Source organism: Atractosteus spatula, chromosome 14 (genome assembly GCF_055471065.1).
Source record: "Atractosteus spatula isolate fAtrSpa1 chromosome 14, fAtrSpa1.hap1, whole genome shotgun sequence".
Lineage (NCBI taxonomy): Eukaryota > Metazoa > Chordata > Actinopteri > Semionotiformes > Lepisosteidae > Atractosteus > Atractosteus spatula.
The window spans coordinates 15,786,308-15,927,849 of record NC_142719.1 but is presented as its reverse complement, the minus strand read 5'-3'; the positions used below and the strand labels follow the sequence as shown (position 1 = coordinate 15,927,849).

General features: G+C 46.2%; 6 protein-coding genes across 9 annotated transcripts; 3 read left to right on the top strand and 3 right to left on the bottom strand.

Annotated features, from left to right (window-relative positions):
* Positions 1-616: 616 nt before the first annotated feature.
* s1pr2 (sphingosine-1-phosphate receptor 2) lies at positions 617-44,695 on the top strand. 2 transcript variants are annotated; one of them, XM_088933260.1, is made up of 2 exons: positions 617-2,090; positions 38,723-44,695. In XM_088933260.1, exon 2 carries the CDS (start codon positions 38,814-38,816, stop codon positions 39,918-39,920), a length of 1,107 nt encoding a protein of 368 aa, XP_088789386.1. In that variant the 5' UTR covers positions 617-2,090; positions 38,723-38,813; the 3' UTR covers positions 39,921-44,695. The 2 variants fall into 2 exon arrangements, with proteins under 2 accessions (XP_088789386.1, XP_088789387.1); XM_088933261.1 differs by lacking the exon at positions 617-2,090 and adding an exon at positions 23,413-23,642.
* Positions 44,696-71,648: 26,953 nt separating this feature from the next.
* dnmt1 (DNA methyltransferase 1) lies at positions 71,649-97,924 on the top strand. Its single transcript, XM_088933035.1, has 34 exons — positions 71,649-71,919; positions 73,310-73,352; positions 73,721-73,828; positions 75,389-75,644; positions 76,158-76,230; positions 76,401-76,485; positions 76,731-76,771; positions 76,858-76,906; positions 77,375-77,458; positions 78,372-78,481; positions 78,575-78,693; positions 79,438-79,530; positions 80,131-80,282; positions 81,875-82,062; positions 84,628-84,808; positions 85,255-85,352; positions 85,951-86,104; positions 86,685-86,800; positions 87,899-88,100; positions 88,908-89,041; positions 89,564-89,740; positions 89,979-90,203; positions 90,707-90,899; positions 91,163-91,253; positions 91,881-92,021; positions 92,121-92,403; positions 92,777-92,918; positions 93,540-93,706; positions 93,922-94,099; positions 94,546-94,741; positions 95,268-95,431; positions 95,982-96,098; positions 96,802-96,892; positions 97,598-97,924. Exons 1-34 carry the CDS (start codon positions 71,777-71,779, stop codon positions 97,633-97,635), a joined length of 4,632 nt encoding a protein of 1,543 aa, XP_088789161.1. The 5' UTR covers positions 71,649-71,776; the 3' UTR covers positions 97,636-97,924.
* Positions 97,925-100,344: 2,420 nt separating this feature from the next.
* On the bottom strand, positions 100,345-106,306 carry eif3g (eukaryotic translation initiation factor 3, subunit G). 2 transcript variants are annotated; one of them, XM_088933259.1, is made up of 10 exons: positions 106,223-106,306; positions 106,064-106,134; positions 105,367-105,455; positions 104,930-104,989; positions 103,780-103,884; positions 103,115-103,304; positions 101,927-102,034; positions 101,249-101,385; positions 100,619-100,725; positions 100,345-100,462 (listed from the first exon to the last, which is right to left on the bottom strand). In XM_088933259.1, exons 1-10 carry the CDS (start codon positions 106,240-106,242, stop codon positions 100,447-100,449), a joined length of 903 nt encoding a protein of 300 aa, XP_088789385.1. In that variant the 5' UTR covers positions 106,243-106,306; the 3' UTR covers positions 100,345-100,446. The 2 variants fall into 2 exon arrangements, with proteins under 2 accessions (XP_088789385.1, XP_088789383.1); XM_088933257.1 differs by having other exon boundaries at positions 106,088-106,134; positions 106,223-106,286.
* Positions 106,307-112,442: 6,136 nt separating this feature from the next.
* On the bottom strand, positions 112,443-117,561 carry p2ry11 (purinergic receptor P2Y11). Of its 2 annotated transcripts, none has more exons than XR_016094108.1 (2): positions 117,172-117,561; positions 112,443-114,770 (listed from the first exon to the last, which is right to left on the bottom strand). XR_016094108.1 is itself a non-coding variant. In XM_088932266.1 (2 exons), exon 2 carries the CDS (start codon positions 116,576-116,578, stop codon positions 115,685-115,687), a length of 894 nt encoding a protein of 297 aa, XP_088788392.1. In that variant the 5' UTR covers positions 116,579-116,634; positions 117,172-117,561; the 3' UTR covers positions 115,393-115,684. The 2 variants fall into 2 exon arrangements, 1 of the variants encoding a protein (XP_088788392.1); XM_088932266.1 differs by lacking the exon at positions 112,443-114,770 and adding an exon at positions 115,393-116,634.
* Positions 117,562-120,351: 2,790 nt separating this feature from the next.
* On the bottom strand, positions 120,352-128,872 carry ppan (peter pan homolog). The gene is made up of 12 exons (XM_088933355.1): positions 128,726-128,872; positions 127,992-128,162; positions 127,281-127,382; positions 127,131-127,181; positions 126,235-126,405; positions 125,833-125,909; positions 125,250-125,357; positions 124,244-124,367; positions 123,269-123,347; positions 122,603-122,732; positions 122,266-122,435; positions 120,352-121,732 (listed from the first exon to the last, which is right to left on the bottom strand). Exons 1-12 carry the CDS (start codon positions 128,738-128,740, stop codon positions 121,350-121,352), a joined length of 1,581 nt encoding a protein of 526 aa, XP_088789481.1. The 5' UTR covers positions 128,741-128,872; the 3' UTR covers positions 120,352-121,349.
* Positions 128,873-132,313: 3,441 nt separating this feature from the next.
* angptl6 (angiopoietin like 6) lies at positions 132,314-141,334 on the top strand. The gene is made up of 7 exons (XM_088932586.1): positions 132,314-132,348; positions 133,866-134,418; positions 135,953-136,090; positions 136,709-136,931; positions 138,006-138,199; positions 138,795-139,065; positions 139,787-141,334. Exons 2-7 carry the CDS (start codon positions 133,915-133,917, stop codon positions 139,969-139,971), a joined length of 1,515 nt encoding a protein of 504 aa, XP_088788712.1. The 5' UTR covers positions 132,314-132,348; positions 133,866-133,914; the 3' UTR covers positions 139,972-141,334.
* The last annotated feature ends 208 nt before the right edge of the window (positions 141,335-141,542 follow it).

The window sequence follows — 141,542 nt, the reverse complement described above, 5'->3', positions numbered from 1 at the left end:
ATAAATCACTGGCTCCTCTCGATACCCTGTAGTAAACCTCACTGGCAGCACACCAGGGTGAAATCAGAGTGAGGTGTAACCATGGTAAAACCCTGGTAAAACACAGCAAGCATCTGACACATTCGCACCTTCTGGGAAAGCATGGCAATGCACAGCACGTGTAAAACGCATGGTATGGGCAACACCAGCTACTACTGCGAACATGGCTGGCAGATTTGCTGTGGTTAGCAGTCCTCAGCACTGTTTGCTCTGGGCGGAGAGGAGGGGTTGAGGGGTATTTGTGGAAGGGGTGCCGCGTGGTTCAATTTCGCTTGTACTGCTTAATTGAGAAACACGTCGCTTTGCCCAAATGGTATGTGTGGTTTGACCTAAACTAAACAGAATAAAAAAACGCTTGGATCTGCTTGGGAAAGAGCAAATACCATTGCTGTAACTGCCGGTGTGTGCACCTCTCGCGTTTTCTGTGAATTATTCCCGGGACAACGAGGTCATGGCGACATTCGTCTCGTGGCTATTCGCAGGCAGAGGTGACAGTGGGGGGTGACGTCACCTGCATGCAACTCGAGACGCGGGCTCCGCTGTAAGACAATCGGCGGGGTCTCGTCACTTCACAACAAAGCGGGGTCACGTTCCGCAATGTGGGAATGCGGGGTGTGTGTGTGTGTGTGTGTGTGGGGGGGGGGGGGTTAAGTAAAAATAAACAAAAATAAATCGAGAACTGGACAATTTATCTGGAGACCTTTTAAATGTGAAGCAGGCAACGTCTCAATCCTCAGATAAAAAGAAAAGCACGGACGCGCGCGAACAGCTGTAAGCAGTCTTTTGGTTGACGTAAACAGGGCAACTTTGTTTTCAAAGAAGAGTAAGGGCAGCGGTTAACCAGCAGGCAGAACTAAAGGCTGCGAATTCCCCCGAATGTGCCTGAAACGCGGGCAGCCTGTGACAAACCCTTCTACAGAGGGAATAACCAACTTTCTAGACCTCCCGGCTAGTAGCCCTGCTGGTAACTGCTCCTGCAGGGTCCCGTTCAATCATTAACTCGCTATCTCTGCCCCAGAGAACAACGGGTCATTCATTGCTGTGCGTTGACGTGTTGTACTTTCAGCAGTTGTTTCAGTAAATTCAAAGAGTCTCCTCCCGCTTAATGAAAAAAAAAAACCCAATCCCAAGAGATTTCTCTTGTTGATGCTCGCCGCTGCCTCGCCGGAGTGGAAGGAAAAGGTTTTCCGAGAGGTGCGAGACTGGCCACGCCGTCCACGTCTCGGTCTCCGACAGAGACAGCGACGAAAAGGTGAAAAAAAGAGAGAGAAGGAGAGAGGGGGGAGAAACATCTGGATTTCATTTCGGAGTCAGAAGACAGAGGAGAGAGGGGAAAACAAATCTGCGATTACAGAAAGGAGTATTTTTCTGCGCTGAAACACTTTTTCATTGGGTCTCTAAACAAAGAAGGAGTGGAGAGCTCTCCCCCCACCCTCGCTGTTTTCTTTTAATAAACCAAGCTGATTGGGAAAAAAAAAATAATATTCCGTACTGGGACTTCGCGTGCAGTGCGGAGGGCTGCTCTGTGTGTGTGTGTGTCACCGTGTGAAGCGCGCCTCCCAGCTTCCAAAGCTTAAGAGACAACTAGTGCTCCCTTCGCGAAGGAGCGCAAGTCGGGCGGACACGGGATTCGTACGGCAGGCCGAGAGCGGCACGGAGACCTCCCGTCGCCTCGCACTTTTATCCGCCGGTGGCTGCTGTCCACGGCGCTGTCTTGCCGCGTGCTTTTGCCCACGGAGGCGGCGGGCTTCGGAAAGGGCCCCCCTCAATGCTAGCGGGGCGCCGCTCCGCTCCCTCGCAGCCGGTTTGCGATCCTGCGTGGATTCCGGGGAAAGCGGGGAAGAAGAAACAGCGGCGTCCACAGCTGGCCAGGTTTTGAGAAAAAAAAAGAAGAAAGAAGAAATCCTGACACTCCGGAGGCATCGGGTGGGGGACTTTCCAAACCAAAGGGAATTAAGGAGCATGGTTTCAGAGTAACCCAAGATACAGCAAGACTCCGCTGGGCTCGTATACAACCTCAGAGCGTTACTGCGTCGGACACGGTATATGGGGTAGGTCTGCAACATCGGTGATTTTAATACTATAATGAGAATAATCGGAGGGGTCTGTAATAGAGTTTTTATTTGTAGTAACCGTACTGTACAGTACTGTACAGTACGTTTTGGAACTGCTATATTTTACGGCGTGAAAATTATCTTTTTTCCTCACACGTCTGGAGGTGCAAACGACACATTCGCTTGAAATACAGCACCGCAGTTTCTGAACGTATCCGTGTTGATCTGCGTAAAGCTGACTTCAAAGCCCTTGCTGAAGCCGTGAAGTCAGCTAGCAACTTCGAAGTTCCTGTTTATCGGAGCAGAGCCCCGCGCTCAGGTGAGGGGCGTGCGGCGTGCAGACCCGTGCCAGGGCAGACGGGCTCGCTCTCTGTGCTGTGAGCGGGCAGCAGGGCGGCACGCATAACCCATGTGGGCGCACGTGTGGTGAATGCAATTAGAACTTGCAAATAAAAAAAAAAATCGCTTCTTTCGTCTTTCCAAGTACATCCGTCGGTCGTCACGGCGCTGCTCCTCGCCGAAAATTGTTTCCTATCAGCGAAATATTAACTTATGGGTGTTGGAAAGTTGAAGCGAGCGAACACCAGTCTTTCTGCGGGGGTGGGGCGACATGTCTTCGCATGCTTGCCGCTCCGATCATTAGTCGCTGAATGATTTATTAACCTCCCCGAGACCCCGGCGTGTTTTGCGCCGGACCTAATCACGTCCCCCCCGTGCCCTTTCGGGTGAAGGGAGCGGAAGCGATCGGGGGATAAAACTGGCCCCTTTTTTCCGGACAGAAGGCGTTGTTGTTGTTTTTTAACAACCTGACAAAGGCGTCCGCTGCCGGTGCTGCGGGGGCTCTGTGGGCACCGTGAGCGCGGCACGGAATCGGGAACTTTGTGCCGGTTGTTAGCGGAAGCCTGGGTCTCGGAGTTGGCTTCAGACGGGAATACTTTCTCGCCCGCTTTCCACTGCCAGCCACTAAGTTGTTGCATCGCAGTCTGCGCATTGAAAAAGAGCCCACGCGTTTAAAAACAAAACAAAACAACCCATTCAACAATAATAACGCCAGACGTGTCTTTAAAACCGAGGGTTTCACGGTTAGTGTGCTGAAACGCCTTAGGTCCTACCTAATCCTGATACATCAAGGGCGGATGGTCGACATACCGGAAAGTGGTAGTTCATTCAGCACGAGCACAGGGAGGGCGGCGGTCATTTAGGGGGTGATATCAGCAGTGCTGGGACTGAAGGAGAGGTCAGTGCTTGTCAGCTGACCCTGGTCTGGCAAATGTCATGCACTCGAGAGGGGGAAGCCGTGTGGCTGGGAGAGAAGACAGAAAGACAGAAAGCGAAATGAAAAGCCACCCCTTTTGTCCAACGCGAGATGGGAATGGTGCACAAAAGCAAGCGTTTCAGATAGACAGCGGGGGCGGGAGAGCTGCTGCTCTTCAGGTGTGATGACCGAATTCGGCGGTTCACGCCACATGCTCTTCCGCGAGTCGTTTACGGGTCCGGACCCGCTTGGTCCGGCAGCAGGGCTCTGTGGAGCGCAGGCGGAATGGAGGGGGGGCGACAATCTGTGTGTTTTGGGGTCCTGCCGTCACCGATTCCATTCCTGAAAAATAAAAACACGGACCCTCTCTCGCCAAGTCCCGGACCCACGACTTAGCGCATTTCAAAGCACGTTTCTTAACTGTGTTGCTCTACTCAGTTGCCCTGCTCCAGTTCTACACATGGCACCTGCGCCTTGCCGCTTCCTATCTAACCGGGTGTGGGGATTACGTTGGATGTGACACTGTGACCCCCCCGCGAGTTCAGCACCCGCGGACCACAATCCTTTTACCTTTCCCCCTTGTGTTTATTGTGGTCGTGTCTCCGAGCCCGTAGTCTGGCCTTTCACTGTGGGATAAGGTTACGCGTGAGAGAGTCCTGTTGTGCTTACGGCCCCCTTTGTCCTGCGCGAGAGTCTCTGCGCTCTTCAGAACTTGGGAGGAGAGCGGAGGCCCGCTGGTGTCCGGGCGCCGCCTGGCTCCTCCGCTGCGATTCTTTTCGGCGGAGGATGAGCTTTGCCGGTGGCGAGCTCGCCGCACTTGGCACCTGGCCGAAAAAAAGCGGAGGGGGGGGGGAGGGCGATGACCTTTCGCCAGGAAACGGAGGAAGCGATCTCAGCACCGCCCGGGGGCGGTTGCAGGGGTCATTCGAAAAAGACCCGCGAAGGTTTGGTCACGGAGGGTGGCCAGGTTATGATCGTCCCACACTAAACCGCTGGATACTAAGTGCTCATTGCAAAGAAAAGACCACGTTCTCACGCTGTAGCGCCGCCTTCCTCCAATCACTCACACCCAATCCAAGCTCCGTGTAATAATATTTCAGCGCATCCTTTATGAGGATGCGATTGTATATTATTGCTAATCGGGCTAATAAACACATCCTGCGGTCATTCCTGTAAGTTGAATAGGTATTCCTGAAGTATTGTTGTGGACTGTATGTATCCAGGTGTACTCTTGAAACATTGGCAGCATTGTAAATAATAATCCCTTGCATGTCCCTTGCTTAATCCCCCCATTTTAGCCCAAAGGACCTCAAAACCCTTTGCATATAGGAGGGGACCCCCTTCAGCCCCCAGTGTGCTCTCCCCCCTTCCAGTCTGTCTCTTTGAGATGGAGGTACTGGGTTTCATGTCTTAATTTATGTTATTGGGATGTGTAGGTTCATGCTCTTGGGTCCTGGGTTTAATGTCGGCCTAAGACACCCTCTGTGCGGAGTCTGCGTGTTCCCCCTCATATCCACGTGGGTGTTCTGTAGCTCCACACTCCTCCAACCACTCACACCCAATCCAAACTCTGTTTAATGCCATTTAAGAGCCTTCTTTCTGAGGATACGCTTGTATGTGTGGAGTCTGCGTGTTCTTCCTCGTGTCGACACGTGTTTTTTTCTGCCGGAGTCCAAAGGCGTGCTGTCTTCCCTGTGCGTGTGGAGGGGGTGGAGGGGATTGCTGATGTCTGGCCAAGGGCGTCGTCCCCCTCCTCCCTATCCATGCTGCCGGGATGAGTCAGGGTAGCTGCGGCCTTTCCAGGAGCGGACAGACGGACTTACATTCCGTGAAAGCAGAACAGGGCCTCCAGCTCGGGCAGCTCGGGAGGGCATGCTCTAGCACAAAGCTGAACAGGAAGTAATCGGTGACACCCCCCCCCCACCCCGCGTCGCCTTCAGTCATCGCCTCCCCCGGCGCGGCGCATGGACGAGCTGTCGATCCTGGGCTTCCTCCCACTCCGGGAATCGCGAGAGACAGCGTGCTGCCGGCAGGCCAGGGCGTTGGAAACTCGGAGACGAACCAGCTCAGGATGTGCAATTTTGCCCTTTCTTCCTTCCTGATCTCGGCGACGCTGGGAGATGGCGAAGCCCTCCCGCCACTTGACGGCGTGCAGCCATGCTGTTGAATTAAGGAGCGTTGCCTTTTGCTTTTTTTTGTTCTTTCCCTAGACTGGGAGCCGACAGGCACAAGCACTACAGCTGGGTTCCCTGCCGCAGGTCAGGTCCCTCTGGCTGTTGATGTTCCGATAAGATATACCCTCAGTCTGGGATTCCGACATGTGACTGCACGGCTGATTAGCCCAGCACAAATCCAGTGGCTGCTCCCAAGCCCAGACCCATAGTACGAGGAATCCAGCCCCTGCCAGTTCGAAGCAATAATCCGATCCAGAGGAATTTGCCTGCAACGCTGTGTGTATTAACTCCACGGCCAGCCACCGAGTCCGGGGTTTTTCAGTTCATTGCGTCTGGGTGACACGGCGCAGGAAATGTTTCGGGAGACAATTTCTCCCACGCTGGCTCGTGTGTGAGGCAATGATTGTTGTCTGTCTGGAGAAAGGGGTGAGAAAATGAGACTCCCATGCCCTGCGGAACATTTTATAAGTCGTTAGTGAATAATGCAGTAGTCGGTCTACAAAACAGAAGGGATTATGCAGGTTTCTAGGGGTGCCTTTGCAGAATTTTAAAATCTCCGGATGCGTCCCTGATCCCATTCCGTTCCCCCTGATGAGGAAGTGGTTTCTTGTTAGGCTGACATCCCAAGGCAATCTTCTATAAAACCTTTGTGATCTGTTTTAGTTTCAGCATTATATTCATGAGCTCTTCTTTAACAGACGGCAAAGCTCCTGCACGTTACGATTGAAGGAAAAAGTGACTTCGTAGCTCTGTGGAGCTTTTTACAAATTTTAAACCGGGGTGTAGGAAGATGAATGCCTTTCCCTAGTACAGAGTTCACATTAGCCTGTTTCCTGCGAGGTCAATTACATGCTTATTGGCGCAGTCCTAGGATCATGTGACAACAGTATAAAAAAACAAATATATATCCAGCCCTGGCTAATGTGCTTGAATGTTCATGTGATGCAGTGCAATTACAGTTATGGGATTGTGGTTTTGCCAGAAAGCTGTGTTACAACTTGTACAACAACAGCACACAGCCTGATTACTGCACATGTCACGCCCAAAATTCTGTTTTTCAAAGCAGAACTGAAGTGTTCATGCTAAATTCCATGCTTGTAGTGCTAAAAGGCCAAAATGTGGTGTGTTCTGAATATCCTTAGGGTGACAGAGAAAAGAGGAAGGTTTTTAACAGTTTTGCAGCATTTCCAGTGAGTCTGTGTTCTGCACAGCACTTTCTAGTTCGCGGTGGAAGTTAACAGGATCAGCCCACGACAGAGAGGGAGGTAAAACATTTCCGCAAAAAATATAATTTGATCAGCCAATTTTACACCCCCGCCAAAAAAGGGTGCCAAGTTTAAGTAGGTGCACTCACTTCTGAATATTTTTTCTTCTCCAAATTCTGGATCTTCGGAGACTGATCTCATTTGTGCAGTGCAGGATATAAAGGCTAGAGATCAGTGTCTGGCAGCAGGGGAGTCCGATTAGCATTCAAATAGGATGTAATGTAAAGAACAGACAAAAGCCATTTTAAACCTGTAAGATTCCACCTCACGGTAGACTCAAGGGGCTAAACCTCACATTCTCTGCTGCACTCACTGCTAGATTAGCACACACCCGAGAGAGTGCTCGCTCGTTTCGCCTGATGCTGCCTGACAAGAGAATGACCTCACTCCTTTGGATAACAACAGAGAAGTCTGACCTGCTCTGACACAACCAGGGCCTGTGAGATTCATTCTCCACAGTAAGTTATTAATCGCACTGACAGGCTACACGAGAGGCCTTCACAGAGCTCTGAACTGGTCCTTTGAAAAAAGTCTGGGCGTTTGCAAAACACTGCTTTTCCGGAATCAGACCTGCGGGACCGTGGTTCTGAGGGGGGTGGGAACGGACTTGTGGTAGTTTTCCATGTGTGTCTGCGTGTCCGTGTCTGAAACAGGGAGGTTCCCTCTTGCACGTGCATGTGCATGTTACGCCTGTCTGAGCAACAGCAGTAGGCGGGTGGTAGGGTGCCAGTGGTGCCACTGGTGCCCATGTTAGTAACCAGTGGGTTCATTGTTAAGGCAGGCGCTACCATCTTCTTTTTCCTCTGCTGTAACCCGCAAGTCTGCTCCCAGACACCCCCCTCTCCCCTCCCCTCTCTCTTCCCTTTGTCTGGTAAAGCCTGTGGGAAAACTTAGCACATGCAGTGGTTCCCCAACACTGTGACGCCCAAGTCACTAGCACCTGATTTTTCTCTGCGTCTCCAGAACCGCTCTGAAATAATCAGAGACAAAACAAAAACAAACCTCTCCCCTCTTCTCTTGTATTCTCAGTGGAATGCATCTGTGAGCTGGCTGAGAAAAACATGGCCTTGGACACCTACGTAAAAGACCTTTGGAGTCCCTTAGTGTAGAAACCTCTTTATGAAAAAAATGCAATTTATAACAAATGTTTCAATTTGTTGATCAGCTCACTGATGACTTTATTTGCCTCTGCAGCTTACATAGGGGGAAAGAGTTTGCAGCACTCTGTTCTCTTGGCCAGGCTTTCTAGGCAAAATAATGTTTAAGGAAGTAGTGTGGTTATTTTTCAATTGAGTTAAAAAAACCCAACATGTACAAAGTCATCATGAAACACGATGCATGCCAAGATGAGTGAGACAGAGGAAAAGCCAGGACATTTGAAATAGTCATACCAGCTACACTGTGTAGTTCGCAACTAGAGTGTAGCTAACCACACTGAAATCCCCATTTAATTACCTTTATAAAAGGTTAAAACTGCGTATAACTGTAATTCCCCCCATTCCCCCATTCCATGATTTCCTGCATCGCTCCTCATGTGGCTGTAGCATGAGCCCTGACTTCTGACTTTTTGGTCCTGCGTGAATTGCTTGCACATTTCCATCACTGATTCCAGCAAAACGCTCCCCTGTAGATGACTGAAGGTTTGTCACTGAGTACACCGAAATTGTGCTTGCGCATGGTTCCTCTTCTTTCACAAAAGGCCTTGGTCAGATCATTTATTCCATGTTAAAAAAAATTACTTGTACAAATAAAATCCCACTACTCACACCACGTATCTCTGGCATTGCTTGTGTAGAGAGAAATCAAGTTGCAAAAAGCAACAAATAGTAAATTCTGAAAACCCAGCTCAGCAGCAAGAGTGAGAGACATCTGGTGCCAGCAGATATAGTATAAAGTCTGTATCCGGTTTTAACTTGACCTCAATGTCGACACTAGATGAGAATTTGAAATCTCCCAAGCCCATAAAATAAGCCTTTTAAACCCTCCTCTCTCCTACCTGGAAGAACAACACAAGCATGGCTCCTGGCGCACACAACCCACACAAACATCCACACCAATGTTCCTGAACTGTGTAAGTACACTATACCAAACCACCACATGTAAAAACAGAGTCTCTAAATCTTCTACCCTGAGCCTTTGTGGTGAGTCAGTCTTTTCATAGAAAGGAAGAGGAAGATAAAGCTACTGTTCTGAAGTAGGGTTTTCAGTCTATCATTTCCGACAGTTAATCCTGAGGTTATCTTTCTACTGCCGATGTTAAATCCCATTATTTGTTGTTGTTTTCTAAGACAGTGACACTCTCTGAGACACACTGCATTATCTGTTTGCATGGCAAATTTGAGAACCCTGGTAATACTCTGGATCTCTTTCAAAAGGCTGCTGTCCCTGGGTCTCTTGAGATTCACAATGGGTCACAATGGGATTTCCAAAGTAAGACAGAAGACAGTTTCCTAGTCTTTCCTATTTTTCCACAGGCTAATTCAGGCGTGTGTTATGTAGACTAGATGTTTCCTATAATGTATTTGTAAAACCCTTCAACAAGATCATCTGACTGGTTTTTAGTCATGGTCCTGTTTTAAAAAGAACTGTAGCACTGTGATAAATGAAAAGGATTGTTGACATATCTGTTTGGTCCAAATTGTTGCAATGAGGTTTTTATAGAATAGTAGTACTGTAGGCTGTGGTCATAATGTAGGGATATGAGAGGATCAGTGCTTTTTTTCCAAGGAGTATGCTTCTCATTTTCTAATTGGAACTCTTTCCAAAGCATTAAAGAACCTGTTTGTGAAGTGGTCACTAGCCAGCTCTGACCATAATTCTCCAGCAGGGGGTACACAACTAGCTCATTGGCACTGGGGTGTGGGTTGGGATTAGTCAGCCTTCGCATACACCAGACGGCTTCCTCTGATGCTCTCAGGCCTGCAGTGACATCAGTGAGGGACGTGCCTCTCCACCAATCAGCTCTGACCCTCCTGTACATCCATGTAGAGTCTGTGGCATGCCAAAGAATCAGCAGCTGGAGGGGTGGGCTGGGGGGGGTCAAAGGAATCTGTCAATAGCTCCTCATTCCTGCCGTGGGGAACTGGGGTCACGGCTGTCTGCAGACGTGTTATGGTCCAGCTGGCGATTCCAGATTGGGCAGGTTTTCGATATTAAAGACTAATGTCAAGATAGGGCTTCCCATACTATTCAGAATGTTGGTGGGGTCCTCTCCCCCATAATCAATGAGCTCTGGACTAGTGTTTGCCCAATAGGCTTGTAGAGTTTTTAAACAAGCTACGTTTTTGACCTTTTGCTGAAATACTCTTAAGTCATTGGCTAAGGACAAGGGATGAATAAAAGGAGAGGATACAGCCTAGTGTAATTACTGATGTTTGTCACAAAATGTTCCTCACTATGATACTGTACCTTCCTGAAAGATGCTTTTCTTCTTTATGATTTCCAGGAGAGAACCATTACCTGTAATGTTGTTGAACACAGAGCATGTTGATTTTTCGTCTCGTCTTCTTGTCCTTATCTTCAAATCTAAGACAGTCTTACGCCTTTGCTCAAATTTCCGCACCTGGTGCAGTGCGGCAGGCAGTTACCACGCTCACATAGTGCAGTCCCAGCTGCCTCATACTACACAGCACTGCAGGTTCTGTACATCAAAAGTCTGACTTTTGCACTGCGGGTTGCAATAGGAAAGAAAGGCTTTTGCAAAATGCCATATATCTACCTTGGGAGTTTTGATCCTATAGTGCATAGTATTAAGCCAAGACATGTTGAGTGTTCAGTGGTACGTTTGAGTTCCAGCTGAAAACACATCAAAATCGTAGTGGATCCTGCATTCCTGATGTCTTTAAAGCCAGGCCTTTTGTGCATCGAACTTGGCTCATTCACAAAATAACTGCAGTTCTTGAAGAGGTCTGGTTTTCTTTAATGTCCTCGAGCAAAGATTATTCATCAAACAGGTGTGCAATAACACCTACAACCAAAGGGGCTAAGAAGCGAACTTCTGCACAGTTGAAAGAAATGGGCTGTTCACACGAAGTGCTGTCTGAGACGTCTGAGAAATGATAGCTTTTCATAACCATAAACCACATGGGAATTATTGCTGTCAGCTGTCAGGAAGCCATGCAGAGCTTCAGATTAGCAGCTGTCTTGCTTAGACTACAAGGGCCTGGGATGGGTTTGTGTGTAGGACACAGGATGACTGCATTAGTTTATTAGTAAAGCAACTTTGAGCAGCAGACACTGGATGTTAGAGGGCTATTTTTTTCTGTGTGTTCTTAAAAAGCATCCTCTGACACTACAGTTGCCCTGAGCCCCCTACCCCCTTGGGCTTTTGTCCTGTGCAGAGAACAGTAGTGGTTTTAGTAAGGCAGGAGTCAATGAGATGAACCCCTGGGCTAGAAGAGTGTGTGAACTCGCTGATGAAAGCGTATGGGAACTGCAGTTATCGAGAGCACCAAAGCACGAAAGTTCGCGGTTAGTGAGGTTTTCTTAAAAGAGGTGAGCGACACAAGGCCTCATTCATCTGTGCTAGAAGCAAAGAAAGGAAAGCTAGACGATGCCAGGTGTGTCTTTCCCAGCCCCGAAGCTGCTGAGACAGAAGGGTCTCTCCTGCTCTCCCCAGCGCTTTCCCCATACGATCGATAACGTTCCGACGTCTCCAGGAGGTTCGGCATCTTCTCCCTACCACCTCGCCTTAGTTCGGGCTTGTACAGCGGGATTAATAGTGCTCAGGTGTGCTGGCTTAGCTATGGGCACCACATATCCCAGCAAAAAAATAGTTTCTGCAACGTGATCTTTCTGCAAGCTGTTTTCCAGGGAAGCGTGTTTGGGAATTGTGTGTGTGGGAGGGAAAGGGGAGTTAAGGTAGAGGGAGGGGAAATAACCTGGCTCTTTGCAATCCCAGTGTGCAAGTGTTCACCAAATGTGAACCCTTCATTGGACTTCTAACTTGCTTGACGTTCGAATTTGTCCCCGTTCTCTGTGGGCTCCCTGCCAGCTTCGCCAGGTCAGGGTACTGTCTGCTAATGGAGGAATGGTGCCCCTCTGGCCTGTTGCTTTCAGATGTAAACACGTTTTAAGTGTGCTGATGAGCGTTGAAGGTTAATTCGAAAGGTGACCACAGCATAAGGTCAGGGTGGTAAAAGTTATTTTTTGGTGAGCTCATTACTGCTGCCGTGAAAGGTAACAGGAAACGAAATCAAATGAAATGAAAATCCGACGTTGCTTGTTTCAGGAGAGCGAGGCTTACCAGGTCTCTGTAGGGAAGAAAAGAGAGTCGTCTCTGTTCACACTCTTTGACACAGGTGGCCCCATCGCACGTTCAAGAGTATGTTTATTTATGCTTCTGCCTTGCCTGTCTTTGACCGCCACACTATAATTACCGTACATACACATCTGCTGCACTTAAATACCACGACCTGTTTCTGTTGCTTTTGAAAGCTCTGTGTGCTGTAGTTCTCTAGAAATCCACTCGTTTTTCTGGTTGCCTTAGAAATAAGCCGGCATTGCACTGGATTTGTGGTAGCTGGGGCATCCTGTAATAAAAAATAAAAATCTATTTAACATCAAAACCTCACCGTGCTGCTGCTTCAATAATCTTTTTTGTGGTCGCTGGCTCACATTGCCTTCACTGTGGTTTGGAGCTCACTTTTAGAAAACACTAAATGCGCGTCCAAATGTAAATACTGCATGTGCTCTAAAACGTATGTCTACATATGCCAGCAGCCGGCAGCCATATCACTCTGCAGCTCACAACTGGAAACCTACTGAAGCTCAGCAGGTGTGTGCCTGGTCAGCACCTGAATGGGAGACCTCCTGGGAAAAACTAAGGTTGCTGCTGGAAGAGGTGTTAGTGGGGCCAGTAGGGGGCGCTCACCCTGCAGTCTGTGTGGGTCCTAAGGCCCCAGTATAGTGACAGGGACACTATACTGTAAACAGGTGCCGTCCTTTGGATGAGATGTAAAACCGAGGTCCTGACTCTTTGTGGTCGTTAAAAATCCCAGGGTGTTTCTCGAAAAGAGTAGGGGTATAACCCTGGTGTCCTGGCCAAATTTCCCCTTGGCCTTTACCAATCATGGCCTCCTAATAATCCCCATCTATGAATTGACTTCATTACTCTGCTCTCCTCCCCACTGATAGCTTATGTGTGGTGAGGGCACTGGCGCACTATGGCTGCTGTCACATCATCCAGGTGGGGCTGCACACTGGTGGTGGTGGAGGGGAGTCCCCATTACCTGTAAATCGCTTTGAGTGGAGTGTCCAGAAAAGCAATTATTATTACATTTCTGTATAGCTTCATTACAATAAAAGAATAGCTAATCGGCTCAAAAAGCAGATGAAGAAAAACTATGAACTATCTCTTGCAATCTATGGATCTCCACAGGACAACAGGCCGAGAGGCCTCAATTATAATCCTAATTCTTTGGTGTGACACCGTACTGGGGCTGTGCGAGATCACCTGGGTTGAGCCCCAGTCCCCTGGGACTGTTTCAACTCCGTAGTATCTGTGGGTGAAATTCACTCAGGCCTAAAGAAGATCTGATCATTTAGTTTCACACTGTCTGTGGGCATTCCGAGAGGAAGTGTCTGAGCATCGGATAGAAGAACATAGTATTCCAAATTAAAATACACAGCCTGTCACAGCATTAGCTACAAGACAACTAGAAAATGTCTTTTAAGTCAATCTGTCATTTTTTCCCCTACCTTAATGGAACAGACTCAACTGTTTCAGCAGCAAACCAAGGGCCTTAAGTACCCCTGTCTTGTGTTGCCTGGGTGGAATCGGGGATCTTATCTTACGCCACACGCACATTGAAATCAGTGAATAATTTCCAAAACGTGGGCGGACTACGGCACAACTTCGTGACAGGGAGATCAAGCAATGAATGACCTAATACTGCAGATGTTTTTTTTTAAATATAATCTCCTAAATGTCAGAAGGCAAAAACCAGAGGAAGGAGAGAAAGGCTCTAGTTTATAAACTGTACAATGCTCTATTGTGAGGGAGTAGCAATATGCAGACCCTGTTAATGGGCCTGTGAAAGGCCGGGAGTCTATAAATTAGAATACAGAGCCCCCGGAGTGCGACAGACCTCCCTTTTCCCTGTATTTTACAGCCGCACAAATCTTTTAATAAAAGAGCTTTTCTTGGGCCACAATGAGGTACAATTAGCCTCCTCTAGTGCCGAGATTGGGGGGGGGGGGAGGGGATCGAGTGCCTTTAGCCTCCAGATAAAGTGATGGATGGGGCTCTCTGGGAGACAGGCTGCCCTCTGTTTTTTCGGGGAAGGGGAAAACCCCCGTCAAAGCCCGGTATTGAGAGTCTCTGTCTTTAATACAGGACTGGAAAACAATGCCGGGCTCAGCCGCTCGCTTAACCCTTTCCCTCCTCGGTGTCTAGCGGAGAGGAAAACTCCAGCGTTCGCCTCAGCTCGCGTCTCGACGTGCCGTGCCTGGTGGGGTCAAAGGGCATTTCTCTTCCGCGCTGAAAGCGGCGCTGAGCAGCAGCGCTTTGAACGGCTCCTGCGGTGCACAGCGGTGCACAGCGGGGCACGCAGCGAGGCTGAGGGGGCTGTGCTGGGGAAACTTGTGAACGGATGCGCAGTGCCTGCGCAGATCCCCCCCCTAGCTGGGAGACAAAATCATGCGATTTATTCGCAAGCTCAGTGCCGGCGCCGTGAGATTTTATCGGGATGCACCGGTCATGAATGCGTACCGGGAGCTCGGTCACTATGGTTTGTGAAGCAGGGGCTGCAGCTTTGAGTCCATGCAGACGTCAGACATGCGCAGCTCTGCGTCGCCAGCTGCAGGGAGCGAAGGCACGGAGCTGCTGGACCAGGTGGCATTACATCCAGGAGCATGGCAAAAAAACAAAACAATATGTATTTAAAAGTATACATATTGATTGTTGATTAATGAAGACACTCATGGTGAACATTAACTGAAAAAAATGTTTTCAGTAAGAGACTGAGGAGCAACCCGCAGTGGCTGCCTGTCTTCCTTAACCTGCTTAATTTTCACTCACATTCATAGGGTGAAGCATCTCGTTCAAGGGAGCTTAGAGCCAAGTCTTGACATAATCTGCTTCCTCAGCGGAAGGAAGGATAACAAGCCAGTTAAGGTCTCTTTTCTTATTATCAGTGTTTTATTGCCGTGTCATTTGTTAAACACAAAGAAGAAAATGAATACGGCGTCATTTAGTCTTTGATGTTCAGTTGCACTATTTAATGTAAATTAATGACATGCCAAGTCACGTGTTCGTGAACATCAAAGTCAGACGGGTATAAATGAGAAAAAAAAGATTAAAGTGTTGTATGGAAACAACTAAAGGTGCTGGGGCCACGTGTTTCCATAGATAAGGCCAGAAATAAAAATAACAAAAAAAAAGTTGACATTGCGTTGTCTGTATTTCAGATCCAAACAAGCCATTTCAGACCACATTAATTTCCTCAGTCCCTAGGAACGGCATAGGGGGGAAAAAAACATCATTAAAGTTTAACGTGGAAGAAATAAAACATCAAAGCACAGGCGGTCCCTCGGGTTTAATGTAATAGTTACCCCCCCACACCAAAAAAAAAAAAGACCCTTCAAAGCGAAAGCAGGCCACGCATTCAAACCGCTGAACCCAGCCGCTGGGTCTGGGTCACTCGAGGACAGCAGGAGGCGCGAACACGGACCTTAATGGATGGAGGCTGGGAGGGAGAACCGATGCCGGTCGATCTGCGCAGCATTAAGCTGAACGACCCGCAGAGCCCGCCGCCCCGCCGCACAACGTAACCCGAACTGCGCGAACGGGCTCGTCAGCTGACCTCTGGGGCCGGGGGGCACAGGCGGAGATGTTGATGACAACAGTAAAAGCCAGACGAGCTTGCGCGTATCAGCAGAGCTCGGGACTTAATTACTTCCTCCTGGGCTGCAGCTGGGGGAATCCGGCCTTCCTTTCTGACACTCGCTCCCCAGCGCCCGACCTCTTCTAATGGGGTTTTTAATGGAGCTAAATCGACCGTCTCCCGCCGACCGTGACCCCAGCAGGGAGGGGGGGGGGGTCGTCCTGGTCCTTAAGCGCTGTTCTGTTCTGCCTTTTATCTCCTTGTTGTGTGTGTGAGCAAGCCAGTCGGCTCAGCTCAGGTGCTGTGGTATTTTTCTGAATGTGTTTATTGCTGTGGTTTGTGCTGCAGTGAGATAAGGAGCAGAACTGCGATCTTGCCATTGAGCCAAGCGAAGGACCACAGATCCTGTTTTTTGTGTGTTGTTTTTTGTGGGTGCGCGGGTTTGAAACGTGGGCACCTCTTGATCGGACAGGTTGATCAAGGGCTCTTGCTTTAGCCTAGATGTGAATCTCCCTCTGCAGCGATAAATCTGATTTAGAGATGTTTGCTCACTCTCTCGGCTCCAGAGAAAGTAAGGCAACACATTAGCAAACAGGAATTAAAAAAAAACTTTCATGCCTTTTTTTGTGTGCTGAAAACCACTCCTGTATAGCAGAATAAATTCCCTTTGAAGACAGACCCAGGCTTTCATACCTAAAACTGCTGAGTTCTGGAAGAAGTCGAGTTTCTCACATCTGTAAGATCTCATGAGCCCCCGGCCCCCTCCTCTCTCTTGCCTTGATGTTCTGGGCAGAGATCTCACGGCCTTTTTCTGGAATTGGATTTCCAGGAAAGCATCCTCCATGCTCGATTATTACAGAGTGTGAATCTTGTTGTTTAAGAAAGTTTTTTAAAAAAGATTGATTTTTTCCCCTTTCACTGTTATTTCAAAGCTACTGGTGGATTAGCATCTGTTTAGCAAAGTGTGTGTGTGTGTGGGGGGGGTTCATCAGGGCTCCCCTTTCAAGACGTCCCGTTTTGACTGTTGGGAGAAATTTCGCAGATTCGGCTGGGTGTCTGCAGCGACGCCCTGAGGGATCTGTGTCTGGCTGCGACAGAGAGCTGTTCGATCAGTATAGATCAATGAGGCATGACCCCCCCCCAGGCGCCAGTCCTGGAATGGTACAGTCCCAAAGGCTGTACCTCATGGTGGGAGCAAACATGGTGGGTCCCAGGCCAGCAACTGAGAAGCTCGGGGGGTAGAATTTAGCCAGTTGAGATCTCTTTCTTTTTACTTGAGCCTGCCTTTGTATCCTTTTTAACTTAAAAAAATGAAAATAAAAAAAAAATCAGTAACAGAGCCACACCGGTATTATATGTGTATAGAACTGTTTAGTTCGCAAAAAAAGAGAAAATTGTCATGTTGTGGAAGTTTGTGTGTTTTCTTTTATTTGTATGAGAGAGAGGTTAAAGAGAAAAAAGTTTTGGTTTACCAACAACCGCAGGCAAGTACTGTCGGCGTGTAGCATGCTGTTATTGTGGGTAGTGTCCTGAAGGTCAAGGAGCATGATCTCCCCAATAGGCCAGCTGTCCTTTTGGTGAATTCCTGGAGTTTATAAGAGATACGTAATAGGTTTATTCCATGCTGAAAAGAGAAGGAAAGAAACACAACGTATCAGCTGCGGAGCCAAATCGCTGAACAATGAAGAAGGCTTCACAGGCTCCTTTGCAGCCTCAGCATGCTGACCCACCTGAACTACGTTTATAAGAGATGTTAGGACGGTTATTCTGGTCACGCACACATCCGCTCACCTATGTACTGTACATACAGTAAGTCTCGCACCCAGGACTTCCTCTCGTAACCCCCGCCTCCCGGCCTACACCCCTGCAGCAGCTCCCTGGCTCTGTCCTCGCTGTCGTGAGGGGCTGGGCTGCCATCCCCTCAGCTAGGCCAGTCACGCCAGACGCCCTGTACACATGTTCAATCATTAGGATCTAACCAAGCTGTTGAAATGACAGATCTGGCACGGTGCCCACAGATGATGGGGGGGGGGGGGGGGGGACAAATTGCAAATCCTCTCTCTACAAAAACGCCAACCCAGTGAAAGGAAGCACACGTACCTGCGCTCAGGTGTGTAGTGGGAGAGAGCTGCAGCCACTCCCCAGTCAGTTGTGCAGGTGTCTGGCTGATGTGCACCACTCTGTGATGAATTCACTACAGCAGGCTCATTAATGCGCACAGCAGCCTAGTGCAGTGAAATCTCACGGGATCTCAAGATTGTGCATGTTCTGCTGCAGTTACTGAGAACCAGACCATCTTCTTTTCCTTTTTTTTAATGTGCTTTTCAACTGATAAAAACGTTTGACTTTTGGGACAGATTTACATATTTACATCTGATACCACAGTGCAAAATAACGACTGTGGTTTTCTAAAGAGATACTTGATAAAGCTTGCTGCAGCTGTAGCTCAGTATGTGTGCCTCACACAGACTCTTTGGGGAAAACAGAATACAGATGCAAAATAGACTGTTCAAAGCTTTTTTTTCCCCATGCTAGTGTTCCTCCTGCAAGAGATAAGGTAGAAATCCTCACCTTGTTTCACAATACAGCAATTTCCTGTTGGGCTGCAGCTTAATGACAGCAATTAACATAACTATGACAGCAATTACACTGTTTATCTAGCTGATAGTAAAGACAGACAGTCCACATGCAGGGCCTGAATGATGGTGCAGACAGTGCTGTTGTTTTGTGGCTTCTGATATGGAGGAGACCTGTGTACCTTTATAACTCCGAAAGGCTAGGTAGGACTTTCCCAGCTCAACGACAAAAAACATTGCGACACTCCTTTCTGATACATCAGTTCTGTGGCACAGGGCCATAGGTCTGTTTATGCAGTGACTCAGTGAAAAGTTTTTGGGATTTACCCACCTCCCCCCCCCCATGAAAAAACGCAAAGCAAACAGAAACAGTCCACACGGTGCTGTGATCTCAGAGGAAGCTGTATGGGCTTTCCAGGCCTTGGTGGAGGTATAGTGGCCTGGTCTTATCAGTGCTGTCTGTCACCGAAGAGCCTTGCTCAGGCATGGAGGGAGATAACAGAGCCAGAGTCGTAAAACAGACCTGTGTTTTGTGTGCCCAGAGTGGGAGCTGCTTCTTCTGTTTTTCATCTCCTGAAAAGAGCCTCTGCCGACCAGTTAAAACTCACCCCTGGAGATAACCGAGGCAACAAAATGGCATTTAGTTCAGCTTGGCCTCCTGTCCCCGAATCACCCCAGAGCTTTGTAAACTGAACTGATTAGGTGCCACTGACCCTGCTTCTTGCCTGCCTGTTTATGGCCAGTTCCATTGACAAGGAATGCTTAAGCAATGATTAAAATGTTGTATCCTTTTTTTAAAAAAACACACAGATAGCCCCAGTGATTCAAGATAGTATTGGTTCAGTGGGAGTTACAGAGAGATAAGAAGGCTGTTTTATTTTCCCTGTTACCACACTTGGTGGATCAGACAGATTTGTGTCCGGAAGGACAATGAGGAAGTGCTTGTTAGAAGTTGTATGGCCTTGGTTATTTATGATAGCTCCAGCCCTGGCGGGGAGCCGGATCCAGGCTCCGGCTTCCGTCTCTGGCTGGAGCCGATGCCAGGCTGGGGTGCGGGGCCGGTGTGCCACGTGTGTGGGGGGAGCGGTGGGTATCGGCAGCCCACCTGCTCCCCGGAGGAGAAGAGGGTGGCGTGACGACAGGGATCCCTCGCCCTGCCCCCCGTGGCTGGAAACCGTGAGTCACGTTTCCAGAAATACCTGGGGCGCGAAAAGGCACCAGAAACAAAAAGGAAGTTAGTGCAGTGATTCCGAAACTGGTGGTCTGGGCAGGGGGGCGTGCGGGGAGGCAGCGGCGGGGGGCAGAGGATGTGGGGGGCGAGAGTGTGGGCAACTGCCTTTTCGTAGGAAGTTCGCCGAAGTCACGGGCGCTGGGCTCAGAGCGCGTCTGTCCCCGCGGCGCTGGCAGGATCTCACGGGCCTTGTGGAGACGGGGGCACACTCCCGATGTTTGCCCCGCTGACTGCTAAAATGCAGCCGCTGTCTGTTTCCACCATGTGCCACGCTGCTCAGAGCGCCCAGCTGGAGCTACGGGTGGGACGGCGCCCCCACCTGAAATCTAAACTGTAGAGACCCCTGCTTGGGTATGGAACCCCCTCTTTTTGCTTTCCAGGGAGAGCCCACGATTGACCAGGTTCAGGGGCCAGGGAGAGCTGTGCTTTTGAGGAGCACGTAACATAACATCACTGTAATAGCCTATACAATTTTTTGCATTAGGAATTCATCTTTTCACATACCCCAGCTTGCTCTCCATGAGACACACAGACAAGGAGAGAAGCTTGGGGTCAGAGCACAGGGTCAGCCATTGTACAGCGCCCCTGAAACAGTTGGGGTTAAGGGCCTTGCTCAGGGGCCCAACGGAGTAGGATTCCTCTGCTTGCTGTGGGATTTGAACCAGCAACCTTCCAGCCACAGGCACAGATCCTTAGCCACAGAGCCACTGCTGCACTCTGCACGCCCACTGTGTGTAGGGGAAGGGGGGGTTGTACAGACCCCTGGAGATGCTCTGTCTCGATGTGCTTTTGGGGGACAAGGCAGCAGGGCGGCTGTGTGCTTGGGCTTAGCCAGCGGACCGGCAGCGCACCTCCAAGGCTGTGCTTGCTGGGAGGCACCCTGAGGCGGATGCGAGCCTCACACCTCCTGTACAAGTCTCTTCATGCTCCCCCCTGAATGTGTGCCACTCGCGGTTACAGCCAAGAAGAAAAAAAAGCTATTAGTAACCTGCGCGGCCCTGGAAAACATGTGGAAGCTTGCCTGGGGGGATTATAATGGTTTTTTAAAAACATTCTCCCAAAAGAAAAGCCCTACACAGATGTCTTGTCAGCCAGTCACCTCATCCAGGAGTGTTGTTCTCAACCCCCAGCAGGGACAGCGGCTGTGTCCTTCTCCTGACGCCCCCTCGGGTCTGGCTCCTGCTCGGTGTGTTCGGCCGGTTCGCTTTTATGCATGACTTGAGTCGTTTTTAATTTCTTTTTTTTTCCTGACGCAACCTGCCGGCTCTTGTCGAACAAAGCCCGAGCGTTAATGTCAGCCAGCTGTTGGGAATGATTCACCGGGCTGGGTCTTGGCACGTTTTTTGGGGCACGAAGCCCTCCCCCCCCCTCTGCCATGCGAGATGGTCACAGTCCAGCAGACCCTCTCGGACCCTCTCAATCATCGGCTCGTCAAGGACTTGGGACAGAGCGAAGCTGAGCAAGTTGAGCTCAGGTTAAAACGAGGGCTTGGTCCAGTACAGGCCCTGGAAGGCAGCAGGCTGGGTGCTGCTGGTATTATTCCTGCTGCAGATGATGTCCTCCGGGACGCCTTTGTGCGTCTTTGGAAATAGGCGATTGAAAGGGTGGCGTACAATTCCTGCAGGACTGGATCGGAACTCAGATCCGACCTCCCCTGCTCTCGCGTGTGGTCTGCATCTACTTGGGGTCTTTTAGAGTTAATGCTTCGGAGGCGTTTTTTCCCCCCTTTGACTTTCTAAAAACATGGACTCTTTCCTTTGTGTGGCTTGAAAGGCCCATGCACAACCCCGCCACAGGACCGCCTGACACGATACGACCGCCTGCGGATGAACCGAGCAGGCACCAACGAAGAAGTGAGCACCGCAGCTCCGTCAGAGGAGCTAGAGCAGCAGCCCGAGGTCTGGAAACCCCCCCCACCACACACATACACTGTGGTCAGCAGCTCACGTGGTGGCCAGGCAGACAAACGCCAGGCTTTGCTCAGCCTGTGCTCTCACAGCCATCCAGGCTACCCGGCTTTTCCCTGCCGTAAAAAAAAAAAATGTTCCCAGATTTCCACTCTAATCCAACCGCCACGTTATCGTTCTCACTTGCATGCAAGTTCACGTCCCCCTTGCTGGACAGGCCCGTGAGTCACGGGTCACAGACGGATGTGGGGGGTTATTGCGCTGGGCGTTTTCAAAGAGTCACCTGCCTTTTGCTTTCTGTGAATTTCTCATCGTGCTGCGCGGCATGCGGGCCGTTCGTTGTGCCCGCCGTGCTGGTGCACTCGGCTGCCCTGAGCCAAATCCTAACTCTGGTCTCGTCGGGAAACGTCGTCATGTGGTCACACACCGACCCGGGGAGCTGACACCAGGGGACCACCTGGGGCAGTACTGAATGGACAAAATCGGAGAAGGCGAAAGAGCTGAAAGTTACCGGTGGAGAAAGCTAATCTCTCCTGCACAGAACACCACACAGACCTCCAAAAAATACCCCCAGACAAAGCGCAAGTCAGGCAGCAGCAGATTATTTTTACTACACAAGCAAACACATTAGCTCCTTCAGTTCGAGCTAATTAAGAGCTCAAAGGGCAAGCAGCGCAGCACTGAAAGAGCTGTTTCATTGTCTAGGAAAAAAAAACAACAATATCGGATTACAGAGCCTAATGCATTCTTGTAGGGCACTAGTAAATCAATAGAAAGGTTATGTGTGAAAATTGCTGGCTAGAATACTACACTTAGCTCTCCTTTAAAAGTTAGGACCCTGTACATGCCGAGTGCCTCAGTGTTCTCCAGTACCTCTGTCTCTTGTCGTGTGACGAGAACAGAAATAAGGATGTAGCTGTTATAACGCTAGTACAGTGTGCCCGCCCGGCAACTAGATGCTGCTACAGTAAGATCAGCCTCTAGAGCTAGAGAGCGGCACTTTGAAAAGCTCAGTTCAGAAATGTCTTGCAGGGGCATCGTACTAGAGAGGGAGTTTAGAACTGCACTGGGCTCTCTACTGGAAAAATGCCTGCATTTGTGAATGAACTGGATTGATAAACCTGCCACCCGCCAGGATTTTCGGTTGGATTGCATTTTTAATTAGATTGTCGCTTTTTTTTTTCATTCAGTGGCAAGATGCTGGGTGGAAACTTTTGACACCAGGACGCTGTGGTGCAACCACACCGCGAAGCAGAGAACAAAGGGGGGTGGTAGAATTTGGCCCTGTGAATCATGCCACCTGGCAAAAGGCTGATATTTGTACCCCAGGTGTGGAAAAATGGGATCATTCCAGCTTTCTTGAGGGGGGAGGGGTGCTTCACATTGTCAAGAATGCAGAAGGCTCTCGTGGAGAGGGACCTCTGACAGGGTCTTGTTTTTTAAATACTAAAATGGAGTGATGTCATTTTCCATGGGAGAAGAGTGTAGGTTGACCTACTGCACGCCTCCAGAGAACATGCAAAGCTTTCTGCGCCCAAGAGGCATAGTGGAATCGGCTGTGGTCGTGACTAGCAAGCAAAATGGTACTTTCTGTTTCAAAATTTACAGAGGTGTAGGTAAAGTCACAACAACGCAAAATGAGGATTGAGAGAGGAACAATTTGTAGTTGCGTCAAGAGGCATAGAAAAGAAGAGACTTCTGTATGGAATTTCCTCAGACAAAGAGAAAACCGACAACAAAAGTTTGTTTTGTTTTGTGTTTTTTTTTTGATGGAGAGACAGTTCATCCATCACGGAGGAGTGGAAGATTTTTGGGCAGGACCAGATCTTTGTGCACATGTTTGGAGAAGTCATTTGTGTGGCTGAAAGTGCGTGAGCAGGTTTGTTGTGTGTCTGAAGGGGGTGGCTTCGTCAGGGCTACTACCTGCTGCATAGAAAGCTGTCTGTTCCAATGCGGTCCAACGAGTCACACCTGTTTTGGTAGCAGCTGAGAGAAATGCCTATACGAAGAAAAAAAAGAGGCCTTCAACAAATCGCAGCTCGACTTCCTTTTCCTTTAAAGAAGAGATACAGCTACACGCAGCTGCAAGACCAGTGATTTTTTCAAACAAGCGTGCAGCTCTAGGCTGGGGTCAACTTCTGAGGGAAAGGAGGTCTTTGTTTTTGCTCACGGCTCAAAGGATCATAGGAGATGGAGGCGGTTTGCCAGCGGATCACAGGGCATTCGTGTCGGCTGCGTTCAGACTGGATCTAGACGACCAAGTCCTTGCAGGAATCATGACCTGGCATCCCGGCAATCCCTGGTCCGGAGGACAATGTAAGTGCAGAAAAAAAAGAAAAACATTGTACTTGGGTGCTGGCTGTGCTGGTGTGACAGCACAGAAACATACCGCCGCTTTAAGGCCACATGTGATAAAAATACGACATCGGAGACGAGGCAGGACTGACAGCAGGTGTCGATTCATTTATTTTAGCGGTGGAGGTTTAGCAGCAGGTGTTTGCTCTTCAGCAAGAGGGAGGGAGAGGAAGGATTTGAGAAAGATCTGGTTACCTCTTGCTGAAAAGCTCTGGGAGACACGAGCCTCCCTTTGTTCTTGTTGTCTGAACTGCTTACGAGAGGGGGGGTCAGCCGAGCCTCTGTTGTCTGACTAAAGAGTCCCCCCCCCTAATTGGGACTTATCGGGTTCTGCTCAAAAGAGCCGGGGATTGATTTTCACAGCGTGTCAGCGCTTTCTCATTGTCTGAGCATCAGTGCATCATGATTTCCACCGGCGTGGTGTCATCGCCCTGCGCTCGGTGCCGTCAGGCTGTCAGGGCTCTATTATCTCCATCTGCAGCCTGTGGGTTTCAGTGGTCAAGCCTTTCAAGCAAGAACTGGCAGGCCCAGGAGAGTACAAATTCACGTTCCTGAATCTGTACAGCCGTGTTCAGCTGTCAGCTCCTTCTCGCATGCGGAGATGGGACCTTATGAGGATTCAGGTTATGGCATGGTGCATTTAGTGTCATATATGAAGTGCTGCACGTGGGAGGGAATTTTTTGGAAAGTGGTTTATATGGTATTCAGTGGTGCAATTTTAGGCAGGATTAATGAATTAATGGCGTGGGGGCGGGGAGGGGGAGATGAATTTATTCATGCAGGTCAATGTCAAGTCAAGTTGATTTTTTGTTGCTGCTTCTTTACTGGGATGTGAGAGGACTGTGAAACTCTTACTTAAAGAAAGAATGGTGTGTGGCTAGCCCAAAGGCGCAAGGCTCAGTTTTACAGAAGTGCGGCCTCTTAAACTTTTACTCTGATGACAAGCTAAGAGTAGCAGCTTGAAGATGCGATCAGAACAGGAAGTGCTCTATAAAAAGCCCGATTAGTAATCAAGTAAATAAAGAAGTGTGTGAGTTGCAGGAGTTGCACTTTACTGGGGGAAAAAAGGACTGTCGTTCTTATGGATCTTACTACACATGCCCCTGAGGAACTCCCAGTGTTAAAAGGCATGTTTAGAATTACATCCTCTGCTCAGCATAATGGTAGTCTTCTTGTATTAATTTGGAATACACAATTGTTTTATTTAAGACTCTTGAACACAAATGGATAACCCTCCCACACACAAACAGATTGCAATGACTCTCCTGTTTTGGTGGAAGGATTCCTTCTTCCTTTCTGATGCAGCCGGAGCCGTCTGAAGCAGAGAACAGTCTTCTCCCCTTCACTGTCGTGCTTGAAATGGAGTTTTGCGGGATTTTTGCCTTCCCCAATATGTTTCCAAACGTGTTAACCAAGGGAAAATGGCAGAGCGAGGCGCCAAACTTGCAACACACAGGGAAAAGACGGCCAGTTACCAAGGAGCTGCTGACCCACTTCAGCCTTCTTTTTTTTATTATCCTGCAGCCCAGTACAAATAAGTGTAATAAAAAAAATAATAAGGCCGCCGTCGGCGAGGAAGAAAACCGACAGCATTCGTTGTGCGAATGAGCTAAGAGCTGGCGCCGCTTTGGTTTCTGACTCGTGTCTTGACAGCCCTGTGGCGGACTGAGCTCTCTGACAGGACAGCTAGCAGCTCCCGCCTGCTCATCTCTGTCTCTCTGTTCCCTCTTTCCGCTGCAAAAACGTTTTCCACCGAGTCTTTCTGCAGGGAGTCTTCAGCCATGCTCTCCAAGGATGAGCTCTTTCTTGCGCAGGCGTGTGTGTGTGGGGGGGCAGTGTCAGTGTGTGGACAGCCCTGTTCAACAGGAGGCTGAAGGTCAGCTAGCCAGGCCAGGTGTGGTATTCTGGCCAGCTGACCTTCAGCCAGACTTCTGGGCTGGAAACAAAAAAACACAGAGCTTTAAGGAATAAGACACAGGGGAGCTTGTCTCACACGATGTTCTGCCTCTGCCCTCCTCTGGCTCCTTCACTGGGGACAGACTGAGGTCGCGACACATGCTAGCGAATAGCATTGAAAACAAAGTGCCTGGTAAGGTTTTGTGGGGAGGCCAAGCGGGATAATGCGACCCCTGCTGGCCGGATCAGGTAATTGCACCAAATTGCACGTAGTAGCTGTGGACAGGAGGAGATGGTGTCCAGTGTTCACAGGTTTTACGGGCGTGGTTGTAAGTGGCGATTAACTCAAACGAGAGGGGGAAATGGTCATTTTTACCACCTAGGCAACTTCCTGCATCAATTAGGAACGCGTGAAAGCTGGAACGGAATGGAAGCAGGACATGGGTGGAGATCTGAATGGACCATCCCTGACTGAACAGCACTCCAGGGCCCCCCCCCAAAAAGAGTCGGACAATGTCAACAAAACGGATTCAGCTACGCGAGAAGGTGGCCAGTTTTGACAGGACTCTCGCTGTTAACGGATTTATCTGACGTTATCATGCACGGCCTGTTGATAAGTATTAACACAATACAGCGGGTTGGAAAAACAATTTAACGCGACAACACTACTGCTGATGTAGACGCCTTTAAAAGATGCGAGTCTGACGGTTCTACATCCAAAATGCGATCTAACCGAAAAAAAAAATATTGGCAGTGTTGAAGAATGCTTTCCCTTATTTATTCAGTTTTCCCGAGTTCTAGCACACCGTTTTGTTTTGTTTTTGGACTTTTAATCTGCCGTTTGACGCAGTTTCTCCAAATCGCGCGAAGTGCGGCTTAGGTGCGCGTCACGAGCCTCGGACGTCCAGTAATCTTGCTTCACTGTTAACCATTGAATAATTAATTACATTTGCAATTAAAATCTTGCCCTTAACTGTTTTTGTAACTACGTCTATGGGTCGTCAGCGGCGTGTTTGCGCACCATTCGAGCTGAACGCTGGTGAGGATAAGCCTTTTCAGCAACTGAATAGGGTGCCAAACGAGTGTCGGCTGCTGTCCCCAGACAGTGATTCAGAAGTCTGGGAGGAGGAATGCGCGTTGTACTGCAAGTGCTACTGATATATTCGTATTTACACGCGCCCTATTGGGATTGATTATTCAATTGTCTATGATTGTAGTTATTTCTAATCTTTCCAGATTTAAGACGCCTTTAGAGAGCCCCCCCCCGCCTCCACTGCCCAGAAATTAAAATCAGTGGGAAATAGAACCGAAAAATGAAGTGGAAGAAAAGTGACAATCCTAAAATAAAGCTGCTTTGTTTTTGGAATGTGAATATCGAGGACGCCGAGGGGTTTCATAAAGTTAAATAAGCGAAATACAAGAAGGTTCGCTGACGGGGTCGTTATTCGTCGTAACCCCCTGAAAAAGTAAATTCTGGTCACTGTTGTGTGAGATTGTAGTTTGGTTGTAGTTGGGGTTTGACGAACATGAAGCGAGAATACGAGAAATATGACACGTAAATTCTGGTCACTGTTGTGTGAGATTGTAGTTGGGGTTTGACGAACATGAAGCGAGAATACGAGAAATATGACACGTTACGCTGACCCAAGTTATCACCTGAACACCGTCAGTCTCGAATGTGCTCCAGTACTATTTTCCGATTGCGCACAGCGTGTGCGCACAGTCCTCCTGTCTGTGGAAATACGATCAAAATTTCCTATTTCGAATATCAAAATTAAGCACAATTCTGTTGAATATACGTTTTATTTTTCATTTCCATTCTCTGTATTTTATTCATATTTGTTTTCTGCAACGTAGTGATATAAAGATATTTTTTGACCGTTTTGGCCACATCTCCTGTAGTCTAAAGAATTGTGTTGCCACAATGTTGTTTTAGGGTAGCTGTAATAATTCCAACAATAAACATTTATGATGCTGAATAAAACCAGTGATGACATGATTTTCTACCACTTTTTTTCTGAGTAAAAGACTCGTCGTTAGAATCAATCTGATTCACGAACACTGGGGAAAAACCCAACAGTCTGTTTGTCTATCACTTCGTTTTCATCCAATGTCTCACCTCACTTATCTGCACTAATTCTGAAACAGCTCGCCTACAATTTTCTCAAAACAACCTCTTTTCCTTGCCTTTTCATTGCACGGGTCTATTATTTTCTTTTCTTCATTAAAAAGGTTAAATCAGTCCCCGTGATCGAAGAGGTTCCATCTGAGTAGGCTCACTGGAAAAACAAGGTTTTGTATCAAATGGATTGAAGTCAGGATTTTTGTTTTACTATTTTACTTGTTTGAGAAGTGATTTTGACATGGTAAAAGAAACATGTGCACCATCTTCAACAAGAACTTGCACACCAGCTGCAAAAAACACATGCAGAGCTCACAGTGGCTTAATTTATCTGTACTATATAGGTAAGCTATTTCCCTTACACTCACATTGACTCACTGGGCACGAGCTCTTTCTCGGATCTCACTTTTACAGCTGGGCAGACTGAAGCAATGTACCCCACTCAAGGTACAACAGGAGTGTCTACAGCATGGACTCAAACCCGCAACCTGTGAGTCATGAGTCCAGAGACTCACTCTGCTACACTGCCCCTGTATATAATAAATCTAGGGACTTATAGGTCCATCATAAACCTAAAAATAAATCATAAACTGGGTGGACTAGAAAAAAAACCATCCTTCTGAAGCATTTTACAGCAGAGCTGAAACTTGAAGTCCTGATTTTCTGAGCATTTTGACTGTTGCAGTCCTTGAAAGTAGCTATATATTAATGTGTTGAAAAAATCAAATAAATTTCAGTCTGTTTCTAAAATAGCAGAAACATGGGGGCAAGATGGCACAGGGGTTAGCATTCCTGCCCTCACAGCGCTGGGGCCCTGGGTTCAATTCCAGACCTGGGGTGCTGTCTGTGTGGAGTCTGCATGTTCTTGCTGTGTTTGTGTGGGTAACGTCTGGCTGCTAGGTTTGCTCACACAGTCCAAAACATACTGGTGGGTTAACTGCCCCCAGGTGTGAATGTGTGCATGTGTATATCTGTGTCCGCGTGTGCCCTGTGATGGACTGGCATCCAGGGTGTATCCTTCCTTGTGCCCGTTGCTTGTTGAGATAATCTCCAGCTCCCTTGCCACCCTGAATGGGAAGAAGCAGTTAGAAGATGGATGGATGGATAATAGAAACATAAAAGGCACTTGATTCATTGTTTCAAACTCTGCTTTGGTACTGTATGTCCTTTATGAGATGACTCTAGCGCTGCTGCTATCAGTGCTGAGTGCAGCCTGTTTCAATGTCCAATCCAAGGACATGCGATGGTTCTGTATTCTTTAGGATTGTGAATTTCTATCGGGCAGTGGTTTGTCAGATGTGTATGAAACACAATCTTATAATAATCATCATCATCAACAAGCCAGGTTGAGACGCATTTGCAGACGTGCCTTAAATAGCTTGAAGGTGCCGTTCATTCCAGTACCTCAGGGTGAACTTGGGACAGGCACTGCATGCCATGCAGCTCCGTGCACAGTGTTTGCCATCGCCTTCGCCCTCGATGGCGACAGTTCTGAAGTGGTTGAGAAGGCCCAGGTGACGTCGTGGTAGAGGCGTCAGTGGCAGGACCTGCCCCTCTGGACAGGGGGAAATCCCTAAGGCACAGAATCCTAAAGCTACTGCCACAGAGCTGCCAGGGGCGTCGGAACTCGTGTTTCCGGGCCCTCCGGGGCCGATCTGCAGAACTGTACGGTTTCCTCTTCCTCTCTGCGAGACCGCTGTGTGGCCTGAGCTCCGCACAACAGCACACACCTCCGAGACTCCCCCTCGCTCCCCCCTCAGCCCCACCGTCCCGACTCCCTTCCTCTGCGCTAATTATAGAAGGGGCTCTTGCACCGCAGCAGTGCCACAGGCTGCAGACCCGTGATTCGGAGGTTCTGGATCAGGACGGGTCTGCTTCCATTATCCCTGGCGCAGGTAGAACTGGTAGAGCTGGGGCTTGGACCCGAGGTCAGCGCTGTCTGTAGAACTAGTCCTCCAGGTTTTAGCAACATTAGGAATTCCTTGACGACAAGAACGACGTCCTTGAGACGTCTCCTTCGACTTACCTGGGCTGCAGGGGCCCAGTCCGACTCAGCCCGTTCTATAACCGGCCTACGAATGGGAGTAGAATGCAGCGCACGTTGGGATGTATAGTATCTTAAGATCTAAAAAATCCTTATGATCTGGGGAAAGAATGAAACTTCTTCCGAGTTTTGATCTCGGGGGAACAATGTAAAGCACTGACTTTTGTGACCTTGAAATGCAATTCTGTGTTCATATTAATCGGGGGTGGTGTGCAGCTCGATCAGAGTCCTTAACTCTATTGAAACTGAGAGACATCCAGTCATTGTGCCCATAAACGATTGCGCGGGAAAGAATCACCCGATAGCCGCAGCAAGCACTCAAAAAAAGAAAAGAATTCCAAAGAAGTGGCCTGATTCAGGGTTGCACTGCATAAGCAAGGTTTTGTCACTTGCCAAAGATTGAGAACTGATTGTGATGTTGAAGGCCCTGGGGCTGATCCCATGTAGTGTATTTTGTAATTCACCCACAAATATGAACCTCACCTGCAGCGAGAGGGAATGTGCTCACAACAGCCTCTTTGACTCTCACTGACACAGTGGAACAGAGGCTGGCCTCTGCGCTATGCAGTGCGGTCTGGCTTGAACCCGAGGTCAGCGCTGTCTGTAGAACTAGTCCTCCAGGTTTAGCGACAGTAGGAATTCCGTGATGACAAGACTCCTGAATTCCAGGAGACGTCACCTCTGGCTAACCTGGGCTGCAGGTTGTCAGCTTCCAAGAAAACTACACCAGAACCCAGAAGAGCTACAAAGTAAAAAAGTAAAACTTCCCTGTGGTTGTCTAGGAAGACAGTTAACTGTGGTTAGCTGTTCGTTGGCAGCTGTTCTTTGTTCTATTGTTTTGTATTCCCAAGAGCCTAAGATTACCATTTCAAGTGTTTTTTTTATTATCCCAGCTGAACACAACGTTACCTGTTTGAAACTGATTTGCATGGTCTAACAGCTAAGCTGACTCGTGCCAGCAAGTCTGCACTAAGGCAATGAGTTGCCGTTGCAAACACGGGAGCATAGGTGTATATCGGGAACTCTGGAGAAATGATGCTCAGGGACAAGGCGATGTGGGAAGAATGCAGGGGGCTTCATCTGCGTTAAAAAGAGCAGGACCCTATTGCGAAGTAATACACTTGGGAAACAAGCGCAGGCACGAAAGGGAGCTGACACAAACACTACAGGTTTCGTGCTACAGGCTGCAGGAGTGTCGCGGGGCAGCAAAAAGAACATTTTACAGATGAGATATTCAGAGGCAGTCATCTCTGAGGAATGAGAGAAGATCAATTGTGTGATGTTAGTGAGAGAGCTACTCAGCAGCAATAAATAGCCACAAAGCCATTGTTCTGACTGGTGTGAAGCTAGCGCCGCAGTTTCCGTATGTCTCAGATTCCATCTGTGCAGCAAGAGAACATAATTCTGCTGATATTTGTTTTGATTCCCTTTCTTACATCAAGCTGTAAATCCAGGGTCAGTACTGGGATGGGAGACATCCCAGGAGGACCTACACCATTACTGTTGGAATTTCACAACATTTTCTGGAATACAAATACTATAGTTAAAGCTTATGTACTTTCACAAAACGTTCTCAATTTGCTTTAAGCCCTCTGACCAGCAATACAGCTTGTGCATTGAGGCATTGCAACTTGCCAATCACACGAAAGCTTGTTAAGTAAAAGTGCACCTGCATAGGTCCAGGTGGAACAATGCCTGATCAGGTCACATTTAAAAAGGCCTTAATTCAAAGCTTAGGTCACTGCAAGAATAGGCCACACTTAGTTTTCTGTGTTCCATAATGCCTCGAATGTCACCAGAAGCAAGGGAGAGGGCCATTGGCATGCTGCAGGCAGGCATGTCATGTGCCAGCGTTGCCAGACACTATGGAGTAAGCTGCTCCACTGTGTCCTGACTGCAGAGAAGGTTTCAGCAGACCGGCAGGACAGATGCTGGTCCAAGATCCGGTTGCCCTCGAGTGACCACACCAGAGCAGGAACGAGACATCAGACTGGTCCATCTGAGAGATCTTTTCAGATCTGTCACCCGTACTGCTGCTGAAACTGTTGGCAGACGCAATGCCCACATCAGTGACAGGACAGTGAGGCTCCATGCTGCTGGCTTTAGAGCAAGGTGAACTGTCAGAGGCCCTCTGCTCACACCTCCTAGACGCCACAACAGACTGGCTGGGGCCAGACAGAGGCTGCGATGGACTCGTCAGCAGTGGCATCAGGTCCTCTTCATGGATGAGTCGCTCTTCAGCCTGTTCCACTCAGACAGGAGGGCCCGAGTGTGGAGGAGGAGGTGTTGAGCTTCTTTTTTTCCATCAGTATATATATATATTTGGAGTGTTTTCATTTGAATAGCTGTAAATTCAATCTTCAATTGTTAGGTTGCGGAATGTCTCTTTGTTTTTGGGTGTCTTTGTGTTTCTTGTTTCTATTAAATGACAAAGCATGCCTTTTAAAAGGAGTTAGACTGCATTTCAAAGACTTCCAACTTAGTTTCAACATGCGTCTACAGATTAAGGGAGTACTCTCCTTTTAGCGGAGAGCAGTGAGCTGCCTTTGAGTTGCTCTTTGACAGGTTGGTTTGTTTTTTTTTCTGCTTTTATTTTATGATGTTTATTTGGAGAAATACAAATAGCCCCCTCTGCTGCTCTGCGTGCAAGGAGAGACACCTGGATTTGCTCCATTGAGGATCAGCTCAGGCTTTGTGTACAGCTGTATAACAGCCCTTGGGCACGACAGATTGTATGAACTTTTAATGTGGGAGAGCTCTTGGTACGGCTGACAAAGGGAAGTACAATGTGGGTCAGTTAGCTGGCTGCTTAATCTGACATAAAGTTTGCGGTTTCTGAAGGGGAAGAGAAAAAATACGTTGTAGAATATATTACTGATCTAGACGTAAAGACCGGAAAAGCAATCGTGGCTCTGTCTGTGCACGCTAGGGAACATTGGTGTCAAATATGGATCTCTTCCCCTTAATTAGGACCTTGACTTAAACAGTTATGAAAATAAGTATTATAAATGTTGCCTCAATTAGGGTATTGAGCTAAATGCAAAAAATGAAACACGGATATCTCCAACTAGGTTGTTGAATAAAGCATTTATTCATTAACTTTGAATAATCTGTCCTTTGTCTAGGGCATTGAATTAGCTATTAAGCAGAAATAATTACCAATGCCCCTTAACTAAGCTCTTGATTTAAACATATGACATTTAATTTAAAAAGATGTACTTCATGTAGCGTCATTACGTAATAGGAAAACAGCTGCTTTGTGCAAGACAGTTGGCTTCAGGACTATATGCATTGTTTGAAACCGCTAATAAACTATTTTCTAACAGCCATAAAAAATAATTTTTATATCAGACCATTACTTATTTTTCGAAACATTACCATGTTTTTCCAACGTCTTCTCTTATATCAGGTTCCATTAGTATTTATCCTTATCTTAGTATTAGTAAAGATAAATCAGCATTTATTTATATATATATATGAAATAGTATTTATCCATACCTCCAGATCAACACGATATTTCTGTGTTATTGTTAGTGTCACAAGGAATTTCCAATTAGATCAGGGAAGTCCTGGTCCACTGTAGTAACTAGGACAATTTAATGAAATAATCCAGTGAAAATATCTAGATATTTCACTAAAATATTAAGATATTGTATATATTTAGAATGTTTAGATATATTAATAAAATAGCTAAATATTGAAAATATAGATGTATTATATGTGAATGTCGAAGCAGATAAAAAAAACTAATGATCAGAAAGCCTCTTATTCTTATTACTCTAAATGCAAAGCAGTTTAAATATGTATTGCTGCTACACATTTTAAATTTTAAACATCCTATTTTTATGTAATGGGCCATTCTTCAGACAAATGCTGTTCACCCTTTACAGCTTACTTAAAAATAAAAAAAATAAATAAATTTAACTTAAAAATGTGAAAAGCTGCAGCATGTTTGCATACACAATGTCTAAACTCAACCGCTTCATATCTGAATTCTTCTCTCAGACTTTGAGGCAAGAGGTTACGTTTCCTTTGAGGAAAATGGGGAGAGAATCTTCCCCCTTCTGGTTTTATTGATAACGAAGCACTTCCACGGGCGTTTATTCAGTAACCCTGACAACACAGAATTGTCTACAGTATATGCTCGGTATGTCCTTGGAAATTTGGGACTTGAAGATAATCTTTGAGAAGTCACAAGCAGCTCTCTAAGCGACAGCCCGCCTCTCTGAATGGGGAAAAGGCTGGAATACGGCCGGACCTAATCCGAGTTCAATGTGGATATGGCACCAGCCCTCCGCTGCTGTGCTCCTGGGACCACTGGACTCTTGGCTGGAATGTTAACAATGACTCAGGATGCAAGAACGAAAAACAGACACGGACACATGGAAGTGAACTGATTAAAATCCCAGCACATTCCATTCCCTTTATCCCAGCACACCCCTTTCCCTTATCCAAAAAGAAATAACCCAAGTGTTCTTTTGCGGCAGGGGGGAGGGATTCGCTCTTAACAGAAGCATGATGTTTAGTGTTTGTTCTGTTTTTGCAGCAGCTCCCACGCTGTGTTCGCCAAACCTGAAACCTCGTGAAAAGCAAAGCGTCTGTGTGATTTTCTGCTGTTGTTTAAAAATAGGACCCATGTTATCAGGGTTGCTGTGGTATGCAGTGGCCACCTCAGTAAACTGCTCAGTATGGTTGACACTGTCCAATTCTGTTTCGGGGAGGCAGGGGGGATCATGATAGTGAAAATGGCTCACGTTTGAAACAATGGAGACGCCTGTGTCAGAAATTCTGAAAAGGGATAATGGAATGACCTTGCGCAATAAGGCGACTGTTGCTGAGTTCTTCTGACAGACGAATACTGATAGGCAATCACTACCGCCAGCTTCGTCAGATGCTTTGCATTTTTGCAACGGCTGAGTTTTCTGTGACTGTCGGGGCTGTCGGCAGCACCGCTTAGGAAAGAGCTCTGCTGTCGCTCTCTTTGTGTCAACAAGCTCTGTGCTTGTTTTACAGATCCAGCCTGTTGTATGCCACTGAAGGAGCCAGGCCTATGTTTTTATGCTTATGTGCTGTGAAGGCTGGTAAAAGACAGAGGCCAAACATTATGAGACTGGCAGTGGAAAAGTCGCAGACAATTAAGTGAAGGCAACTGCAGTCTGAAGTGCTAAATATGGTGTCCTGTGAGGATGGTACCGTACTGATTTGTGCTACACTTTCCAAGGAAAACCGTACTGATTTTCTTTTCCTTCTTTGTGGTCAGAGATCAGGTGCTTGCAACCTGCGTTGCAGTAAACTGCTATTGCAAAGCCTGAGAGCAAGGTGTTCTGGGATTGCTCACGCCAAGCAGGTATTAATGACTGGTTTCAGAAACACCATCAGATTGAGCAGACATATCTGCTGAAGAGGAAGGCCTTTTCATCAAAGTCAATCGACGATATGCCTTTAGCAGCAAAGATGCAGCACCCTCACTGACTAGGCAGCTAATTATCGTCAATCCACCACGCATATTTTTATCAATATTGTCATTTTCATAACTGATATCTCAGCCTGCTCAGTGTTTTTATATCTAGCCGATGAAAGAGGAGATGTTTTTCTGACAAAAAAAGTAGGATCATTTTGATGATAATTACGATCATTTTCTTTAACCGTGTGTAATGCAGCATTGACTGGGGCTTTAGTGCAGATTCTTCTATAGAAATATTAGATAATTCACTGGCTAGCTCAAGATGCGTGGGAACTGCAATGCAGTAGGCGTGACAATATTTTATCTTGATGTGCATTTCACCACCACCTCCTGGCAAACTAAACTCATCCTCAGGAAGCCCAGCAACCACATGTCTGCCCACATGCTGCCTACCTCCCAAATCTCACACGCCAAGCACACACCTGGGAATCTCGTTGCTAAAAACCCTGCATCGCCTGTCTGAAAACTCCCGAGCTGTTCGGATTTGCGTGCAACTGCGTCTTGCAAAGTCTTGCAGGCGGTCTGGGCTGCAGGGCTCAGGTCACTCCGGGTGGGTGGTTGTACCGGTGGTTAGGCTTCCACTCCAGGCCCAGAGCTTTGAGGTGTCCATCACCTCACGACTTCACGACCTAGAGGCCCTCTGTGTCCAACGGTACTTGGGAAAGATTTTTTCCACAGAAAATACTCTGGATTTGGGTGCCAGACCCCTTTCCCGTCCAGGATTCTAGTAGCCAAGCACTGCAGCTACAGTGGCAGGTGTGGCCCACCTTGTGCGGTGGTGTTATACTCCATCCCTGTGGGGGTGGGGGGTGGGGGGCTACGGTCCGGCAGTTACAACAGGTCTCTTTAAAGTACCATGAGCTCTAAAATCGGGGCTAAAGGGTTGAACTGGTTTAATCTGGCAAACAGTGAGCTCAGCTGGAATGAAACCCCCAAAACAATGTGTTTGCAATTTATGTATTTTTTGTGGTGATGTGTTATATGTTATTTTCAAGAGAAGAAGAAGAAAAAACTCAAGAGGAAGCCTTCACAAGAAGCATTTCACAATTAGGCTGAGTGCCATGTGAATCTAATTCTTCGCTCCACATTGCGTGCCAGTGTGGGTAACCACTTTCAATTCACCACAAGCTTGGTATACACATATTTACACCTATGAATGCACGGACCGCATAGCACCTTCAGCGGTGCAGCGATCTGCGAAACAGCCATCCTTTTAGGGAGGGAAAAAAAAAGCCTGCCACGTTTTCACTTTGTTCATTTCATCCCAGAAAGCGCTTGCTCAATCTCATCAGTAAATGTCTGCTCCGAGCCAGAAAAAAGGGATTTTATATCCCCGGCGTGTGCTTTTGAACAAAATAGAGAAGACTGCATCAACTGAGGCTGTGGCGTTGGGAGGCAAAATAAGCATTCCCCCACAAATGAGTCTTAAAATAACATTTCGTGCTGTGTCCTCCACTGTACACTCCCACCTCCCAGTATTAATCAAGTCAAGGTCACCCTCTGGCCATACTGTTAAAAGATCACGCATAAAGCAGTATTGTTGGTCGAATCAATAAATTACGTACGTGGCCTTTGCATGACTATGATTCACTATTGTATGATATTTTTAATCTGAAGCCTCACCTCTACTTTGCATTTTTAGCATAGCGTTCTTAACAAATTGCTCTCGACGGGCACAGTTCTGCTTTGATAATTATCAAGCTTTATTATAGTAGCATGAACTTGAGCTCATGCATTATGGGTAACTCTGTATGAAGAATTAGTTTGAAATGACCAATTTTTTTCTGTGACCCGGGAATAGATCCCGATTTGACTGTTTGACAGGGCACACCACAGTAAATCCTGTGGAAGGGTAGTGTTACAGAGCTCTGTTGCTCTACACGAGACAAAGCTATCGCGAAGTGCTGTACATGGGCTACTCAGATCATCACACGACATTCGAAAATGCTCTTAAAGGCTTTTTTCAGGGGGCAGCTTCACACAATCACAACGTGCAACAATGTGTTGCAGAACCAAGAGCTGTATATACACGTTTCTAAGGGAAGTCTCTGTGCCCTTCTGGGACTGAGCTATTTTTGGAGGCAGTAACGTGTCTATTCAGCACAATAAGCTCTTGGAAAAGAGGGTCTGGGACTGCGAAGTTTCTGTTCTGCTTGATGAGGGCATTGTGAAAGCAAAACTTTACACCCACATGTCTGCTTTCGTTCATGACAAGAGTCTAACTGTACATTTGTGGCTGTGCTTCTCTGTTCAGATCAAACCATCACATAAATCACAACCCCTGGAAACAAAGGTAAAATCATCTTTGACAGATTCTTTTATTCATTTAGAGAGGTTTTGTAGGAGGTGGTGGGGATGTACACATCTCAACATCCAGCATCCTACACGGTGAAAAGTTTTAAGTTAGCAAAATGGTTGTATCCAAATTTCCATTTAAACTTCCCTTTTTAAATGCTGAGATAATAACATCTGGTGTTTTACTCACAAGTCTTAATGTCCTCGGATACATACATTAAGGACACAAGCTTTTTTTGTCTTGACTTCTGAGAACATGCCTGAACATTCATTTACTGGAGCACCAAGAGAAAACCCCAGCTGAACACGGAGTGAGCAAGCAAACTCCACACAGACAGGTGGTCCCAGCTGGGACTGATGTCAGAAACTGTTAGGCAGCAGTGCTAACCCTCACCCTTGTGCAGCCAAGAATAAAGTGAATCTGTCTGCTCCAAGCTGTCCCCAGCAGAAAAAGCTGTAATTCTGATAGACAGAGCTGTTTGAAATTTGTACTATTTAGCATGTGAGGTTGTACATGCCTTATTTTTTACAGAAATGCAGAACTGCCCCATGTGTCTTTAATAATGGAATGTTCCCAGAATCTTATCAGTAGGATTCCATAATGCACGTGACAGAGAACACATATGGTATACTGCGTTCTCATTGCATTTACACACTGCAGGGCCCAGAGTTTGAAACCCCCGTTGTCTGCAGTAAGGGTATTGCCATCACAGCATTGTTTATCAGCATTCAAATACGACAAGTGACTGCATATGCACTTATGCACATATAAGACTATTTGAGAATGCTTCAGCAATCTGCAACCACTTGCCCGATATTTTTCACACATTTTGTTCATGCGATCATGAAGCGTATTAGCTTGGCAGGATGCTCTTGCTGGTAATTGAACAGACTTCTTTTCCCAACAGCTCAGACAAGACAGATAGATTTCTTTGGTTTTGATGCTGGTTTAACAGTTCCCCTTGGTTTTGATCTAAAGGGGCTGTAATTCGGTTCAACACTTTCTAGGTCTGGTGTGAAAAGCAGACACCTGAAGATGTAAGAAGGCAACCTGTGGTTCATGGTTCACATGGGAACACAAACAGTGGTTTTTGGGTTGCCAAAAGAATAAAGCATCGGTTCTGGCTTCACTCCATGTTGTTTTGGGGCATGGGACTTGCGCTTAAACATTTCCAACTCATTCTCACTCTCTACTTTTCTTCTCTTTGCTGTGTCTGCAGGTGAGCCCATGTGGTTTCCTGGGTCCCTGGGGTGTGACACGCTGATGGCTGCGGTGTCCTCCACGTTCCAGTCCCCTCCTGGACAGCAATAATGACTTTCTGCCAGAACGCCGTCTACGGCTACACCTTCACCATGAGGAGCAAGTACGAGCAATACTACAACAATGCCATCATCTCTGAGCATTACATGTACGCCAAGAACCTCTCCAAAGAGAGGGTCCTCGACCGCGCAAAGGACAGCTTCAACTCCCTCTCAATCATCTTCATTGTGGTCTGCTGTGTCATCATCCTGGAGAACCTGCTGGTACTCATTGCCGTCTTCCGCAACAAGAAGTTCCATTCTGCCATGTTCTTCTTTATCGGCAACCTGGCATTCTCGGATCTGCTGGCCGGATCTGCGTACATCGCCAATATCTTCCTGTCCGGCCCATGGACTTTCGAACTGCTGCCAGTCCAGTGGTTCATCCGGGAGGGGACGGCCTTCATCGCCCTGTCAGCTTCTGTCTTCAGCCTCCTGGCTATTGCCATCGAGCGTTACATCGCCATCACCAAGGTGAAGGTATATGGCAACAACAAGACATGCCGCATGTTCATGCTGATCAGCACCTGCTGGGTGACCTCCATCCTGCTGGGGGGGCTGCCCATCATTGGCTGGAACTGTATCAACAGCCTGCCCGAGTGCTCGGCTCTCCTGCCCCTCTACTCCAAGAAATACATCCTGTTTGTGGTCACCATCTTCAGCATCATCCTGCTCTCCATCGTCATCCTCTACGTGCGCATCTACCTGATTGTCAAGTCCAGCCACCAGGAGGCCACCGCTACTCCGGCCTACACCCTGCTCAAGACGGTCACCATCGTCCTGGGGGTCTTCATCGTGTGCTGGCTGCCGGCATTCTCCATCCTGCTTGTGGACGTCTCCTGCACCATGTCCTCCTGCCCCATCCTCTCCAAGTCCAAAATCTTCTTTGGGGTCGCCACACTCAACTCGGCCCTCAACCCCTTGATCTACACTCTACGCAGCAAGGACATGCGCAAAGAGTTCCTCCGGGTGCTATGCTGCTGGGGCATCTTACAGAGCGGGCGCCCCCCCGATCGCTGCATGATCCAGCTGAAAAGCTCCAGCTCTTTGGATCACTGCACGTTCAAACACGAGAACCAGACCATACCCATCATGCAGGAGTGCACCACGTGTGTTTAGGGCTAAAACACAATAAGGGTGAAATACGAGCCCAAAACAAGATGGGGTAAGAGACTATAATCTATTTCCAGGTCTGTGAGTTACGAGAGGTTTTTGGTTTTGCCACTGTGGGGCTTGGGGGGGGGCGGGGGGGGACGTTTGGACTGCTCCAAAGACAGGCAGAAGACAAAGGAGACCTCGTTTGACAAAAAGACTCTTAACCCCAGGGCTTCAAGGAGTCGCACGGAGCGAGCTTAGCAGACGCAGTGGTTTGCCAGGAGCAGCAGGGCAAGGAGGAGATGTCTGCAGGCGCTCACCCTCCCCTTCAGAAGGGTTTCTGGGTGGCGATACTCAGTTGCGCTCTGTGATATCCCGCACCAGTAGAAGACTGCGAATAAAATGTGGACCCTGCAATCGGGTTTCCACCAGAATTGACACGTGTGGTCCGATTCCCACTGGGAGCTGTGACTAAGGGATCCATGATGTGTCCTGGGATTCATTTACCACTATCTTTATCCACTAACTAGGTTCCCGGGCACCTAACTGGGAACAAAGCTAACGATGACAGTGTTATAAAATTGCTTGCTTCTGTACGGTAATAATATGCTACGAGGTATTGCACAGTTCCGTTTCAAACAACTGTTAACGATCGCATGGCCTAGGCAGGTCGAAAAGGGGCTGCATTCGATGAAGTAGCATAGCCGACTCCCAGTATTTACTGAGCTGTTCCATCAAAATGGTACCCTCTGTGCCAGGGAGAATGACTTGGACCTGTATTCCGTTAACCCAACACCTTAGGAAATGTTGATGCTTCAAAGGGACGAAGCGCTCACTGTGGCCCCCTGGGAAATGTGTAAAATGCTGGAGAGGGCCAGGTTTGGGATTTGATCAATTTACCCTCCCCAAGGTATTATGTTCTTCTTCCAGCTTTTACTTGATTTTGTTTTAGAACTGACAGTATTGAAGATTAGCTTCACTATGTTTCCGGCGGGACCCCCTGCCTTCCAGGAAAAAAAATGAGAAGTTGGATCTCCACGCCCATCCAATTTAAGGAGCCATCACAAGCTTCCATAAGTACCTAACCTTAACTAGTCAGACAGTCAGTGCCCCAAGTATAACTCTCGGCAACATTTTAAAAAGAATACAAAAAAATGCACTTTGTGAGGAGTACAAATGTTCTGTTTTTATTGTTTCCTGAAGGGTTGCAGACCGTTGGCCCAGCTGCCTAAAGGCAGGGGTGCCCCCCCCCTCCCACAGGAGAGGAAATTTCCCAGCAATACTTGTAGTCGCTCATTTAATTGTCATTTTAATATTTATTTAGTATTGTTTGAACTCCGTGTCTGCCTGTGCAAATTTAAGCAAAATAAGGCAAAAGACAGGAACTACCCAGACGTCCGTATTGGCCTATTTCACAAAAAACTGACGCTTGCAAAATCTAATGGGGCTCAAACTGCCAGGCAGTGCCAGTTTCTTTCCTGCCCCTTCACCCGCAGCCAGGTCACTGACACCTAATTCATGTTGGCTCTGTCCCCCATTTAGAGGAAGGGGGTCCATCCAGATTTTAGGTCGATTAAAACAAAGAGAATCCGCAAACAAACAAAAAAAAAAGGCTTGCATCCAATACCAAACTCCTCGCACCTGCGGTCGCGCTCGCAGCAGACATCCTACAACGGCAGCGGTTCTGAGTGGCGGGTTCCTGTTTTTTTTTCAGCCTGCGTCTGGTTTAATTCCGCGTTTCCCCCCTCCGTGACAGAGTGCATGTGTTGCGCCTGCCCCCGGGAGGGAGCGTGAGCAGAGCCGGTGCGCCCGCCAATTGTTCACCCCTGTTCCTGTTTTGAGCCGCGTATCGAGCAGTGACATTAGTCTGCTTCCCGAGTTTCCACTCCCTTCATCCCTTTTTTTTAATTCAGTTTCTTTTTTGATGAAACAATCCGTACCTCTTCCTGGCAGCAAAAAAACAAAAAACAAAGCAGATGCAGTGAGTGGTCAATGATTGAGAACAATTTGATTTCGTTTGGTCATTCGTGGGTTTCTGTGATCTGAGGGTGAAAGAAAAACAAGATTAAGCGAGAGAGTGGGGTGCGTACAGTTCAGAGTCCAGGGGGACAGAACATACCTTTTGGAACCGAAACTAAACACAACGTGCACGTTAAGAAGCACACACTGCTGCTATGATCCTGTAAAGTTCGTTTTATTGTACAGAGTTTCTCCGGGTCACAGGGGGATTTGTGGGTGGGGTTCCAAAGAACAAAGATTAATGTTCAAGGTGTGTAATGTAACAGATGTTTTCATTTTTTAAAAAAAAGACAAGGAAATGTCTGATTCCAAAATGACGCGTTTACTTCTGTGTGGTGTGTGAAATTTGAGTCTCCCAGCCTTGATGTTGTTTTGTACTCTTGCGTGCTTTAATGTCAGCTCAGCGGTGGCCTGTTTGTATTCTTCTCCATCTCTCTAAATATAACAGCTTCCTAAGAGGAAGGTGCAATCAAAGAAGAATACATGCAGGGGTTTTTTAAATTGTCGGCAATCATTTAACACGCTCAGATGGGCATCAGCAACAGACACAGTACTTTTTTTTGGGGGGTGGCTGTCAGGATGGAGGGGGAGGGTTCCATACCCAGCTGAGAAACAAATTTAGCTTTAAAGAGAAACAGATTAACAATGGAGAGCGTATTTCTTCCATTGCCACTGGATCGTGATTCAGTGCAGTATTACTTTTCTCAAGAGATATCCAAACTGAATTTGGTTAGGCAAGGCCAACTGGGCCAACACAGAAACAAGACTGTTGCATTAGTAGGAGTGGCTCTGCCCAAATACACCACAGGACACGTCATGACGGATCTTCCTACTACATACAGGCCAAATGTCCCATGACCCTCCGCACTAGAGTAAGTGATAACAGGAGAGCAGGGAGGGGAAAACGGTGAAGCTCTGAATGCCACTTTAAAAAAACAAAGGGGGCAAATGAAAAAAAACTGACCTTATTTATTGGATGATTATTGTTGTATAATAGGTGTACAATACGAAGTTGCAAGTGCTGGGTCTGTGTGGTCACATACAGGACTATCGGCTGTAGCTGTCACAATGCTTGATGGGACACAAGGTAAAGTTTAAAAAAAAAACAGAGAAGCATATTCAGGCTTTGGGCTCAGTTGCTTGGTAGGTGATTGTTGCCAAAAATTCGAGAGAACTGCTTGGGTGTTACAACCAGACTGAAAAAACAGCGGTTGACCAAGAAGGCAAGAATTCAATGTGATTTTGCGTAAGGATCAACATCTGCACTGCTCAGTCAGCTTGGCTAAGCAGTAGACAGTGTGGAAACAAAACACAAGCTCATTCTCAATCTCCTGCAGGCTTGCTGGGGGCCCCATCCCAGATCCTGTTTCTGACTGGACTCATTCGTCCAGCAGAGCGTCCCACCTCGTTTCGGACTCGGCGAAAGGTCAGCCGGCAGTAATTTTTTTTTGTTTGGAAACCACTGACATCAAAAGAGTTTATTTTGTTCTTCTGTCCCACTTCGGAAGAAGAAACAGGGGAAGCTGGAGGAATTCCTGTCTTTTATGGGGGTTCCTGTTGTTTACAGGATGAGGTTAGGGAGTCGGAGAGAGGGTGACGTCAAGTCTCCTCTTCCGTATGGGAGTATTTTGGCTTCAAAAGCTCAGACGAGGAGCAAGTCGCCTCCTCTGGGGGATGCATACGTGTGTGGGTGTGTCCGGAGTGGTTAAAGGGTAGAAATCAGAAATCAGAAATAAAATGTAGAAATCACTGCCTTTGCTGCTAGGACTGTAAAAATGTTTTTGTCATAGCTCAGTTAATTTTGGGTTTTTTTATGAGAGCATCAGCAAGCTCCAGGTCTACCAGCTTTTCCAGAACTCATTGTTTTGGTCTTTTAAGGATTTTTTTTTTAAATTTCTTTAGAAGCAGGGAAAAACGTCTGCTTAAATAACTTGTAAGCAAACAGTGTGGTTGCCCACCCATCAAACTATGCCACATCTGCAACAAATTATAAAAGCGTGTTTTCTTCATTGCATTACAGGTATCATTGTTGCATCGTTTAATTTACAGTAAATAATGAAAAACAAACTAAAATAACAACGCTCAAATAAGGCAGAGCTGAATGTCATGTTGCACTAGCTTCTAAAACCAAATTGTGGGGGACAGATATTGACACCAGCACCTGACATCACAACTGACATGATGAATGTCTGACTGTAAGAGCTCTCTCGTGTGGCCGCTTGCAGACGATAGCATCTGCTCTGATATCACAGGACATGTCTGAGCACAGAAGGCACATCTGCTGTAGGTAAAGTGTTTGGACAAGGCTTGTTTCTTCCCCACCGCCGTCCTCTCTGAATCAAGCCAGGAATCTTATAAACTTCCCTAAAGTTGCCAGCAGGCCCTGTACTGGATGCCTCTGAAGTGAAGCCATATTGGTTTAGTGGTTACCCCTGCCGATCAAATGCAAAGACAACCAATGAGAAAGAGAGAAAGCACTTTGGTGGGGAAACAGAAGCAACAGAAGCAAACATTTGTGATTTCATGGTTCAGTATATGTGATCTAACCCTGTGGACTATTGTATGTTTTTTTTATTTTAAATATACAGTATATTAACTCATGTATATATGTACTGAATGTCTTAAGTGTGCAATAGTTTTTTGTGTTCTGTAGCACGCTATCCATGTTCAATCGGTACAACTTATAAGCAAAACGCTAATTTAGGTACAAATATTAAAAAAGCCTTTTGTGTTTATTTCTTTTGTAAAAAACTATTAAAACTGTCCCGGTACTTTAAAAATGATTTGCTGTTGTCCTTTCCTTCAGCAATGGGTGTATGGTGATAAAATGGCGTGTGGAATCACTGCATGAGAAAGCACTTGTTTCAAAAGCCCCGGCACTAGCTAAGCAAACTACCACTGAACTAAAAGGTGTGAGGTGCTGTAGTCATGGCTGCCTTCTTAATGCCTGTAACACAGTTCAGCTACATCTACTCCTCATAGCAAGGTCTGCAGCACACTTCAGGATAGTCTTCAGAGCACACTCCGGTGCACTCTTCAGAACACACACTGGGCACTCTTCAGAGCATACTCTGGTGCACTTATCAGAACATCCTCTGGTGCACTTATCAGAACACACTCCGGTGCACTCTTCAAAGCATACTCTGCAGCACATTTTGGAGCACTCTTCAGACCACATTTCAAGGTGCAATAAAAAACATTTCCTGAGGGTTTTTAAAAATTGTGGGCAGTCATCTAACATGCTCAGCTGGGTACACTGTAGAGCAATGCAACAGAGGTCAAAAGTTGGTTGGCTTATAAAGCTTAATCTGCACTCGTGATTCGGTGAAAGATGGCCCATGCAGAAAAAAATATACATGCACAGATACACCCTGACCTTTATAAGGAAAAAAAAATCAAATTGCTTGTCAAGTCGCCAATCACTCAACAGCAGGTGGCACCCAGATCTCAGTGAGATGTGGATAGCAGGTCAGTAGAGGTTTCTTGCAGCCTCATTTGCCCTTTAGTTAGGAGTTTTTTTCTGCCATCCACTGCCTGCAAATCTTTGGGTCTGTATGAATTCACACATTAACCAGATCTGTGGTTGCCTACAGTGATGCACCAGGGACATGTGCCAGAGACACCAGAGACATGTGCACCAACAACCCAAGGAAAAGTCCTTATCTGCTTCTCTTTCCAGAATGATAGGAGCAATGGGAATGTGCTTTGTTGCCCAGGGCAGGATGGTTCACTCCTTACAGCACATACCACTCTGTAATACTTGATAGGGCACGGACCTGCACACACATTTACAGCAACATCTGAAGGCTATTACGGTTAAAACTTTCTGTGTCCTCTATGAGTACTTCTGCTAGAACCTTCCATAATCCTGTCTTTTTAGACCATAAACACAAATAAGCAAGTTACAGGAAACTGCCCTTTACATGCATGTAATTTCAACTTTGCTTGCTCTGCTACAGCCCCTCGAAGATGATAGTTTATAGTTATAGTAAAGAGTGCCACGTCACTTGCCTGTGTAAAGATTGTGAGGTGTAAAATAGACGATACTTTAAGTCAAATTAAGCTCCCTGTGAGTGGACAGATTACAGGTAAAGTGCATCAAATTTCATTACAGTGAAAGGGGACATTGAAACACGGTCACGGAAGGAAAAGGTCGCTCTTACTGTGTTACCACAGTGGTGTGGAAGCACCATTCAAAATGAAGCTGGTTTCCAGCTGCCCATAATCACTGGACAGAGACAGAGACTTGAGATACCATTTCCTTTGGAACAGCCAATTGTATAGAGGAAGAAGCTGTTTCTTTTTAAGGGGGTTTGTCCCAGGATAACTGACTCACTCTAGCATGCCTGGGGGACAATGGTCAAGTTCGGGACATTATGCAATTGTCCAATGCCCTGTCCATGATCCTCTCCACCATTTGGCTTAGGCCTGTCTTTTCTTGGCACACTTTCATCCTTGTCCATTATTCCCGGAAAAACCCACGCACACAAGCTGTCCACTTTAAGGGAGAAGTTAAAATGCACAAATAAAAATGTAAAAAACCAGACTGATTCTGTGCACACTCGCTTACAGGCTTTTAGCACAGGTGTCCTCTGAGCTTTCACTTCGTTGCCCTACAGAAACAGCCTCTCTCGATTCCTGTAACATACAAATTGTCATGGCCATACCTGAAATACAAATTCACAAGACCACCTCACAGCGGGAGGTGCAGATATCAGCCAATGATAATGATATATCTTTTGCTTCGGCGTCCTTATTTTTACTTGTGTTTGTGAGGTTTTCACACACATTTCCTATGATGGTTGTTTTGAGAACCTCAGTAACCCCTGCTGAAGCCTGCTACGGTGTCCCGCTGACAGAGGCATCGGACAGAGCTACAAGACCACAGTGGGAGAAAAAAGGTTGAAGAACACAGGGGATTGCCTCGGCCATGGTAAAAAAAAGCTACAGCAAACCAAAGTGATTCAACAAAACCAAGCGCCGTAAAAACCCTCACCAGGGAGAAGTTCATTTAACTTGCGTAACACCCGATTGCTTCTCTGGGTCAGATCATGTGTATATTAGGACTTGGTCCCTTAAGGATTTTTCCAGCGTCTTGTTTCCCGGTTTCCTGCCAGTATTCCAGGACTCTTGATGGGAATGAGAAACAGGCTGCGAGCCCCCTCGGGGGGATTCCGTCAGGGACACCAAGTTCTTCCCAGTCATGGCGGAGCAGAGCTGAGAGGAGGCACCGGGTAATGAGAGCGAACAGGCAGCACAGCTTGGCTTCCTTTATAAAGCCTCAGAACGCACCATGGGCATACCCTTTCCATGCTCCTGCCTTGTGTGGGACTTTTTTTATGCGGCAAGCGTGAAAAGCTTTTAAAAGGTGTCAGTTTGCGCTTTCGTTAAAAAACAAATAGTCTGACGCACTTAAGGCAAAGGAGCAGCACAAAAGACACAAATAGCGTGCAGACCGGTATTTAAAAAAAAAAAACTCGCAAGGCACACATTTTGCATGTTAACAAACCCTGAAACAAACAACTGTTCAGTCTGAAGCGATGCACTGCCAAATGTGGAGGGACACAACCACACACCCACAAAACCTGAACGCAGTTCAGATATTCTAAGTTCTCGGCTGGCTTTGTGATCAACGTACCCTCTCCAGACAGACACACATCACCTTCACAACCACACAGCCGCAGTCTGGTACCGGGCACGGCCCTGTGATATCCCTCACTGAGGTCAATAGCCCCTCCTTAACAGGGGGGTGTGACAAAGAGAGGGATTTGACTGCGAGGATGTCAGAGGAGCAGCACGGTGACCTGGCTGCTGGCACGACCTGTATAGCTCGCCACAACATGAGCGTGTTTCGGCAAACACTCACCTCCCTCACAGGCCTTGCTCGAACATTTCAACTCAACAACAGCAGGCGCTTTGGACACTCAGGGTGGTGGGAGTGTGGAACAAGTTCAACCAAGCCGATCCCCCAGTTTCTTTCAAGAAACAGCTCCCAGGACCCTACTAGCAAACAAACAAGCTTGATAGGCCAAGGAGCCTCCTGTTATTCATGACATTTTCTGTTCTTGAGCATAAAAACTAAAGCTGAATAATTATTTTTAATTAATTATTATTAATTTATTATTTTTAATGCAAGGATTTTTGTTTGTTTTAACCCTGTGATAATGATGACCTGTTACCATTCCTCACACTGCTTGTTTGTGAATATTTGTCCCAGATTGTTCAAGTGCAAGACATTTCGGGGCAAGTTTTAACCAGAGAAGACCTTTCCCTTTGTTTGCCTATCGGGATGGCCAGGATTTCAGTGCATCCTAAAGGGATTAAATTCAACACAAGAGTAATATATTGACCGCAAAAACTGAAAACAAATATGCCCTGTTTCAAGAAGCACAGCAGCGAAGGAGAGAGACAAGAGCCCAGAAGCCTGCTCTTTGCCTATGTGTAAGAAACTGGAGGTCTTGAGCTGCCAAACAGTAAGGCGAAATTGAATGCCAGGTCAGGCTGTAAATTCATGTTTGCTTCTGAGAAGTCTAGGAGATTTCCCTCTGCTTGGGTCCCAAACCCCAGCCCAGTGAGAAAAAAATCTAGGCCCAGAGTCTGAGGAGTCACGTTAAGTCCAACAGGTCTTTGGCAGCAGCCCAGGGCTTGCAATTTACGAGTTTCAAAACTATCATTTTGGTAACAAAAATACTGCTGCTGTTACAACAATTCTTACTTAGTTCTTGGAAAACAGGAATGTTTTGAGAGAGAAAGTAACCCAGTTGGGGATGTAAGACAAATGAACAGTATTAAACAACTTTAACCTGTTCTATTTATGTGTCCCTGGGGCTGGAGCTGAACTATGAGGCCGGGGCAGTCCTTATAAAGCAGAAGAAATGATAGCTAGGTTCTGTACAACCTTTGACCTTGTTTGTGAGCAAACCAAATGCAAGATTTAAAAAAAAACAGCTGAGCTGTTAAAAAATAATTTGTACAGATAAGACGTTTGTAGAGATCTCAGAAGTAACAGGAAACAGCCTTGAGCGTATATATATATAACCAACATATACTACACAGGAAGCAACTATACACTCTGTACTCAAAATGTTATCGGGATAGTGCAGTAAAAAACCTCAAATGTAAATTAAAACTCTCTTTCATAAGTGAAAGTGATGCAGAAATGCCAGATTACAACATGACTGTGTTTCTTTTGTGCCGTATTGAAGGAATTTAGGCTTTAACGCTGGTGTGCCAGGCTTCTATTGGTGATTGAGTCCCAGATGGGTAACACAACAGCATCCGGGTTAAAGGTTAAAACACACTTTACAGCTGCACAGTATGCTCCCATCATGCAATTCTGTGCATCTGTGATCATATTGATGGACAATGCTGCACCCCATTGATCAGCAGTCCCCAGTCCTGGTCCTGGAGGCCAGTCAGTTTGTCCACTGCCCAGTTTGTTTTCTAGGTCTCTTCCATGCGGCAGGACCCTAAGAGCAGAGACAAGATGTTAAATTGGTATCAATTTAGCCAATACTGAGCTGAATGCAGTTTCTTTAGAGCCGAGATGGAATAAGAGCCTACAGACATGCAGGCACTTCAGGACCAGAACAGGGGACCCAGTGCGGTGGCTCTTGTGCGGTGCGGTGGCTCTGTGGACTCACAGGATGTTTTCATTTACTAAAAAGAAGCCTCCCACAACCCGCTGCATGGAGTACCGAAGAGACTGGAACTCGCGCCAGTACTCCCACTCGTCCCCCGCACCACACCCAAAAGATAAAAGAAACTGGAAACAAAAGAGCAATAATAAAAAGAGGGAGGAAAGGTAAAAGGCATGCAAATTGTGACAGTGCTTCCAATTATTAAAGCAACTGTTATTTTAGTCTGTAAAAGAGGCCAAGAAGGGATCTGAGCACTACACGAACCCTTTCAGTACATAGATGTGTAGATGTGATTTATAAATTGGGGATAGTCCTATGCAGGATGGCACAGTAATACAACTGCTGCCTCACAGCACTGGGGCCTTGGGTTCAATTTCTGGGGTGCTGTCAGTGTGGAGTTTGCATGTTCTCCACGTGTTTATGTGGGTTTCCCCCAGGTTTCCTCCCACAGTTCAGTGACATACTGGTAGGTTACGTGGATTCTGGGGAAACTGGACCGCGTGTGCGTACTGTATCTGAGTCTGTGTCTGTCTGCCCTGCGATGGACTGGCATCCCATCCAAGGTGTGCCCTGCCTTGCACCCGTTGCTAGCTTGGATAGGCTCCGGCTTCCCCATTTCCCTGAACTGGATAAAGTGGTGAGAAAATGGACGCTCACATTTCTAGTCTCTAAGCCCAGTGTCCCTGGATAAACTGGAGCCAAAAAAGCCATAAAGACCTGAGAGTTCTTTGGAGAAGGACAGGAACAAGAATGTTATGATGACCCTTTTGCTGGGTAGAAAGAGCTGTGCCAAGCCTATCGTTCAACAATCCATCACAGTATGCGATACTGCTGACCTTTGCGTTCTTGTGTTTTCGCAGAAGAGGGCTGGTTGCGCAATGAAAGGTCCCTTCTTGTTTTACTTGGAAATCTGCTTTCACTAAAACCATCAGTGAATTGTAGCACGTTCCCTCTTATCTCTGCATGGCATGCAGACCTGGATACTTTTCCGGAAAACAATAATACTGATTCCTAGCATTTTTTTTAAGCTTTTCTTCCCATTCGAACCCCAAACCCATTACCAGACCCCTTAGTGTGGACGGTGATGTTTCTATCAGCTTAGGAGCTAAAGAGATAACTGTTCAGACAAAAAGAAAAAAAACAAGTTCAGTTTTCATCCTATTAGGTTACCTGTTTATGTCTTTCATATACTGTATAAAGAACGCAAGAGTCTATATAACGAACAGTTCTTTCCGGACCCTATGCGGACGACACAATCCAGAATTGTGAGGAAACACTGGGGAAAAAGTCATGCAGGAATACGGGGATGAAAACAGGGGGGCGTGTCCATGCAGTGCTGGTGATCCGGGGAGGGGTGGCCGAGGCAAACAATCCAAAGAATAAGTCCAAGGGAGAATCCAAAAAACGGGCGAAAGTCCATGGCTGGGTAATCCATCCAAAACAAGGGATTAAAAACAGGTGCTGGGTCGGGACCGGCGGGGGGAGCAGGAGCAGGAGCAGGAGCAGGAGCAGGAGCAGGAAGCTAAAAGCATAACGGAGCCAGACGAATCCAAGTCCCGGGCTCGCACGATGTGGAGATCAGATGCAGAGCCACGACTGGGGACTGGGTCTGGCTTTTAAAGGGACAGGAAGGAGACTGGAACAAGGGGCAGGTGCGGGGAATAGGGCAAACAAGGAAGAGCCGGAGCGCCCTTAAGGAGGAGGGACTACAATCGTGACAGTCTATACAGTATGTGGAAGTATACATCTAAACTCTGCAGTAGCTGGATTAAATCCCAAGGCATTTAAGAGTCTGCAGGAGCTTTCATATTTTCCCAATCCAGTGAGATAAAAGAGCTGCACATGCTGTGACAATTCTGATTTGGATATGAAATTTCGTTACATAATTGGACGAAGTCGGGTTTCTTTATTTTTCTTTCATGGTCCCTTCATTCAAAGTCATTTATTGCACAATTTCGTGCCAATTGCCCAGCCGAGGTGACAGGCCAGAGCACGCTTTTGTTTTCTTGCCACGCACCACACCAACCTCTGTTTCTAAGACAAATTACTGTTTGGGAATTAAGCAAAAAAAAACGATTGATTGATATGAAGTGTGCAGCTTCAAATGCGGTCCTGAATTAAGTGGGACCAGATGCAAATCAGAAAGAGTAAAATTACTCACGAGAGTATCAGTCTCTTGCACCAATATTGTCCCAGCATGCTGCAAATTGCTCAAATTACAATGATGTGAAACAGCAAGGACCGGTTTCCTTTAGCATCACCACAGATCTGCTGAGTCTAGCCACTTAAAAATGCACCTGGCGCTTGTTTTATTTAACAAAAAAAGTGCTACGTGCTTCATGCCGTGCTGCCTCCTTAGCAAGTTGCATTTTCTCCCACTAACTACTCCAACAGAAAAACCGCATCCTAAATAAATGCTCAGTAACGTTTCAGTTGTAAGCTATTAAGCTATTGTCAGCAAACTGGTTTTAAGATGTTTAATAATGATGTATGCTTCCCAGGTGCACAAGCAGTGGCTGAGTTTTCTGGGAGGGGTCAGCCAAGGTTGTGTTCAGTTTGCCGTACAACAGTGACCCCTACAGGTCCGCTCTAAAAGTGCAGTGCTGGTAGTGAAAGCCTGCTTCTGTTGGGAGCGCACTCTTGTGTTTGTTGTACGTGCTTATGCAGGTCCCTCAATTGTACAGCAACATTAAAACTATTTTTCGATAATGGGACTTGGAAAAAGGCAATTTTACAATGCTATCAATCCTATTTACAGTTTTTATGCTCTGCGCAGAAAGAAAGGGAAGAGCTATATCATTACAACCAATACTCACTCCCAACAGTAATTTACAAAGTTTCTATCCGTAGAAGTAGAGTCAGCTGAAGGGAACACTAAAATGAAGCTCCAGACTTGGGGAAGGGACTTTGTTCTGTATTGGACAGGGCAATGGCTCACAAATGGGCTGCAGAGCATTGTGCGGTGCTTTTCTCCTCCCCTGCTCCATTTCTGTTCCTTCCACTTCAAATGTAGTTGTTAAACTAAACTAAAAATAGCGTAGCATGTGATGTGAACTGCAGAACCCACAATGTACTAGCACTTATGATTCAGGGCGGGAAAAATGAAGACGGAAACTTTCTTTCCGGAACTGGCTAACTCCTGGCGCAAAATAAAAAGAAACTGCAGCCTTTCACATTGAAAATGTCTAAATTAAACAAAAACAGGTAAGACTAGGGCTAAGATCAGTCAGGTGGTATTGTGGCAAACCATATTTCTGGTGTCATGGTTCAAATGCAAAACACATAAAGCCTCGTACCTTTGCTTTCGGCTTGCTTGGGCAAGGGCGATGCAGGAAGGTTTCAATTTGCCATCAGTTAGAGGACCCTTTCAAAGCGATGCAAAACATATAAACGAAACAAGCAGAAGTTATTTCCACCCAAGCCTCTCTCTCTAGCTGATAAATAAGGCTTTGGCAGATTCCCTTCTTGTTATGCACGGCGCTTTAAAGCTATAGGGAGTCTCCTCAGTGGCTCAAGGAGATAAAAAGGTTGCCAGACATCTCTGGTCAGCACTCGGGCACTCTCACGAACTGACCCGGACCTTGGACTTACACAAGTGGCAACTTGGGCTGAATGTGCTCGAGCTGGAAAGCCCAAACAACACAGACTCCCGAGGCTCACTGCGTGTAACTTAGCAACAAGCAGGGCTGCCATGCCACTTTGGAAAGTGATTAATTTGAACACCTAGATCTAGTTAAGGGTGTGTTCTGCAGTTTGGGAAGATTACATGTTTACTGTACTCTTGCTCAATGCTGAGTTACAGTATTCTCTGTGTCGTCTTCCAGATATACATCTGGTATCCTTTCATATAATATCGACTTTTATATACACTAACTACATAAGGAATTGGACAGTTCACTCTGTAACAATAGTTTCACAATGAGCACTATTAGTGTGATCAGCTGGGCACAGGTGTGGTGCTTAATTAAGGTCACTGGCAGCCTATAAAAGTCTTACATCAAAGTATGGAAAAGTGTTTGCCTTTCTTCTATAGTGGGAGGGTTGTTACAAGAATGAGTAATAATTCCTTTCTTTTTTTTTATTGTTCTCACCAAGTTCTCACTCGCTTGACTCTTTTGTGACACACTGGATGATAAAGCTGTCCTCTCCTACCTGCATGGACCTTTGTTTACCTTGCACTGCCTGTGAAAGCAGGAAGGATGTAGGTCTTGGAAGATACCGATCGTGGTGATAAGTACTATGTTCTTTCCTCCTGCTGCTGCTGCTGCTGCTTCAGACTGAAAGACTGAATGCATGAACCCAGGCCTCGTCACTTAAAAAGCCTTCAACACAGAGGAAAACCATTCTATGTTAAGTTCACTGCTAACCATATTCATGAACAGTTTGTCCAAAATCCCTTGCACACACATGTAATGTAATCTAACTTACCCCAAGTGTTTTGTTTTCCTGCTGTAACTCAGACTAAGAATTGCTGATTGGTCTGATTGCTACAACCCACAATTTGTACAATCTGTAGGGAGGTATCCCCTCTAGTCTGTATGAAATAGACAGCAGGCCTCCTGCAGAGCTTCTCTCTAACCATTCCAAAGTTTGATTCTGGGGCAGGGTTTGAAAGGACGCAGGGTTGTGTCGACCTGAAAATGGTGACCAACAAGACTGAAAAGCCACTGTAACGCAGACGGCCTGCTCGGTGTTTCATCCCCTCTCCTGGCTTGCGTCAGGCTGCTGCAAGTCCCTGCCTCCCCTGAGCCTGCAAGAAGGCAGCAGCGTCTCCGCTCTGTACAGCAAGACCCCTGCATGCAGGTGGGTGTTAAAGCCACAGCTCATCTCCCAGCCGTTACAAGAAGACGGAAACCAGAAACGCTCAGCCAGAACTGTCAGTGCATACGTGCTTGTTTAGTCCTCAGCCACCTGCCTGCAAGCTTTTCTCTCGAGATTTTTTTTTTTCAACTGGTTTCTGCACAAGGACTGCACAAAAATCCCTTGCTGACCAATCCAAACCCGCCTCTCAGTTGAAAGTGGTCCGTTTTTAGTCTGTTAACCCGCAACATTGCCTCGGTGATCGTTGTGCAAAGCCTCCCGAGGACCACAGACCGCTCCTCAGCTCGTCTCTTGACGAGATAGCACACAAAACCGACAAGCTAGGTTACGACATCACTGTGATTGCTGAAATACCCTCGCTCAAACACCTGACAGGTGACTTTGCACAATGCACGGTTCTTTCCAAATCGATGAGACTGTTTTAAAATAGTTTGCAGACTAAAGAAGGTGGGTGCAGAGCCTTGCTGCGAAAACTTTTTAATTGAATTATTCTTTTTAAAGAACTGTGGTAACCTGCCACCCTTTACTCCACTGCTGAGCGAAACTAGAATCCAGCAGTGCAGCATGGGGGGAGCCAAGGGCGGAGCGGTGGCTCTGTGGCTCTGGATCTGCAGCTGTGGCTGGAAGGTTGCTGGTTCCTGCAGCTGGCAGAGGAATCCTACTCTGTCGGACCCCTGAGCAAGGCCCTTAACCCCAGCTGCTCCAGGGGTGCTGTACAATGGCTGACCCTGTGCTCTGATCCCAAGCTCCTCTACCTGTCTGAGTCTCATGCAGAGCAAGTTGGGGTAGGTGAAAAGACGAAATCCTAATACAAGAAATTATATATGGCTAATAAAGTGATCTTAAGTCAACATGCGTTGGCTGTGGAGGCTTCTTCAGAGAAGGGTGATTGATCAGCCGAAAAACTCTTCCTTTCTACTTTTCAGCGTGGAATCGAACTGTTCTGACACAGTAGGTGTTAAAGATCACGGGGGCGGCAGCTCACGCCTGCAGCGAACATTGAACAAAAAAAACCCTGCAGTAATCGTCTGTTTTCTTTAATTACCAGATGTCACGGATCACACACCCTGGTGCAACAGCCATTCGGTCATTAAAAAGAGCGCTGCCTCACGGTACGTTGCTCACGATCGTTACAACAAAGGGCAAATCAAAGTAAAGATGATAAAGGGGAAGACGGTGACGAAGCTGCAGCGCTTTTAGAAATGCTGTAGCCGTGCAGACGTTTGTCTGAACGGGAAACTGTCTGAGCCTACGTTTTCTCTTTCTGGACGTCTGCCTGCACAGTGACAGCTAAGCGTTACTCCACAATGAGTAAGCGTACCTGCGAAGTCAGGCTTTACTGCTTTGGAAAGAAAAGCCCAGACAGCAGCCAGCACACCGTCTGTGCCGTCACTTGTTACCTTCCATTTTGTATATGGTTTGAATCTGTAGCGATTTGTAACGGTTTCCAGACCTTGATAAGACTTGCATCTTAAAACTGCACTGCAGGTCTAACGCGGCTCACGATACATAATTCTCTTTTCTTTCCTAATGCAGTTGAACACCATTCCAAAAGCACCAAAAGATGATAAAAACGAGAAGGGTGTTTTTTCGTTCTTTACAAACCTTCAGACTAGGCCTGAGAGATTTCCAGTGTGTTGGTTTCTATGACGAGGATAAACGGTGTTCAGAGCTCGGAGGCCAGTGAAACTATCGCAGCCATGTGTACTGATACAACTACATTGAAAATGGGCACCATTTATACTGATAACGTAGCTGTTGATGGAAACGCTGTTTTCAAAACCCCTATAGTATTTTTACTAAGATTATATTGAATTTTGTCAGGCGCTTTCGCTGTCCCACTATAACCACTGAAAAAGTTTGCAAAATTAAAACAATTTTAAAAAGAGGTAGTTGTGGACGAGACAGTAGGGAAATGAAAAATATTTCTGCGCGGTGTGAGTTTTTGAGTGGAAATTTAGCCCGCGTTTATGTGAAATTGTGAGAACATGAAGCGGCCTTTTGGTCTGTCTTTGTTCCCATTGAAACCCGGCGTCAAAAAGGCATCCTCAAATGGTGTTCGAAAAAAATAAACGGTAAATCAAAAACACCTACAGACAGTTAAAGAAAATTACTTTTTATATGTTTTAGACTTAGTGCTTGCCACCAGTTCACTTTAAAAATCCGTTTTACCTTCCGCGATAGTTTTTACTCACCAGAATGAAGCGTCTGACGACTCGTACAAAAGCCGCCTGACACAATAGCGCAGGGTGGTGTTTCTCATCTAAACTCGGACTCACAGATACAATATTTGCAGTTATTCTCTGACTGTGGAGTAGTTACAAAAATGTGGTAATGCTACTACAATTCAAAAACGGTCTAAAACTGTACTAGTGCAGTAAACGCTGAAGCTCTGTATAGCCTGAGGCGAGCTTGTACAGCAGCAGGGGCTGCCCAGGACAGCCCTCAATCTGCATTTATCGCCCGTTGTCAAAAAGGAAGAAACGTCCCAAGAGCGTTTGTGCTTCACTTAGTAACCTACTGAACCTCGTGTCTCAGTTCTGGGTTACGTTCAGAGCTCGGCTTGAGCTCAAAGGCGAGCGCACTGTCACCCTGGATGTATCGGCCGGCTGAGGTTTCTGCTTGACTGTTTCACTCTGAATGTTTGCAGCCACACTGAAAGCACGGGTTGTCCCCCTGCAGCAATGAAAAAAATACAAATAAACTGGTTTTACAGAGGGGAGTCCTGCGAAATGGTGTTGACCATGAAGGAAGCAGAGAGAGGTGTAGGGGGCTGAAATTACTATAGAGCTGAGGAAAGAGAGCTGTAGAAGTCTACAAGTGGCTAAGACTTTGCTTTTGGGTCTACTTTCGTGCTGTGTGGAGTTGCATTTCAGAGGAGCAGATATTACTTTCGTCCATCTGTTTTCTGATTGCTTCACCCAATTCAGGGGTGCAGGTGAATAGGGAAGGGCCGAGAGAGAGAGAGAGAGACGCTCTTGCCAAGGCCAATTTTCCCAGAAGCCAATTAACCCACCTGCATGTCTTCGGGCTGTGGGAGGAAACCCTGTGTAAACATGCACACTCCACGCACACAGCAGCGCCCCAGGTCCAGAACTGGACCCCGGGCCCCAGCACCGCACCATGAGACAGCGGTGCTGACCACGGCGCCACTCTGCCACCCAGGAGCAGACCAGGCTCAGTGGAAAAAAAAAAGAGCATGGGAGACGAGAAGAGCTCTTACACGGACAGGAATACAGATGATGTGTGTCTATGTGTGAAGGTGTGAGTTTTTAAAAAGGACTCTGAAAACCACTTACTGGCGTGCTAGTCTGTTAGGTCTGCTCAGTTTGAAACTGACTTATTAACGATTGACCAGACAGCCTGTCTCCAGAGACTACAGAGATATTACAAATAAAGAACCTGCATCATCACAGCAGATGAAGGCGATGATTAACCCTTAATTTTTATACTCGACTGCGTTTTTTTTTTTTTGAAGGTCGGTGAACAAATCCTCTACAAAACCACTCCTGGGATCTCCATGGCTCCCGGATAGCAGGCCTTGCCGGCTTCGCGGGTCCAGCGCGTTGGCCTTTCCTGTCCGTGAAGAAGCGTCTGATGCTCTCTGCGTGACCTTCCCCGCCGGGCCCCAGCACCCAGCTCGCATGTCTCTCTCACAGCACAGCCTTTCCGGGAAAGATGTGGGAAGGTGCCAGATCCGGCTGCCGGTGGCTCGGCTCCAGCGGCTCAGAGCTGTCCGCCGACAGCCGGAGTCTTTCCGAGGGCCGAGGCCTCTGGGCCCCGTGTTGACAAAGACCGCAAACGCGGAGCGGGCTGAAGACGCCTGACTTCCGCGCAGGACGAGAGCCCACATTTGCACGGGCCCAGTGAGACGGTGAGCTGCTGGATACACCCCTCCCTCAGGGGGGGTCCGATATCCTCCAGACCACCACACACAGGGAATGGGATTCACCGTAGCTGCCTCACATCACAGCCAGAGGGACTTTGGCTGAGGAATTTGCAGATTTGCATCCAACCATTTGTGCTGAGAGGTAAAACAGTACTAATAATCCTTACCCTCCACTATCCAGGTAGCTGGGACTGTTAGGAATCCCTGGTGGGAAGATACAAGGATCCTGTGCAGACGCAGGCACGGGTAGTAGATGAGGCAGGCGAACAATCCAAAACGAGAGGCAAGGTCGTGGTCAAAAGGCGTAAGGTAAATCATAATCCAGGGAGAACACCGGTGGCGAACAGTCCAAGGCGAGAGGCGAGGTCCAAAGTCGAAAAGGCAGAAGGGGAGTCCAGTATCCAGAATGAACGAGGTACGGGAAAAACGCCAGGTAGAGCTCTCAAGGAGTAGACTCAGTACCGAGCAGCGGGAAGCAGGTTAGGATGGTATAAATAGCACTGCGCACCGCACGGTGGAGTGTGTGCAGGTGCTTTAACTCGTGCGGCGGCGTTTGTTAATAATCACCCGCTGCTGGTGCTGATTAGATCGCTTAAGAGTTGGTCTTGACTGCCTGGCGGTCGTGACAGGGACTTCCCTCCACCACCACCACCAATGTGTAGCCCCACTTGGATGATGCAATGGCAGCCATAGTGTGCCAGTATGCTCACCAAACACCAGCTATCAGTGGAGAGGAGACCACAGTGAAGAAGTCAGTTCATAGACGGGGGTTATTAGGAGGCCATGATCGGTAAAGGCCCCAGTGACCTTTGAAAATTGAAATGATTGCATTTGGCTTGCAATTTTTATTCTATTTCATGGTGGAAGAAAGACAGGTTATTGACAGGGACCCACTGAATCCATTGAGTGTCACAGGAGCACTCCGAGTTAAAGCAAAAGCATGTTTTGTACCATGTGCACAACATTTTCCTTTGGTTTGAAAAACCACTCTCTTTGACCACACCTGTGGATTCTTGCTGAAATTGCTGATTATGATTTTGGGGGAACTATAAAAGCTGAAAACGGGTTCGGAAAGCTGGGTAAGCACAATGATCCTCAACGGACAGATAGACTCAAAACCCACAAAACCTGCTGTTCTTCTTTCTGCATTTAAGTGTTGAAATCTGTGTTGCGTACTGACCCCACCAAAACATTTTTGAGACAATCTTGTCTGGAAAGCCATCCCACAGTGTGCATTTTCTGATGTGAATATGGAAGTGTGGTGGAACAGCTTTCTCTTTTTTCTGAAGAGATCACAGTTCACGGTGCTCTCCCCAAGAAGAAGAAGCAGTGAACACTTATCTGGTCAAAATCCACTTGGTCCTGCTCTACGAAACTGCAGCAGCTTCATGCCTCCTTCCTAATATTAATCCAGCCGTCTTAGTGAGATGAACCAAAGCAATGTGTCCTATTATTCGTTCCTGGTATCTTGTAGTTCTGGAAGGCAGCAAGGCCAAAATAGAAAGACAAACTGTTGAGAATTGTCTTCCATGTGTCTGGGTTTGGGAAGGCACAGTGGTCAGCATTGCTGCCTTGCAGCACTGGGGCCTGGGGTGCTGTCTGTGTGGGGTTTGTGTGTCCTCCCTCTGTTTGGATGGGTTTAGTCCAGGTGCTCTGATTTCCTCCCACAGTCCAAAGATATGTTGGGACCTTAACTGGCTTCTGGGAAAATCAGCCCTGGTGTGAGGGGGGGTCTGTCTGTGTCTGTGTGTGTATGGCCTGCGATGGATTGGCACCCTGTCCGTGATGGACCCCACCTTGTGCCTGCTGCTTGCCAGGATAAACCCCGGCTCTGATTCAACCTTCTGAGAATCGGAAGGTGCTGCTTAAATAGTGCGGATATCTCATTTACTTGAAGTGAAAGCCTGACAAGCCCTCTTTGAGCTGCCCTGTGACTACTGCAATGGTGGTGGGGTGGCTGCATGAACCAGTTGCCTCTTCCCACTGCAGACTGCATGCTTGAAGAACACCATGCTGGAGCTATCTCTGGACTGGGATTTTTAAAAACCATCCATCCATTTCCAGAAGCCACTGTATCCTTATAGGGCCATGGAGAGTGGGTGCCTAACCTGGCAGGCACAGGGCATGACCTGGGACTGCACCCAGGATGGGACGCAAGGACGTCCCAGGTCACCCACCTACAGACATGCATGCACACGCATACGGGAGGCAATCTAGACATGCCTGCTAACCGGGACAGCATGCTCAGAGTTACTACAACTGTAAACCAGTAACCGCCCCAAGAAACACCCACAGCCTAACTGCTTCAAGAGAAAGATGTGGGTGTGGCCTTGAGCAAATGGATAAGACTCCCACTCCATAGCAGTTTGATCCGTTTCCGGTTTTGCCAGGTGCAGATTCTTGCACATATTGCTACTGTAGCACCAGGTGTTAGACATTTCAGGTTTAGTTATCTAATTTTGAAATGTATTTGCACAAACCAGTGTGTTAAATTAATAGCATTATAGATAAGTGTGTATGAATATATATATATATTGAAGAATGAAACTAATAACATCATAGATGTGTCTGTGTGTATGTTTAACATGAGTAAATATTTCTCTTCTATTTCTGTAGTACTATGCGTTTCTGATCTTGTGCTTGGAAACTGAATGGTTTGGTTAAAAAATCCTCTTTGCTGAAGTGGCATCTGGTCTAAGGCAATTTCTTTAGCACCTTTCAGTCATTACTCATTAACATCCAGTGAAGCTGTGGAGAAACAAATATACATAATGCTGAACATACAGAAGCACTGAAACGAAACCACATGCAAACTACCACACACTAATATTATCTGGTGGGAGGTGAGGGAAGGGGGGGACTTTTTGTCGGTTTTGTTATGACAGAGTTGGGCAAAGTACAGTAGCAGAACTGTATTGCTAATGTACCAGCGAATGTGCGAGTGAGTAGCTCGAATCCCATGCTTTTAATAGATGACAGATTTTTGTAGATGACTTCACGCACACATGAGACACGGGCAGTTGCAACACTTGTGGACTGTGATTAATCAGAGTTGCTAAACTCAAAAGCCCCCAGATCATTTCTCTGAAATTACAGAGTGACTATTAGGCACTGATTTCAATAAGGCTTTGAGAAAAAAACCCCAAGATGAACGTGAACCTATTGTTTGGTCAGAGAGCTGCTGATATTCCCTAGGGTATAATCTCTTCCTGGTCTCTGTCCCTTTCCAGACCCCCCCTCAATTAGTGAAATATTCTTCATCACCTGGGTCAATTAGGCATTCTGGGAGTGGTTGCTAAATTTAAATGATGAAATAAATAATTAAAGCGCTGGTAAGCTCAGAGATGTTTCCCCACCCACCACAACTTGTCGTTTTCCTGCATGCTGAGTAAATCACAGCGTCAGGCTTAGCGTAGGACGATCCCAGCATCTGTCTCCTCCCCCACTGTGAGGTCCTGGCAGTTCATGCATTGTGTTCGTAAGACTGTGGAAAAATTGCTCATTTACTAGCAATGCTAAACTGACCTTTAAAAAGATTCCAGTTACATGCTCCTCTTGTGTGCACTTAACCTCAGTCAAATCTCTCTTTGCCTTTTAATTGAGACTTAAGAGATGGAGTCTCAGAATCTTACTCAGGCTTTTTCTGGGTGGGAGACCTCCTATAATGTACTCTTAACAATGTGAGATGGTCTGCATTTTTTATTGCCTTTTTATTTTAGTTTTTTTTATTCTCCTTGATGTTTCTATGACTTAATTTGTTCTTTGTTTTCATTATTTTCAATGGGGGGAAAACATTTCTGCACCGGTTCTTAAGGATCCACTGAATTTCAATCAAGTTGGATGAACGGCTGAAGAGAGATTACTCAAACAGGTGGCTGACTTTACAACGGCCCTGTTTTCTTTACGTTTTGTGCCTGGAACTCAACCTGGTGGAAAGGCTGGGGTGGGGTGATAGAATCTTTAGTTGGGGGGTTCACTCTGTGCTCTGTGCAAGGGCACTGAACCGTACCCAGACCCTATCTGATCCCCCCCATTCCCCGAGAAAGACAGGTGGGTCCTCTCTCGCACCCTCACGCCCACACCGACGTGTTTGCATTCCTGACACCGCAGAGGGGCCGAAGGACGGGAGAGCAGAGACACTGCTGCTTAAAGTGGGGCGGTTCATCTCTGCAGAACACGAGAACAGTCAAGAGTGAGAGGAGGGCATTTGGCCATCCAGCGTGTGTGGTAGTTAATTGATCTTATTGATCCCAGGATCCCATCCAGCCATTTCCATTCTTAAAATATGCCAGGGTACCAGCTTCAACAAGAGGGCTGATGATATTGTTTTTTTGTGTCTTTCCTTTGTGACCGATGTGTTTCCTTCAACACATGGGTCTTCTCGTCAAAACCCAGTCTTTTCCTTGCAGGGAGACTAAGCACAACACAGCCGCTTTTGGCACAGCTGAGCTTCGACTAGAATCCCTTGCGTGAGCTGCCCAGGAACAAGTGTTTGGGTTCTTGGGACACGGGGATGTAATTTAGTGATGCACCAGTACATCCAAGGTAAATATCAATCTGCACTGTCCTGCAATTTTAGAAGACTCTCTAAATCTCCCATCCCTAAAAACTAGGATCTAGGAACAGATGGGATTTCTGAACACTTGATCTACAAACATGAATCAATTAACTTAAATTAATCAATTAAATCTTCTGTCTTGTGTTTAACGCCCTACAGGCCTAAGTGTTCAGCCACCTCTGTTCTAAAGCACTGAGCACTGAAGCATGCTTAACGTCCTCTTGTGTACTCCCGCCTCTAGTCCTCTTGTTGAGTCTCAAGAAGTGCCTGGAATGACTCAGTATGGAGAGCAAAAGTAGGAAGTAGCAAATGTAAATGCAATTGCGTGAGAGAAAAGGTCTGGAGATAAATTGTGGCTTTCAATTGTCCTGGCTTGGAAAACCATTGTCTGACAGCAGCTGGCTTCTGTCTGTTGTCAGTATCCTGCTGTAGAGCTCAGATCATTTCTCTTTATCAAGGATAAACCCCACTATGAGACAGAGACAGTGGGCTCCTAAAGGTGAGGACACAGTGACCCCTTCTGGAGTTTAATATTCTTAATAATCTTTATTTTATATTAAGCCAGTCGTCATGACACATTACCTCAAGGTGCTGCACATTCAATTCCTGACCACACCATCTCACAAACTCTCTCTCTACATTGTGCGAACAGTTTCCACACTAATACCTTGGGCTAACTGACTAATGTGGTCTATATCTTACATCGGGGTGGAATTTTCCTGAAGGCCACGCACACGTTTAGAATTTAAGGCAAAAGCCCTTTATGCTTAAAAACAAAAGTCATGTTTAAGATGGGGGGGGGAAAGCAAGCACTTTTCCGGTCGGCTTTGGTTTGCAGAAATGAGGAAAAAAAAACCTTTATAGACAGGAAGGCCTGCCTATACGGCGTACAAACAACTGGTTTTTGCAGGTTCTGGTTTGATTTTTGCAGAGGAAATCGTCAGCCTTCCTCCTTAGCAGCCCGTCCGGTTAGCTCAACCCTCAGGTCTGAGCCCTTTGCAGCACAGAACCTTGCCTGCCTCGGTGCTCGTCAGCTCCTCCGTTCCAGTTCTGCAAAACTGGGCCGCCGTCACCTTTGAGCAGACAGCAGGCTGCACAAAAGGCACATTGAAACCCTTAAAAAAACACGTCTGGCTGGAAGAGGGTGCAGCACGGCACTCTCCCTCACCTGTCTGCCACCAGCAGTACGAACAAATCACCTGGATAGGGGCTCTGAGAAGACAGCAAAGGAGATTGATTCACAGCATCCATGTGTCGCCTCGACCGGAGATAGCCATCTGTGTCAGGCCGCTCACCCCTTTCACTCAGTAGTGTGTTTCAGCTCTTTCACTTAACCTAGACAGGCAGAGCAATGCAGTAGGAGCCATCACCCTGCATTCCAGTCCTTCGTTCTTCTCAGACAGAGCCGTGATGTTCCTCAGCCGGCATTCGGCAGCGATGTGCTGAGACACAAACACGCAGATCTGCTGATGCACAGCGCTCATGTTCCCTCTCGAAGCACCGCGCAGGGCTTTTTTTCGACAAGCAGCTTCAGGGAGCGTGCAGAACTGCGTCTCCGCCGGGGCTGAGGGGCGAGCAGAGCACTGAACGGGCTGAGTCCAGTAAGGGGTCGCGCCCAGTCGGACTCGGGTTGTACTAAGATGTTTCAACAGAGATGATCGAAACAAACAGAACTGGAATCGGGCGCATTTTGTGCACGCGGCTCCGAATCGCTGTAAGACTGTATTCATGAGGTCTGCTGATCGCACCTTTTACTGGCTCGCCCCCCACCATTCAGCTCACACCTAGAGTTCATGTCTCTGTCTGTGAAGCAGGGGAGAAGACCATGGTCATGCAAGTTTGACTGAGATGAAAGAGAGGAGCCTTGGTTGAGGTCTCAGCTTCATGACAAGCTGGAGCTTTTGAAGTTTGACGTGCCTGCAAACGCCTTTGAAATCCACATCCGCAGCCCAGCACGCTTTCTCGCGGAGCTGCAATGTTTTCGGCTCCTTAATTGCTTTGACAATGTCATTAATGTATCAATTACACAATCAAGGGGCCAGTTATGGCGCAGTTCCACAAGGGAAGTGGTTTAGGAATTCATACTGAAATAAATCCTCAATAATCCACACCTCTCTCCGTGAAGAACTTTTTTTTAAAAAAAAAGGAAAAAGAAAAAGAAAGATTCTGATCTTTTAGACCTTCTGGTTTAGCTACTTTTCTTATACCCCTCCCCAGGTCATGCTTCCTCGTGCTCACAGGTTGGCCATCCAAACAGGGGTAATGAGAGGTGCTAAATACAAAGGTCAGGGTCATTGAAAAACAGAGATCAAGAATGGCAATTCACATTTCTGCTCATCTAGGAGCGCGGTAAATCTGATCTGATTGAAGTCCATTGCTGATTTTTTTTCCCCCACTGTGAGGTCTTCTGAACCCTGAGGTTTTAAGGGGGAGTCTTTAAAAACACTGCAAGGTTTAATCACTCAGCAGATGAAATAAAATGAGACCATGTTCAGATTTCTAGGTTTCACTCTTACTCAGACACGCGTCAGTGCACGATTTCCACCCCTGGTCCCCACGCGCATTCTGAAACCTGGTCGCAGACTCAAGCTGAGACGAAAGTCACGTCGCGTCCACAATTAATCACTGTCTTCTTTCAGGAAGTCGCCCCGGCAGACGATCGTAGTTGAGGTGGCAGTCGCTTACGCTGAGCCATTCGCTTTCCAGTAAGAGTGTCTGTCTAGAGAATAGGGTGAGCTCTCAAGCCTGCAGGGTTTGCGAGTTTGAATCTAGGCTTTGCCACTCATCAACCCATGGCCAGTCCATTGTTGCCTCGGCCCCAGAGGGTCACTGGTTTGAGTCCTGGCCCTGTAGATGAAACCCTATCCCTGGTTATGTAAGGCTAGGTCATTAGTAACCCTTAATTATTGCATGTGGCAGGAGTGTTGCTCCTTCGAGCTGCCTTATCAGCACAGCACAGCCTCCCTTATTCTCACTGCGCAGAGAGTCGATCAGCCAGGCAGCTCTGGGGACTGGACTAATTAAAGATGGGGCTCTCTAATTAATCAAGGGTGAGGGTAGCCAAATCAGTCAAGAGCAGAAGTCCCTAACAAAAGAAGATGACGGGGTTTGCTAATTAAAAGGTAAGGTTCCCTAACTAATTCTGGGGTGTTGAAGTACTCACCCTGTTAGCTGCGCTTAGCAAATCTGTATGAATGAGTATCACCATTTACTTGAAGGTTATTTCATATGAAAGGAGTTGCAACACCATTGATTAAGTCTCAAACCTCTATTTTTTAGGCTTAGGGTAGCCTCCTGGCTATCTTTAGGCTAAACAGCACTCTGGGTTTGGTAACCCAGTGTAATGGAGATGAGTCTCACCAGTGATGAATTAAGTCTCAAACCTCTGTTCTTTGTTGTGCTAAAATAACTAAGTCTAAATTAATACTGCAGCCTTTTTTTCATCACATAGATCCTCTTTGGGGTTGGTGTGTCTTGTTCTGCTTCACACCTTTAGGCCAAACAGTCCTCTGGGTTCGGTAACTGGCGTGTCAGCATCAGGTAGGTCATCAATAAGCTTTTAGATTCAAACCTGTAACAATGCCTGGACCAGCAGAGCTGTCTCATGTTTATCCGACAGCTGCAGTAACACTGTCACACATGCCTCTGCTGCTCTCATTTGGGTGAGGTCGCTTCTCTATTGAGAGGCTTTTTTAGGCAATGCTGTAAAGCTTGACCTAGTCACCGATGTTTAAACTCTTGACCTACAGATGAACAACCTGACCCATAACATGGGTGTTTCTGTTTAACCACTGTGCTTTCATCTGTACATGGCTGAACACGTGCAGGCGGGCTGTCAGCACTAGCTACTGCAAACTGAATTGAGGAAGTTGAAGTCATTTCTTTTGAAAATTCAATGACATTGACTGCATCTCAGAAAGTCAAGAAATTAATCTGATACCATATCCTAAGAAGCACACAAATGGCACAGCACTGCAAAGTGTACAGTATAGTTACGATTCTTAGTACTGTAAAGAAGTTATGATTAGGGGAAAACAGTCAGACTGAATAATATGAATAAAAAAATAATAATAATCTACTACAATAAACTCCACTCAGAGTGCTTTACAGGTAATGGGGATCCCCTCCACCACCACCAGTGTGCAGCCCCACCTGGATGATGAGACAGCAGCCATAGTGCGCAAGTACTCTCCCCACACACCAGCTATCAGTGGAGAAGAGAACAGAGTGATGAAGCCAGTTCAGAGATGGGGATTATTAGGAGGCCATGATTGGTAAAGGCCAGGGGGAAATTTGGCCAGGACACCGGGGTAACACCCCTACTCTTTTCATGACTATACTGTTCAGTGCCCCATCACTATACTGGGGCATTAGGATCCACACAGATCACAGGTTGAGTGCCCCCCACTGGTCCCACTAACAACCTCTTCCAGCAGCAGCATTAGTTTTTCCCAGGAGTACTGGTCATCCAGGTACTGGCCAGGCTCACACCTGCTGAGCTTCAGTGGGTTGTCACTTGCAGGGTCATAGAGCTGCTGTTTAACATTTGTGATGAATATAGTAAGATAAAATATATAAGTAATTTTTAACATTTCTTTGTCATTATTCTTTTGACATAGGATACTGATATATACATAATGTTTTATACTGATGGAACAAAAGAAGCTCAACACCTCCTCCTCCACACTTGGGCCCTCCTGTCTGCATGGAACAGGCTGAAGAGCGACTCATCCGTGAAGAGGACCTGATACCACTGCTGACGAGTCCATCGCAGCCTCTGTCTGGCCCAAGCCAGTCAGTTGTGGCGTCTAGGAGGTGTGAGCAGAGGGCCTCTGACAGGTCGCCTTGCTCTCAGGCCAGCAGCATGGAGCCTCACTGTCCTGTCACTCATGCAGGCATTGTGTCTGCCGGCAGTTTCAGCAGCAGTACAGGTGGCAGATCTGAAACGATCTCTCAGATGGACCAGTCTGATGTGTCGGTCCTGCTCTGGTGTGGTCACTCAAGAGCGACCAGATCTGCCGGTCTGCTGAAACCTTCTCTGCAGTCAGGACACAGTGGAGCAGCTTACTCCATAGTGTCTGGCAACGCTGGCACATGACATGCCTGCCTGCAGCATGCCAATGGCCCTCTCCCTTGCTTCTGGTGCCATTCGAGGCATTATGGAACGCACAGAAAACTAAGTGTGGCCTTGTTCTTGCAGTGACCTAAGCTTTGAATTAAGGCTTTTTTAAAGGTGACCTGATCAGGCATTGTTCCACCTGGACTTCGTTAGGTAAAAGTGCAGCTAACGAGCTTTGGTGTGATTGGCAAGTTGCAATGCCTCACTGCACAAGCTGTATTGCTGGTCAGAGGGCTTAAAACAAATTGACAACTTTTTGTGAAAGTACATAAGCTATAACTGTATTATTCTCATTCCAGAAAATGTTGCATTTCTTTTTTCCATCAGCATATATATGTGTATTTTTAACTTTTCAGCATGTAATTAACCTGTGCTTGCAACTCTGTGTATCACAAGAAGCGAGGGAGAGTAATATGCTGTGCAAAGGATTCTGGGGGTGATGTCACTCAGGAAAATGGCAATAATAATGTGGAATTTGAATGCACTTGCTTTGAGCTGAAGACAATTTTTAATATTTCTCAGTCATTTAACATCGAGCTAGCTCTGAAATGTGACGAAGAGAAGTAACTGGAACAGAAAATCCCTGGGGAAACAAATAAAGCAAAAAAACAAGCAAGAGAGTTGGACAACAAGAAACCACAGAATATAGAAACTTCCAAATTCTGATCTGCCTTTCTCAGCCTGTGGACGGAAATGAATACAGATGCTGACACAGCTTTTGAGTGCATGCTGGTTTCAGTTAGGAATGGAACAAAACCTTATCTGTTTTATCTCTCTCTCTTCTCGATTAAACCGATCTCTGCTCTTGTCACCCCTGTTGTTGTTGTCAGTATTATTCATAGACAAAGTGGCTTTTCTTCTGCAGCTTTTCGCAGTGGACACGGGCGCCACTATTAGGCCGTTATCCATGGTGCCAGAAGCTGGTTTCTGAAAGGAGTGCTAAGGGACAGGGGGACTTTCTCCAGCTCGGGGTAGCTTCTCAATCCTGTAGCTGCTGCACTCTTTCCTCTCGCTGCATGTGTCGTTGAAAATTGCAATAAATGCTGAGCTCTTTGTCTTGGGTCTGCTTGCCTGGTAAATTTGCTACCCTCTGCTGCTCTGACCTGCTTTCAGTCAGATCCTTTTTAAATCAAACAGAACACTTAGGACATTGATGCTCAAAATGAGACCTGTAAAAATCCCCTGACTGACCAGGTATCTCTTTTCCGATGGGGGTGGTGGTGTGTGTGTGTGTGTGGGGGGGGGGATGGTCCTATGGGCATTTCCCCAGGGGGTTTTCTGGATAAATAAATGATTTGATTTTTTTCCCCTTCGCTGTCAATTACGAGAGGTTCCGAAACGATGGCCCCCATTCTCACAGCGGGGCAAGAATAAAACTAAAAAAAGGAGCCCGAGAGGCCGAACAAATGAGGCAGAATTTGGTACAAACACAAATGTGGGTACAGAGATCATAAAAAAAAGATCTGATCCACCAACAGGATAGTAACGGAAAGCCATTATGATATCCATCCATCCATTTTCTAAACCAATTCATCCAGCTCGTGGTTGCAAGGGACTGGACAGGACACCAGACGCAGACACGCACACACCCACACCAGGGCCAGAAGCTGCCATTATTAGATCCTTTCTCAAAACAACCGACCAAGTGACTGTTGCTATTCTTTACAGGTGCATATTGTATGTGTTGTTTCTCTTAAACCACAGGTTTTTTTTTCTGTGAATTACAGAAAAAGAAGTACACATCACAGATTATATGGCATAAGTGAAAACTATAAGGAAGCACATTAAAAACTGAGAGCCAAAGCGTTTTTTAGGGTTGTGGGAGTGTGCAATAGCTCCGTTGTCATGTTGACGATCTTAACCTACTGTCAGAATCAGCGGCTGTGGGTACTTCACATCAGGAGAGCCCCTACACCCATTGACAACATGAAGAGTATTGTAGATTAAAGGCAGAAAGGTCTCGGAGTATGACAACCCAATTCATTCCTCTGGCAGTTTTTGCTACCATTGTACAACATTGGAACGATCACCGACACCGCGCTAGCGGCTAGTCTATCAATTGCCTTTATGGGAGCGCCCCCTGGTGGAGAAGAAGGAGAAAGCAGCAATGCGCGTTCTGGGATCCTGTCTGTAGAATTGAGAATGATAATAAGAGTCGTTCTCTTACGCGCATCTCCGCAGCTCCACGCTGAGCTGTCGTTCTTCGACGGCTGCTGATGGGCGTCTCTAAAACCCTCCACCAGCCGATATCTGCGCATAATACGCAGGCCAGCGCAGCTCTGATTCAAGAGCTTCGCGTGCAAGTAGACCTCGGCAAAAACAAAATAATTTCACGCTGCTTTCATTGAGTCATTCCATTTGCTTCTGCCTCGCACTAATGCATTCAATGATTGGATTAATAATACACTCTGTTGATTGCATTTATACTCTGTAAACATGGGCTACTTTGCAAAAGAAATTGCTCAGTAGCCACACTGCACTCGTTCGCGCAGCATTTGTGATTGTGCAAGTTCAACTGACACTCAGCATAAAAGTTTATATCGTAAATAGAGTCGTCTGACACATAATAGAGTTACACTGCGACAGAAAGACCCTGTTAAGGTATTTCTTTCAAGACTGAAATACACGCATCAAGCGTAACTTGCAATGTGATTACTAAAAGTTAATACATATGGACATTCTCGTTCTCTCGTTGATGTGACGATTCCACCACTTTAAAAAAATACAAAAAAATGCGAACATAAAGCTTGGACGTTCCGAAAGAGACTTCAAATACTGGAAATTAATAACCTGTCATCTGCTTAGAATAGTTGGCTTTGGGTCTGTTTTGAACAGTGCAACAGTGTACATAACCTACAATATATATACACCAGAAGTAAATGGTTCGCAAACATGAAGTCTCGATCATATTGTCTGCGTTTCTTGTGACTGTGGATTGACTTACAGTCAGATCTTTTTGAAGCTCTGCGCCGCGCTCTCACCCGCAGCGCTATTGGCGTAACGTTGTGTACAGGCGAGTAAGCCTGGACGGCCACATTCTCTACTACACGGGTAAGACATAAATACTTTAAGGGGCTTTCCTTTACATTCCTCCAAAATATTAAATCGATCCACACATTGACGTTAAAACAGCGTGATTGTATTATGTTAGCCTTGCAAGCCTTGCTATATTTCCATCTCTCATAAACATATAATTTAAATGATTATTGACCTGCCCCCTCTGGTCTCTTCGATTTGTAAGAGTTGGTCTGCTCTTGTTCAGATGTATTATTTTATAGTTAAAGGGGGGTACACATATCTTTTGTTCAAAGATTAAAAGACGGCGACGACTCTATCGTGTCCGAGGATCGACTTGTTTGATTTATTATAAAATATCGTGTTATCAGTCTTTTTCTAATGAATGGAGTAAATGGAGAACAAAAGCTTGTAAAATGTGAAAATAATACATCCCCCCTCTCTTTGTTCATGACGTCGGAAAACCCGGCATAGGTGGTTGGGGATGATTCCATTATGAAAGTCAGGGGTTAAGTAATAAAATATATTATTGAAATAAAACATAGAACACGTCTAGACGAAAAGAAACACCTTTTTGTGTCATATTTAATTGACAAAATATGACAAGAATGGCTTCTTTTAAGTTTTAATATCGAAAACCAAAATTGAACATATCCCAGTTGACACTGCGCTCCCCTATGTGCTTGACTAGTGGTAGAGTCCAGCGTACCCTGGTTTCCGCGCGAAAAGCCGGCCCGCGCGCCGTAGCAGCATATAGAATCCATAAGAAGCGTCCTCGGGTGAAAGCGCCTCGTTTTTAAAGGATATTGCTTTTATTTTATGTTCCCTTTTCTTTATTTTCTTTCTGTTTTTTTTTTAGAACAGAAACGCTTCGGGATTCTCCTGTTTGTAAAACAAACCAAATTCAAACTTGAAATGCCAGCTAAGACATCACTATCCCTCCCAGAGGACGTCAAAAAACGGTAGCTAGTTAACGATTTATTTTCTTGCCGCTGAGGTTTATGATTAATACATCAGGTGTATTCTTTCACTAACCGAAGGGAGGGGGCTTTTATCTTTTCTTTCTTTTTTTAATGGAATCTCCAGAGTCTAAATTCATCCCTTGCAGTTCCTGCGCCTTTTCGTTGTTGTACTTATCCTGCAGTTTGTTCTGTTTTTATGTTGTATCGCCTTTACTCGACACTCGGTTTTGGCGCCGCTGAGAAGTACTGTTTGTGTTTGTGAACGCGGGTCGCTTTTGGACAACGCCTCGTACGGGATAATATGGCACCACACACCTGGGCGGTTCGGATCCCGACCTGTCGGCTCCACTCGGGCGGTGTGTAGTGTCGTGCTGGGAGAAGTAAGCGTGTTTTGAGCGCGCCGGGGGATTTCGGAAGTGGGTGGTGTAGACGGCTGGATTTGGCGCGAAAGGACCGTGTCTTTTCCATGCCCGTGCCGTGGCCGTTACCGTAGTAAAAACGGCGGCGCGTCTCTGCGCCGCGGCCGGTGTCGAGCTGGCGTGCGGGGCGCCGTGAACAGTGCCGTTGTCATGAGAACGCGGGTGCCGAACGCCGGCACTGTGCACAACTTCCACAAGTTCTCCGGCAGCAGCAGCAGCCCCCGGCCTGCGTCCCAAAGCCCTGCCAGTGTGTTCACTAAAGCAGCGCGTTTATTCCGCGCAGTGGAGCACGCTAGTGCCCCGTTTGTACGGAAAAGAAACCGGCGGTTCTGTTTTTCAGAACCTGTCGGATTTTGTTTTATCTCCTGCAGTAAGTTTGAGTGTTTGGGTTTTTTTTTTTGGGGGGGTGGCACAAGCTTGGCCTTCTTGCATTGCGGGCTGTAGCCCGTGGCTGTACAGTACGTGTGCAGCAGGGCAGGTCCGAGTATTTTGTTTTCCCACGCAGGTCACCGCAGACCGAGTCACACTCTGAGCCACAACTTTCTTGCTTTTTCATTCCTGTCTGATCGTGTTCCTCCTGGATTTTAGCGGGCTACATTGCACTTCCTGCTGTTCAACTGCGACTGCTATCTGTAAAACATTAAAAGACGAGAAAGTGTGTGTGAGTGAGGTGGGGGCACTTATGATGTTTTAGAGGAACTGTTGAGGTGAACGGGACGTCAACACTCCACCTGGATTTTGGTTCCGCCTGCAGTCGAATCTGAGATCCAGAGAACTCTGAAAATAGTGTTTATCTTGGCTCTGCTGGTGTGCTTCTGCCCCGAGGGAGTGAGTCCTGTGGTCTCCAGCATGATGGTTTAGCTTCACAGAGATAACTCTGCTGAGAGGGGGCTCTCTCTTGCCTCACGACGCTTTTACTGGTATTGTACTGCCCCCAGTAGTTACCCTCTTCTTCGTTTCCTCTTTTACAGGCTTCAAGTTTTGGATACAGATGGAGATGGTCTTACAGATGAGGTAAGTGCATTTTGCCGTGTGTGTGTTTGAAATCTAACCCAAATCATTGATGGTGCATTTGGAGCATTTTCAGATCGCCTCGAGATGCTAAACTAGCCCAGTTTTGTTACCATGCCGTGAATCTGATTTCGGTTTAGTCCGACTGCTCTGCTGCAGGGCCACAGGTCTCATCTAGGAGATGGCTGCAGTGTTATTTTTAGTGTTATCCCTCGGCTGCAGTTTCCTCCTCGACACCCGAGAATCACCCACGTCGACATTGCTGACCCTACTGGTGTCCTTACAGCATGGACGCGGGTGTGGGCTACATCCCCTTCGCTGGCAGCGCCGTTGTGTTTTCAGAGTTTTCCCCCACCCTCTCTTCCGAGCAGGAGCGCGTGAGGGAGACGCTGAGTCTGGTGCTTGGCTACCTGAAGGCAGATGCCCAGAATCAGCTCAACAACCTTGAGTCCAAGCTGAAGAAAGAGGAGCTTTCGGTGGTAAATCCGTTTATCCCATTTCGCCATCTGTTTTATTGCACTTGCAAAAATCGAGTGGGTCAGCTGGCAAACCCAGGAGAACCTTGGAAGGTGTTTGCTGGTGAAGGAGGAGGGATGAATGTGGCCCTGAATTTTGTCTCTTGAGGACAGGAGTTTCCCCATCGCTGTTCTGTGATTGACACGAGCCTTTACGTCATTTGTCTGAAGTATGTTTAACTGGGTTGTTGTTTCTCTTATGGAAGCTTATGAATATAATTTAGGTTGAAAAGGTTTAAAGAATAGCAAGACTGTAGCTGTTGATGCACGCTGAGGATTGTATGCATTGTGTGGCTGGGCTTATTGTTTGCAAGGTGTTTTGGGGTTCCTAGGCTGTGGCTGGTTTCTGGTTCTGTCAGGCTTGTTTCGGATTTAAGGCTGTTTTAGTGTGGAGGTCTGGAATAAAAAATCGGATGCATGTCACACCAGCTGTGGTTCCAGGCGAATGTGCTTGTTAACAGCCAGGTGGTCCAAAACCTCATGGATGCAGCACAGCCACCCCCAAATCCCCATCCTCTCGGTGCATCCCCCTGAGCCAGAAAAGGTGTCTTTCACAAGTCCGGGGGTTGATGGGAAACGCAAACACTGAGGTATCCTGCCAAAGAAGAGTCAGACTGTTGGATTCTAAAGGAAGCTACGTGGGCTTCTCCCTTTTGTTGGATAAAGCCTTTGAATAGGGATTTTTTTTTAATCATAATTTTCCAGCAACCAGAGTCAGCATCTGAGGATTATTTTACTGAGCCCGTTTAGGATCAGAGTGTCTGAAACTCCAGATATTACATTTAGTACTAGATGGGGGTGACTAACATTACAGTCCCAGATGCAGTGTAATATTTGGGCTGATCCAATGTATATTTGACCGTGTGTGATTTTTTTTAAAAGAATTTCAGTAAGGGCAAGGAAAGTGTCAGTTTAGAATCACTCAATCCCATTTCAAGCTATACATCAAGGGGAGAGAAAAAATGTGCACGTGTTTATGCCTACAGTAGCAGTACACAAGTCTCCTATACGCTCATTAGGGCACCAAGAGACTAATTTGAATGCATGTGCAACTTCTATTTTCTGTCCTTAACTGAAGGTGGGGCTTCAGACTTCATGCCTGCATTGTGATGTGACCAAATCATGTTTTGGTGTATTTGAAGGTGAAATTAAAAGCGGAGTTTGGCTGGCTGTGGAGGAAGACAGTGTTTTGACTCATCGCTCACAGCTGGTTGTTTCTCTCTGTGACACGCCAGAATGCATGTGTACAAGCGTCTCTCGTCCTCGTCTTAGTGAAAGGAATCTTTTCAGTCTTTGGAGGCAAAGACCTAATAGTTTCACACCAGCACCTGTTTTTTTTTATGTTGTTGTTGTTGTTGTGCTGAACTGAGTTTTCGTTTTCAAATTCTGTTTGAGCACGCTGTGAGCTCAGAATAGCTGTGCAGATCTCAGTTGAAATGACAAGCCGGAGGGTAGGGCCTGGTGTGCAGGGCTGAATCCCTGCCTCACCCTGTGGTGGTTCTGTGTCTGTGTGTGCTGCTGCAGGAGGGGTATCTGTCTAAAGTCAAGGCCCTGCTTGGCCGGGAGCTGTGCCTGGAGAACGGCAGTTCGGAGCTCAACGGCCAGGCCAACGGCTGCGCGGAGAACGGGGCGCACGGTGCCAGCGATGAAGACTGCGGCCCGAGGAACGGGCAGGGTGCAGAGGGCACTGTGGAGGCTCGGGAAGAGGAAGGGCTCAAGTCGCCCAGCACTGGCAAGCCCAGGGGGGGCAGAAGGAGCAAGACTGAAGGGGACACTAAGAGTAAGAAGCTTTGCCTGGCATGAGGGATACTGGGGAGGCCTTACAAATGTTTGAAACCAAGTCTTTCCAGCAGTGGAGCCATAGTTGTGAAGTGTATGGTTATTTTGTGTTAAAAAAAAAAACCTTTCATACTCTACGTAAGCATAAGTCCTGAAGTATTAAGGGGGTGGATTCCTAACTGTGTGCTGTATACAAACCCCTTTTATAATCAGAGCAGTTGAGCCCCATCAGTCGTTAGTCACAGCTGGTGTGGTTTTACTTTCCTTTCTGTTGCTTTCCCACTGGGGCTGTTCCCTGTGACACACTTGTTGGTCAGATAAACTTCCTGGCCCGGGGCTGCCAGGTGAGAGTGGGAAATGTTGGTGCACACTTGCAATAAGGAAGCAGGGGGGAGGAGGATAAGGAATTCTGAACCTGGAAGAATGCTTCACCAGATGTAGGTTTGCTACAGGCTAGCCTGACCTGGGCATTTCAGTACCTTGTTCCAATCATGTTGGATTTTTTTTCTTTCAGAATCTTTCTCCAGTTCCAGGGTCACCAGGAATTCTGTCAAGCAGCCCACAATCTTGTCCATGTTTGCGAAAAGGTAACCCCTTTTTATATTCTTCTCAGCTTACATCCCTGGGTCTCTTGTTCAATTTATTTAGCGTTCTTGAAAGTGTAAGCGCTATTGTGTAGCCTCTGCTGAGTTACGTTTCTTAAAATGTTTTGGTGAGTTGAGTCACTTGATGGCTAGCTGTTTGTTTGCTGTTGCAGCTCAAGCAAGCGCAAGTCAGACGAAGTGAATGGAGAGGAGGTGGCCCCGGTTACAGAAGAGGGAGTAACGGATGATGAAGAGAAGGTTGGTTTTTAAAAATGCCATTTCATGCATGGCCGACCTGCGGTGGAACATTGCAAGTTGTGTCCTGCTGTCATGTCCGTTTGGTTGCTTGGGATTTTCAGCTTTGTTTATTAGTATTTTTACAGTTTTGTTGTCTTTGAGTTTATTTCTTTGTTTTGCTTCTTGACTGTTTTATTATGGTGACCATGCATGCCAAGTTTTTGCAGGCAATGTTACAGCAAGCACTTCTCCCCCTTTTTTTTTAGGCACAAGATGAGAAAAGATTAAAAGTGGAGTCGGAGGAAAAGTAAGAATTTTTCTAATGGTCTTTTTTGCATTGCAAAGTTTTTAGATTTGCATTGGTCCAGTAACATTTTTTTTTTCTTTGACTAGGACTGACACTAAAGCTTCTGTTCAGAAGAATCCTGTGCCGCCAGCTAAGGTGAGATGTAAATGTGTCTTGTTTAACTGGGCCACTTTAAGGATTTTCAATCCCTATCAATATTTTTGTTTTCATTCCTTTTCTTCCAATTCATGGTTGTGGGGACGTCAGAGCCGCTCCTGGCAATCAACAGGCGTGAGGCAGGGTTTACCCTGGACGGGGTGCCAGTCCATTGCAGATACAAAGACGGACAAAAGCGCGCACACTCTATTCAGGTGGCACCCCAGGAAATGAACCCAGAGACAGAGCACTGCGAGACAGCAACACTAACCACTACACCATCGTGCTAGCCCTCTTTCCTCTTTTTTTTTACTCATTTTGCCTTCGTGAACGTAATCCTTTTTTAATTCAAATGGCCCTGTGGTTGTGTGTGGTAGTTGATAACATTCCTGGTTTATAAGAGGCAGCACCTTTTTGTGTTTAAAATTTGGAGTGCTCATCGGGAGAGGTCTTGTGTTCCTGTTTCAGACTCCACCTCCCAAGTGTCCAGACTGCAGGCAGTACCTGGACGACCCGGACCTCAAGTTTTTCCAGGGAGATCCTGATGATGCTGTGAGTACTTCCTTGGCAGGCTTCAGATTCCCGTTTGATGTTTAAGATAAAGCGATGCTACAACAGTCATACTGTATGCAGACGCCCCCCCCCCCCAGTCTACCATACATAACACAACGGTTGCAAATTAGATAAGACTTGGCCTCCTGTTGCTTTTTTGGTTGTTAATAGTTAATTAATGCAGGAATCTCATCCAGCTGTTACTTGAAAGTCATTTTGATGTGATTGAGTAGTTACTGTAGTCCTCCCACCACCCCCCATCCTGTGGGTTGTGGTTCACTATTGACTTTGAAGACCATTGTGTTGATTTCTCAAGTACCTTTAAAGATTTTTGATGCTTGCGTCAAATTCCTTTGTAGTCTTCTTTTTTTCAGGACTACAAGGAAAAAAATATTTTTGCCTGCTGGAGCAAGACACTCATTAAATCCTAGGACTGTACCTGGTTACACTTTGCACTGACACCAGAGTGATTTTTTTGTAGCTTAAATAGAAGTAGTTCATGTACTCTATCTTTGCTTGAAAGAGATGTCTACACTATTACAGCAGTTGAAGCATAGCCAAGTGTTTTCTCCTGGGCCTACAATGTTTTTTTCTCTTTGTTAAGTGTAAAATAACTACCGTTTCAGTTCACCCTACAGGACACTTATGAAGCTCAATGATGCAGTTCAGCTTTCTTGAACCTGTACTTTGTCAGCATCTCTGATTACGTTAAATTGAGTGTTAATGTCTGGATCCTTGGCTTCCATTTAATTGAGGGATTAATCATGGTGGAATAAGAAATCTTACTTGATCTCCAGAATCCATTATGAAGATCCCAGTGGTGATGTGGAAATTCAGGGTTTAGTTCTGAATATAAATGCACCTTGAGCATGGTGGTAGATGTCGAACTGTATTCTGTATAACTGCACTGCAGCTAGATGAGCCGGAAATGCTGACAGACGAGCGCCTTTCCTTGTTTGATGCGAATGAAGATGGGTTTGAGAGTTATGAAGATCTGCCTCAGCATAAAATCACCAATTTCAGGTAAAAACTAGTCTTTTTTTTCTTAAATGCGAGTGGAAAACGATGTGTTTAAACCTTTAGCTTTGAGGTTGTGCTCTGCTCTTTGTCTTGTAGCATTTATGACAAGAAAGGCCATCTCTGCCCCTTCGACTCGGGTCTGATTGAGAAGAATGTGGAGCTGTACTTCAGCTGTGCTGTAAAACCTATCTATGATGACAACCCCTGCATGGATGGTATGTGCTTCAATGCTAGGGACTGAAATCCCATAAGACCCCTCTTCTCCAGCTTCAGTTATAAAAATCATTGCATGGTTTGTGTACCTCTCTTGACATACTCCTGCCAATAATGGAGGGCTAGCATGCGTCTTCAACCACAGTGGAAAACTGCTTTATGTTAGATACATTGGTAGTTTTCAGATCTCTGCAGAACTGCTTAATGTAAGAAATTCTAAAGGTTAAGAAAGCTTCCTCCATTTGGCCCATGTAGACTATTTGGAAGTTAGTAGTTACTTGATCCGAGGATCTCATCCATTGATTTTCTGAAAGAAACCAGGTTATGAGCTTCAACAATGTGGATGGGTAACTTGTTCTATACCCCCACAACCCCTTGCATAAAGGAGTGCCTCCTGTTCTCGGTTTTAAATGCACTCTTTTCACATAGCTTCCTCTTGTGTCCTCTGGTTTATGGTTCACTGTAGATTCTGAGAAAGTCCCCTGGGTTGGCTGTGTTAATGCCTTCGAGTATTTTGAATTCTTGTGTGAGGTCCCCTTGGTTTTCTCTGTATTGTGCTTTTTTTTTGTTAGGATGACTTTTATCCTGTGTCTTGAAGCTAGGTGTTGTGCTTTAGCACTTCATGCCGTAGCACAAATTGCTCTTCTTTTGTAAGCAGTTAACAGTGCAGGTTTCAGTTCTCAACGTCACGAATGGCGTTCGGCCTCCAAATCTAAAGCTCGTTTTTCCTCCTGCTCTTGTTCAAGGGGGTGTTCCTGCCAAGAAACTTGGTCCCATCAATGCCTGGTGGATAACTGGCTTTGATGGCGGCGAAAAGGCTCTGATTGGGTTCACTACAGGTAAGTGATGAGAGATTTAGAGTAGCAGGACATCTGTCTTGCCAGTTACGCAGCCTTTTACAAGTTTGGTGAAGTGTATAAGATCTGTAGTTTGTTTGGTGATGCACTAATTCGGTCCAAGTAACTTCTGAAAGTTTCTAATGTTAATCTACCTTGATATTGGAGTTTGGGGCGGGGGCAGGGTCAGTTGTGTTTTCCTGTTCAAATCAACTTTTGTTTCTCCATTTTAATTAAATGAAAACTGGCATTTGCCCTTCCTCCTCTAGTAGTCCTTGTTAAAAAAAAATCTCAAGACCAGTGCTTTTGAAGTGGCTTTTGGTTTGGTTATACGCTTTACTACTTTCCAAACAATTTGTAACATTTGGGGTTTCAGTTAGGAATGTGACTTGCTTTAAAATGCTTCAGCATGGAAGCTTACTGTTAAAGGGGCTTCTCTAGGTTTCCCCAAAAGCTGGTGCTTCCTGTAAGTTCTTACTCATCTTACTCCTTTGATGCCTTTAATTGCTCCCTTTCTGTTGGCCTCCAAGGAATTGTAGTGAAAGTGAGGTCCTTGAGCCTGTTCACTGCTGGTTGCTTCCTGTAATCCCCTTTTCTCGGCAGCGTTTGCGGATTACATCCTGATGGACCCCAGTGAGGAGTACGCTCCCATCTTCGCTCTGATGCAGGAGAAGATCTACATGAGCAAGATTGTGGTGGAGTTTCTGCAGAAGAATCCCGAGGCCACTTATGAAGACCTCCTCAACAAAATCGAGGTGATTAACTGCTCCCCATGCTGTACATTTTTTCAGCAGGTTTAAAGATTTTAGCATAAGCAAAGTGTCTGCTGCCTTGTGGTTTAACTGAATAACTGAGCAATGGACAACTGAGACAAAAGTGGCTGAAAGCTGCCTTCTGCAGCTACAGCAGTATTTGTTTCCACAGCACTGATTTAACTTGGGTATCTGAAAGTGACACAGTGATGCAAAATTTAAGCATTGACCCTCTCTTAATGTAACGACAGTCAGAATTTGTTAGCTTACAGGTCATACTATGCTGCAGAAGCAAGAGGAACTGCACTTGGCAGCCATTCTGTTTTTGGGGTCAGGAATTTGCTTTCCTGCAACCAGTGACCTGGGAGTTTTTCAACACACCCCAAAGAGCAGTATTCAACCAAATTTCCTTCCAGTGAAGGAAGTCTGATACTTTGTGCAGTTGGAGACAGAAAATCCAACAAACCTCATATTTGTTTGTATGACCTTGCCTTATTGGCATCTTCACCTTTTTCCTGTCACACTGATTCAGTCTTTATTGGATGGTACTGAGTAAGATTAACTGACTTTAGGTAGGAGGCAATGCATCACTGCCATTTTACGCATGGTCTTGAGTCTCTATTTTTCACAACACTTTTGGCTCCCTGCAGCTGTTAAACTGTTCTGCTGGGGATGTCTCACATCCTGTTTTGTTCCATGATTCAGTTTTGAAACCTTCTCCCCACTCTGCTCCCTTCTCCTCTTGTAAATTAACTCTAACTTCAGCATGTGCTAAAAAAAGTAGTCTTTTTTTGCGCCGGGTTCTAGTTCTTCAGTTTCAGCCTCAAAATAGTGATGCCAGAAATCTTTTTTGCATAGACATGCTGATGCCGCATTTTTTCTGTGATTGTTAATCCAACTGGACGTTTTTATGCTCCTAACTTTTTTTTTAAACCTAATATCCCAGCTCAGTGTTTTTGGTAATGTTTTTTTAATGTTTTATAGCTTTTAATCTATGCTTTAGACCTGGAAAGACTTCTCTTTGTTATAAGAGGTTGGGCATCCAGTTAAAACCCGAGGGTGTTTGTATGTCTGGAATTTTTTGACTCCCAGTGTCAGCTCCTTTAGTGAATTTCAGATTCTTCAGGACTCTTTCACATGAATACTCATCACGCACAGCAAAGAGATGTGATTTGGTTGCAGTATCTCTTAGCCATGTGAAGATGCCGTCGTATTTATTGCATCGCGAATCTCAATTTTCAAAACGTATGATAAACGTGCACTTCTCATTACCCAGAATCCCTCTGGAGTCACCGGTGTTATGTGGTGTGAGCAAAGCACTTTGACTCTGTGTTTTCTACTTTTGAAAGAGCAGCTCTGTGCTGGATCTTCTGCAAAATGGTCTGTGGTTTAAAACAAACCAGACATCTGACTCTTACTGGCAAGTGATGAAGGAAAGGACAGAGGCGTCCTAATGGAAATGCCAACAAGAAGGCTTAGTCAGGGGTATCACAGATCACATTACTGCCGAGAGCCATTTTGCAGCCACTCCCTTGGAAAGGTTTGTCAAATGCCTACACTTTTTAATGGTTCACGTTTGACCTATTCCTGTGCAGACCACAGTGCCCCCTGCTGGCTTGAACTTCAACCGCTTTACAGAGGACACTCTGCTGCGGCACGCCCAGTTCGTGGTAGAGCAGGTCGAGAGCTATGACGAGGCCGGAGACTCAGACGAGCAGCCCATCATTGTTACCCCCTGCATGAGGGATCTCATCAAACTGGCTGGCGTCACGCTGGGCAAAAGGTAAGGCTGCCCCCTGCACAGCTTTTGGACACTTAGTTAGGGGGTGTGTGGGCTGGAATTGCTAAGCCTTGGCTTACCCATTTTTCAAATGCTTGTGCAATATTTGCATAATTATTTTAATGAGCTTGTGGATAACTAACTTTGTGAAAAATCTGAAATGCTTTTGTAATTTTGTCACTTGGTCTGTCCCAGTGTTTCATTTTTTGCAAAAATGCATTCAGCTATGAGTTTTGACTTTTGAGGGATTTGCAGAATTTCGTATGGCATTCTGTACAATCCCCCTTAGAATGGTAAGCTTGCTTTTACATGGGTGAAATGCTTCTAGTGATAGGAAACCAATCACTAGAGTGACCAATGTTTAAACCTACCAGCACAGCTATAATGAATTAAGACATGCAAAAGTTTTGCATGTAGCACGAGCATTCAATCATCCCCTCTCCTGTTTTGAAAGTTGCACGTGAGCTGTTGTGACTAAGTTGTAGCTCAAGGTAACTTTCATGTTGGGGAAAATTTATAACAGTGATGCATGTTTCTTAAGAAACACAGAGAAAACAACTAGCAAAAGATTTTTCATTTCAATTTAGAAAGAAATTAACAGGTATTAGCTTAAACAGTTGGAAGCCCGTAGATTGTAGTAGCAATGCAACTTTTTTTTACTTTGTTGCAGAAATTATAATGCACTGCACTCACAACCCCTGTTTGTATGCTTTTTTCCCCCCTAGTAGAGAACCCTGCCAGATGTTGCGAACCATTGCGTATACTAGTCCTTGGAATCTGTTACGGATTCAAAGTTTGTTGTGAAATCTAAGTGAATAAGTGGTGTAGACTAAACTGGTGGATTTTGGCTTGTGGCCTTTGTGAATCATGTTAGAAACAAAAGCTTGTGCTGTTAATAAAAAGGAAGATTATCAAAAGTGTAGAATTGTAAAACGAGGGATATTGTTAAGACTATACAGCGTAAGAAAATCCATTTAGAATGTGGTGTACAGTTTTGGTCATTGCATTACCCAATATATTGTCCTTGACATGAATAAACGTCCTTCTCTGACAGGCTAAACTCTTTTCAGTTTTGAACAGAGAATACTAAAAGGATGTGACTCAAGTTTCCTGAATTCTCAAAAGTATTGACTGTCATCCCATTGGAGGACTTTGTAACCAACTGTGAAACATGAACCTTGAGACACGAGTGGAAACTATGTAGAAGTGCATTTAAAATTGAAAACAGGAGGTACTTGTTTACCCAAAGGGCTGTGGGAGTGTTGGCAAAGCTGCCCAGTCATGTTGAAGCCAATACCCCAGCTTTCTTCAAGAATCACCTGCTTAGTAAAATTAGCAGGTCAGTTAGTAATAGTAGCCGAGCTAGCTAAGGTGCCAAAGTAGCCCTTCTTACTTGCCACTTCATAATATGAAATACAAATAAAGAGGACTCCTAATTATGATCCCAAGCTCCAATATTGTAATGTAGTATTTCCAAAGCAGAGCTGACTTTGGAGGATTGTAAGGGAGGTGTAGCTAATACCTTAGCTGGATCTTTTAAGTCTCAGACCCTAGGGAGTGACTGCCACCAGGGTGCCGCATGGCGTTGTAAATGTTCTCATGAAAACAATCGTCTTTGTGCTTTGGCTTTCACTGTAAGTTAATATTTCTTTGGTTTTCCTTATGCAGCATGCTATTGTACTGGTAGGTATAATTTTGTCTGTTTTCCCTGCTGTTTTTTTTGTTTTCTTTAGAAATTGTGATGTAATGTCTCAAAGCCTTTATTTGTCCTGGTAAAAATTTAATGACGTATATAAAAGTAGCTCTTCCGCCTCTGAATCCTAATGTTGTGCAAGCAAGTTGTACTTCTTGGGGAGGGGAAGCAATACAAAGCCCTTCTGTTTGTGTCTGTGTTTACTGTTTAGTAGTTCAGCAATGTAGATGCAGAGCTGCAATTGCATGCTGTACCCTTGGCATGTTGGAACAGATGTTGTTTGGCATGAATGCTGCTTTTTGTGTATAGAAGATTCTTCCTCTGTCCCCGAGCTGTCATGTTGCAAAAAACAATCATACTCATCCTCTGACCACCAACTGGAAGAGAGCACTTTGCATGTGCACCTACAGGGATATATACATCCGTCTGGCGTTATTTTTAAATGGCTTCTTGTGTGTGTGGCTTGTGTTCGGTAATATGGTCTTATTGGGTAATGCTATTTTTGGGGCAGATTAGCGCCGAGCTGTACGGAGAGAAATTAGTTGGTGAAGCATAGTTCTGCACACACCTGAGTGAACTGTGCTTTGCCATGGGGCTTGTGTGGCTGATAATTTCCCCTTTACCTGTCTTCTCCCACATGCTGCAATTTCGCAAGTCCAATGAGAGGAAACCTTGGGGTGGAAGTCAGGGGATTCTACACATTGTAATAGGGCCTTGAAAAAGCCATAGGCAGACTCTATCCTTTTCTAACAAATTTACAGTAACTGAAAGCACCTGTACTTTTTATCTCATTTAATCCCTCTTTTTTTTTCCTTCCACTTGTGTGGATGCGCTTGCCCTGGAAGTAAAAACGGCTTTATGTGGATTTTCCGCAGGCGCGCTGCGAGGAGGCAGGCCATCCGCCACCCTACCAAGATCGAGAAAGATAACAAGGGCCCCACAAAAGCCACCACCACCAAGCTGGTGTACCAGATCTTCGACACCTTCTTCTCGGACCAGATCGACCAGAACGACAAGGAGAGCTCTGCCAAGCGCCGGCGCTGTGGGGTGTGCGAGGTGAGAACACGGGGGACTGCAGCTGTGTGCCAGGGTCACACTACATCCATGCATTCCTTTAGAGAGGAGTGGGATTTCCCAGTTTTCCTGTTCTTTCCTTCTGGAACACTGCATTTTTCAAAGGACATTGATGCAAATGAGAGTCCAAAGAATTGAATCGTCTGTTACACACTTAAGTCTCATTCAGCTGACCATTGAAGAGACGAGCTTCATTCCACCACCTGTGTTAAGAATAAATTGCTGACAATAAATAGGCAGCCAAAGCACTCAAGTTTTCCTTGAGTTTTTTTTATTTCACTTCTGCTTTTAACTGGTTTTGAATTCTTTCACTTAGCATAGTGTTATACAATGTTTTCAATTAAGCTAGGATTATAGAGTTATTTTGTTTTTGCCAGTGAGAAGAGGGGAGTTCTAGTTTGTCTTTAACTCTGTGTTCTTTGGCACAGGTTTGCCAGGCTCCTGACTGTGGGAAGTGCACAGCGTGCCAGGATATGATTAAATTTGGGGGAAGTGGACGCAGCAAGCAGGCCTGTTTAAAGAGAAGGTGAGGCTGCTTCACTCTGGCTTTTTTTCTTTGCTTTGTTTTTCCCCATTGCATGGTGCCAGCGAGCCAGCTGCAAAATTCTAACCAACTCATTCCTCTTGATCTCGGTGGTTGGCTTCTTGGCCACAAATCCCCAGCATCTCATTGCTTTTCCCCCCTTCCTCATGCCAAAATCATGTTGTCTTAGGATACGAAACAGCCTGTTCCCAATAGACAGACAAGTGTCATCTGTGTATAGCAGGCAGAGCCCAGTCTAAGTCCTGGAGGGCTGGTGTGTCTATGGGATTTCAGTATAACTTGGCAGTTAGTGAGCTAAAGCAGTTTGTTACTGGCTTAACTGGACCAAATCTCCCACCTCTTCTGTTTTTTTAAGAAGCCTGCAGACACACAAGCCCTCAAGACCCCTGAGGTTACAGAAACAGATTGAAGTAGTTCCTTAAATGGTGGGTGTTTAGCTGCATTGTGCTTAGTTCCTTTCAGACTTTAGAAGATGATAATGAACAGCTTGTACTCCCTTGGAGAGGTGCAGGGGATGTGTACGTGGGGATCATTGCTCTGTAGGGCTTTAAAGACGCAGTTGAATGGACATGTCTGCTAGGTGCCCGAACCTGGCGGTGAGGGAAGCGGAGGATGATGAGAACATAGACGAGGACGATGTCCTGCCTGTGCAGACCACGCCCAAGAAGATGTCTCAGGCCAAAAAGAAGAAGCAGAGCAAGAGCAAGCTGTCCTGGGTGGGGGAGCCCGTCAAGGTAAAGTGCTGCAGCACCTCGCCGCATGCACCCGTTAGCTAAAAGGCTATGCTGCCTTGCCAGCCCCATTATGCTGTAGAGGAAGGATAGTGCCGGCTTGAAGGAGCTGTGTGTTCTAGGTATGGCCGTTTGCAGAGACTCATCCCATGCTTACCTTGGCAACACTCAGATGATTATCCCACCGCGTGAGGGATCCTGGTCGGTATTGGCTCCTGACCTGCCCTGACATGGGCCAAGGATGTTGGGTTCCTCAGTACAGAAAACTGGAGTTACAGGGTGGCTCAACTGATGAACATCTTCTTACATGTTCTTTGCTCTTTTAATACTGGTACCTCCAGACATTTTGTAAAAAAAAAAAATTTAAAACCTGTTTGGATCTCTCCGTGATTTTTTTTTCTGCTCACTTCATATCTAATGGAGAGAGAGCGCTATGTGAGAACTAATACTAATGTAGTCTGTGAATTTGAGACTTCTGAGATACCACTGTCTTTTCATGCTGTTTCTACAGACTTTTTTTCCCCACAGTTAAAATCTCCGGTGGATTCTTCCTAACTCCACTTTATTTTTTTGTGTTCTCTAGACGGTGGGTAAGAAGGATTACTACATGAAAGTCAGTGTGGAAGATGAAATTCTGCAGGTTGGGGATTGTGTGTCTGTGAGTCCAGACGACCCTTCAAAACCCCTCTATCTGGCCAGGTTTGTACCAGGTGTTCGAAGAGCCATTAACGTTCTACTGCTCGGATTCACATTGATGCTTCTTTAACTGTGGAGGGCCTTATCTGTAGCCCTGCAGCTGCTTCAACGGCCGCCAAACCTGCCCTCCATCAGAATTAACAAATTCCAAACCATCCTTCATCCTTCATTTGTTGACTATACCTTAGTACACTTTAGGGCTTTGATTTGTAATTTCTGGTGAACTGCCTTGGTGTGTTTTGGAGACTGGAAAATTTGGAGATGTGGCACTTTCTACAGTATACTAATTCATCTATTTTTTTTTAATTGCTCTGTTATATTCCATATTTCTTCCATCCACTCTGCTTCCATTTAATTTTGAGATGATACCTCTTCTTTCATGTAATGACGTGTGCTTTGTAAATGTACAGATCACATGGTAAGGAACCACAGTGCCAACATACTCTGCCAACACGGTCCTGCTAAATAGTATAATCCTGGTTCTTCCTACAGGAAACAAATTCATTTTAAAGTTAATGAAAAGCTTACTGCACATTATTATAATGCATATTTGGTGAAGCTGCATAATCCAATCATGAGGTAGCTGTAATCATATTGACTGTGTATTTTCAACCAAAACTGCAAAAACACGTTAAAGAGTATCATAGATGTTGAGCAAACTTTGCTTTTAAATATTGCATTTTGTATATGCCAGTCTGCAACACAAGAACATTTAGGTACTTTTTCTGAAGTTTTGTACAATTGTACAGTTAGACTGGTTGTCTCTGTGAGTTCTAGTGCAGTAAAAGCCTTCAGAGACAGGCAAAGTCATGTCCTGTTCTTCCAAAAGGCTGAAGTGTTTTGCCTCCAAAATGACAGGCCTATACTTATTTGTGCACAAGTCTGGAAAATATCCTGAATGAACTCTGGTCATCCTAAGGCATTTAATTTTAACACCACTGAAGTTGTGTAGGTGAAGTTTTCACAGACGTTAGTTAAGGTACAACTTCATATGCAGCCAGTTTTCAAATTTTAAAGAGGACACTAAGGCCCCTTCTGTGCTTCCCATTGCTCTGAATGGATACGGTAATACCTTCTTGTCCCCCTGCCTCTCTCCACCAGGATCACAGCCTTGTGGGAGGACAACAACGGGAAGATGTTCCATGCTCATTGGTTCTGCCGTGGGACAGACACTGTGCTGGGGGAGTCCTCTGACCCCCTGGAGCTCTTCCTCGTGGATGAGTGCGAGGACATGCAGCTGTCCTACGTCAAGGGAAAAGTCAACGTCATGTACAAAGCGCCATCCAACAACTGGTTCATGGAGGTAAGAGGGGAGATAACTTGGTCACTGGCTTTTTCCTTTAGGCTAGGCCTGGTTCCGTGATCTCTGTTTTTTTCCCACACCACTTCCTCGTATCTGAGCACTAGGTTTATGCAGTTTGACCTCTGTTGTGATGTACAGGAGTAGAGACACTGATGGGAAGAATGATGTTTTTGCTGGTGGTGCTGCAAGCTTACAGGTGCCTGTCCCAGGCAAAGGGCCCTTTTGGCCATCGCAACCCAGCCTGATCATGGCAGTGGTCAGCCAGCAGCATGCCTCTGCCTGGGCGGTCCTGGTCACAGTTGGCTTCCAAGATGGGCCATAGTCAGGTTCAGTGTTTAGTAGTAATAACGTCCTGTAGTGGCTCCTCAAGTAAAAGGCTCAACTCCACGTACTGTGGAAATATGATTTTGTAATCGGCTCTGGGTAGATGGGTGTCTTGCCTCTTTAAACTTGAGTGAGTGTGGAGTCTGATACTGCAGTCTGATACTTTAGGCATTGTCACAGATGATAACCAAGAAAAATAGTCTCCACTACTCCCAAAAACCTATTCTGAAAGTGGAAAGATCAGATCTATGTAAATACAAACACGAGCAGAATGTAAAAATTGAAGAAATGTCAGCAAGGTAATGCCGTACTTTAAAATATGGGGTCCAGTGATCAAATATGTAAGAAGGTTTTTGTACAGATTAGCAGAGCAGTGACTATTACGACTGTCCTTATTTTGGGCGGAGTGAGAAACATGCTTGTGGACTTTTTTTCCCCCCAAAATCAACAAGTAGTACAGCAGGCTTCACCTATTCGTTGCAGGGAGGGATGGACAGCGAAATTAAAGTGATCGATGACGATGGGAAGAGCTTCTTCTACCAGCTGTGGTACAACCCTGAATATGCGCGCTTCGAGACTCCTCCCAAAGTCAGCCCAGCCGAGGACTGCGAGATCATGTGAGTGCGGCTGAGGGCAAAGTGGGAGTTGAAAGACGCACATCAAACAGCACGTTCTGTACATAACAGCACCCTTATAGCCATGTTGCCTTCATTTGTTTCTGCTCATCTAGTTTTAGGTAGGTTTTTCAATGCATGAAAAACATTGGATGCAAAATGCAGTTTGTATTGTCCCCTTGATAAGCCAAGAACCCAGTTGTTCTTGCACACATTTCGTGCTTAGTGGCTTTCCCTTTACTGTATCCAAACTGTCACAACCAAGGGGATTGTGTGATTAACATGGATTCTCTTGATCTAAATTCTCTTAATGTACTTTGTCCAATCATTCTTTATTGCTTCCCCACACTGTCTAGTTAACCATAATAAATCAAGGCTCCCAGATCTTTTTCTTTTTGCTGCTTTCTAGTTCCAACATTTGCTTAAATGACATTAAGATGGAAAATGCCTCAATACCAGTTTGCGGGTGTTGATGCCCCTGTACTGGATTGTGCTCTCACCCCCGTGCACTGTTCTCTCTCTCAGGTTCTGTGACAGCTGTACTCGGACGAAGGAACTTATGGAGCAGGAGATTCCCCGGGTGCTGGAGCCGCTTTCTGAGGACCACGATTCCAAAGTCTTCTACGGCCTGGCCTGCCTGAGGGGGGAGCAGTACAAAGTAGGGGATGGGGTCTACATGCTACCAGAGGCCTTCTCCTTCAGGTATGGGGGGGGGCAGAGATTGAGAACAGGATTGTTCTGTGTTCTGATTGTGAATAGGATAAAATACATAGCAGGGTGTACCTATATTCTGTACACTTTAGGTTGCAGTCCCTAAAGTTTGGGACACTTAAATGGCCACAGATGTCCTTGTGCTGATCTGTTGGATTCTGTTTGGGCGTTGAATTGAATAACTGGGGGTCTTATCTCCTGTGACATGCACACAAATGTCTCATTCCAGTGTGAAGTCCGCCAGTCCAGTGAAGCGACCACACAGGAAGGACGACGTGGATGAGGAGCTGTACCCCGAATATTACAGGAAGTCCTCGGACTACATCAAGGGCAGCAACCTGGACGCCCCCGAGCCCTTCAGGGTGGGCCGCATCAAGGAGATTTTCTGCCTGAAGCGCAGCAACGGCAAGCCCAACGAGACCGAGATCAAACTGCGCCTGTACAAGTTCTACAGGTAACGAGATAACAGGACAGCTTTGTAACAATCAGTAAGGCTGGGGAGGGCTAGGCGTTGTGAAATGAGAAGCAGCGAGGGGGGGAAGGGAATGTTAAAGTGCTGCTGGACTAATGGACAGTGTGCATATGAGGGATTTAACAAGCGTTCTCTGAAAGTAATGGAAAGGCTTCTGAAAAAGTTTCACCCAAAGCCCATGGGAAAAAATAAAACTTGCCAAAAATCTGTACTTGATCAAAGACCAGTTAAGCTTGCATTTTGCATTGGAAATTTTTCCCTTTCACAACTTGCCAGTGTAACCTCTTAGACGAAAGCATTAGTCATTTTGTTCTGTTTTTTTAAAAACAGAATCATGTCATGTTCCAGATGACAAACAATAGGAACTGTGCCTTGCTAAGAGCATCCCAGCTTTGCAATGGTTTCCCTTTCCAAGACTTGGATGAACATGGCAGTCTCTTTGTCTTCATTTGTACTTCTCATCTATCCCTTCCCCCCTTCTCTAGGCCGGAAAACACTCACAAAGGGCCCAAAGCAGGGTACCACACTGACATCAACATGCTGTACTGGAGTGACGAGGAGGTGACTGTGGACTGCAAGGACGTGCAGGGGCGCTGCACTGTGGAGTATGGGGAAGACCTGATAGAGTCCGTGCAGGAATACTCCAGCGCGGGCCCCGACAGGTTCTACTTCCTGGAGGTAACGACCCTCTCGTTGTTCCTCTGGAACTCTGGGACTGTGCGCTTCTGCTTTTATTTGGGTTCTTGGTGTGATTCCTGCTGCCGCGTGAGTGGATCCAATGGCTGGGGAGATTTTGCTTTTTATCTCTTGGTCTATAAAGTGCTTTGTTTTTTCTTTTTGATGCACATCACGCTCTAAAAGGCTGTCAGTTAAAATTGTCACACTGCAACAGGAGGAGCTTTGAGAAAATTATGACCTCATGTTGAATCTTCCTCTTGCAGGCGTACAACTCCAAGACCAAGAGCTTTGAAGACCCTCCGAACCACGCCCGCAGTGCTTCACACAAAGGGAAGGGGAAGGGAAAAGGCAAAGGTACGGGATTTATTGGAATGAAAGCATACGATTCCTTTTACTTCAGTCCTAGAATATTTTTTGTGAAATGTTACTTCTGGCCTTTACAAATATTTTCTTCATGTAGAAGTCCAGGCCGGTTTTATGCTCAAAACTTAGCTGCTTTCCTCCAGTTCCATACTGGGTGTTTTTTTTGTGTGGGTTAGTAATCAAGCAGATGTGCGCTGACTGAGCCTTGCGAACACCCCTGAGTGTTTTACCTCTGGCAACAGGGCTTTGCGCTAACCTGCCATTTTTTTAGCTGCGATCCAACTGGATTGTAACAGCTGAGCTGCTGCTGATTAAAATTTTCTTTTAATGCCTTCCCATCGCCATTTACCTTTCTATGTAAGCTTCAGTATGCCAGTAAGAGGAATTGACAGTTGTCTCAGCCATGTTTGAAAGCAATATCCCCTGTATCCACACAGCATGACTCGGACTGGAACTCAAGCTACCCTTGCAATGAGCACCTGAAAATATTACTTGTCAACTGCATTGAAAGCAAAATGGCACAACAAAAGATTTAGTTTGTACAATTTTGTGTTTGGCCAAGAGCTGTAAGCCTCGCTGCATCACTGTGTCACTGTTCACATGCGCGCTGTTCTCCAGGGAAAGGCAAGGGAAAATCCTCTTCCTCCACGGTTCAGGAGCAGCTGGATCAGGAGCCCCAGGATCTGAAGCCCCACAAGCTGCGTACCCTGGATGTCTTCTCTGGGTGTGGTGGGCTTTCTGAGGGCTTCCACCAGGCCGGTAAGTCCAGGATTCATGTGCCTCTTCCATCTGCATCGATGAGTGTCTGCAGCTGAGCCTGACGCCTCTCTCTGCTCTTCTCTCCGTCCCCTGACCCAGGGGTTGCGGAGACACTGTGGGCCATCGAGATGTGGGACCCCGCGGCTCAGGCTTTCCGCCTGAACAACCCGGGCACCACCGTCTTCACGGAGGACTGCAACGTCCTGCTGAAGCTGGTCATGTCTGGGGAGAAGACCAACTCCCTGGGGCAGAAGCTCCCTCAGAAAGGGGATGTGGAGATGCTGTGTGGAGGTCCCCCCTGCCAGGGCTTCAGTGGCATGAACCGCTTCAACTCCCGCACCTACTCCAAATTCAAGAACTCCCTGGTGGTCTCCTATCTCAGGTCCGCAGCTTCGATTTTTCATTGTTCCTAATGCGTTGGAGGGGAAGGATTCTTTTATACCTCTATTCTTACAGGTGCATGGGAGGGAAAAAAACTTCCTAAAAGTATTGTACCATTAAATAAAACTATAGTTATACCTTCATTTTTATTACGTAATAGTGAAAAGGAGCTGAGCTGCTCTTTAAGGTGGAAGCTATTGGGTTGCTAACCCGTAACTAAGTTTTAAGAGTTTTCATGCTTGGAAAGCTAACACTAAAACTTAATGTTGGGATTTTCATTTGCCGTATTTGGGAGATTGTGTGCCACTTAAATGTAATTTTTGGTTAATTACGTCTACTGGTCTGTGACTCATTGGTCCTTCGTACTGTTTTAGCTACTGCGACTACTACCGGCCCAAGTTCTTCCTGCTGGAGAACGTCCGGAACTTCGTGTCCTTCAAGCGCTCCATGGTGCTGAAGCTCACGCTGCGCTGTTTGGTGCGGATGGGGTACCAGTGCACCTTCGGAGTGCTGCAGGTGAGTAGCACTGGCTTTCTGTACTGTGCCTACGCTCTTCAGAAGCACACATGTGAACAGATCCCCTTGCCAACCTTGCATTTTCCTTGTTTTCATGAGAGGGAGGCGAAGGGAAACTTGGAACGGTATCTCAATTGGTTAAAAACAGTAACACTGGAGGATTTCATTTCATTTTTTTCCACTTGGCTTAACACTGGGTATCCATTTCAATCACTGGTTGTTAAGTAAAGAAACTAAATAGATTTTAAGCTCCTCAGTTTTACATCAGTTCTCTACTAGGCCAGGCATGAGAAACAATTGTTGTGCTGCAGGCGGTCTGGCCATCTTCCCAAAGCAGTTGTGAACCCCAAAGATTAAGGGCATTTAGCAACACAATACAAAATGCTGAGCTGTGGCTTTCTGTCAGTGAGCACATGCTGTAAGTGAATCAAAACATGGAAAAGATTCACTGTTGAATGCACAAGGATTTTACCCAGATGTTGCAAACAACCATTCAATTTGGTATTAGTCTAGTGTAAATGTGCTATTAAAAGCTGCGAATGTCTGGCCTTGGACCAATTATCTCTCTCCCTGCCAGTACATCAGTTCATGGTCAGTGTCTCTTGCACGCTGTGTACGCAGGCAGGGCAGTACGGAGTGGCACAGACCCGCAGGAGAGCCATCATCCTGGCTGCCGCCCCTGGGGAGAAGCTGCCCAAATACCCAGAGCCTCTGCATGTGTTTGCCCCCCGTGCCTGCTCTCTGAGCGTGGTGGTGGATGAGAAGCGATACGTCAGCAACATCACAAGGTAACTGTGCTGAGAGGAAGCAAGAAAACTGAAGTTTCCGGTCCCAATGTGTCCTGTAAAACAAGCCCTGACAGGGAAAAAACTCACAGGACTAAATTGCAGTCTTGGTAAACATTACAAAGCCACTTGCAAATATGGTCATTTACAGCCCTGTGTAAACTGGGATAATGACAGTACTCTTTCCATAGGTTAATTAGGCTAAATTATTTCCACAGGGTGAACAGCGGGATCTATAGGACTATCACAGTTCGGGACACCATGTCTGACCTCCCTGAGGTCAGGAATGGGGCATCTGCACTGGAGATCTCCTACAATGGGGAACCCCAGTCCTGGTTCCAGAGACAGATCCGAGGCTCACAGTACCAGCCTATCCTCCGAGACCAGATCTGCAAGGTGCGACTCCAGTTTCATCCCCATCTTCCTCGGCTTATTACTAATCCCCTAATGTTAGGAGGGTTACAAGAGGAGACTGTTTGATAATAGATCATCCTTCCTCTGAAGTTTTTGTCATTTTCCTGGAATACTTTAGGATATAACTTTGCTCATAGGTTATGTACAGACTGGGGAAGCAAAATTGAATTACAGTTTTTCCCATGATAGCTGGATTACTTTGATTTTTGATCCAGTATAGCCCAATGATAAATTAGGTCTTCACCCACACTTTCTGTACACCGAAGCAAATTTAAAGTCGCTTCAGTTTGAATGTCGACCCCAGATTTGAATGATTGCCGTCAGTATGACGTCAGGGGAAGTGGCTCGTCATTTAATGAGAAGCAGGGGGTTAATGTCTGGATTTAGAAATACTTAAGATAACCCTCCTCCTCCCTTGCCCCTTTCAGGACATGAGCGCACTGGTGGCGGCCAGAATGAGGCACATCCCCCTGGCACCAGGCTCAGACTGGCGTGACCTCCCCAACATCGAGGTGCGCCTGAGTGACGGCACCACTACCAAGAAGCTGCGCTATACGCACTCGGACAAGAAGAACGGGCGAAGCAGCTCTGGGGCGCTGAGGGGTGTCTGCACCTGTGCAGAAGGTAAGGGGTCAGCAACCTCAGGAAAGCAGCCAGTGTTGGAGTCTTTGCCGGTGTGTTCAGCCACCGGAGCTGGTCACTGCTGACTTTGGCCACAAGCACCACCACGTGCTTATACAAAATAAGTTGGGCAACTTCCTGACCCTTCCAGTCCATAATAGGGTTGGCCACCCTGGCGCTACACTTGTCCTAGAGAAAAACTGCTGCATTGTACAGATCTAAATCCCTTTCTGAGTACATTTCAAACCACCAGCATCTTGTAGCTCTAATGGACCATTATGTTTTGCACATGGGGAAAAAATAGTTAATGGATGACTGTGAAAAACTGCTTTTTATAAACTTGTAATTTAAACCTGTTTCTTTTTAAACAATACCCAATGATATTTCATGTAGTAAGTTGTTACACCAGCACAAGACTTGTATTGTTCACATTGGCGCTGATCCCGGCGATGTGCTGTTTGCTCTTTGTGTTGGAACTTGTGTGGAAAGTCTTGGCCTGTGGTTGAATTGTGGCTCTTCCTGATCTCAGGCAAGCCCTGTGACCCAGCTGACAGACAGTTCAACACCTTGATTCCCTGGTGTTTGCCACACACTGGGAACAGACACAACCACTGGGCCGGGCTGTACGGCAGGCTGGAGTGGGATGGCTTCTTCAGCACTACAGTCACCAATCCTGAGCCCATGGGCAAGCAGGTAAGCCGCCCTTCACTGGAGCACTGCGTCCTCCTCCTGTAAATGTTTGTCATTTTGCTTCTTGCTTTAAAGGGTAAATTATTCTCATGTTTCAGGGTTAGAAAGAATCGGCATTGATGAGTGCATTTCAAACTGCAATAAGTGCAGTAAAATGTACATGGTGTCTTGTAAAACCTCCAATTTACTTCACAAAATAGATTAAATTTCCAGGTATGAGGAGTGCAGTGTTGTGATTCCAAACAAGGTGGCAGAACTTCCTGTGACATGTTGTGGCACTATTACACTGTAAACAAGCAGGCTTGTGAGTCTTTTAATCCCCTTTAAGAAAGCTTGGATGGAATGCCAGAACACATACTGTTATTAATTGTATATGGAGTAGAATGTTGTACTGTGTTAAGTGTACTGCATTGCTATTCGCCAAAGCTGTCAATTTGCATTAAAATTTACATTCAGTAAACTGATCTCTGACACTGAGTGGGAGGGTTCATTTTTTCAGCTTGGGGTAGTTGTACTGTGTTGGACTGATCTTCTCTTCTGCTCTGGTTTGCAGGGTCGTGTTCTCCACCCAGAGCAGCACAGGGTGGTCAGCGTGAGGGAGTGTGCCAGGTCTCAGGGCTTTCCTGACACATACAGGTTATTTGGCAACATCCTTGACAAGCACAGACAGGTAAGGGGCATGTGAAACAAGTTCATGAGGGCCCCAGTGAAGCAGGTTTTATAACCTGTAACTCAAGACTTAGAATATAATTGATTGGATTAACAAGCGATTTGTGAGATTAAATTATGGCTCATTTGGAACAAATTGCATGCCAATTAAGGAAATGCTGGTTCTTGTGAACAGTAACGTGAGCATAGCAGTCCTTTAGAAATGGGTTCCTTAGGGTGACCTATAAAATGAATTGATTTGAGGCTCCCCAGGTCCAGGGCTAGTGATCTTGAGTCTTAAACCTTTGCAGTGAGTCTTATTATCTTGGCATTGTGAAGTAACACAAGTTTGTATTTCTAAACCAGAGGCCTCCAGCTCATTTTCTGGAGAGTCCTAGTCCTTCATGTTTTACAGTGATAGAAAAGGGTGTTAATCTGTACCCCTTTAGTTCACCTCCATAAATTAGTAGCTTGGTCAAAATAAAAAGCCCTATGATCTGTAGCTCTGCAAGTCTAATCATTTAGTTGCTGTCAACATTTGCAGAAAATGTAGCTCACTAAACTTGCTTGTGTTCTGTCTATCCTGTGTCTTTGTGCTAGTTTGCATCCATTGTGGGGGCTGTGGCTAATTGTCTGTAAAACACTTAACCTTAAGTGAAGAACTATTTGATGCCGAAATGTGTAAGCAGAAAGCAGCAGCTCAGGTCAGCCTTGTTGATCTGCAGGTGGGGAATGCAGTACCGCCACCTCTTGCCAAAGCCATTGGCCTGGAGATCAGGAAGTGTGTGCTGGGGAAGATGAAGGAGGATTCCTCAGGTAAATCATCTGGGTTTTTCAGTTATACAAAATATTTACCACTTAAGGTCCTCGCATGTTTCTGATACCTTGCATGATCAATTTTCTTCTTGCTTCTAAATTCTTCCCTGGGAATTGACTTATTGCGAGTGCCTTACACAAGCAGTATTGAGAGGATGGGGATACCACCAGATGATGGGGTCACAGTCTGCTAGTGGCATAATCCAGGCTTGATCTTGCTGTCTCTGTTTTGTAGATCTGAGCCAGCATGTTAATTGTCTGGGTCGATTAGAAGCCCCTGAATTGAGTTTAATTTCTTCTCATCACACTGGATTTAAATATAGGGGCTTTTTCAGAGGACTTGTCCTGCTGTCCATATAATTTAGCTTTCATGGAAAATTTACTTTTATGAGTTGATTAAAAGGTTTGAATCAAAATGAATGTATCAGGACAGTTGAAAACAACAGGAGGAATTTGACCCAGCTAGCCTGTTAGCTACCAACTTCTAATTTATCTGAGGATACCATCCAGCCCATTCTTTAAAGAAGCCTCGGTATCGGCTTCAACAACGTGGCTGGGCAGCATGTTCCACACTCCCACAACCCTTTGTGTACAGTGTCTCCTGTTCTCTTTAAATGCACCCACATAGCAAATGTTTTTTACTGCTGATTGTAATGGTTTTTCTTAATAATTCTGTATTTTACTTTCCTCTTCCTTTTTCAACAGAGAATGTGAAACAGGAGAAGATGGAAATATCAGACTAGCCATGTGCTCTGGACTACAAACGGCTGCCTCTAAATGGGGTTTCATGTAATGATGTAATGCTCTGAAATTACCCCCCCCCCCCCCTCCACCCTCGCATATCAATGAACAGTGAGAGATCGCTGACATGCGTGTAATTTTACAGAGAAAATGTGCAGTGCCATTTTGTGTATTTTTTTTAATGTGATTTTAACCGTGTATTTGCAACAGTCCCCTTCTTGCAAGTGGGAAAAATTGTATGTAGTTTTTATATGTTGTAATATTTCAAATAAAGCTCTTATTAAATGGTAATTTTTGGCTGTGGTTAAAACTTCTGGGGACCTTACCATAAAGTCATTTAAAAAGTTGATAATGTATTTAGCAGTGTTATTGCTTTTTAATACCCATTTAACTTGGCCAAAACATCAAAAAAGGCCTTATGGATCTTAGTTGGGTAAAATGTGATGTCTTTTGTCCATTTTTTTGTTTTAGAAGAGACCACATAATAAGATTCCATTTTGGCTGAGAATTAGTCTGAATGATCCTTTATTCTGAAATTGAATAGAGAAATACATTAAGATGTTTATATTGAGTTAGACCAGGACTACTCAGTGTATATCCTTTACAATATGCTCCAATTCAGTGTTTTTGGTTTTCAATTAATGTGACCCTTTTAAATGAGTATAGGGTGGATTATACTGAACTCCTGTAATAGATGAGAAGGAACACTAAGTACCACAAAATTAAGTATAAACCACATGCATGACAAAAGTCCTGAACTAGCTTTAATAGGTTTTGTACTAAATCAGAGTGCATATTTGAGATGAGTGGATAAAATGCTGAGTTTTGACTTCTATTCAGATTGAAGAAGAGATTATATTGCAAGGAGGCAACAGTGGGTTCATGTGAAATAAGGTACTAGAACCCTTTCTTGGAGCAGTACAGAGTAAATGCACTATACACTATATATATGGATGGAAAAAAGAAACGCAACATTTTCTGGAATAAGAATAATATAGTTATAGCTTATGTACTTTCACATAAAAAAAGTTCTCAATTTGCTTTAAGCCCACTGACCACCAATACAGTCTGTGCAGTGAGGCATTGCAACTTGCCAATCACACGAAAGCTTGTTAGGTGCACTTTTACCAAACGAGGTCTAATCAAGTCTCGTTTAAAAAGGCCTAATTCAAAGCTTAGGTTACTGCAAGAAAAAGGCCACACTTAGTTTTCTGTGTGTTCCATAATGCTTTGAATGTCACCAGAAGCAAGGGAGAGGGCCATTGGCATGCTGCAGTCACGCATGTCTGCCAGCATTGCCAGACGCTACAGCATACGCTGCTCTACTGTGTCCCAACTGCAGAGGTTTCAGCAGACCAGCAGGACAGATGACTGTCCAAGATATGGTCGCTCTTGAGTGACCACACCACAACAGACCAGGACTGATGCATCAGGCTGGTTGATCTGAGAGACCGTTTCAGATCTGCCACCTGTACTTCTGCTGAAACTGCTGGCAGACAATGCCCGCATCAGTGACAGGACAGTGAGGCTCCATGCTGCTGGCCTTAGAGCACGGTGACCTGTCAGAGGCCCTCTGCTCACACCTAGCTGTCACATCTGACTGCCTTGGGCCAGACAGAGGCTGCTTGTCAGCAGTGGCATCAGGTCTTCTTCACAGATGAGTCGCTCTTCGGCCTGTTCCACACAGCCAGGAGGGGTGGAGTTTGGAGGAGGAGGTGTTGCGTTTCTTTTTTCCCATAGGTATATAACTGACCATACAGGTTTGTATCTAGTCCGATATAATTTACTGTCTGTGTAAAGGCAATTGGCAATAATGAGGAACGTTACAAAAAGCTGGAAGAATGACAGCTGACCACTATCTCACTATCCCTTTCCTGAAGGCTCCCTGGAAATGTTCCTACTAAATCTCAATTGGCTGGTAGGTCTCTGATAACACAAGACTGAAAAGGGGAGGCAATTCTTTGTACAATCCTAAATGTGCTTCCTCTTCCTTTTGTGACCCTTGGTCTGTTGCATAGCTGAGTGCATAGCCTATTTTCTTCTACAGCCTATTGTTAATGTATGTTGTATTGATAGGCCACTTCCTGAACAAATCCAGAACTTGAGCTCTTTGATAGACTTCAATCCTGCTTTACAGGGGAGTATCTCGATTTTAAAAACTGCAGCATTTCATGGAGTTCCAAGGAAGCAGGAAGAGTTGGTCTATATTTTGTTTATGAACCTCTCCTCCCTAGAACCAATTCATTTGCTGCTACTAGTGATAAAAGCAGACTGCAGGGTTACTAATTCCATACAGGTCACAGGTCTCACCCTCACTTCCTATCTTCCAAGTTTCTATTCCATCTCAGCCTTTGGTTACACTTGTGATTCAATTAGCTGCAAAACAATAATACTCCTCAACAGGCTCCAAGGAGTTCAAGAATTAAATCTTTCATGACATGAATGTTTTGATTAACCAACTAAAAAACACATGTGAAAAAGTCCTGTTTTTCTATCACAACCCAACTGACAATGGCTAATATACGTTGATTGAGTGCACCAGTCTGGACAACAAGACTTTATGCCCTTCAGGAGTTCCGAGTCCCTCGGGTTAGGCAGGTATTGTATGTAATCCATGTGTAATTGCAAATCGGAAATCTGTGATGTTGCTACACTTTTGGGTTCTAAGCAGAGTTATGGAGCAGATATAAATAAAACAAATGCAACAGACCTTATATTTATTCATCTTTATTCAGATTCCAATTTTGATTTAGGTTAGCCATTCTTTTTCATTATGTTCTTCTTGAGATAAAACACGTGTGAATCTTTCAATTCTAGTTGTTTGAGGGTCTGAAAGAGAGGAAAAAAAACTTGTTTCAGCAACTCATTCCAGGGATACATTTCCCACTGTGTCAAGTAATGCAACAGCGTTTTCTTCTCCTGTGAGCTCTACAGAGCACTTCTAAACAGACGGGACCCTGCCAGAGACAAAAACGGAACACTCACTTGGCCCATTCGACGTTGAGGATCAGGTGATCGTAGCCGAACCCAGACACGCCAGCGATGGCTCGGGCTGCATCTTCACGCCGGTGGAAACTGATGAAGGCAAATCCCTGGCAGACAAACAAACAAAATGGATATATAATACAGCCCAGGAAAAGAGAAGTTACATTTCTCAGCAGGAGGAAAAAAAACCCATAAGCCTACTGCTCTGTTCTGCTGACAGGCTACAGAGCGACTTAAAACACTGACGTCCTCTCACCCCACCACCATACCAGGTGGAACATGATTCTAATTTTGGCGACTGTTTCAAAATGCCAAAAATAAAGCATGGAGAACTTCAAATACAGATTCTACACTGGTTTAAATACCAGTGCTGCAGAAACTGTACAGAGTCCTTCAGCTTGGTTAATGCCAAGTGCAAAACATTACATTAAGTGTCAGGAGAAATTAAAAACCATGGGATATACTTTCGAGAGAGAAGCCTGGGACCACCTGTAAATCGGAAGCTGACTTATCGATATCGCCGCAGCACATCTACCACCTGAGAGGAACTCCAGCCCCAGGTGCCCTGGTCCGTGCTGTTCTGCAGGGCACCTGGCAAGCACGCGTCATGCCGTCAGAGGCACGGCTCACCTTGGACTGGCCAGTGTTCTTGTCCTTGGCCAGATAGATCCTGGAGATGGAGCCGAAGGGCCGGAAGAGCTCCTGCAGGTCGGTCTCCCGGGTGTCCTCGGACAAGTTGGTCACACGGATCGTGGCATTGTCATCAGCTGGCAGAGGTAGAGAGGAGGGATCAGGCAAGACCCAAGGGACTGGAAGTGCCCCCTTTTCCCTACTGGGCCGAAAAACTGTGGCGAGCAGCTCTGGGATTAGAAATAGCTCCAGCCACAGGATTCACCGCAAGAGCGGACGGTTCAGCTCTCCTCTCCCTCAGCGAGGTGCGGAAGAGGCAGATCTGGACGTACACCAGCGACGAGAGCCGAGCAACAGGAGGGAAGAGGCCTCCAGCACATTCCGACCGGAACGCAAATTCTTTACTGCCACAACAACTCGTCGCATGGGATTTGATTTGGGGAGCTCAGGGAATTAAAAGACATCCAACCATATACAATTAAATAAAATAAACACAAGACCACCTATATTAGCCAACACATCCAAACACAAAGGGGACACATGTTTTGCGTAACCTCTTGCATTACGAGATTTCTCCCTCAGACTGAAGAAGTCATCTTGCTTTTCGCCTTCAAGGCCATTAACTGCTCATCACCCTGGTTAAAGACATGAGCCGAGTAATAAACGCTGCCCGCTCACCTCTGCGATTCGGCTGCATGGACTCCCCACGGCGCGTGCCTCCGTCCCGCAGGCTGGGGGGCACATACTTGCCCGTCTTGCTCTGCGCTGGCTGCACAGGCTCGGGCTCTGGAAAGCAAAGGAACAGCGAGGTTTAAGCCATCTTCTTCCAGTGGCAGCTCACGAGCGCTGACAAACAATCAGAAGTGAAACCGAGGCATCTCGGGCATGCTTCGTGGCAGAGCTCTGTGATGCGACAACCATCCATGCATTCTCCAGTTTCTTCTTCTTCCAATTCAGGATTGTGGGGGAAGGCCAGTCCATCGCAGGGCAGACACACACTCACACCTGGGTCAATCTTCCTAGAACAAAACCGATTCGGCTACCAGTATGTGGACTGTGGGAGGACACTGGAGCACCCAGAGGAAACCCAAGGGAACACGGAGAGAACGTACAAACTCCACACAGACAGCACCCCAGTATTTTACACAGGGGAATTGAACCCGGGGCCGCAGTGCTGTGAGGCAGCCATGCTAACCACAGCCACAGTTTTGAGCAAAACAAACCTTCCCAGCTCTGTGAATGCGATACTGACGGCTTCAGTTCTCTGAACAGGAAGGAACAGTCAAGGACCTTGGTGTTTGTTCGCGCTGAGCCCATTGCCTAACCGGCACCTATAGCAATGACACCCACAGACGGGCTTTTTTCACAACCGCCAGTATTTTACACCCATCCCATTTGGCAATCGCCGCTTGTTTAAAGTCTGGGTCTCTGGCTACAGCCCCGGGGTGCCTGCGCCGTACAGGAGAGCCAGTGCCCACCTCCCAGAGGAGCAGCAGCGTCTCTCGCCAATGTCTCTGCAAGCTTGCTGGCACCCAGCCAGCTGCGGGGGCCTGGGTTTCTCTGTAGGCCTGAGCAGACGCCTGCCCCCCCAGCCAGCTCGGGCCACGAGATGTGCCCAGGGCTTGAGGAATCCTGTCACCCTCAGCTGGCAACGAGTCTGAACCGGCAACCTGCGCACAGGCACACAGGTCAGGGGTCACGCGCCACCTTTACCATTTGAACCAGCTGAAATCCCCCCCTCCTCCCTGCATGCCCTCTTAACCACTTTCATCCAACTAGCTGTGTGGGAGGCAGCCAAAAGATCAGAACACAGCAACGGGAAACATCTTGGAACAGTGCAGGATCAAGAGGCAGCAGGCCCAGTACCAGAGGTCTTCTCCTTCTCCCCAGTGGACAGCCCCAGCTGCTCTGCCAGCTCCTTCTGCATGGGCCCCAGGGTGTCCTTGTACGGACAGCGGGTGGTCCAGTGATCGCCTTTGCAGATCCGGCAGGAGACAATCTTCTGGCACCTTATCCTGTTTAATGCATCATCCTGGTCATCCTGGCTATTCAGATCCTAGTGGGGAAAAAAAAAAAAGAGAAAACCATCAAATACCCTGTCTCTGATGCCACTGCCTTCTGGACTCAAAGACCAGCTATTGGAAACCAAAACTAGCAGGCCACACTTTGGATTTTATTCAAAAGGCTAACTGATTATTACAATGCCACTGATACACTTTAAAAAGATAATCCCCACTGCAACACTGAAGCAATGCTTAACAGACGGTCTAGAGTGCCTAAACCTAAACTACTTTGGAAAACACGGATAAGCAAAAATATACCACACTCAGAGTGGCTAGTACATGCAGCCAAAGTATAATGGGAATTTGATTACAGTGATAATCAAAGCAAATCGATCAATGATCGTTATTAGCCATCAACCGTGCATCGCTGTCCTGAGGCAAGCCCGAACCACACCGATCGGTTTTTGCTTCGTGGTTTTTCGGCTTCTGCCACAGGCTGCCCGCCGCTTGACCGCGCCACCGGCTCACCTCCTTGCTGGAAATGAAGGTCATGAAGACGTCGTCGCTGACCGTGGTAGTGGCCACATTCGGGCCCGGCGGGTCGTACTCAGAATTTCCAAACTTCTTCCAGTTCTGGTAATCAACAGGAACAAAAAAAAAAAAGGTTTTAAAGCAAACCTCGTCTTCCGATCTTACGAGCAAGATCTCCATCCCCTCTTCAGTACTCGTGAATAGATGAAACAAGAAACACCCAAGTCGATCTATTCCCGTTCTCGAGCCCAAGGCCCCCATCGCCCTGGAGTCAGGATCCACCCAGGGATCAGATCTCCCTTGGAAGCCCTTGGAGTCGAATCTCGCTTCATCGTGACATTAAGACACCAACCAGACATCAAGAGACAGATCAATACCCAAACAGAGAGGTTTCCACTGCTGCTGAATATTCCCTTTGCACAATCAACCCCTTCACTGCTTAATAAGAGAACTGATTTGAACTGTTTTTGACTCTTTTCAGCTCTTAAACATGTTGCTTTTTGACTGCCGCGCTTTATAAATTAAACTAAACTTCTGAGCAGAAAAACAAATTGCCAATATTCCATCTCAAGCTGCTTGTTAGTCCAAATAAGGCTTCAATTGTCTCTCAATTGTCTCGGGTGGAGCAGTGGCTCTGTGGCTAAGGATCTGCGCCTGCGGCTGGAAGTTTGTATCCCGCGGCCAGTAGAGGAATCCTACTCCGTTGGGCCCCTGAGCAAGTCCCTTAACCCCAACTGCTCCAGGGGCGCTGTATAAATGGCTGACCCTGTGCTCTGACCCCAGGCTTCTCTCCCTGTGTGTGTGTCTGTGTCTCATGGAGAGCAAGCTGGGGTAGGCGAAAAGACAAATTCCTAATGCAAGAAATTGTATGTGGCTAATAAAGTGATCTTAATTATGTAATCAGGCCCAGCTGGAATGGGCCGGCCAGCGTCAAGTCCTACAGGATTAGCATTTAATTAACATGAAATAAAAGAGGTCTCCCCTTCCCAGAAGAATGCTCACTTGAGAAACGGGGCCAAATGACCCAAAAATGAACATTACTAAAGTGCACGTTCACAGACCAAAGGGAGGACAGCCCAGCCCAGACGTGCCTGACAGAAAGCAAACACACTAAACACACCCACACATCAGTCAGACAGATCAGTACCTTTCTCCTGGCGACGGCCTTTGATGCTTTTCTGGTCTCGATTTTGAAGGTGCGAACAATCTGAAAGGAATAACAACAAATGGATCAAACATTTCAGGATCAACCCAGAAGCACAGGGGGGAAAAGTATTTAATTTGCTCCTATACCAGCAGCCAAAGGTCAGGATGGAATCACACTGTGTTCTCACCTCTCTTTTGCTTCACTAAGCAGTAGGACTGAAAACCTGACCGCAAAATCTGAAAATTAATACCCAAATGTGATCTGACCAAAAATATCTACTCTTCCGTGATAAAGATGTGATTTACCCATTTGAAACCCCTGAACGTCAGCTCTGAGAACTTTTTGAAGATTGTTAATCTCTTCCAGACACCACAGAGCACAGCCCATCTGGTAATTGCATACAACTGAGCAGACTGTTCAACTCTTCAAAAACCCACCTTAACCTTCTTTCCATCCTCATCTATCTTGTACTCCGTAAGAGTTTTTATATTCCCTTTTATTGTCTCTTTGGGCGACGGAAGTGTTCCTGAAAAAAAACAACAACACTTCAATTAAAACATACAGTATTCCTTCGGGATTCTATATGACTATAGATCAGGACACATATACATTGTTACAGGTCAAGCTAATTAACTTAGGAAACTGATTGGCTTAGTTAAGTATGACATGTATGACAGCTACAGAGCATTGACATTTGTATTTGAAACAGTCTCTACAGAGAGTTGTATCTCAAAAAGCTCTCATAACATTGTAATTTCTGAAGACCCGTAATCAGTCAGCATATCCTGATGAGGTCGATAGCAGCGCTATATTAACACTTCTTCTTAAAAAGCTCTCTTGTTTATATTCTTAGAGGTCTAACGGTTACAAAGGTGCTGCCAGTATTTCGAAGTGCGTGTATTATTCCCTACGACGGTCCTTAATAATGTACAACGTACAACTAAGCCATCATCCTGCAACCAGCCGCAAATATCCTTTTACTGCTGTTCGTGAAAACGAAAATTAACACGTATTGTCATTATGGTGCGGTAAGCACTCTGCTGGCGACCCTATTTTATGGCATTTATAGTATTTTACATAATACATTGAATCATCACACGTGTGAAACGGGTGCTTCTCGGCCTGTGCTCAGACCTTTTCCGACTAGGTCCTCCTCACCTTCGTCGCCCTCTTCTTCAACTTGATCAGCCCAACTGGGCTTAGAACTGCGAAAAGAGAGACCGCTGATCAGAAACGTACTTAATACTATAAGTAAAATGCCAGTAAAAGATGATTTTATTCACCCAGACTTACTCGTATTCTCCAGACGGCATCCCTTCACTCTGTCGCAGCGCGTAGAAAGACCGACTATGGCAGAAAACAGGCAAGACCAGTGGATTTATTTTCGAGGCCTCGCTATTCCTGTAACAGCGACGCCTACTGCCTGGGAGGAGTTATAAACCCTTCCCAACCGCAGACGGTACAAAGCTGAAGAAATCCCGATTGCATGTTCTGTACTGTGGTACTGTACTTTACGTCGATGTTTTTAATAATTAATTAATACCTAGTGTCTCCTATGCTTTGATGTCAAATACTAGGTGCTCCGAGGTGTTTAAGTGTGAGTGAAGAAGGAGGACCATTCAATACCTTTGCTTTAACTGTGCCGTGGATGCTGCACATTGGTGGTGGTGGAGGGGAGTCCCCATTACCTGTAAAGCGCTTTGAGTGGAGTGTCCAGAAAAGCGCTATACAAGTGTGAGAAATTATTATTGTAACGCTTACGGCCGACAGGTACTGTGTAAGAGCCGGCTTACCAGAGCAGGTGACGTCACCGCCCTTCCCAGTAATAGCAGGACCACAGCCCGTGAGCTCTGGAGAGATCGCTCTTTAGCTCACCGGGCTGGGTCCCTGCTGAGTGACGCGGGAGTCCCGGGTTCGAGCCCCCCGACGGTGCGGGGCCGACCTGATGCGGCAAGGGCGCCCGCCTGAGCCCCCGTTGCGTTATATTATTATTAATTATTATTCTAACGCGTGTAATAAGTGTTAGATAATATGATAAATTGTACAGCATAGTAAAAACTTTTTCTTTTAAGATGGCTGTTTTGCAAAGTAACAAAATAACTGATGGCAGCAGCCCCTTTGCAACACTGGGGTCCAGTTTAATTGTCCTGTTCACGCGTTCCGGATCGCCGCTCCGCCTCTCTGTTCTGCTCCGTGAAGGAGGCCGCGACCGGACACTTTGTGAGCCTGACCACTACCACGAAAGATGGAAGAAATGAAGCCCAAATGACATAGGGGCTTTATTTGTAAAGAAACCCCAGCAAGGGGGGCACCCCACTGGCATGACACATTTCTCGCAATAGGCGTCGTTTCTCGCTTCCCCATGCTAAATAAGTTTGTGCTGTCTTTTTTTTTGTGGTCTCCTTTAAAAACAACAACAACCTATTAATCCATAACCGATGCCCCGAGAGGGAAAGAGCTCCTAACCCAGGCAGGTAGACTGTGGCAAGACAAACTGTACATCCTGCTTATGTTCTAGTTTCGCTATGAATTACCCTCCAACCCCCATGTATATATATATATTATATTACCAAAAAAGATACGATGCAAATTGGAGAGTGTTGCTGCGAAGTACATCTGCGGACATGCTGGTAAATATTTGCATCCTGCGACTTATTAAGAGTTTTTATGAGTGTTTTACTGTTGGGCCCAATTGCTACGTTAAATAATGAGTAACGGACAACATAACGTTATCAGATTGTTAAAAAGCGACAGGTGATGAGGTTATTTCACGCCGGGCCTTTTACAACTGTAACGAACGGCCGACATACGGGTTATACGAGCCGGTTGCAGCGCGGTGACGACACCGCCCTCTGCTCCCCTGCGCATAACGAGGATGTTGGCCGCCCGGGCTGACGGAGGCCTTGTTTAGCTCAGCCGGCAATATCCCTGTTGGGCGGCACAGGAGCTCCCGAGGCGGCGGACGAACCGGGGCAGGAGCGGCAAGGGGAGCAGAGGGCGGTACCATCACCGCGCCGCAACCGGCTCGCACCACCTGTATGTCGTAGTAGTTCAGGTGGGGAGCTGCGTCATCATGCGTAGGCTGCAAAGGAACAAGTAATAGGTTTATTCCATGCTGAAAAAAAGAAGAAAGAGAACACAACGTTTCGGCCGTGGAGCCTTCTTCAGGTGTGAGAGAGACAGGGCAGTAGGCAAAGGTAAAGTAGCGGGAGAACAAAGGTTGGGAGGGAGGAGGAGTGAGAGGCGGGAGCAGGGGACGTTTGCAATTTGGGCAGCAGCTGCGTCACTTCCTGACCAGATACATGGTCCTCAGACTGTACGAATGACAAACCGAAGAAACTCTTTTATAAAAGAGTAGGTGCTTTACCTAATGGCTTTCTCTTTAAGGTATCCAGACCGCACAGAAAAACTGACTCATTTAAATGAGGCACTTTGGAGCTTCCCAAAACGCAGTCCCTGGGAACCCCCAGAAACCCATCGAAGCCCCTGAGCTTCACTCAAGGACACCCCACTTCGCCTTCACTAATTCGGCTGGTTAAAATCTGTATCAGGGGTGTCAGACACGGTTCTGGGACAATCCAGCGGCTTCTAACCCATTAACCTCTTTGTTTTTTTAGCTCTCTTAAGGACTTTGACAGTTTTTTTTTTGTTAGAAACATTCATCTCATTGACGGTACAGTTATCTATACACCTAATAAGACCTCAGGCCCAGATACGGACTAGAGTTCCCCAGTTAATTATATAATTAGATCCATTACGTAGCTGAGAGCTCGGGCTCGTCAAATCCTGTGGCCCTGCAGGATTCCCCCGCTCCTAGAAACCTTCTAGTTGAGTATGTTTCCACGTTGTTCTTTCTTGGTTCAAACGATTCTTCCGACAGGCAGCTGTAGCATTTGCGGATATTCAAACGTATTGAAACACACTCTCCATCAATAACGACAGTGAGTGATTATTCATTCACAGCGCGTCTTTTTCAAAACAGTTGTTTTTTTTTAGGCGCAGTTATTATCGGTGTGTCGCAATTCGTTACAATGTGTAGGCAATGCAGGCTAGACTAATACATGCGTTTGTTAATAAAAGTGAAATGTATCAATAGTGAAGTTTAATATCTATTTTTATTAGCAGATGTACTACAACTAATGCCAGGAGGGTCTTTAGTATGCGATAGTGAAGTTTCACATATCCTGGAGAGTGCAGCGAGTCTAAATTAAGAAAACATATTTAAATGGAGTGTAACGCTTAACGTGTTCTGTAATTATCTGGGTGTTATTTAATAGATCTGTTGTATTTTATATGGTGATGGAACTCTACACCTGTGTTTCCCAGGGAAAGCAAGGCTTGGGGGGGTGTTGGGGTACAGAGAATAACTTGTTTAGGCAAATCCAAGGGTGCATTAAAGAAAAAAAACTCTCATCGTCCGTCATATTTTTAAAGGTGATTATTTAAGACACTTCTTCGGAACAGCGTCCCTTCTCTTATCTGTGGTTGTGGTCCAATAGAAACGGTGGTGAAACCGGAATGTGCGGAAAGTCTTGGAGACGAAAAGGGGGCTCGTCCAGTCGAGACCAAGATCGTGTAGGACTGCACACGCCCCAGCGACAGTGCTGGCTTTCAGTGGACTGGTACACCGGTCACAGGAGAGGCCAGCAAGACGCTGTGTTTAAAATGACAAAGGTTCACAAGGTCAGAGGAACGGCAGGAAACTGCAATAGCCTGAAAAGATCTGTTCCCGAAGTCTCCCAAGTTCACCTGGTTAGAGCTGCGAATGTACTTTACTTTTTACTTACAGGTGAAGTTCACTCCAGTGTGCCGGCACCTTGCTGTATATTAACAGTGATTATATTTGAGAAATAAAATTGCTAAAGCTTTTGGACATTAGCTGTTGCTTGTTGTAACGATTTGCTAACTCGGCTGTAAGGAATACGCACTACCTGTTTTTGTCGGTCAGCGCTCAACTTAAATAACTTAACATTCTAATTCACCATCTCAAACGGTGAAGACCGTTAAACATGCATTAAAAAAAAACTCTTAGATGAAGTGCAACAAACTTAGCCCCTGAGTGACACCACACTTATATTTATACTATTGCGGACACGAATGTAACTTACACACGAAACCAAAACAGCGACGTGTTGACTTCCGTGTGAATCATTTATCAATGGAAATGAAAGTGGTTATAGTACGGTACGGGCTCAAACACAAGCCCGCTGCTGCTGTTCTCATTTTGTGATTAATTACAATTGAGTACCACGTTAGTAATTACGTACCCTTATCTGGTATAAAAGCCGTTCTTAAATTGTAATAACATTACATTTCCAGGGACATTCAGTTATATTTACTAACACGAGACAAAAAAAAAGTAGTAATCGTGGCCTTCATATTAACTTGCTGATCAGATTAGTTGAAATGTTCTGATTCGGAGTCCCCTGCAGTCGTGCTAATTAGAACAACAAGAAGTTCAGCTGCTCTCCAGCTGGGCTCAGAGCTGGAGATGATCTCCAGATAGCGCCGTGTTAACTAGTCCGCCGAGTGCTAAATCCAAAGGTTCGTTTGACCTCTTAAGACTGATTTAGATGAACTAATTGCACTAGGGATAGTTAGGATCTGCGAAATTAGGCATGATTTTTAATACTTGAGTATTAGTATACTTTTATTTGAGTGGAGTGTCCAGAAAAGCGCTATGTAAGTGTAAGCAATTATTAATTGTTATTAATACCGTTGGACCATCGTTTTGAATGTTGGTTTCTCCTTTACCCATATAAAACTTGCAGTTAAAATAAAAGTGCACGTGGAGGTATATCTGATCGAGTCTGTTTGACAAGTCCGTCTCTCTGTATCCGCCTCATATCTGACAGAGTGCAAATCCGCAAAGCCATCATTTAGTCACTTGATAGCGCACGATTTAACGAAAATAGCCGGGTGGACCACAGATTCGACATTTCAGCAAAACGAGTTTCTTTATGTCCTTCTCGCAAGACTGCAACACATTTTGCATATTTAAAAAAAAATCCCCCAGCCTTTCGACCTCCCACGCACACACCGATGCATCTTTCCAAGCGACACCTGCTTTGTGAATTCAGACCTCGTTTGTCTTGTATGCGGTTTTTGCTGCAGTTCCTAGGCTAGCTTCAGAGATCACGTTAATTTAACCTTTTAATCCTTCTCTCTTTTGTTATTTGTACTATACCAGCGTACAAAGCACCACCGCTTCGGTTCCGCTCTATAACCTTCATTACAGTTTCCTGCTTGAGTAACATCTAAAGGGCAGCAGCTGTTACTTTGGGTTCATTGCAATTAAGAACAGGTTTAGCACGGGGCTGTGGACTAATTTCAGCGGCAACGTTCATTGCAATTGGTTTTAAATTAGTAGTTTAGCACGGAGCTGCGCGCTAACCACGGGCTAGACCCCAGTTAGCGCGCTGCTTTCAGCGCGTTGCAAATGACCCAGGACGACCAACGCTGATCAGGATGGGTGAGAATTCAGTCTTTTGTGTGATCAAACCAACTGTCAACCACACGACAACTATTTGCATGTAGGACGGCTTGTATGTTTTAACGGGAAACCTGTCATTACGATTTCTTGTGTTCAAGGGTATTCTTCAACAAAATTGTGCTGTATAAAAAAATCCTCATTTTTGATTGATGATTGATTACATTCACGCAACAGTTCAACGCAAATATTCATCATCCAGATAGGGCTACACATTGGTGGTGGTGGAAGGGAGTCCCCATTACCTGTAAAGCTCTTTGAGTGGATGATGATGATGATGATGATTATTAAGAAGCAGATCCAATCATCAGAAAACTGACTGGGCCCCTTGCCTGCCAATTGAAAATCCAACCATTTCTGAAAATGTTTGAAATTGTGTGATTTCTGAAAGCTGACGTCATCCCAGAGCCAGTAAGTCGGAGGCGTCGCCAGCGTGGATTTGAAACCCCACGTGGAGGACATGCAAACTCCACACACAAAAAAGGTGCTCCAGTCCAGACCCAAAAGCTGGACGTCGGGGGCATTAAGTGCGGCTCCTCCACTGAGAAGGCGGTCTGGTGTGTAAAACACTTGGTTTCAGCAGTGTGGCAGTTGTACTTGAAATGCTATTGAGTCATGAAGACGACCCACCTATCTCAGTGTGTTACCTGTAGTGTTATCTTCAGAAAATCATAAAAAAATAAAGGTTCCACAACCCAAAACAAAGCTGGGAAAAGTCAGAGGACCTGCTTAGTGTGCAAAACACTTACTTGCAGCATTGTGGGTGCTGTGGTTTAAATGCTATTGGTTTGTGAACAGAATACCCCTATCCCAGTGCATTGTGCCACATTAAATAAAAGCACGAGAAAAAGAGATTCAGAACACAAAGCTGTGTCAGTGTTCTGTGTAAAAAGTCGGTTTGAACATCATGGGAGCTGTTTTTAATAATCTGCTGAGTAAAGAATATTTTAATCTTCCTGCTGTCAGTAGTATTGTCAATATAGTTGACCCTTTCCTGAATGAAAACAGGACGTAAAGGAAGGGTTTCAGAAATCAAACAAAGCTTTATTCCCGTGCTTACAGTCTGGGTAATTGGAGACTGCGCTGTTCTGCTTCCTAAGGTCATATACGGGTTTTTCTCACGAAGCCGTATTGAACAGTATTTCTCGCGTTGTGAACGTGCGCACACAGCGGTCCCCCGGGTTCCAGTTAGTGCGTAATTACGCATCGATGAAAAACCGGAGGTTTTAAAAAAGATAATTAGCTCACTGATAGTTTGATGTAAAGGCTGTGGACATATCCACAAGTCGTGGTCTTTAAAATGCATTTGGTTTGAAGGCGTTCTGTGCTTCCATTGCGAAGATATGGACAAAAGAATATTCGTGCTTGGTCAAAAAATGTCATAAAAACGAAAAAGTAAAGGCTGAGAAAGCATTCACAATGTATTTTATACACAAAGGAAGTATTCTCGCAACTCTAAGAGGTTTCGTGTAAACGCTGCAGGCGTGCCAAAATCGTTTTCGAACTTCAAGCTAACTTTACCCCGGTGGTAGACGGTACATACAAAAACATTAAAATGTCAATCAGATCAATTTCGTTAGAAAACCGTGGGTTTTGACACTTGTAATGCTGGTATTTGTGTCCATTTTAGCAGAAAAACCATTGGAAGCAGAAAAACTGATGGAGACAGTCCTGTTATCCTGGAGCAAAACTACACCCAGGTATTTGTCAGCGCACTTTGTGGACGGCGGTGGAGGAGGTCCGAAGCAGACTGGAACGGAAATATTTCTGTATGCAAAATATTGCTGGGGTGAGTGCCATAAACCATGTTACAGGTACATATGGCAAGTACAGAACAGATTCCAGTACACACGCACATTAAGATCAATCAATTCATATTCAAAAGTATTGGCAGTATGGTGATGCAGTGGTTAGTATTGCTGCCTGGCAGTGTTGGGGCCCTGGGTTCAATTCTGGACCTGGGGTGCTGTCTGTGTGGTCTCCCCATGTTCATGTGGATGCTCTGGTTCTGGTTCCCTGCCACAGTACAAAGACATGCTGACAGGTTGATTGGCTTCTGAGAAAACTGGCCCTGGTCCTGTGAGTGGGTGTGTGGTTGTGTCTGTGTGTGCCCTTGCTTGCTGGGAGAGGTTGTGGCTCCCCCGCAATTCTGAAATGGACAAAGTGGTTAGAAAATGAACAGTATCAGCTTCACAATGCTGGATTGTGAAATCATATTAACAGCCTTTTTTTTGGTTTTATCAAATGTTCCAGCCATGATCAGAACCAAGTGCTAGTCACACTCATGATTTAATCAAATACTAATGAAAGGCGTTCCTTGTACCACATGGAAGATAAGATTATCTGTTACACTTTATTTCCCATACACAATTTTTGTGTATCTTTTATTTCATGTTAATTAAATGCTAATCCTGTAGGACTTGACGCTGACCGGCCCATTCCAGCTGGGCCTGATTACATAATTAAGATCACTTTATTAACCCTATACAATTTCTTGCATTAGGAATTCGCCTTTTCACATACCCCAGCTTGCTCTCTATGAGACACACAGACAGGGAGAGAAGCCTGGGGTCAGAGCACAGGGTCAGCCATTGTACAGCGCCCCTGGAGCAGCTGGGGTTAAGGGCCTTGCTCAGGGGCCCAACAGAGTAGGATTCCTCTACCAGCCATGGGATTTGAACCAGCAACCTTCCAGCCACAGGGGCAGATCCTTAGCCACAGAGCCACCACACCACCCTACTGTGTGGTGTATGTTTGCTTGTTTTGAGCAACTCATTGCACAGTGGTATACTTTTTAAAGAGCAGAAGGTGTACTTTTCTTAGAAGTGTTGTGCAACCAATTATTGCTTATCATTATTGCTTATCATTTAAACCTCGAGTACATCACGAAACTGCCCTTTCTCATTTTAAGATGCATGCACAGCGTCTGTCAAAAGGTACTCTGACCCATTACATTTTTCCAAAACGTACAAACCTGAATGTTCAAAACTGAGAACATAAGCTAGAGTAAATATCAGCAAAAACTGGAGAGAAAATAAGGAAGGGTGTTGGTTGCATACGTATTCAGACCCGTGAACTTAATCTTTGAGTGAAACAACTTTGGCAGCAATTACAGCTACAGGTCTTTGAGCCTGGTTGAGTCCAGGCGTTTCCATCATGAAAGTCATCATATATCAGTCTAGCTGTGAAGAGACGGAATGCTGGTTTGGTGAGAGAAGCAGGCAAGTGGCCCAGGGAGGAAGAGAAGGTATGACGAAGAGATCTAGAAAAAGATTTGGAGGAAGGCCTAGTGGGTCCCAGCAGGTGTAGGCTGTAGTAGTTCAGGTGGGGAGCTGCGTCAGCATGCGTGGGCTGCAAAGGAACAAGTAATAGGTTTATTCCATGCTGAAAAACAAAATTGCACACAGAGGCCATTCAACCAATTGTGTGGTTTGTTAAGGTAATTTTGCACACCTAAATTTATTTAGACTCACCACACAAAGTATTTGAATACACATATAATCACTTTTCCATTTGTCTTTCATCTGAATTATTTCCTTCATCCTGTTTTTTGCTTTGCGTGTGTGGAGTGGGTTTTGTATACAAGAAATATCAGTCGCTACTACAAAGTGTCACAACTGCAAACGTTAAAGAAAGAAAATGTGAAAACTGTGCAAAGGTCTGAATACTTTTTCAAAGCATTCTAAAAAGGATGTTTCTAATAGCATCTGTATCCCTTAGAAAGGTTATAAATGAGAGGAAAACATTTGGCCCATCTATCTTAATTGCTAGTAGCTAAATTTATCCTAATTATATATTCTGATTATAAATGGTGTTTATATACTGCATATAATAGTAGTATATTTATGCAGCTGGCTGGGTTATAATTCTAACCCTACAGGATTTGTTACAATAAGACAGAGTTTACATGCTTTATTAACACAGTATTTTTAGTTATTTAACTAAAAAAAATGTGTATTTGTAACCCAATTGGCAAGTTTTAAAAAGAATTTCAGGAGGAAATTCACAAAATAATTCATTTCAAAATACCGGCTTTATTTCAGAGCATTGTAAGAATGCATAAACCGCGAGTCTTCCAGCACAAACATAAAATGTTTCGATCCCAACCACCTGACAACGGTACCGGCAAGTGAGAAACACAACTCCACAATGCCACACAATCTATTATACAGCACAACAAACACGGTTAAAGCGATTTGTTCCCAAACCCTTTCTGCACATGAACCGATGCAATACCGATTACAACCAGTATGGTTTGATTTCTTTTATTGTTTTGAAGTCCTTCCACAGCAGATAGTTCTGATGCTGTCAAACACGGTCATGTAGAGGAGAGGGTGGATGCACATATTCAAAGTCACCAGCCCCTTCGTCACCTGTATTGACTGATACAGCCTGCGCGACGAGTATGTATCAAAGACTCTATTGAAAAAGTTCACGTTCCGGAGCACATGGTAAGGAATGAAGGAGACCGCATACAACACCACAACCAGAGCGATCATCGCGGCTACTTTCCTCTTTTCCAGCGGCGTGATGTTCTGGTTTTTCCACACCACCCAGAGGATGGCGAAGTAGGAAGCGAAAGTCGCCAAGAAAGGCACCAAACACCCAACAGTGGCCAAAAAGACGCTGTAAACGAAATAGGTCTTGTCTTTGTGGTCGAAAGAGACGCACTCAGTGTTGTTTCTCTCGCCTTTGGTCAAGGCGGCATATTTCAGCACAGGGCAAGAAAGGACGGTGACCAGAGCCCAGACGCCGACGCTGACTAGCTTGGCGTGTTTGGGCCGGACGTGGCTGTGCGTGAACATCGGGTGCACGATGCCCACGTAGCGGTTGACGCTGATGCAGGTGATGAAGAAGATGCTGCTGTAAAGGTTGCAGGTGAAGAGGAAGCGCTCGATCTTGCAGGTGGCCTCCCCGAAGATCCACTCCTTCTCCCCGAGGTAATAGATGACCAGCAGCGGCAAGGTCAGCACATACAGCAGGTCGCTGACCGCCAGGTTGAAAGAGAAGACGACCCCCGTGTGCCAGTTCCTCCGCTCTCTGGTGAGCAGGAGCCACAGCGCCAGCACGTTGCCCGGGAACGCCAGACAGAACTCGATTCCGAAAACCGGCGGCAAAAATGCAATCTGGAAGCTATCAGGCCCGCTGCTGTTCCTCATCTTCCCGACGTCTTTTCTTGCGGGGGACCGGTGGTCGCGACCCGCGCGTGCCTTCTCTGAAAGAACCGCACACGACAACAACAGTTTGATTGAATGGAAATCCCGGCCGGGCATGCACACAAACCTCACTCCATTCTCATTTTGTCCCCTGTACTTAAAGGAATGCGGCGCTTTGCCGGTAAGATCTTTTAATTGCGTTTACAAAAAGACGAAACTAATAAAAAACACTATACACATAGCGTCCTTGATGCTGTATGACGAGGGGAGGTTGGGTGAATGGAAGGTAAAAATACACAAAAAGACTCCTGACCTCCGCGGAGGACGCAACCCACAGTAGCGAAGAAAACAGATGTGTCTCAGCCTTAAGCATTGTGGAAACCGCCATGCCGTGGGCTAATCTTTTACTGTAAATCAAATTATTCCGTTTTTCACCTTTCCCATAAGCGTTGTATTCAAAGGCACGAGGAGCAAATAAAAAAAACTAATTTTGGAAGTGATCGATTTGAAGCGTAACGCCCCCAACGACATTTTACACCTCGTATGGATCCTACATTCACTTTTTCATTCCGATAAATTATTAATGTGATACCTACCTTTAATGTAGAAACTGTTCGCCACAGAGAAAAGGTCAGAGCGCGAAATAAGACATGTTGACCGGAGTTAAAACCACTCGAAGCCACCTCTGAGCTCCTCGCGCGCGGTGAGCTGGATTCTTAATCACGGGCGTCTCTCAACTCGGCAACCCTCGGGAGTTGAAAACACTTAAGGAGCTGCAAAAAACATTTTACGTGAAAGCGTTGCTCGGGTTTTGTCGAAACGGACAGCACACTTGAGGAAAAAGAAACTTCCTCATTCGCGTGAAGTCAAGTTCTGTTTAAAATATCACTTGGCAGAGAAGTTGCACCCTTAGCAGCAAAACAACTTGAAGGGTCAACTCAAAACTGGCTAGAAAATAGGTTTGTCGCACCGAAGCTGCGTTGGACTCTCGCAGAGGAAGGGTTGGTGAAGTAATTTAACACTCCCCTCCCTAAACAGCCAGTCAGCCCCTCCCAGCAGATAACAGCACACACTCGGCTGCTGCCTTTCATAGCCCTGTCTGAAAAGGATCAACGAAGCGCAAAAGAGGCATGATAAAAACAGCAAAGATTACAGATAAGACAGCCTTGCTTAATTACTGCGGCAGAGTGAATGGATAAAAAAAAGCCCAAAGCAGAAAACAATGGGCAGCACAAGTCCAGGACACACACCACTGATTTTTAGTCTTGTATTTTCAATAACCTCGAAGGCCCTATACTCATACTAACCCCGTTATTAATGCGAATCGATAAGGGCGAACCCAGGTGCAAGGCAGGATACGCACAGACGCACACCGGCGTCAGTTTAGAGAAACCAACTAACCTACACAGATCGGTCTGTGAGAGGAAATCAGATCAGTAGGCGACTGTGACGCAGAGAACATGCAGACTCCACACAGACGCTGTCCCAGGTCTAAATCGAACCCAGGACCCAACAGCTCGAAAGCAGTGGATATTTTGTCACCATTTCTCCTTCGCAGTTCTTATCTGGAGCTGTGGTTGAATAACACCACTGAATGATGAGGGTTACTTGAGCTGCATGTAAAGAAATGGTCACTGACTTCTGAGTGGTGTGTTGATTTCGACTAATACGATTTATTTAAAATTGAGTTTTTTTTTTCTTTCCAGGAGTTGACAGCAGTGTCCGTCCAAACACGGGTAAACACCTGTAAACAATGGGCATCGTCTTCACACACTTTAAGCCCAATGCCAACATACAGACCGCACTCTGACTCTCCAGAACTAGGGCAGGCCGACCCCTTAACTCTTCAATCAAATACATTTCGCAGACTTCTGTGCGGTGAAAATGCACTCAATTACCAAGAACTCCTACCCGCAAAGTGATAAAATGAAAGTTCATATGATCTGCCCTGACATACTCATGGTCTTCCGTTTATGAGTTTTTCTCAGTCATTTCCTGAACGTTCTGCCTGACTGTTTCGTCCCCGCTCTAAAAAGTTCTGCCACTCGTTAAACCGGGTTTCCTGTCTTTCTGGCACCGCTGATTAAAGTCGTGAAGATGGCACAGACAGCCGCGCAGGCAGCAAGAGGTGAGAAACGTTAGCTTGAAGGCAAAGCGTGGGAAGAGCTCCCTCCACCAACGAGCTAAGCCGCAGGCTTTACACGGCTTTGAAAAAGGCGTCGTTGTGCCAAAGGGTTCACCTCACCTAGTTTCTGGCAGTGGCGAGCCCCCCTCACCGGGCCCGTCCTAGCAGCTCAACAAAGGTTCAGCCCGTCCTCGACTAGACTGTCGCGCTGCTTTCCTCCCGCGCACACTTGTTACACACGTCTGGAACTGCGGGCCTGTCGGTGGAAGAAAGCTCAGTGCAAACGGGCACCGCTGACCAACTTCATCACCTCTACTGGTTTACGCACGGTGAAATAATGCAGCCAGGAGAAATGAAATGCACGCACCGTTTCGATGCATTGCTTAAAAACTCGAAATGTGCACGAATGCCCTTTTAGGAATGGCGACTTAAGGGGGGTACATCTTTTGGCCTAAGGAGTGTTAGAAGAATACTTCTGGAGGAAAACACCGAGGAAACCACGCGATTATACAAATGCAGTATAATAAACAGTCGAATTGCAGTATGTAGCTGTATTCTGCAGTGGGTCAGTTGCTTATAACTAGAAAGAACATACAGTAAGAATATGCTGAAAAGCAGTACGATAGGTCCGTCTTTTCCAGCACCAGTAACCATTTCAACAGATGGTATGCAGGCATTTAAGAATACATGTGGGTTAAAGATTCAGAAAGTCCCAACCCACCCTCTTAAGAATTCGAGAAACCCACCTGGGCTGAGGAGAGGGTAAAAGCGATAAAATTATTTTGCAGTTTGAGCAAGTAGCGACTTGCTTTTCCAGCAACCACAAGGCAAGTCTCTTGAGCTTTTTTTTTAAAGCCGCGGTTTTCGATGGAACAAGTGACGGTGTAAGATTAAGGTAGACGGAGAAGCATAAGCTTAACAGAACATTACGTCCAGGGAAAGTGCAAGAAGATAAAACTGAATACAGGATCTGCCTATAAAACGCCGTAGAGCTGCGGTTTTCAGAAAATAATAACGACAATAATAACGGCTTCTGTTTCTGCCCGAGACTCTTAACTACTTCCAGTTATTCAACCCCCAGGAGCCATTCACATAGTGAAGTGTACGTTTCGTCCACGGGCAGGGTCTGACAACTGTTCCCCAACTCCTCCCCTACAAATCCCCCTTTTCCCTGACCGACCGGCCCAGGACGTCCATCTCCGTTCGGTTTGAAGAGAAACACCGTGAACGCCTCGCTGGCAACCTGCCTTCACCACCACAACCAGAACTAGCGGACCTCTCGGCCTTTAAGGGTGGTGGTTTGGAACAGGGAGACGCTTCTTTCGCCCTTTGAAGAACAGCAATGCAGCAGTGCATCTAGACTCCAGCGTCCCGCTAAAGGTTTGTCCCGGCAGGGGCACAAAGCCCTTAATACCAGTCAAGAGGCCCAGGCCGTTTGCAGTACATTTCAAGGCTTGTATGACCTGACATAGGCTAATGCAGCATTAAAGCTGTAACGGCCCATGTGTCAACTGACCCATCAACCTACTTACCCATTTGATTAACCACACAGCCAAACATGGTTGGGAATATTAACTCTTTGCTCTCATCAAGGACTCTCTGTCAGACATCAGCCTTTTTTTCCCCAGCAACCCAGACAGCACCCTGGACAGACTGTTTAAAGAAGTTTTTATTGTAAGAAATAAAATTGCAAACAAAATGCAATTCTCACCATTAACTTTTCAGGTTTTACCCTGCAAGTCTGTACATCATTTACAAACAAAAGGCGGAGAGAGGTCGTTTCTAGTTTCAAAACAGGAACAAGATTTGTACATTTTGGTAAAGTGAAAGTTGTAGGTGGCAGCAAAATGGTGTATTTATATATAATCTCCCGACAGGAATTGGTCTAGCGCTTCTGCCCGCAGACAGAAAGCTCAGACTCCGCTTCGTCTGGGCACTTAGTCAAATTTGACTGCTTTCAAAAATATCAACTGGCTTCCATCCTAATGAAACAGTCTTTTCACACAGGCAGCCCATGCTCATTCCAGCAGGTACAGGTGCAGTTGATCTGACCTCCAGGAACAGACCTCTATTGTTTTTCCAACAGTCCTTATTTAAACTACCTGCTGAGCTGCATCCATTTCCTGCCCTTGCATCTATGTAGGGTAAACAAGTTTCACAATAGTCTTCCAGCACTTCATAAGGTTTTCCAATATGAAGTTAAAGGCTCAGCCAGGACAAAACCCAAGAGGGACAGTAGTGCTGGAGCCAGAACTGGACTAACCAGATAGCAGCCACACTATTAAGTGCTATCTCACTGCCCCTGAAATCTGACCCGCAGCAGGTTCTGGCTCTGTACGCCAAATTATTTTATGCTGCACACGGGTGCTGCTGTGCACCCGCCACTCCTCGGCGTTGTCTTGCTTTGTGGGAAAGCAAAACGTATCCCAAGATATGCTGCTTCCAACCGGGGAAAAAAAAACCCCACAAAGCACACACACACCATGGCACAAACATCAGCAAGCGCAGTGTGTCAGTCTCTCTGTGCTGCAGGAACGCCCCCCAAATTCATCTGTATGTGCTAAAGGGACAGTGCTGGCCTGGACAGACACATGGAGCCCCCGAGGGCAGGACAGAAATGTTTTACGCCTGTCGTGTCCAAGGAAAGGGTCACTGCCGACCTTTTCCCCTTTTCTGCTTAAAGCCCTGTCTCCCCCCACCCATCGCTCTCCGCTTCAAACCTGGTTGAGGTTTGCCCCTCTGTCCCTTAAATCCGAACCCCTTCCCTCCCCCTGTCTTTCTCCCTCCGAGCTTTTGCTCCCCCCTCTTGGCAGGCCGATTCCCTGCTCCTCTGTCTCCTGGCTGTCTCCGGTCGGCCCTCCCCCTTGCCGGACTGGGGGCTCCCCGGTTCTTCTTCCCCGGTTTGGGTGCGCCCTGCCTGGGCGAGTCTCGGCCAGCCTTCCTCACTCTCTCGGAGGAGAGCTTCCTCTTCTTGAACGGTCTTGGAGCGTTTCCTGGAGCCCTCTTCCTCTTGGAGGCCCCTGGGAACATGTCTGGTAGGGGGGTAGGAGGGGAGGGGGGCAGGATGAGTTGTAAGTCGAGATTTTCACGGACAGCTTGTGCCTCCGCTACAGACACTACAGAATGCCACTGTCCCACTGCAACCTGCTTTACTGTGTACTAAGAAAAACAAGGTCTTATCATCTGTTATCTCTGCTACCATCAGTGACTGCCAAACCCAACTGAAAATCTCCAGGGGACAAGCTCTGTATGTTTACTACTGCAGTACCCGGCCACCTAGACCACCAGCAGAGGCGTGACAGAGCAGTAGTGCTGCCGAACTTCGAAAGCCCTGAGGACGCAGAAGGCTCTGGATGGACATGGAACCTGGGCTTGCCGGCCTTTAAACTGTAGCTAAAGCCTACAGAAAGAAGGCCTAGAAAGGCTGTAAATACGCCATTCCTGAAGTAAAGGGCAGATCACAGGGCACCCAAAAGAAGCAAAGTTGATTTTACCTCCCTTCGTCTTGTCTCGCTCTTTTTACATTGTTAAAACTAATGGGGGACGGTCAGGGCAGGGCTCTTACCTTCATCAGGCTCCTCCCCCACAGCCTGTCTGTAATACTCCGCCTCATCGTCGGATTCCTCAGCAGCTGCAGCCTGGTCGTCCTGCACTCCAGGATCCTCTGCTTCGCTGTCATTGTCCCCGCCTTTATCCTGCTTCTGCTTCCTCTTGATCCCCTCCAGGCTCCTCTTCCTGTCATCAGCAGACAGCAATGGAAAATCAACAGCCACCCTGGCATGAGCCAGCCTCACACACGCATTGCGCACTTCAATGCCGAGACACGAGAGAGGTAACAGACAGAGAGTCATCGACCTGTGATCTATTTTCTGGGCTGTTACAGGGGCACAGTGGTGACTCACTTGTTCTGTTGGTATTTCTCTTTCTTCAGTGCGATGTTCTGCTCCTGCTGCCTCTTCCTCTCCTCCTTCAGCTTCAGCTGCTTCTCCTTGCGAGCCAGGATCTCCTTCAGCTCCTCCTCCGACTTCTCAACTAGCGAGGACAGGGTTTCGAATCAGCCCCTGGGTTTTGACTCTTGCATTGACATTCCAGAGCTTTACTGTGTGACCACCCTCTCCTCATGAGCAGCAATGACTGCATGAGGCACCTGGTCTAACACAGTCACCAGGCATACTGGTCAACTGGAGCACACAAAGCAGATTCCTTGTTTCTGAAAGGCCACAGGACGCATCAGTAAGCGTTTACTTTTGAAAGAGCAATCACAGCGCTGTCAGGAAAAGCAACTTTCATCACGCACGTCCAATGTCCTCCCAGAAAGCGAGAAGGTGAAGACATGTGATCACCCTTCGAGATCTGGGGTGGAAAGCGGTTCCTTTTTTGGGAGGAGGGGGTATTGTGTTTAGGGAAAGTAAAAAAAAAAAGTGCTCACAAAGAAAGAAAAATCTACAGAGCAAATAACTTAGGATCACCTAATTCCTAAGCAACCAGGCAAATGGGAAGCAGCCATTGGGCTTTTCCGCCCGGTGCTCTCAGAAAAGAAAAACTAAAGGAGAAAAATGCCAACTTACTGACAGTATGGTAAAGCACGTTCCCTCCACCCATCCCTTCTTCAATCTTTATCAGCTGCAGGGTCATCCTGGGGCCAATCTGGGAACAGAGAGAGAAGGGTGAAGCAGTTCCCTACATACTTAGGAAAGGCTTTGAAATTCCATGGGACAAGAAGCATGTATCCTAGAAAGGATTATTATAAGGCATCCCATTTAAGTGCCTTTGGCACAGCGATTTGCAGGACTGTAGATCTCATCTGTATGAGGAATTTTGTTTTGCCCATTTTTACACCTAAAACAAACTGAAAAACCATTTATCAACTTGGTTCTATACCTAAAGCCTTACTGAAAGAGGAGCTGCCTGTGGTCACTCCCCTCCGATATTCCCCCGGGTCCTGACATCATTCAGCCGCAAGCACACTGAAAGCTGGCGTGACTCTGGACAAGAAGGGTCCACTTGGTCTGAACCACACTCCGGTCAATTGTGCCCCCATTACTCTGGGGGTCACGCCAATAGCTGGCATTGCTGGCCTAACCTCAACTATGAACATCTGGACTTCAGGCCTGGACCTGTGCACTGAAAAACCGCCTTCATTGACTGAGCCACACGAACACCACTTCTCCTGATCTGCAGCACCCTGCATCCGTGTGGAACGAACTTTAACCTAGTAACATTAGCTAAAACAGCCAACAAAGCATGGCGTCATCAGAAAGCGTTTACTTCCGAGACATCACCGCGACGTCAGTGGGAAATGCTTTCATCATCTGCACACCGCTTCCTCTCCTCCGGGTCCAGGATTTGAGGAAGAGAGAATCGGCGTGGCCACTTTTTACAGCTCACCTATACTTCATGGGTCAAAAAGAAAATCAATCCTGCAACACCAACGCAACTTTGCCACGTGGCAGCTTTCTTCCTTGTCAAGGCCTTCACCCCGAAGACCTCAGTGCAGTATGTTGTCAGCAAAACAGATGGGCTAAGCAGGGTGAAGTGCGTACCTCAGTCAGCCTCACGGCGCTCTGCTGAGCCTTCATGTTTCCTCGCCCAGAGCACACCTGCGGCAGTTCGGTGATATTGTGGTCGCCGTCCTGCTCCGCCTCGCTCTCGGAAAGATTGGCAGCCCTGCAGGGAGAAACACGCCCCGTTAAGATTCTTCTTACAGCCCAGTGTGAAAGAGTTTCTGGTGTAGTTTCTCCATGCACACATACGGACGGACCGGACACATTCAGTGCGTTTACTTTGAAAAGACATCACTGTGCAGTCAGCAAAGAAAACGTTTCATCAGCTGTGTCCGGCCCCCTGTTCTTTTAAGAGCTCTTTAGCAACGCAAGCCACACAACACAAGTGGACAAGCCACTCAGCTTTGCTAATGCTCTGGCTTCTTTCAGAACTGGCTGGATGAAATCCTGCGATCAATCGGTTACTAACTACCAAGGGCCTCCTCTCATTTTGCTGCCCGGCCCTCAAAACACCATTTTAAAAAGCAAACAAGAGCTGGGTTTTCAGCTCTGCAAGGCTAATCAGAACAAAAACAATATCAATTTAAAGCCAAGAGGATGAAGCTGCTTGATCGTTAGAAGCCAGGACTGACCCACTGATTCATGTTCCAAGAACAAGTCTAGCACATCCCCACTGGACTCTCTTGTACTTAATTAAAGCTAATCGTATTACCAGAACTTTCAATTGTTTTAAAGTAACCCGTGAACGTGCAAGGGTGTATTTAAAAATCGGCTACAGATATTGTTATCAGAGTGAACCATTGTCCAATCAGTAAATTAACTAAATCGTCCAGATTACTTGAAATCACATCAGCTCAGTGGGGGAAAACAAACAAACAGAAGACTGTCTGGATTGAGAAACCCTGTCTCTATTTGAAGCACAGACAAAAACCTGTAAATGTAGCCACTACTCTAAGAATACTAACCACTTCCTGCACATTTACACCTGAAATGTCTTGACTTTTCTTCCCTTTTACAAATTCCGCGATATCCTGAAGCCTCTTACTTCATGAGCAGCTCACTGACGTCCTCAAACTTGCTCATGTTGGGGAACTTCTCCTGCATCAGTTTCTTCACCCCCTTGCTCATCCCTACAGGAACAACCTTCAGGCTGCTGCCGGGGGAAGACGGACAGGAGAGTGAGGAACTGCACCACTCATCCGGCAAAGCCAGAATGCAGCATAAGCAATGAAAGAACACATCTTGTCACACCATTTCTAGACAATTGTGTTTAAAGAATGCTATGCTTGGGCACACATGGCCTTTGACCTTTAACAAGGTTAAAGGGCACAGCTTTAGCTCCACATGACTGTATGGGTAAAATGAAGCTGGCCTTCTCAGCCCTCCCCGTGACCTCTCCAGGATTTCTTTTGGGACTGGATGCATCAGTGCGTTTACTTTGATGAGAAATCACTGTGCACTCAGCATAAAGATAGCATCATCCTTTGCAACCAGTATCGATGTATCAGTGTGTTTACGCTGATGAGAAAACACTGCAATCAGCATAAAGCAACCAGTGCCACCCCAAAACACGAAATTAATTTGACTTCAAAAGTACCGACAAGGCTAGCAGAAGAAAACAGACTTACTAGTGTCTGAACTCTATCGTCTGAGTCTGTGCATCATAGCTGATCAAGACACACCTCTTTATGGTGTTTAGATTTACCTGCAAAGGAAACAGCAGTAAAAAAATAGCAAGTTTGAATATACAAAAAATTAATCTGCGTTATGCAAATTAATAACTTAGTGAAGTGCAGCATTGCAATGCATGAGCAAAAACCCCCCAATTAAACAGCAACCACATTTCCATTTTTTAAACTTTTTTCCATTACCTTTAAGACACTGCTGACACCTAGTGGACAAAAGTGGCACTGGCTATTTCTGCACAGCAAAGCTTACAACTATCCAACTTCAAGCCAGGACTCTGAACAGCGAGATTTCTCATTTGGATTTTTCCCCATAGACCATTCCTCATGACACAAACAGCTCACCTTATGCACGTTGATGGAAGGAAACATGTTCTGGAACATGGTAGCCATCAGTTTGACCTGCATGCCCTCCAGCCCAAAGTTATTGAGGATTAGCAAAGGGTGATGGGTGAACTGCTCCTCGTGCATCCTGTGTCGTTTCAGAGAGGACACCACATCTTTGACCAGGGAATACTGGAGGGAGAGGGCAGCAAAAGGAACAGCCTTCAAGACACCACAAGCAAAGTTAAGACCATTGGCTTGTAAGCAGAAGACCCATGCACTGCTCCACAGTGCATTTATTTCTCTGATCATGCACAGTCATCAGTCAAAGCCCTCTGCCATCGACATTACCTTGCAAACATTTTGGTCAATCCATTTGACATGGCTTTGCTGCTTTTAGTAATTACTATGTGTCATCATAGCTCCCAGTGCCACAAGATTTTCAACAGCTGTCAAGAAGCCAGCATATTAGTTAATGGCACTGGACAGCAGGTCTGTATCCTCCTTTCGCTTTCTGAGTATCTCTGTGCAGCATATGAAGTGCAAGAGGGTCAGCTCTTAAGACGCTCTTGTGCACAATTCCGTTCTCTCAGTTTACCCACCAGGGGCTCAAATTAAGATGATTAATGAACCGCAAAGTTTCTGAACAGCTTCTTTCCCCATGGCCTTCACCCTTCTTAACCACATGAATACAGGATGCAGTGTGTATAGAACTGTGCATGCTCTTTGTGTAAAGAGCATGTCTTATTGAGCGTTTCCATCTATGTTTTTGCACCAAGACAACAGATCAAATTCCTTGTACAAGTAACAGACTTGGCAAAAAAAAGTGATTCCGATAATGAGTGACAAACTGCAGGTGGCCTTGCACCAGTCCTCCAGCCTTATATACCAATGCAGGTCTGTTCCAGATTGCTTACCTTCAGGACTCTGAAGTACAGCATCGGTCCCTTGGGCAGACGGGCAAGCCTCTGAAGAGACATGGAGAGACCAGTTTTAATCACCCACTTTCTGTGGCACTTTCCTGTTTCTTGACATGGATATCGCACGTGCAGAGCACAAGGACTCACCATGTTCACAGTGGCCGGAGTTTTGCTGAAGATCAGGAAGTGGGTGACTCCTAGAGTTCCTGCCACAGCCACGAAATCCTTCAGCACGTTCTTCTTCCGCACCTAGACTCAAGACATGCGCCAACATGACCATCAGGGGGCTGGATCCCACACGCCAACTTCACATAATATACGTCACATTAGGAACACTCATTCACCAGTCATGCCAGTAAAGCTCTCAAAAAGCTGGTGTTGTTGTTGTTGGCTCCCTTCGAGAAACATTTAGATAAGACTGCTGGACCAATTATTAACTACCAAACCAGCTAGATGGTCCGAATGACCTCTTTATGGACAAAGTTACCCAACAATCATTTTTAAAGCGAACATCACAGAGCACTCCGAAAACTTGCACTTGCATGGGGCTCCAGTTAGGTTGCATCAGAGCGTTTACTTTGAAGCATCATCAGAAATTCAACCAGTACTTAGGCTTTCATCATCTGCATCCAGGGCCCTTCTAAATATTATATGCAAGAAAACAAGCACTTGGTTTCAAATGTGCAAGCAGCTCTCTCCTTGTTCGTTCGAGGAAACTTCTCCACTCCGGGGTTCACTGCACAAAGGGCCGGGCCTCCAGCTGCAGAGAGCAGCATCGGCCATGTCTGTTCCGAGGAAGTGACGTCACCTTCGGCAACAGGCCGGAGACCCACGTTACACGTGAAAGCCTGCTCTTACTTTGAGGGCCTCGGCGGTGTAGGGCTCCATGACTCGCCGCATGTCCTCCACCAGCTGGTGAATATTCTTGCCGATCTGCCCTCGGTGGAACACGAACGAGTGGGGAACGGAGCCATAATCCTCCTGTGCTAGCTGCAGAGATTTCTGTCGCGACTTCTTCTGGTTCTTAGTCTTCAGAGACAGAGACAAAGGGAAAGCATTACGTTAAAGGTCGTCGCTGTTCTCTCCCGACAGTAGTTTATGTATGCTGAAACGTTTAAAAAAAGATTTAAAATGGTGGACACAAGTGATGGGTTATTTCACAACTCGGAGTTTTAAATTTGCAAGAGGTCCTGTGGGCTTCAGATGCATCAGAGCGTTTTTAGCAACTGAGATTTCAGCATCTCAGTGACTAAAAGAGACATACAATACATAAAATGTCTGCTAATCTCACTTGAACACAGCCCCAAAAATGAAATCGAGTACTAAAGTAACCGGTTTGATTATGTGGAAGATTGTAGAACATTATGAAATACAAAACCGTATGTTACAAGACAGAAATCATTTAAAACGTTAATTTAAGTGCCCATGTTTCTCGATCAAACAAACGAATCCTGATGTATTGATCCTACAATAATAGTGTAAGATTAATCTTATTTGATTTTATATATACATCTAATGTGCCACGGTATGGAGTCATTTTGGCGATGAAACTTAAAATATATTTATAAAACCGTATTGTAGAAAAAACTTACCTTATCTTTTCCCATATCTTACAATTCTTTTATTTTAATAAATATAAAAAACTTGTGATATCTGAAATAGTATTAACTAATCTAATCTGTAGACGATTTCAAACCATGCCACACCGTCCAACTTCCCTCGCTCACATGGTGGGAGAAAGCTTTGAACTTCCGCCGTGCTACACAAAAGGCACGCCGTGTGGCACAAAGCACTAGTTACATCTTAGATCCTGATTCCGTGTTTTAAACGTTCCTACCTTTCGTTTGCCTTGAAGGTCGACGGAATAGTGACGAAAGTGTAAAGGTTAGAGGAAAACTGAGAGAATCTATATTTATAAAAAGGAAATATATGTAAGTCTGCATAGTAACATTTAACATTACTGCCATATCATAAAATCAAGAGAAGATAACAAGCCATTTTTAAATTGGAGCCCTATTCAATGATTTCTAATTGTATGTGCGGACCATTTCCGCTTAATGTAAGGTTTTAGTCTCCTTTCACTTCATTTGCGTTAGGTTAGATAGGTTTGGAGCGCAGAAGACGAATGCAATCTTCACTTTCGAAGGTATATTTTGCTTCTGAGGGGAGCTCATAAATATTATCAAAGGAATCATCCTGGGCCGTCTTCTCTTAGTGATTGCTTTTGCGTGTAGGAATCCGGGTTCGTTACTTCAGATTTTGGATAAGATGTAGATATTTTGTTTGACCAGAAAAACAATTTTCTGAGCTAAACCTTTTCTATGTACTTAGTTACTTAGCGAGGTAAACCTGGGGATAGAAGTGATTGAAATAACCTATTTTTTTAAATGCTGGTTTAGATATTCTTCCAGTGCCTTCTCTTAACCCTAAACTAACAGTAAAAAAGAAGTTAAAAAACATGCCTTATGACGCTGTGGGCTAAACCTCTGGCAACTGTTAAGCTGTGGATATATATACAGTATATATGTTTGACAAGGAAGTTCAAACAGCCCCTCATCTGTCTGATAACTCTTCCCTTTTGCTTTACCCCTCAGTGCCTGGCTCCTGTTTACTCCGGTCACCTCTGTGGCCTTTCAGGCCTCTGCTGGCTCTCGGAGCAACTCCCTGCTGGTCCTGCTTAGTGTCCTTTCCTGCAATCCTTGTTCCAGGCATGCGAGTAAGCGATATTAAGACAACGTCTGGCGGACAGAGGGAAATGAATCTGGTCAGGAGGAACGAGCCGGTCGCTGTGAATTTCATTCTGCTTTTTCATGGTGAGAGGACTGCAGGGTTTCAACCCTACTTCCGCTGAGCCCCTGTTCAGCAGCTTTTATAATAATAATAATTTCTTACACTTATATAGCGCTTTTCTGGACACTCCACTCAAAGTGCTTTACAGGTAATGGGGACTCCCCTCCAGCACCACCAGTGTGCAGCCCCACCTGGATGATGCGACGGCAGCTCACCACACACCAGCTATCAGTGGGGAGGAGAGCAGAATGATTAAGCCAATTCATAGATGGGGATTATTAGGAGGCCATGATTGGTAAGGGCCAACAGTGAATTTGGCCAGGACGCCGGGCTTACACCCCTACTCTTTTTGAGAAACGCCCTGGGATTTTTAATGACCACAGAAAGTCAGGACCTCAGTTTTACATCTCATCCAAAGGACGGCGCCTGTTTACAGTATAGTGTCCCTGTCACTATACTGGGGCATTAGGTCACATGGACCGCAGGGTGAGTGCCCCCTGCTGGCCCCACTAACACCTCTTCCAGCAGCAGCCTTAGTTTTTCCCAGGAGGTCTCCCATCCAGGTACTGACCAGGCTCACACCTGCTGAGCTTCAGTGGGTTGCGGGTTGCGGGTTGCAGGGTGATATGGCTACTGTACATCACTGAAAGTAGAGACTTAAGCCAACTTCTCTGTGATCAGTCTAACAGGTGGTTTGTTAAATATAGGAATTTGAAGATTACTTGGAACAAAGATATGACAATGCAGCTGGTATGTACAAGCAGCCCCTCTAAAACAACAGATCAGGTAGAGGAGAGAGAAGTTGTTTCACTTGTTGAATCGAGGGAGAGCGACACAGTTCAGACTCAGAGTGGATTTGACCAGGTCACCAGAGCTCACATCCCTGCTTTTACGAGAGGTGCCATGAGATCGTCAGTTGAAAAAGTCTAAGAAAAAATCACATGGATGCCAAGATCCTGGTTAGATTAGGGGGAAGCTTTCCTCTTACTTAATTTAACGTCTTCCAGCATTAATTACTGAATTGATACTTGATTCCTCAATTACACCAGATGCTGCAGATCACTTACATAATTAAGGATTAGCTGGAACCTGGATCAAAAATGTGCAATGAAGTAGAAGTACTAGGGTTGCCTACTCTGAGATTAGATGATGGGGAGTTGGAGTTTCCTCCAGATTTAAATTCACTACAAAAAATCTGTCAGCTTGTACTTACAAGTTTAATGACAGGCCTTAGCAGACATGCAGGAAAGACTGTCCAGTGACCGCCCCCACCTCCAATTACTGCATACCAGGAAGAGCTCAGCAGGGCTAACTAACCCCTTATTATCCACTGGGAAGCGCTGAGATACAGCCCTGTCTCCGCTGGGATGATTGAGGTGAGGTTAAGAGTCATTGGGGTATTGGGTTATCTAATCAGAACAAACACTACAATAATGATAAATACTAGAAACTGATTCAATTTGCAAGCTTTTGAAAGAAGATTCTCTTGTAAGTTTAGGAGTGATTCTTCAGCTTTTGTCATTTTTTTCTTAGTAAAATCATTCAGATTAGAATGCAAGATGTGTGTTAGTGTGTTACAATGTTATTTGCAACCAATCCTCCTATTCTAGTGTACCTGTTTTAATATGTACTGCATATATTTTAAGTCTCAGTGTTTGCTTTACGTGTCTTAAATTTGCCTCCTATTGGATTCTGGTGCTCCTTTGCAAACATCTGTCCTTTTTGAGTTTATGTTCACAGAGCCCTGCAGTATAACATGTGATGTAGTGGGCTTGAGAGAGAGAGGGGCTAATTTAGGTTAAGAGAGATAAAGGTGGAGGGAGGTCGTTAGCTCTGGACATTAATTGCGAGTGTCTTTGATTGGGAGTCATTTGACAGCAGAAAGACAACCAGGGCAGATCTGCCAGGCTGCATCCTGTTTCCCTCTGTCCTTCTTGCAGAAATCAGACAGGACATCTGGACAAGCCAGCATCACGCTGCAAAGAGGTTTACAATATTTTATCCTTTTGTTCCTCTTTCAGAAAGAGATTTGGTCACTTGCTCTGTCTATTTGTTTAATGAGCTGGCCTTTAACCTGCTGACTGATTAAAAGAAGTTTTAATTTGCAGAGAAGCTAAGCTTGTCCTTGTCCACAAGTTTTTTTTCCCACCCAATTGCTGGGAGCAGAGGACACTTGTGTGGCCTCAGCAGTGGTCATCCTGATCCAATTATCCTCCAGGACAGAGCCAGGCGGTCAATGACCAGGGAGCGCAAGAGCCCAGACTGAGGGATCGCAACAGTGTCACTTAGCACTCAGGCCCAGGTACCGACGACGCTGGGAGATTTCCGTAACAGCAGCCTTTCCACGGGACGACCAGCACTTACCAGCGCACATCGTGGGAGACTTAGCCCTGCAAGACGAGATATCGACCACACAGCTGCTTGGGTAAGAGTAACGTGTCTTCAGATTCATCACAATGCCAGCCGGAAATTCAGTGATGCACTGTGATAACTTTAGTGTAGCTTTAGTTGGTGTTTTTGTCATTAAATTCAAATTATTGAATAATGATTGAATATTCAAGTGTTTTTCAGTCTTAAAAAGAAATCTGTAGATTCTAAGGGCTTTTAAAGAGAGAATGCTGAAGATACTTATTTAAGTACCATGGAAAGTGTTTGCAAATGCTGCTTTTGATCTGTGTTTTAAACAGATTTTTAGACAACACTTTTCTGAATGTACACTAAAACCAATAACTTCACTGAAGATGCTTTTTTATTGTGTATCTTATAGTGTAGAGAACCTAGAGTAGCCAATCAAACTTAAGCGTGTGCCTTTGGGAGACAGGGAATCCAAAGTAACTATGGAAAACCCACATGAGCACTGGGAGATCATGCATACTCCACACAGTAGGTCAGAATCTAACCCAGGTCTCACAGGTGTGAGGAAGCAACACTATCTGCCATATCTGTGCTGTCTTGTATGCCTTTTTGCATGTTTTTTCTCCATTAGCCTGGGATTCTCTCCTTGCACTCTTGGAAAGATATTAGGCCTGTTAATTGACTTAATTAACAAGGATAAAGATTCATTACAAATGAGCTGGAAGCCTAGGTGTATTTGTGATTGATGGTTATGCTCAAAGACAATTTCTTAGAAGGTTAAGTGATTAAATGATGTTAATGGGGATAGGCACAGTCCCTAAAGTCTCTCCTGTATTTACAGTGTTGACTGTACTGACACTGGCAATGACCTGCTAACTGGCCCCTGTCTGCAGATCTGACTCACACTGTGTGCCTGAGTAAAGATCTGGAGCACAATAAAGTAACAGCTGGTCTGTGTGCAGAGCCAGCAAGCTGCATGCCTAATACAGCTGGCTGCTTTGATATTGAGACACCCATCAAAAGAGTCATAATGAATACATAATGTATATTTTTTACATCACTTACTAGTAGTGTTCTGATATCATGTTTACGCTTAATTTCCAAATTGCGATTGCTTGTAAAGGCTTACCACAGTGCGTGGTATTTTCCCAGTGGTTTACTGTGGTTACAACATAAATGTACTCTGTTTTGCTGTTGGTTTCCCCCAGGTGGCAATATACATGATCTTACATGATCTCTCTGCTCTGCTCTCCTGGTCTAATGGTGTTTTTGAACATTGTTCTGTTTTCACCATTGTGTACACCAGCATACAGTAAATCTGAATAATCATACTTAATTTAGCAAAGGCGCAATTGTTCATTTAAGAGGGAAATGTAATTGGCGAACATGGAGTCCTACAGTAACTCCAGGCAAACGTGGAGCTGACAGCCATCATGTAATGCCTTGTGGCTGCCTGCTGATTTGTGGAGCACTGATTGTAGGAATAGTGCTCAGAGGTCTGGAGCGGGAATCTGGAATTCTCCAGGGCTCTTTAGACTATAAATACTGACAGATCAACCCTGACGGATTCTGAATTGTTCTCCCCAGATCCATCCTCTGGGACAGCGGAAGTCCTGCTTGGATTGTGTGCAGCGAGATGGAGTGGACACACAAGGCCGCGTCTTTTCTGCTTCTCTTCCTGGTGCTCAGCGGCGGCGTCCTCGCGGGCAGTGAGCCAGTGGACCAAAAGGGTGGCGAGCCCCTCGCGCAGAAACGCCAGTCCCGCTCCTCGGACTCAAAGGCCGCGGCGGGCGGCAGGTGCTCCTATACCTTCGTGGTCCCCCAGCAGCGGCTGACGGGGGCGCTGTGCCTGAGCGTGAGGGGGGCCGGCGGGGAGGAGGAAGGCCTGAACCGGACGGAGCTGGGGGAGCTGCGGGGGGAGGTGGGCCGGCAGCGGAGCCGGCTGGAGCAGCTGACGCGGCAGGTGGAGGTGGGCGGCGGCCTGGCCGGCGAGGTGCAGCTGCTGCGCAAGGAGAGCCGCAACATGAGCTCCCGCATTGTCCAGCTGCACACCCAGCTGCTGCACGAGATCATCCAGAGGAAGGACCAGTCCCTGGAGACCAGCCAGTTGGAGAACCGCATCCTCAATGCCACTGCCCAGGTGGGAGGCCTTTTCAGGCCGCATTTTAAGACCTGTTGTAGAGATAGAGAGGACAGCTCCACTGTCACACCCTTCATCTGCAGACACATTAGAGAGTCGGTGTCAATTAGAGGAGCAGTGCATATATCACTGCATCTCTCACTGATATCACTGCCAGCTCCACAGCTCCTGACAGGAGAGTCAGCACTGATTGGAGGAGCAGTGCATCTCTCACTGATGTCACGGCCATCTCCACAGCGCCTGACAGGAGAGTCAGCACTGATTGGAGGAGCAGTGCATCTCTCACTGATATCACGGACATCTCCACAGCACCTGACAGGAGAGTCAGCACTGATTGGAGGAGCAGTGCATCTCTCACTGATATCACGGCCATCTCCACAGCGCCTGACAGGAGAGTCAGCACTGATTGGAGGAGCAGTGCATCTCTCACTGATATCACAGACATCTCCACAGCACCTGACAGGAGAGTCAACACTGATTGGAGGAGCAGTGCATCTCTCACTGATATCACAGCCATCTCCACAGCGCCTGACAGGAGAGTCAGCACTGATTGGAGGAGCAGTGCATCTCTCACTGATATCACGGACATCTCCACAGCACCTGACAGGAGAGTCAGCACTGATTGGAGGAGCAGTGCATCTCTCACTGATATCACAGACATCTCCACAGCACCTGACAGGAGAGTCAACACTGATTGGAGGAGCAGTGCATCTCTCACTGATATCGCAGCCATCTCCACAGCGCCTGACAGGAGAGTCAGCACTGATTGGAGGAGCAGTGCATCTCTCACTGATATCACAGCCATCTCCACAGCGCCTGACAGGAGAGTCAGCACTGATTGGAGGAGAAGTGCATCCCTCACTGATATCACTGCCAGCTCCCCAGCACCTGACAGGACAGTCAGTGCCGATGGGAGGAGCAGTGCATCTCTTAGTGATATCACTGTCAGCTCCACAGCGCCTGATGAGAGTCATCACTAATTGTAGGAGTAGTGCATCTCTTACCGACATCATTCCAAGCCTGCTAGTGGCCACCATGCCACAGTAGTCTCTACTGCCATAAAGGTACTGGGCTTATAAGCAGATTTTAAGGAAACATTAAAATATCATAGCTCGGTTGTTCTATTTGAAACCGAAAGCTTTTGAGAACTTTTTAGCAGGCTGATGTTTAATTGAATCCGTTAGTGACTTAAATGGCCTTAATTAACCTTTTCTTAATTGAGGAGTCTCAGATGAAATATCACTATGAAAGCTGCAGAACACAACCTGTGGGCTAAGTATTTGCGGTAATACTGTATTATTCCTTAACAAAAAGAACTCTTTTGAAAGAGCTTAGCATTATGTCTTGAGTTAAGCAATGGACCTTAATTATAGATTTGGTTTTAATGGTGACTGAAACAGATCAGTACTGATGGAGAAGTTTGCAGGAGAACAAATATAATTTACCTAAAAAAAGAAAGGAAGAAAGGAAACACATTGCAACACAAGCCGCAGAGACTGTTGCTTCATATCCATATCTGGAAGACCTTCCCCAGGTGCTGCAGGTGATGGCCAGTTTCCAAGAACTGGAGAGGAAGTACGCCGCCCTGGCCTCTGTCGTCAACAATCAGAGTCTGCTCATCGCCCGCCTGGAGAGGCACTGCCTGCCCGCTGTTGACGACCCGACTCCGGAGGTAGGGGGCGCTACTGAGCTTCAGACCATAAATGAAAATATTTCTCCCAACACTGCGATTAGAACTCGATGGGTCTTTTTTCCAGTTCTAAACCCGCTTTTCTTATTTGTCTGCCAGTTTGTTAATTGTTTGAGAATAAAGGACATATTTTATTGATGATGGAGGTAAGGCTCCAGTTGCCTAACAGATCAACAGTTGCATAACAGAACATTTCGGTCTGATATGCTGTAAATGCTGAAATAATCAAATGCTTTTATATCCATCCTGGCTCATGCATAAAATTAAGTATTACAGGGTTAAGAAGTATTTTAAAGAATATACAGTAAGTATATAATATAACAAAGGTGGCCAAGCCTAATCCCAGGGAGTCACAAACCTATCACAAATATCTAAGATTTGACCACTGAAGAGCAGCCACAGTGAGAACATACAAACTCCACACAGATAGACATCCAGTGTCCAGAATTGTACCCGAGGCCCCTGAGCAGCGAGGCAGCGATGCTAACCAATGTGGCATCCTGTCACCCTGGGCCACCTCCATGAGGCATTTCAATCACAACTATTTGAAAGCTAGCTGTTTTGTCCTGGCTCTCACGCCTTGTCCCCTGTGCTCTACAGAAGAGCTCGGCGCTGCCCCCGCAGGTCACAGTGGTGCCCGCTTCCCCATCCGGAGCCTGGAACAGCAGCAAGGAGCAACGAGACATCCAGAGAGACCAGAGCCTCACCCTGACCCAGGAGGGGAGCCAGTGGAGGACACGAGCGACCCCACCCTCTGCCGGCGCTGCCCCCAGCAACCCCACAGACAGGCCCTACATCAGCTATCCCATCACGAAAACCCCAGGTACAGCACAGTCATGCCCGCTATCCCATCTCGGTCCTGTTATAGGCCTGTTTGGACCACTCCCCATTCCCATTGAACTTTACACTGATTTGCCTTGATTTCCTGCTGGTTCCATCTTGCTACTACTGAGGTTTTTAACGCAGAAATGGGAAAATGCAGCACAGTGGTTAATTATAGTAAAGGCTAAAAGGGCCTAGGGAGAAACACTTAGGGTGACCCAAAGAGATCTGTGGCATGTGGATTACTCAAAATCTTGTGACTGAATGTGAAAAACAGGCAGCAGCAGCAGCAACAAAGCAGGGGACGCCCCTTCTTAGTGAACTCTGTGGCCAGGCTGGAGGCCGGTTCCCAAACTGTCGATTGTCAGAGTGAAAGCAGGCCCTTCGTTCCCTGACCTGTGATTATACAGGCTGTGGTGAGAAAGAGAGTCTGGTTTAGGCTTGGGAAAGCATAAACACACTGGCTATTCCCATGAGCAAAGAAGGGGTGGCTGGGAATTCCAGCAGTAGATGGCCTGTTAATTGCTTTGGTAACTTACTCAGTACGACCTTAGACCTCTGACACAAGCTGGGTGCTGTTCAATCAGTCAGAACTGCAGTTGTCTCTCTCCTATCTCATTGTGTATCCCAGGGCATCGTTATCTACAGTCCCAGTACCCCCACAGCACTGCATATCCACTGCAGAAACAAAATCTTTCTTGTAACATGGTGACCAAGCCTGTGCACAACATTCCAAATGAGTACTTATTAGCACATTATACAATTTTAACATAACATACCCTGGTTTAAATCTACACTTTTATGTATCCATACCTTCTTTTTGCCTTTTTTTATCGCTTTAACCCCATGTTATTATGTAGAGGAGAAAAGTAGTTTGAATGTTAAGTAAAGTCTTTTTCAAGCTCATTGTGTCTTGTCTTATATTTATTGACATATGTTTTTGCTTTGTTAAACCCAATGAATCCAAAAAGCATTGCAGGATATATGATGCATACATCATGGAAAATGCTTTTGTAAGGAAGAACAAAATGTCTATGGAACTGTGAGTGATTGTCTCTCCTCTTGTCCTCCGCAGGGCCTTGGCGTGACTGTCAACACGTCCTGGAGTCTGGAGAGACGACGAGTGGGATCTACCTGCTGCGGCCTCTCGACACCAACCACCTGGTGCAGGTGTGGTGCGAGCAGAGCCACGCCCAGGGGGGCTGGACTGTCATCCAGAGAAGACAGGATGGCTCGGTCAACTTCTTCCGCACTTGGGAGCAGTATAAGGTGAGGGGTCTGTCCATGAGCAGTGTCTGATTGTCTGTGTAAATCAGTGTTTTAGAAAATGAATCATCTGAGTCTTTGAAAAGAGAAGAGAAGCTTCCAGACAGTAAAGTCACTTTCTTGGAGTGGAAGTGTGTGATTAAGACATCATGAGCTGGTGACTCATAGAGGCCACTGACTGTGACCAGGCAGATGGGATTAGTCAGCCAGGTTCTCTCAGCAGCTGGCTGGCAGTGACATCACAGACAGTCTCACTACTCCTCCAATTTACTCTCTCTCTCTCCTGTCAGGTACTGTGCAGCTTGCAGTGATGTCACTGAGAGACGTGCAGCTCCTCCAGTTAGCACTCACTCTCCTGTCAGGCACTGTGGAGCTCCCAGCATGTGGAAGGGTGAACAGCCTTGACAGGGGGTGTGCGGGAGAGGCTTATGCCATCCTCTTCCAGACCATGCTAGTGAGCCAAGCTTAAAATGATTTCAATTGTTTGCACCCACCAGGTCTTCTTTAGCTTAACCATACACCTCAAGGTCTCCTTTTCTCAGATATGTTTCATGAAATGCTAACGCCACCTGCCTGCCTTCCCCTCTGTGCATTCCAGCAAGGTTTCGGGAACCTGGGTGGGGAGTACTGGCTGGGGCTGGAGCATCTGTACTGGCTGACCGCTCAGGGCGACTACCGGCTGCGCGTGACACTGGAGGACTGGCAGGGCCGGCAGGTCTACGCCGAGTACGACAGCTTCCGCCTAGAGCCGGAGACCGACTGGTACCGCCTGCGGCTGGGCAGCTACCAAGGCGACGCGGGCGACTCCCTCTCCTGGCACAACAACAAGGCCTTTACCACTCTGGACCGCGACCGTGATGCTTACACTGGTGAGGCTGGCTCTTACACTGTCTGCAGCTATGGTTTGACTCCCTAGCAAGCCGAGCCAAGAACCAGCATCCCACCGAGAAAAACAGCAGCACAATGTGGATGTGATTTTTCCCTTTCTGTCTTTGGTGGGATGAGCCATCAGATAGAGAACCAGAGCTCAGGCTCGTACAATTAGGACTCCAGTATCGCACAGCAGTCGGGCAGGAGGCTGACGTTTATGTTGAAGTGCAGCCAGAAAACCCGAGCTGGTTTGCTGTGATTTCAAGGAGTGCAGTAGCCGTCCATCCGTACGCATTAAGAACATAAAAAAAGAGAAAGATTGAGAAAAATTACAAACGAGTCGAGGCCATTCATCCCACCCAGCCTGTTTGGTAGATGGTAATTAATTGATTTGAGGATCGTGTTCTAAAAGAAACCTGGGTACAGGCTGCAACAGCATGGCTGAGAAGCTTGTTCCAGACCCCCACAACCCACTGGGTAAAGAAGTGCCCCCTGTTCTTATAAATGTGCTTCCACATGGTCTCATTACAAGTTCCACTTGTGTCCTCTGGTTCGTTTTTCACTGTTCATTCCGAAGATCTCCACTCGGCTGACTTTGCGAGTGCCTTGGAGGATTTTAAAGGATTTGTAGGCACCTAGAAAGTCAATTTAGCGGCTTTTGTCAGCATTTGTCATATCCTGTCTGATCCGTGCATCTTGCCTTTTTTCCATCTGTTTCAGGAAACTGTGCCCACTACCAGAAGGGTGGATGGTGGTACCACATGTGTGCCCACTCTAACCTGAACGGGGTGTGGTACAGGGGTGGGCACTACCGCAGCCGATACCAGGATGGGGTGTACTGGGCAGAGTTCCGCGGCGGCTCGTACTCCCTGAAAAAGGTCTCCATGATGATCAAGCCCATTTAATTAGCGGCAGAAGGATCAGAGTGCGCCTTTCGGAACGCAACAGCACTAATCCCTAAGCATGATCTAAACCTTGTAAAAATTCACCGTGGTAGAGGAGATGTAGTGACTTTTTTTAAATTTTGAGCTCCCGATTGTTAGCTTTTTATATTCCCATCTGATTTGTGGGTTGCCAGTTGTGTGTTCTTCATGTCTCCTGGATCACGGGTACGAACCGCGAGACCTCACACAGGAGGGAATGAGGAAGTGTAGGCAGGCTCCTCCGACACGCCGGCCTTCGAGCCACTTGTCCTGAACGCGTCACAGGCAGCACAGCCCTGTACCGGAGGATTGCTGATCTTTGGAGGAGGAGGTCATCCCATAACCGATAGCACCAGTGTCCAGCAAGTGCCCAGGAGGCCGCAGGGGTTGTTGCGTTTGCTGAGAGCCTGGACAATCCTGGGTGACTATTTCTACTCCCTCCTGCTTGGCCAAGTTTACTCTACTGCTTGGGGAATCCCTGTCGCAGTCAGCACAGTCAGCTACTGACAAGACCCAGCCTGGAGCCTGCAATGCCCGGATCATACAGCTCGTCCTGTGCTTGGTCGAATCATGAAATCATGATAGAAGCATGGTAAAGCACACAGAGGGGTCTGGTCTGATGTGAAGAAATCTGTACAAAACAGGACAGGAGCATGGGAAAATCACAGGATGGAAGTTAGAATTAGCAGAGTGTATCATTGTAAACTTTCATAAATGGTTTCTGTACCTCAGATCCAGAGTGTTTATAAAGCAAGCAGAGCTGGTTACCTGGAGCAGCTGGTGTACAGTATGTTTAGAACCTGTAGTCTGACTATTAACCATTCTTGCCTTAGGATCTATTTAACGTTGAAGCAAAAACATGGTCATAGTTGATTGTGAATACTGCATTTACATTTATATGTACTTCCACTTTAAAAACAAAATTACCTTTATTGCAGTATTTGGTTGGTGGTTGGTTCAATGTTTTTTGTTTTTTTTTCACGCCCGTCCTGCATTTCTCTTCAAGTAGATCAAACAGTCAGCTCTCTTAACTCAGACTCTGTAGCATCTGTCCTTCTTACAATGAAAAACCACGGAAATGACTTGGCAGGAAGCTGAAATGCTACAGGTGCCTGTCCTTTCACTCAGCAACGAGCCTGCAAGGATTCCCCTGCCACTTCCTGACTCTTGCCAGGACTGGCAGATCGAACCAAGCTGCGCTCTCAGCCGTAGACAGCTGAGACTTACCCCCACCATCCTGAATCCCGATCCTCTGCCTACTTTAATCCTAATCCTTTTCCAGAAGTGCAGTTCACGCGGGTGGAGCTGTGTGGAGCTTGTTCATCAAATAAAAATTGACACTTCAAGCCAGATAGCACTGTTTTCTGCTTTTGATTCCATGTATTAACTCTTTGTGCAAGGGCTCATAGACATTTCAAGGGAAACTAACCTACAATTTTGATTTAAGATTTGCTGATTATTTTTGTCTCTGCAGGACTGTTTCAAAGGTGCTTGCTGCAGGAATCGGATTACGTCACTGCCTCTGCCCTCCAGCGCTGTGATTCCATCAGGCA

What these genes read in the sequence shown, in the direction of transcription:
- s1pr2 (XM_088933260.1), top strand. Translation starts at nt 38,814, where the DNA reads ATGACTTTCTGCCAGAACGCCGTCTACGGCTACACCTTCACCATGAGG.
- angptl6 (XM_088932586.1), top strand. Translation starts at nt 133,915, where the DNA reads ATGGAGTGGACACACAAGGCCGCGTCTTTTCTGCTTCTCTTCCTGGTG. An exon ending in TCCTCAATGCCACTGCCCAG is followed by an intron (nt 134,419 to 135,952) that starts GTGGGAGGCCTT and finishes GACCTTCCCCAG; the next exon opens with GTGCTGCAGGTGATGGCCAG. An exon ending in GCACTTGGGAGCAGTATAAG is followed by an intron (nt 138,200 to 138,794) that starts GTGAGGGGTCTG and finishes TGTGCATTCCAG; the next exon opens with CAAGGTTTCGGGAACCTGGG.
- p2ry11 (XM_088932266.1), bottom strand. Translation starts at nt 116,578, where the DNA reads ATGAGGAACAGCAGCGGGCCTGATAGCTTCCAGATTGCATTTTTGCCG.
- ppan (XM_088933355.1), bottom strand. An exon ending in TGTACTTCAGAGTCCTGAAG is followed by an intron (nt 126,406 to 127,130) that starts GTAAGCAATCTG and finishes CTCTCCCTCCAG; the next exon opens with TATTCCCTGGTCAAAGATGT. An exon ending in GTCAGTGAGCTGCTCATGAA is followed by an intron (nt 124,368 to 125,249) that starts GTAAGAGGCTTC and finishes TTCTCCCTGCAG; the next exon opens with GGCTGCCAATCTTTCCGAGA.
- eif3g (XM_088933259.1), bottom strand. Translation starts at nt 106,242, where the DNA reads ATGCCGTCTGGAGAATACGA. An exon ending in AGGATGGAAAGAAGGTTAAG is followed by an intron (nt 104,990 to 105,366) that starts GTGGGTTTTTGA and finishes TATTCCTTTCAG; the next exon opens with ATTGTTCGCACCTTCAAAAT. An exon ending in GGAGAAGGAGAAGACCTCTG is followed by an intron (nt 102,035 to 103,114) that starts GTACTGGGCCTG and finishes TTTGCTTTCCAG; the next exon opens with AGCCCGAGCCTGTGCAGCCA.
- dnmt1 (XM_088933035.1), top strand. Translation starts at nt 71,777, where the DNA reads ATGTTCCCTTTTCTTTATTTTCTTTCTGTTTTTTTTTTAGAACAGAAA. An exon ending in AAAGTGGAGTCGGAGGAAAA is followed by an intron (nt 76,772 to 76,857) that starts GTAAGAATTTTT and finishes TTCTTTGACTAG; the next exon opens with GACTGACACTAAAGCTTCTG. An exon ending in CTGGTGGTCTCCTATCTCAG is followed by an intron (nt 92,404 to 92,776) that starts GTCCGCAGCTTC and finishes GTACTGTTTTAG; the next exon opens with CTACTGCGACTACTACCGGC.